This window comes from Amphibalanus amphitrite, unplaced genomic scaffold (assembly GCF_019059575.1).
Source record: "Amphibalanus amphitrite isolate SeventyFive unplaced genomic scaffold, NRLGWU_Aamphi_draft 000012F_arrow, whole genome shotgun sequence".
In the NCBI taxonomy this organism is placed as follows: domain Eukaryota; kingdom Metazoa; phylum Arthropoda; class Thecostraca; order Balanomorpha; family Balanidae; genus Amphibalanus; species Amphibalanus amphitrite.
Window position 1 is genome coordinate 1,240,747 of NW_024881508.1, and position 142,185 is coordinate 1,382,931.

Below are 142,185 nucleotides of genomic sequence, written 5' to 3' on the forward strand. Positions count from 1 at the left end.
GGGGGGGGGTCGCACCAACCCCCCCCCCCCTGCATGGGCGAAGGTGGCAAAACACCGTTTACGGGCGAGGGTTAAGGCATTGTGCCACAGGACAGTTGGTATTTGTCCACATGCAAGGCCTTCACATTGCTTAACCCTCGCCCGCACATGGGGGGATGCCACCCCCCAGGTAGGTTTTGTGCTCTGTATCCCCTGTTTTTTTTTTTAAGCTAGAGATCTGATTTTTTGGTATAGCAGCTTTTTAAACCTTTTTTAAAGTTCTCCGAAAATTTCAAGGGTCTGTGACCTTTGGTTAGTGAGATATGACCTTGTTCACGAGGTCATGTCATGGCCCAAATGGCCGATTTACATTATCCTGTGCTGGTTCCGTGTTTGGTACACAACTGATGCCGTATTTTGTAAACTCCGCCTCCCTTGTATCAAACAATGTGATCAGACGTTATATCAGGGTCAATTTCAAGGTCAAGGTCAACTTAGGTCAATCATCATGTTACTTTGACCTGAGGTCAAATTTTCAACTTGACCTCCCGAGGTCAAAAAGTGTATGTTTCGATGCGTCTTGAAGAGAGAAACACGATGGTGCTTGAATTATTCCGATATCTTTCTTAGTTCGAAAGTTATTTGCGAAAAACGGGAAATCCTCAAATCGCTATCTTTTTTTCTTTGACCCGACCTGGAGGGGTCAAGATATGACCTAAGATATGACCAAGATATGACCTAGTGATTGGCTCATTAAATGATGCCAATCACTTGGCTTGGAAATAAATGTTTGGTGTTTGGCTCAGTGTCAGTCATTTTTTGGATTTATGGCAAAAGCTGCCTCTAAAGTTGGAGACAAGAGCTGTTTTTTAGCTTGGGGGCAAACACCTTTAGGCATAGCATCATGTCATTTTTAGGCTTAGCGACAAGTCGCTTTTGGGTTTTACGACAAGTCCCTTTTGGGTTTGAGGGCAAAATTTGATTTTGGCTTAGTGACAAGTCACTTGGGTTTTGATTCAAGTCATTTAGGCTGAGCAACAATAGTTTTTGGGTTTGGGGGCAAAAGTTGCTTTTGGGTTTAGCGACATGAGTCGCTTTTGAGGTTTAGCGACATGAGTAGCTTTGGGGGTTGGATGCTATTATTTTGTGTTTTGGGCTAAGCAACAAGAGTTGCCTTTGGTTTGGGGGGTTAGTCATTTTTAGGCTCAACAGAAATAGTTGCTTTTGGACTTAACTAATTTTTTGGGTAGAGGGCTTAGCAACAAGTCACTTTTATGCTTAGCTAAAAGTTGCTTTTAGGCTTAGCGACAAGTCGCTTTTGTGTTTGGGGCAAGTCTTTTGGGGTAGCATCAATTATTTTCTGGGTGTGGGGGCAAAAGTCAATTAGGTATGGATTTAGTGACATCAGTCACTTTCGGGTTAGGGACAAAGTGTTTTTGGTTAAGCGACAAGTCGCTTTTGGGTTAGTGACATGAGACCCTTTGGGGTCGAGGGTTTGGTGCGGCTCTTGGGATTTTTGGCATTTTTGGCTCAATATTCCACACTGGTAAATATAGAAAATAAAAATTAAAAAAGGTGCTAAATTTAGTATGGCAGTTACACCCATTACCATAAGGTACCAAATGATCCTGCCTCTATAGGGGAGAGTGGGGCACATTCGTTTTTTGCAGTTTATGGGAAGACGAGTGACTGCACGAGCTAAAGGTAAATTATGAAAATACGTCTATCATTGCCGCCCTTCGCTCAATGTAGAAGACAACACTGTACCTGCTGTCATGCTGGATAAAAACGCAAATTTGTAATATTCGTGCGCTTTCCAAACTTTTCTCATATCATCCAAGGCCATATAACCAGGTATGGTCATCAGGCTTTTTTTTACCGTCCCCCTACCGGGCCCGAATGACGTCACTGGGATGGTAACTCGCCGGCCGCCGTCCGTAGCCATTATGGAGGACGGACGTTTAAATACGTTTTCAGCGGATTTTAGTGCAGTTTTGATGTCCGATGCAAGGCAGAACGGTGTGATGTTTCCTCAGTGAAGCAAATCAGGACCAGCTGTTACTCGAACCAAAGATTTGGCGACATTATTGAGATCGGACCGAGCCAACGTGCGCCCCGCCGGTGATCCGGCCAGCACATCCGCGGCTCTCTCGTAGATGAAAATCGCCACAGTTTTGCGCCAGGCTTCGGAGTCAATGGATTTCTGGTGACTCTGACTCCAACCGCGACTTCCAAAAACCAACTCCGACTCCGACTCCGGGCTGGGTAATCAACTCCGACCGACTCTAACTCCGACTCCGCAGCCCTGCCAGATCTGCGGAGCGGCCAGGGCTGCGGAGTCGGAGTCGGAGTCGGTCGGAGTCGACAGTTGTGACCGGAGTCGGAGTCGGAGTCGACTTTAGAAACCCGAGCCGGAGTCGGAGTCACCGAAAATATGTCGACTCCGCAGCCCTGCTAGGTCTGCGGAGTCGGAGTCGGGAGTTGGAGTCGGTCGGAGTCGACAATTCTGCCCGGAGTCGGAGTCGGAGCTGGTTTTTTTAAGCCGGAGTCGGAGTCGGAGCTGGTTTTTTAAAGCCGGAGTCGGAGTCGGAGTCGGAGTCGGAGTCGCCGAAAATCCATCGACTCCGCAGCCCTGGCGGAGCCGATGGATTTTCGGTGACCCCGACTCCGACTCGGTTTCCAAAATCGACTCCGAGTCCGGTCAGAACTGTCGACCCTGACTCCGACTCCGCAGCCCTGGTTTTGCGTCTATTTCGCCCCATAATTAAGAGAGGTGTGAACTGCACAAACCGAAATTGTAACGTAACACAAGTATATGTACACATTCCAAACTTCTGACTGGAACGAACCAAATGCGTACACAATATACCGGTTTATGTCATACCATAAATCGTAGTTATCAAAAACCATATTGGACAGATTGGTAGAGGACAAATAAGGCACAAGCCTAATCTCTTGCGACTTGAGTAGGTACAATAAAATGCTCCGAACTGTCGGAAAGTTGTACAAGATGTCGCCTCTCCAAACACAATGTGCCGATTGACTCCGCGACAGCCAAGAACCGGGCAACATAACACGTGAAACAGAGCGGTGGCACCTCAGCACAGGCTCCCCAAGCTCGTCAAGGCGGCGAGAAAGGTCCGGCAAGTCGGTAACAGGTTCACCACGGCAGCGACAGGTCAGGCAGGTCGGCAGCAGATTCACCAGGGCGGTGGCAGGTGCGACAGGTCGGCAGCAGGTTTACCAGGGCGGCGACAGATCCGGCAGGGCGACGGCAGTTTCACCAGGGCGGAAGCGTAGACGCGGCGGCAGGTCCGCCGGGGTGGCAGCAGGTCCAGGGCGGCCGCAGGCTCACCAGGGCGGCGACAGGTTCGGCAGGGCGACGGCAGTTTCACCAGGGCGGCAGCGTAGACACGGCGGCAAGTCCCAGGGCGGCTCAGGCTCACCAGGGCGGCGACAGGTCCGGCAGGTCGTCGGCAGGTCGGCCTCAGCAGCAGGCAGTCAGCACTAGCAGATTCTCGGGGCAGCCCTGGCTGAGGTGGGATGTCATCAGAAACTGCACGTCTGGGTGCCGGTGTCGGATGTCGTACAGACCACGCAGCGAGGCTTTACTGCGCAGCACGCCCTGCTGGCAGCGCAGGAGTGTCGGCAGCCCAGCGGGTGCTTTCGGGTCGCCTTCCTCAACTTCCTTTCGGAAACTGGCGCTCGCCACTCAGGGAGTCGGGCGACGTCTCCAAAGCTGGGAGACAGATGCTGAAGTCGATATGATGTGATTTTATGCCCTCAGCTCGGTGCCAGTCATTGTGTTGTTATGTGCAGGTAGCCACTCCTCGCCGTCCTGCACGCCAGAGGACCAGCCCCGGACCTGCAAAACACATTACCAAGTTTATTCACACAATGCAACATGAAAAAATTCACTAAGCGATGGCAAGCAAAAATAATCAATGCCCAAAGGTGCCTTTTCTTCGATTGCCTTTTCTATGTGCTGATATGAAGCCTCAAAACATGTACCATTTTATATTATGTATTGATTGCAGGCCTGACTCAGAATTCAGTTGAAACAAGCAAATAACACAATTTTTTCATTATTATTTTGAATTTGGGTCTGGCATTACTGTTCCATGCACAGGTGCGTCTGCGTATAAAATCATATGAAGCAAATGCATTAGGTAAATAGTCTCAACAAATAGAAATTAGTAGTAGCACAGGTGGTATAAATAGAAACCAATATATAGACACTAGACAAGGATGAGCTTGTTTAGTTAGCAAATGTCAATGACATAACATTTACATAAACAAGAATGGGATTTTCAGTAATAAGCATGTCAGAAATCCTTTTAAATTCAATTTTGAAAGTTTAGATACGGATTATAAAATCTGGCAACAACTAATATTGAAAAGAAGTAACAATGAGCTTCAACTTTGCACAAAAGATGTGCCAAAATTTTGGTGAGAAATCACTTGCGCTGAATTTTGAGACCCGAAAGCCCCTGGGCCCTGACGCATCTGACAGTGAGTGAATTTTTTTTCCAGTCTGGGAGGTAAGCATAGATTGATTTGTTATTTGATACTATTTAATTTGACAAATAAGTTGTTATTTTCACAAAGCATTAAGATTTATAGAAGCTAACCACTTCCGGTCCGAAACAATTTACAACTATTCCATCTCCATTCTCCTTCTCATTATGTTTTAAACAATGCTAAGGTATTTTACAACTTAATATGAGATTATCATGCTCCCTTTGAAAGCCAAAAATGACAAAAACAGGTTAAACCGGGTTGAACTGAAACGTGGCTGATCTGCCTATGATACTCATGCTTATACAGTTGAATTAATTGAATACCTGAGCTGAACTGCTGAAGCTGGTCATTCTTCATGATCTCTGAGACGACAAGTGTGTGAATGCCACTTATGTATATGCTTTTCCGATCTTCAAACACATAAAAAGTGATATTATTATCAAATAAACAATATTCAAACTCCGTATAACAATACACGCAACGGCTGGAAAACACTGCGCCGGTGCGCCAGAATTGACAGCATCGCCTGAATCTCAGCGACCAATCAGCTTTCGACCATCCCAGTGACGTCACATTGGCAGCATTTGGTAGCAATTTTCCTCCTATGGCCCGGTAAAGGGACGGACCCCCCCTGATATCATCCATTTTAGTGATCCTGACTCGGAAATGTGGGTTAACTTTTCAAAATTGAGAGCAAAGAAGCTCACTTTATTCACGGAACTGCTGCAAACTAGTTTGTTGAAAAACTGTCATTTTTTCAATAAGAAATTTTGAAACATTTTACAAATAACGTTGTGGGGCAGGTTCGTGTACGCACTGCCTAGGGGCACATTCCTCCATATTTTTTTCGTTTTTGCGATTTATGACTTTATCTGTAGTAGTGACGCTCGCCTGACTCAGTCTCGGCTGCTTGCGACGTCGTGACAAGTAATTCACGTGTCCTTGGAGAGGTCACGGAGGCGGGTCGATGGCCGGCAGTTGGCACATTCTTGTTGGCCAGCCCATTCTTTCTACATATGTTGTGCAATGCATTCTTGTCGAAAGGAATCAAGTGAAAGGACCCCCTGCCAATTTCTGCTGATAAATTTTTGGCAATGCCCGGTAATTCCTCGAACTTTGCAGGGTGCACGGAAGTGCCCCACCCCTTGCACGAATGTGCCCCATAGGTGGGGCAGTTTCGTGCAAAAGTTCAGAGTTATTAAAAGTCATTTTTTCTAATAGAAGCGGTAACTTTAGAGGATAACTTTTAAAGAGGAAAAATATCTGCAATAGTTCCTTTCCATACTACAATCAACAATTTTGCCTTTGCACTAACCGACGAACAGATATATGGATTTATCCATTTTTTGCACGAATGTGCCCCACTCTCCCCTATATTCGGAAGAAATAAACTAATACACTTCTTGCTTTAGACTTTCTCGCAAGTATTTTAATTATGTGCACTGTTTCCAGCAACCGGCATCTCAGCCCCGGCCTTCTACGGTAGGCAGCTGCTGAGTGGCCCTCCTGCAACGGTCGTGGCAGTGGCGGACGAGCTGCTGTGTCAAGTTGAGGCCGGTCTACGCTACCCAAGGCGCGCCAAAGTGCCCAATCTACCTTCCCGACAAAAAATAATACGATGGAAAACTTCTGGATACCGTTTTGAAAAATTCACATTGGTACCTACCTCCCTAACTGGCACACACTGGCAGCCGTGAATCGCCAATATCCAAAGGAGCAGCCTCTACGCGTGAAATTTTCAGGTAAAAAATGTCCTCATTTTACGTTTGCTGAGTACACTAACAACGTAGCGTCCCGAAAATGTAGTGTCCCAGGTAGGCCTCAGTGCATTTTGCTATGCATTTTATTTTATTTTTATTTGATTGTCTCAAAAGGTTTGCGTGAAGGGGTGTCACCCCCAAAAGAAGTGCTGAACTAGAAGAAAGAGGAGCAAAATCATCGTCAATAGCTCTGCGTGTCGCGAGTGAAGACCGGTTCTCAGCTCCAGTCGCTTGGACTAGATAATTTAGGCAGGAGTCAAGGCAAACTGTTTTTTGTTTCAGGTGATGGAGCCCCTGTGGGGAAGTACCAGACATTCACGAACATCACAATCACTCTAATTGATGAGGAACAGCCTGCGCGTGGGCCTCACGTCTTGGCCATCCGCACCACTCCGGAGTCGTACTCTAGCATGGCCGACACACTGAAAACATTCAGTGACGAGATGGAACAGATACAGGAGAACGGCTTTACTTCAAAATTTGGGCTTTCGTTTGCTCACTTTATTTTTGTTGCTGATTACAAATTTATGCTTTTGGCGTTTGGTATGAAGGCTGCGAATAGCCAAAACGCTTGTGTTTACTGCGAACAGAAAAACGTAGACTATTTTAAGGGCGGTTTGAAGTGGCGCAGTGGTCTAGCTCCCAGCAAGCCAGGTTGTAAGCTCAAAAGTTTATTACCATGCTTTGTACTGGTTGACACCGCAGTCGATACCATGCACCTGTTTTCAGGGTGACTGATAAACTGTTCGACTTTGCCGTCAAAGAATTGGCGGAAACTCCCGATGCCCTTCGAGCCTTCCAATCGGTGTAACGAAGTAACTTCCCTGTCCTCTCAATTAGCCTCCTTGCCGACCGCCCAGCTTTAATTCCTTATATGGTAATCCCTTCCAGATTGGCCCCGGGATATGACGTACATGTGTGACGTGTAACATTGTGTGCCGGCCGAGCCGTGGCCGGGCCGGAGCGGGCAGAGCCCCCGGGCATTCGACTGTCGGGCCTGGTCACTTGCGGCCACACTTTTACTAACCTCTTTTGGTTAAAGGCAATAAAAGCCAGAAGGAACATCTTCTTTTAAAACACAACGCGAGAATTCAGGTTATATTTCTTCTTTTTTTACTATCACGAGCGCAAGGTTACAAATTGGCGCCGTGAGACCCGGATACGTCGGGACTACAAGCTTCGTCTTAAAATTCTTCTTCTTCATTCTTCATCAACATTAACGGTACGTCATCTTCTACTACTACTCGTCAGTCATCAGTCAGTCGGTTTTCTTTCCTATTTTCCGTAAAACTAATTCGATCACATCTCTTTATTGTTTTTGTGTTGCAACTTTGCATTTGTTAAATTGTATTTGTTGATTTGTGTGTTGTGTAACCGTATAGTGTTTTGACTAACGTGTTTCGTAATGGCTGCCAAGCCTCAATGCCCATCAACCCAGGCCATCTGGCAACATGCTAGATACCACCCGACCGCCACAGTCGGTCACAAATGCAAAGCAGGTACCACGCGGTACATCGTGGTACCCATAGACCAAGGACGGACGGCCAATTAGCGTGAAATTTGATCAAATCGGACACGTCCAAACGAATTGCAGAATCACCTAAACACGTTGTCCTCGTAATGAATTTAAATTAAAAGGAAAAACAATATAAGCTTGACGTGATGCCGCACGTTCCTGTCAAGAGGCCTCGTGTTCTCTCTGAGTCACTGTCGTCCGATTCTGAAACTCAAGCCCCCCCGTCGAAATTTTCTTGTCATGGTCAGTCAGACGTGGATTCTGATATGGAACAGTCAGCCGGTGAATGTGTGCAAAGTGTGAGTGCTACTAACCCTACTAAAAACATGTTGTTAGCACGTAGTTTGGACATGATGCAGGAGCTCATGCATCAAATCGCAGCGCTACCTAACCGAGAGGACGCTGCCGCGCTACCGTCAAATGGCAGACGTGCCTGAGCGGTATGCTATGTACACTGACCAGGACGTCAGTTGTAACGTATGATTTGGACGGCTAGAATGCCGTAATGTGCCATTATTAGTACACTGGCTAGTATGTCAGATGTAACGGATGTTCCGGACGGCTAGAATGCCGTAAAGTTCATTTTTGATATTGACGTGTTGTCTGTACGACAACACAGTGTCTAACCATACTAACTCATGAATTGTTGTGTGTTTGCAGATGTGGACGGATTGGTTTTATCCTTTTATCGTTCTAATATCTCAACAACCCGTCTATACTAATGTACTTTTCTATCACTTGACGATACAATGCCCTACTTCGACGCAGAGATTAAGGACGTATGTGTCAAAGTTACCATACCGTGTTAAAATGTTAAATTACCAAGTTTCTTGTCGTTTTTCAAAGCACCGACGACATCGGTGTATTGACCAGTTAAATTACTTACGGAAATTAATATATCTAAATGTTAAATATGTTATTAAATAACGGTTAACTAAGTAGTTAACATTGATAAGTGAAGCATTGGTTGTGTTAGTGCTTTTAACCGTAAAGTACGCCCGATGTCTGACGTTCAGCCCCTCTGTCCGCCCCGACTTCTCATCCCCTGACATAAATCCTACCCCGACTCGACTCATGACGACTCTGCACCGGACCAAACGACCGACACCAGCCCTGGAGGACACGACAAACACCTGACTTGGCTCCCCATCTGTCACCGCCCATAAGATACTGCCGCTCGTCTTCTTTGTCTCGGCAGAAACAAAAGACCAGCCTATCGAACCGAGAGATATGAAACCGGGCCCCGGAGGCCGCCAGACACCACAGAGGCTGACTGGCACCGAGGTCGCAGCCGGTCATGGAGACAAAGACTGGATGACCTGCCAGGCTGCCGCCGGTCAACGGGTACCCCAGGTGACACCACACAGGCGCGGCGCATCAGCTGACGCTGCTGCTGTCGGGTGACAGACCTGACGTCGGCGACACAACGAAGCCGCCCGGACTCGGTGCTCTGCTGACCAACGGTAACGTCGTTCCGCCCGGCACTGGGTACACACTCGATGCCCTCCGGGTCTCGTGGTGCGCGGTGAGCACCAGAGCCGCCCACGGGACCCCACAGCCGGCGGAACGTCCTACATCAGCACCGTGTCCCCGACACCTGTTCACCTGGACCCCATCGCCCCGGTGCCCCGGCACAGTATCAGTGGACTTTTAATGGTTCGATAGAGACTGAAAGTATGAACATTGAGCAATAGTGTAAGTGACAGAGGCAGAAATGGGTGAGTGAGTCACATGAACGGCAACCAGAAGTGAACTTTGAACTGAACTGGTAGACTCTTATAAACAGTAACTACTTCTTCAACTACGAGACTTTACTATCATCGACCGTCTTTTCTGTTCTTATATATCGCTAGTGTTGTGTTATATTGTGTTATGTTGTGTTGTATTATGTGTGGTTGTGTTGTGAATGATATGACTAACTTGTGTTGTACGTCATATCCTTTCCCATAAAGTAATTGAAGTTGAAATTATGATTTATTGGAATCAAATTTCAAAAGGACCTCGCAGTTGTGATGTAACGAAGTAACTTCCCTGTCCTCTCAATTAGCCTCCTTGCCGACCGCCCAGCTTTAATTCCTTATATGGTAATCCCTTCCAGATTGGCCCCGGGATATGACGTACATGTGTGACGTGTAACATTGTGTGCCGGCCGAGCCGTGGCCGGGCCGGAGCGGGCAGAGCCCCCGGGCATTCGACTGTCGGGCCTGGTCACTTGCGGCCACACTTTTACTAACCTCTTTTGGTTAAAGGCAATAAAAGCCAGAAGGAACATCTTCTTTTAAAACACAACGCGAGAATTCAGGTTATATTTCTTTCTTTTTTTTTTACTATCACGAGCGCAAGGTTACAATCGGCCTTGGAGGCCATTGGTGTTAAAAATCGTCTACGCAAAAACGAACGTGGCGCGTTAGAGTTTTCAGGCTTGAATTCTCGTGACCGTGAGCGCCTGCTAAATTTACTTTGCCAAGACCCTTTGGCTATAGGTACCTGGTGTCATTCGTGCGAAACAGATTCAGGCTCTGCATCGAAAGTTTCGGTCATGCTATGACCTCCTGAAAAATTATTCTGACCCTGAAGAAATCCGTGTCACGACGCATGCTTTCATTACTATGTTTTGTGCCCTGTACCAAAAGATTGCCGTCACCCCGTATATTCACATCCTGTCCCACCACTGTCATGAACTTGTTCGGCTGCATGGATGCTTAGGAAAATTTAACCAGCAAAGTGTGGAAAAGGCAAACGATCTAGCGAAAACTTCCTATTATCGCAATAGCAACTTCAATCACGGCCCACTCCAAGTGCTTCAAAAAGCAAACCGGCTGTTGTTCTTCAAAACCGGAGGTGCGGCATCCAGCATGGGTCAAGAGGCATGCGAGCCATTAGGCTCGTCGGAGGACGCGGTCCGGTCGTTGGAGGAGACGGCCCGGTCGGTTACCGACAATTGAAGGTACGGCTTTGTTGGTGGCATTGCTCACCTTGAATACGGTAACTGTGAGTGAAAAACTGAAAAAGCGTAAAACATGTCTTTGGCACCAGTCAAATTTGTACCAAAATATTAAGAACGTACAGGTCTCGCAGGTTTTAGCGGTAGGTCGCTCGGCGAGCGGGAGGGCAACCAGTTCCGCCTCTGTATCGGTGACCATTTGCTCCGCCCAGTTACTCGCGAGCGCGTACTACGGCACATAGTAAAGTGGGGAGGGAAGGGTTAGAGTGCCAGCCTGCGTAGAGGCTAAAACCGGTTTCTATCGCCTGGGCCGGCGACACGGCATGCCGTCAGGGGACGGGGAAAGGTCAGAGGTCACTCACAATGTCCAGTACCGCGTCCCGTCCTCTCTGCCTGCTGACCAGCACACGACTTCGGCCGTTGGCCAATCGGCATTGAACGGTCGAGGCCACCCGTAGCCAGCGGGCGGGGTGAGCCGGCAGCGTGCCGATTCATAGGTAGTCGTCCAAAGTTTTAGCGGAAGCCGGGAGACGACTGTAATGTTATTTCTTGGGATTCTGTCATTTAACCCGCGCCCCGTTATGGTCTCCCGAGCATCGGTCCCATGGGGGGAGCATTTTGCCCCCCCCCCCCAAGATCTCGAGAACCACGCAAAATAACGACAAGCAGCAAACGGTGTTGGATGGCCCCAACGAGGAAATACATTTTGGCTCAATTTCATTGACCTAGGTCAAACCGATGACGTCACAGTTCAGGTCAAATGTCGAATTTTCACCGTTTACAGGCATTACAAGAAATGTGTTGTAAAATCGAGTAAAATGCATGCCATTCATCGATAAGGAATCGATGAATAACAATTATTTTCGATGGGGAATTGTTCGTCAAACACATATTTTACTATTTGGGGTCACTGATACCAGGTCAGGTCACAGAGGCCAGGTCACTGACAGTCACAATATGAAGATAACTATTATGTGATGCATGTTGTCTGGTCCATTTTACATGACAAATTCGATTATGTGGGTCAGGCAACCCTTGGGGGCCAGTTTGGGTTATGTTCTGGTGAAGGTCAGGTAAAGGTCAGGTCAAATCAGGTCAAATTTCTAATTTGACATTTTTGCTTAAAAAGGGTATCGTTTCGATGCAGCTCGTCACGGAGAGTCTAATGCTGGTCTTTGTTTTGCGCTACGTAGTCTAGAATTGTTACAAATTGAGTTAAAAATAGACGTCATCAATTTTGAACAGTTTTTCGCTATAACTTGGCCAAAAAAAGGAGGCACCGATCTACAATTTGTTATGTAGATCACCGAGAACAGGGACTATCATATATATTCCGTTTTTTAAACTCGATTTTTTTTTAAATTTTATAACAGACCAATTTTTCAATTTGGGGGTCAAAAGCTCAAAAGTTTTAAAATCCCAGATAGCGGTTTTGTAGCGCCGTTTTTTCTCTGCACGACCAGATATAGAGCTTCGAAATTGCTTGTTAACTGTAGCTTTTATCATGTGAGCGTTTCAAGATTTAATGTTTTTTGCTCATTTTTGCTCGAACATGACCTCAGTTTGACCTCAATAACCCCTGACCTTGGGTAACCTAAGACTTGAAGTTTTGTGTGAAGGTGTCAAATTGATGCCCGGGTAGCTATTGAAAATTTGGCGGGGCTGCGCGCCGCCGTTTTCTTGCTATTCAGGAAAATACACGCTATATTGCGCTATATTGCCCAACCCCCAACGGGGCGAGGGTTAACCGTGACCTGCTGAGGCTGGAGGTCGTTTCACAACAAAGTTTTGCTTTCTGCCGCACTATATTTCCAAAACTTTGTCACAAAACTGACCAAGAAATATGTTGCATGAATGCAATCGCAGCATTATTAAAAAGGAAACTAGGCGTAAAAGTTTAAAGGTAGTGTGCCAGCTTTCTTGGACCGTATGGAGTTAATGGCCCAGATAAGGAGAACCGGATTTTTAGAACTTATCCATACCTTCAAAACTCATGGAAACGTCTTAAATTCTTCAAATTTTGAGTACCCCAGTGCGAAATTCGCCCCGACGGGTTGTCGGTCGTACCCCAACCACATTTCACACCACTATGAACAATAAATGCACACACTGAAATCGCTATTACCGATATGCTCATCCAATCAAGTTTCGATAAACCCGTTCATCATCAGCTCCTGCGGTTTCGAACACGCCTGTTAGGTGGTGCGGTAGACCACGCCCAAAGCCAGGGCCCCGGTAACGTGAGGTAGCCGAGTCAGGGCAGCGTGCGCTGACCCAAGCCGGAGCCTCGCGTCCTCCCGGTGTCATGTGATAGCCCGGGGCTGCCCGCGGGGATGCGGTAGACCGCGCCCAAAGCTGCGGCCCCGGCTTGGGTCAGCGCACGCTGCCCCGACTCGGCTACCTCACGTTACCGGGGCCCTGGCTTTGGGCGCGGCTTCTGCTCATACTTTGTGGTGCGGTGGTGGTGCGTCGGGCTGCGCGCTCTGACTTCGGCCAAGAAAAATGCGTCAGCTGATCATTGTCATTTCTGCCACTTGCGTGTGGTGAAAAGGGGTCATAACTTATAAGACGGCTTTTTAATATCAATTATTTTACATAAAATCATATTTCAAACCATAAATAATGTTCGACAGCCAAATAAAAGAAACAATACCAATACGGGCTTACAGTTTAAGGCTCGACATTGTGTTGTCTACGATTAGACAGCTGATAACTCATTCCCGTACGTCGTATGGTCGTAACACTATAATGACCTTTGCTTATTGTCACAAGTGCGCCGCATTCGCGATTGTTGCCCGACGCCTGTTTGCAGGTGAGCCCACTACAGTTGTTATACATATCTAAAAACCGATAAACTTTTAGGCGAAAAAGGCACTATTCCAGGCCCATTTTTGATTTTTTTTTGCGATATTAGGTAAAAACAGAAGCTTCTTATCCTAGGAAAAATAAAATGGGAAATCTTTCAAAGGTGGCACACTACCTTTAAGTACCATCACTGTATGCTGATTTTTTGCGTTATTTTTAGAACAAAATGGATGTAAGCCACTAAAAAAGCAAAACATAACATTGTTTATATAGGAATATGCCATAACTCGCACCCATATCGTCGTTTTCGCAGGCGCTAACGTTTGGGCGGGGATGGATCAGACCTCACAGTTGATCGGCTTTTGATCAAACCAGAGCTTCTTGAAAAGAAGGAGCATGTTGCACGTGACGAGAGGAAGCCGATGATACACAATTTATAGATTATACATATAGGCCAATCGTTGATCATAGGTCATACGCTGACCTTCCAAGTCAGTTTAATGACCCAATAGTCGGAAGGGTCTAGACCTGCCTAGAAGTTTTTGCCGTTTGTCGTGAGCGAGAGAGAGAGAGAGAGAGAGAGAGAGAGAGGGAGAGAGGGAGAGAGGGAGAGAGAGGGAGAGAGGGAGAGAGAGAGAGGGGGGGGGGATTATGCGAAGTCAGTAGCGGCGGAACACCTTCAATTGGGGAGGGGGGGGGGCACTACCGACTTTTTGTCCCATTCTTTCCATGCAACGTCCAGGGGCTTATGTTAAAATGCCAAAATCAAAGGGGGGCACGGTGCCCCGGTGCCGTTTCCGTTACGCCGCCTATGTGCGAAGTGCTCCATAGGATGACCAGAGCTGGCCTCCCGACGAGACAGACACAGAGACAGAGACAGAGAGACGCAGAGAGCGAGAAAGAGCGAGAGCGAGAGCGAGAGAGAGAGAGAGAGAAAAAAATAGCCTTTTTAGAAAACGGTCGGTATAGGTATTAACCCGCGCCCTGGTGTGGGTCTGAGCCACCTTCGCCCTGGTGGGGGGGGGGCCAAAATGACCCCCCCCGTCTAACTCGAAAACGAAGAGGGCTAGGAAGACGCGGAAAAAAGCAAACGAAAGCCCATAACAAGTACGTTCGAAAGTATTTCGGTCATTTTTTCGCTAAGGTCAATATTGAGGTCGCTAGAGGTCATCATAGGTCAAATTTCAGTGTTTTCGGTGTTGCCGGACATATTCCGCTGTAGCTCGGAAACTAGAAGAGCTAGAGAGCCGCGGAAAAAAGCAATCGATAGCTCTTTTCAAGCTCTTTCGCCAAGGTTCGTCAGATTTGACCTCAGCTCAACGGTTTGGCCTACAGAGGTCATGCAAGGTCAACTTGGCAAATTTCGTTGAAAATGTTTTTAACTATAGCATGCATTCACGAGAAAATAGAGAAACGATTCATGCACCATCGTGCTTGGCTCGTCGAGACGCGTCGAATGATATATAGTTTGACCTCGAAAGGTCATTTTGAAAATTTGACCTCAGGTCAAGGTCATGACCTTACCGAAATAGGTCATGCTGCATATCATTCGATCCGCATTGACGAGACAAACACGATAAACGTCGAACGGAGTCTCTATCTCTATTCAATAACAAGTAAGTGCAGAAAAACCGCTGGTGACCTCTGGTGACCAGGGAGATGACCTAGCGTGACCTCAGCGAGGTCACAAGCAACTGGTTTCACATGGGCTGTGATTTGCTGACCCAAGACACTTCAATAACGAAATATAGGAACAATCACGCCCGATTTAGCTGAAAAACAACTACTTTTCGATTCTCCCATTGACTTATAATGGGGAGCAGCGATGACCTGACCTGACCTTAGGTCACATTTATAAAAAAATCCGAGATAGCCATTTTGTAGAGCTGGGTGACATCTTCAAGTGCTGTAAATTTTACATCGATCGGATAAAAGCTGTGCCTTTGAGAGAGCTTTGAACTTTTTTAGAGGTGGTGTCAGTTTTGGTGACCTTGTGACCTGACCTGACCTGACCCGAACCCCCCAAAAAAGGACATGATGTAAAAATGTTGAATAAACAGCTATACAAAGTTTCAGGGCGCTAACTCAAGTGGTTTCTGAGTTATCGCTGAAAAACCACAGGGGGGGGGGGCAAAATGCCCCCCCCCCCACCAGGGCGAAGGTTAAGCGACAATGCACGGATTCAAAATGAACGTTAATCCTTCTCACAGCTAGCCTGCCCAACGTGTTTCCACTTCCATCGCTAGTGACCGCGCCTTTAGGCCATGTGACCGGAAACCGGCAGCTAAACAGCAGATATTCTAGGGGCGCGGAAAGCTTGAAGATTGGCTGTGCTACAATGCTATTCCTAGTGGTTTTGATGCTTTTAAACCTGGCTAGATTGGCTCCATACGCTCCGCAGATCGGCAAATTTGTAGTTAAGCAGCCCTGAAGGCACCGGCCAAGTTCCACCGCTGGCCCCGGCCAAATAAGACACAAGGGACCAAACACAATTTCACATGTTGGAACGTTTCTAATCTTAAGTCTAGAAACGAACGGTTAATAAGACATGACACGCCGAATTCTGGCCTATAATGGGCTCTAGAAACTGGTCACAGACCAGAGGTCATTTTGGTCAGGTTCATGAAATTTTCAGGGTAGGTGTGAGCTTTCAATTGCAGATGGCCTGAAATCCAAACTTATCCTGACTCCTGACCGCATGGGCATTTATTTACTTATGGGGAGAAAAATAACTTACGGCACAGAAAGCTTCGCTGCTATCCGCCACTATTTACACGAGTTATTCAGGAAAAACCAAGGAGAGGGGTTCATTTTATCACCCCTAATAAAAAGTAGGGTTTCCATTAAAAGTAAACGGTAACATCGATAAATAACATCTGTATGTTTCTCAATTCAATATGGTGAGTTCTTTCGTAAGTTTAATAAATGCATATTAGGTAATCAATATTGTAAGTTGACATTGCCACGAAATTTCCATTCTACTTTATCCCGTTCGTTCTAGCCCCTCTCGCCTGCCCCCCCCCCCCCACACCACCACCACTACCACCAAACAGGCTGAGTTGGCTGAGGCGAGGCTGGCTGAGGCGAGCGCCTCCCCTCCCTTCATGCCAAACAGCGCCTGGCTGTCGTGACCTCTGGCCTCACCGCCCGAAGGCTCGCCCGCTGTCCAAGGACGCCCTTCGCGGGCCGCAGTGATAGCCTCTGCCGAGTCCCGCCTCTATCCACCGTTCACCACGCGCTGGATTCATTCATGCCTCTGTGTTTCAGCGCCCTACCCGTTGGGTGGCGCCACTGTAGTCATAGGCGACTGTAGGGAAGCCGCGGTCAGAATGCCCCAAACGGCGAATTTTGAGGTTTTCTTTTAATTTCTCCGAAACTAGCCGGCATACGGTCAAACCTTTTTCCATGCTCATGGGAGGGAGCCATACGAATAAATCGGTCACATCTTCAAGCCTACAAAGCGGAAGACGAAAAAGCTATAGCCGGAAAGACAAAACCTACGCTTAAAACCCGCGGGGCCTGTACATTGTCTTACTACAAAGTAAGTTATATTTAATGTCAGGAACGTATATTGCCTTACTACAAAGTAAGTTATATCTAATGCCAGGTGCCAGTGTATACCTGTTTTCGAGTGACTACGGGGAAGGTCCCAACTAAACATTGTGTGAAAAATTAATGAAGTGTTTTTGTGGAACTCTCCAGAGTATGATGCGTTATATCTGTAATATCCGAAGTGCTAATATTTTGTCTCGCCCCTATGTTGCAGCGCCAAGCCTTTGATCGGAGGGCGCATTGGCTGCAGGCTGTGGCGTCTGGAACGTCCCAGCGCTGCTCGGAAGACGCGTTGGCATGGTGCCGTGAAGACATTCCAGCCTTGGCCGCAGAAGGCGGTGGTGGCGGGCACGGTTCGTCGGAAGGTCATCTCAGGCTCAAAAGAAACGATATATACCATTCGAAAGCTTACGGTGAGCTGAATCCAAAAATGTATTTTTTATCAAAATCGATCGATGGCCTTTTTTGAAAATTGCGTTTTTCTAAAAACTTAATAATCTTTTATTCAACGGGCTGTCCCGGACATTCTTGAAAACATAAACATGTATTTTTGAGTTCCAGTGAAAGCTGAACGCCAAAAGAACAATATTTAGCGAAGCAATATTTCCAAACATTAATATGCGTCTCCCACAGCCAAAAATAAGGCGCAATCACAGAGCTCAGTGTCACGATGGACCAAAGTCAGCCACACAGAAGCGTGAAATGACCCTTATCGACTCGCAGACCCGGCGCTCTCGGCCCGCCTGACCGGCCACGGAAAGAACGTTCGGCTCTCGTTCTACTAAACAAATGTCAAAGTTGTCAGTTTAACTGTCCACATCGCTATTAAAGCTATTCAGGATACCTGTGAAGAAAATTCATTGTTCTGTCATCTTCACATCATGCATTAATTTGCATCTGTTTATGTCTACTTTGCTCAATTGAGCTTGGTATCATGCCCATATAAGGAAAATTGGACGCGCTGAAATGTCAGAGGCTGCACCGGCCTCAGCTCGGGTGGAGTGGGGGTAGCGCCCGGCGGGGCAGGGTAACCTTTGACCGGTCGCACGGCCGAGCAGCTGTCACCAGTACAGCCTCTGACAGTGAAACCCCGCTCACTTCCCCTGCGCGGGCACTGATCGCAGCTGGATGGAACAAAACATGTATAAGAAAAATGTAAATTAAAGCATGTTGTAAATCAAGCAGAACAATGAATTTTCTTCACAGGTATCATGAGTAACTTTAATAGCGATGTGGACAGTTAAAGTGGCAAATATTACATTTGTTTAGTAGAACGAGAGCCGAACGTTCTTTCCGTGGCCGGTCAGGCGGGCCGAGAGCGCCGGGTCTGCGAGTCGATAAGGGTCATTTCACGCTTCTGTGTGGCTGACTTTGGTCCATCGTGACACTGAGCTCCGTGATTGCGCCTTATTTTCGGCTGTGGGAGACGCATATTAATGTTTGGAAATATTGCTTCGCTAAATATTGTTCTTTTGGCGTTCAGCTTTCACTGGAACTCAAAAATACATGTTTATGTTTTCAAGAATGTCCGGGACAGCCCGTTGAATAAAAGATTATTAAGTTTTTACAAAAACGCAATTTTCAAAAAAGGCCATCGATCGATTTTGATAAAAAATACATTTTTGGATTCAGCTCACCGTCAGCTTTCGAATGGTATATACCGTTTCTTTTGAGCCTGAGATGACCTTCCGACGAACCGTGCGGGAAGCGGACACCACGGGGCGGTGACCAGCGTGTACAGAATGTGTGCATGTGTAAATACATTTGATACAGGTTATGTGTTGAGATGCTTTGTGTTTTATTCCGTTCCTACAAATACGCCCCCCCCCCTCCCCTCCATCAACTGCATTCATAAGGGTTGCCAAGTATGGTATATTGCGCTGCGTTATTTCTTCATTTCTTCTTTCTTTCGATTTTTTTTTTTGCGATACGGTGGGTTTACGGTTACAGTTTTCAGATTTTTTTATAATTGAAACAAAAATATTCAATGGGTACCTATTATAATTTATAATACTAAATAAAAGATGAGTACGTTGGGGACGGGGTACTTCGAACCTGAGTTTTTCAGTTTTCTGAAACACTCCACTGTGCTTTAAAAAAGAATTGTTTAGATAAAATTTACATGATATATTCAATGCCTTACAAGATAGCGGGCGGGCTATGGCACAGGCCATAGCCCGTCTCAGGCCAGTCTCAGCAGCGTTTTAGGTGTGTGTGACTTGTGAGGCAAGTAGGCAATTATCTAAGTAGTGTGAGAGTGGACGGCCGGGTTCTTCACCACGGGTTGGACCGTTGAGGGATGAATTCATGGCTGCCTATTCAGTCTTTTGCTCCCTAATTGGTTAATTAGAACCAAGACTGGCAATCATCTGTGGGTCACATCGGCTTAGGAGTGAAGCCTCTGCCATTTCTGCAGGATCAGCCGTTGTGTGCCCGAATAAGATGCAGTATTAACCCTCGCCCGTATAGGGGGGGGTCGAACGGACCCCCCCCCCATGGTTTTTCGCGAATAACTCGCGTAAAAAGCGGCCGATCGCGACGAAACTTTCAGTACCATCGCGTTAATCAATTTTACACCTACCCTGAAAATTTCATGACCCTGACCCCAATGACCTTTGACCTGTGACCTACTTTTCGAGACCATGTTTGGCCGGAATCGCGATTCGGCGTATGTCGGCTCGCATTAGCCGCGCGTTTGCAGACTTTTCTTGGTTTCAAGCGTTCAAACATGTGATATGATGTTGCCCCCATGCATTAGGGTGGGTGTCAAGGTCACCTGAAGGTCAGGTCAGGTCATTGACCTTTGGTGACCTCGGTTCACTTTTTCGAGTTTTACATGTTTCTAGGCCAGTTTTTGGAGCTGAATTCGAATTTAGCAACCATATGAACGTTTACGAAGTAGTTTTGTACCTTCGTAACATGTTACGAAGCTGTCAGAGGCGGTTGACACCTACTAGGAATACCCGGCAGGACCCCTACTGGTTGACCTGACCTGACCTGACCCGACCTGGACTAAATTCATAAAGACATCATCTGTGATCAAAACTAACATGATATTCGTGATCAGCGCCCTGAAAAACCCCATAGCAGCCACACTTTACGACGTTCTAACAGGTCCCGATTTTCCCGATTTTTGGGTCATTGACCTGACCTGCAAGGTCAACCAATGACCTAGGATCTTAAAATTAGGTATCATCGGCTTCCTCTCGTCACGGGCAACACGCTCGTTTTTTCCGCGAAGCTCTAGCTCGATCAGGGGCGAAACGGCAAGGGGGGGGGTCCAACGGACCCCCCCTTATACGTTCGCGGCTGGAAAAACACCAATACGGGCGAGGGTTAAGGTCGCCGTCCACTGCACTTTTATCCGCCGAAAATAAGCGCTTATTGGCAGAATTTACTACAGAGGCAATGGTAGGAGCAGAATCTGTAGACGCCGAAACGGCCCAGCCGCCGACAACGTCTTTCGGCATGTTTATCTTTTCATCGCTTACTTTACGCTCTTAATTTAGTGGCGGAAAAGTTGAATCGTGGGAGCTTTTTCTGCCGCTGTTGACGCCGACTGCGCAAGATTCGAGACCATACTATTATCTTTTGCGGTGAATAAAGACGGCGGCATCGGGATTTCTTGAAATGAAGTGAGTATATTTTATATATTGATATAGCAACAACCTGTAAAAACCCAATTGAGGTTTATTTTCATGCTATAAAGGGGAAAAATCATTGTGCAAGGATTTTCTATTCATCCTCCGCAACGACATCTCAGCATTTTTTCGAATTATTTGTGTCTTGTAGACTTTCAAATGATAGCATTTTGTTGACAATTTTATTATATGCATGACATAAACCAGGGGTGGAGATCTGTCAAAATTTCAAGGGGTTCCAGGCTGGGCAGATGGAGGCGGGCTGGATGCAGTACCATTGACTTACATAGCAGTAATTTGTTTTCAGGGGGGGGGGGTCCTGACCCCCCGACCCCCCCCCCCCCCCGAGATCTCCACCTCTGACATAAACTCATCATGGGCGTGGTATGCTGTAGGTACTTATTCCTTGGTAGGTGGCAGGCTGATTTTGAATCATAGATCATCTCAAATAAATTCACAATATTCCAGACGCAGGCAGCCTTCTGCTGGGTTCCACTCAAAGGTGCCACTGAATGTTGATATACCTATTTCTGAATGGAACTTGGGATAGGTAGTCTGGGATGAGACTGTAGGTATCTAATCCACTCCAGATCTGGTATGTCCAAGTAGATTATTTCCCCAAATTTATTTATGTCGGCATGGGCATTCCTTCGTTATCAAATTTGCATTGATCCATATCCATTTCTGTAGCACATTTGAATAAAAGTAAAGTAATAAAATGTGTTTCTTAACAACTGTGAGTCTGCCAACCTGGAAAAACACGTTATGCCGAATATGTCCAGCGTAGTGGCAGGATTGTGCCAAAAATTTCAGTGCACGTCCATCTTAACTTCGCATGCACCAAGGTCAGCACATGGTGGCTGCTGAAATTTTCGGCGCAGCCTGTGACTGGCAAGTTACATGGCAGTTTCATTGCCAGTCATATTTTAGGTTGAGTGATTGTGTATCAGAGGTTCAGCATTTTGCCTGAAGCCAAAGATGACCACTCTAGGTATTTTTTTTTTTAACATTACAGACCAGTGTCCCAAAAATGTATTTTGGTGTGAGTGTCAGAGGGGAAAATTCTTCACCTAAAAGGAAATGAGATTGGAAAATTGCCGGTCAGATAATGGGTCCAAAAAAGGTGGGAAAGAGACCAAGAGCATAAAATGATGTACAAGTGTATTAGAATGTAGGTCTATGATATAAAGCGAACACCTGACGCAAATATTTAATCTAAGAAAATTGGGAGTGCAAAATTGCTCCTAGAAATTGGAGGTAAGAGTGAAAATGGGTTTCATTTCGGTGTCATTTGCCACCCAAATCGACAAATTTTGGGACACTATCATTACCAAAATCTTTCCCAAGGTAATGTCATTTTTAAATGCTGGTATTTCGATGACGTGTGTGTGTGGGGGGGGGGGGGATCTTAGATTTCTCAAGCTCAAAGATTTCTCAGACTTGCCTCCAACTTATAACAACATCTGTCAAAAATTATCCCACTGCTGTTGCTCTGACATCTTCCTTTTCTGTCACGATAGGCCCGGAGACAGCCAGCTGGTCGAAGCTGTTCGTAAGCGGGAGGCACTTTGGAATGTGCGGCAGGCAGCATATCACCAGCGCAAGCACAAGCTGCGGCTATGGGCGGAGGTGGCGGCAGAGACCGGACGAAATGGTGAGCATTTCTGAAATGCATTTTTACATTGACTTTGTTTTGGGCGTATAATGGTCGTTTCACAAGACGATCTATACAGGTCTGGAGACATCAATGAGCTCGCCTAGCCACCACCCCACTGACATCTGGCGGAGCTTGTAGACACCAACCGATAGAGGGCAACACCAGCGGCCCCACCATGCGTAAACGCACGCACGTCACACAGCATGAAGTCGGCGGCGCCATACATAGGCGGAGCCTTTGTATGGCGGTACCGTAGATCAGTTGGTAGAGCGTTGGACTTCGTGTGGCGAGAGCACGCGTGCCCGGTTATAACAGTTCGGGTTCGAAGCGCGACGGGCGCTTGATATTTATGGGCCTACTGACAGGTATGGTTGCGGTTGGTGGCAGGCCGTAGCCAGGTCACCGCAACAAGCTTCGCTTAGCGGTGGCCCTGTCCTTGTGAAACCTTCCTATCAAAAAGGTTCGGACTAAATTTATTTTAAAATAGCCTTTCTTGGGAAGTTTGTGGGGCAGAAATTCGTGTCCAATTGTTATGTTAGTTAAGGTGCAACACTGAATCTATTGTTTTCATTACAGAGATAATATTTTGCACTACAAAGACATTTCAAAGCCCCTCAATGCGAAAAAGATTGGTCTGCTAAGCAACAAATTCCTACAACTGAGCTTAAGTTGGTGGGGGCCAAACGCTTATTGGTGGGGCAAAATGGCAAGTTGGTGGGGTAGCCGCCCCACCAACTGAATAGGAAGCTCCTCCACTGGCGCCATATCTAATCCAATCACCATCTGTCTGTATGACGTCTAATCTGTTTTTTCTTCACATTTATATTAAGATTTCTGACGAACTGTCCACCATTGTTTAGACTTAATCATCATTATCATCGAAATCAAAACGCATGTATGTATGTATGTATGTATGTATGTATGTGTGTATGTATGCATGTATGTATGTACACATGTGAATGGATACCAGGATAGAGATGTAGTAAAAAATAAAGGTATACTAAATACTTCGTTTTTTCAGTTGCTGATGTAAAGTCAAGATGGAAGTCCATCCGGGACTATTTTATGAAGTGTCGGCAGGCCCCGCCGAGCGGCTCTGCTGCCAGCTCGACCACCGACGGCGCCACGCAGAGGGAGCTGAGTTTCCTCAATGATTCTGTCAAGCCAAAGCCGTGAGTTTTTTTTACTCCTACCGTTTTTCCCTTTCGTAATAGATAAATTCGTACAATGCGTGCATTTTCTGTATTGTTTATTGCCAGTTGTCAGCTTGCTTAGCTCAGATATGTAAATGGATATGAATGTATAGTTTTCTATAGTTGTAGATGTTATGTGGGACAAGAGCTGATTGTGACCCCCTCTATAAAAAGTTAATTGTTTTTAAAACGGGCTTCGCTGAGGGCTTCATAGTACAACATTTGGGTTGCAATATGTAGGTTAGATGAAATGACCTCCCCTGCTTGAATAGCTTGTTTTCGCGTCACTGTTCTGTATTGAAATTAGTTATCAATAGTTCTGTACATAACATATTTTAGTACGCAATAAGATTTGTAACGTTGGACGGAAAGTTAGATTACACGTACGGGGTGCGGTCTACTCCGTCTGGTGACGGTCGGCCAACTGAACGCCCCATCCACAATGAACTTTCCCTTTCCCCGCTGAACATTTTATCGTCCAATGCTGAATCACGCCATGCTTGCCTTATGACGGTCCTTTCACAGCGTGACAACAAACCTGACGGCGCCACATGCTGATCCTGATCCCTTATCGCTTGTAGAGGATCCTCACTTGGTAGGTTTGATGCTTTGCGCAGTCGATACGGTTTGCATGACGCGCTCTTGTAATAATGAACTTTGTGTAGTAGCGTAATCCTGTCAGGTAGCTACTTATCTTGCAATTCGTCTATTGTGGGTTGTGCAATTTAACAATCAACTGACAAGGTGAAACCTCCAATACTCCAAAACCTCCAAACTTAAAAAGCAACAACAAGAAGAGGAGGGCGTTTATGTCTAACTAACTTGTAACTATATAGTTATGTCGTTTAGGCGGAACAGGACTGAAAGTACGAGGGTACACAGATTACCGTTCTGTATACTCAGCGCCACGGTCAAAGCCATGCTAATCTCTTTTTCAGGAGAACCCTGACATAGAAGAAGAACACTCTGGTGATCCATGGCTCGTATTCTCGGAAGGTCAGTTAACAGTTTCTTACTAAGGCTATAATGTTTACGTATGTTATGCAGTATGATGGAGATACTTTTTATGTGTATTATGCATTTTTAGAGTTCTTGAGATCACAGCGAAGGTTTTATGTATGTAGGCTAGCCAAACGTACTTGATGTGTGTTGACCGTAGATCATTAAAGCATCAACAAATACCAAAGCTTGTTTCGGAAAGAAAATAGCAGGTGTGATTGATGTACTAATAGCTCTATCTAACTTGATGCTTGTTTTTACTAAAGATGAAAAATAGAATTCGAAGGTAATGCATTAAATGCCCCTTCCCACAAGAGTCGAAATTATTATGTACCTTATACACAAAAACTAGAGAAAAGCGGTCGTCGATTCCCGACTCTGCAAATGGATAATTTTTCTTCTTTCACGACAGTGGACGACGATTGGGAGCAGGACTCCGCACCCCGCGCGCCGCCTGCTGGCCCGCAGAGGGCCTCTACACCTCGGGAGCCATCTGCTGATCGCCCGCAGCAGGCCTCCGCACCCCGCACGCCGCCTGCTGATCGCGCGCAGGAGGCATCTGCTCCTCGGGCGCCGACCGCTGGTCGCCCGCAGCAGGCCTCGGCACCCCGCACGCCGCCTGCTGATCGCGCGCAGGAGGCATCTGCTCCTCGGGCGCCGACCGCTGGTCGCCCGCAGCAGGCCTCCGCACCCCGCACGCCGCCTGCTGATCGCGCGCAGGAGGCCTCTGCTCCTCGGGAGCCGACCGCTGACCGACCAGAGCAGGGCGAAGTCCAGCCCCAGAGGCCTCGCCGGCGTGCCCGTCGGGTGGCTGCCGACGAAGGGACCAGGGAGATCCTGCAGCGGGCGATTGAGCAGGTGCAGCAAGCCGTCGAGAGGCTAGAGGACGATGATGCCATCTTTGGACATTTGGTGGGTCAGGATATCAGGCAAGTGGCAACTAGAAAGAAGTCCCTTCTTAAAATCCAAATCATGCAGCTGATCCACGCTGCGGCATATGAGGAATGATATCCAGTCCTGCAACAGCTACAGGGCCCGGCATTTGTTTTGCTTTAAATCAATGCTGTTTTTAATGTGTTATAGAATCGCTAGGCTTATGTTTGATAATGTAAGCAAGCGCTTTTCTCAGGCTCATTGTTAATAAGATAATGATAAGAATCAGTAGCCTTATAATAAAGCTCAATGTATTGCCGAATATAATTAAACCAGAATGAGACGACAGTTTCGGGCGTAGCCCATTATCAAGTCTGACAATTCCGGATTTGAAATTTCAAATCCGGAATTGTCAGACTTGATAATGGGCTACGCCCGAAACTGTCGTCTCATTCTGGTTTAATTATATTCGGCAATACATTGAACTTTATTATAAGGCTACGGCTTTTCATCATTATCTTTGGTTATAGAATTGCCGTAATTATTTATTTGCACATCAATTTTGTACTTGTGTTGATTCCAATTCATTACCGTTCAAATTCATTACACGCATTGTGGTTGTATCTGATCACGCGTGGTTGTATCTGATTATTTTTTGCATATTTCGTCATGTCTTTTGCATGCTTTACATTTGTTTTATTCGGTTTGATCTTTGTAACGTAATAAATGTGGGCGATTAAAATAAACGTCTTGCATTGGAATCTCATCGTATTATATTTTTGATCGCAAGAAAAGGAATGCTGCTCTTGCATAGTCACAGATAACATGTAACAATATAGATAAAAACGTAACAAGGGCACGTAACAAGCAGTTTCAGTCGTAGCCGCCGAACAGCGAAGAGCGCCGTGCAAGGCGCCGAACAACAACAACAGGAGAACACGGCGGCTGCAGACAATCGTCGTCGTAGGACTCGCAGACGGCAGAACTTCCCCATGCCCTAGACGGCAACCACGTCCTCCTGTAGCGCCAGCAGACGTAGGTGGCGAACAGCTGCACTTGCAGCGCAGCTGACTGCAGCTCAGACAGCGTGCTCCATCTGCCATGGTACAGCGCCCTCACCGGCGAAGTAGCGCGCGAACTGATCGCGCACGTGCTCGGCAGCTCGCGTGTAGTTGTTGGCCCCGAGACGGTGGAGCGCGTCAGCCAGCCCGGCCGGGGCGGTGGCTCGATCTTGCTGGTCGAGTTCAGGCCTTCCCTGCAGTGCGACGACTTCGTCCGCGTGGAGGAAGTTGTGCAAAATGCACGTGGCGTGCACGATCTTGCAGGCGTGCTGGACGTTCACGTTCATTGGCCGACGATATATCCGCCAGGTTTGTGCGAGAATGCCGAAAGCATTTTCCACGATGCGACGAGCGCGCGAGAGGCGGTAGTTGAATACCGTGGCTCGGACTCCAAGTCTTGCCTCTGTGCGCCCGGGATACGGCCGCATGATGGCGGTGGTGAGCGGGAACGCCTCGTCGGCGACGATGACGTGCGGCATGATGGTGTTGGTCCCGGGCAGGGCTTTGGGCGGCGGCAGCTGCAGAGAGTCGTCTCGGAGGGCGGCGGCCAGGTCGCTGCGGCGGAATACGCCGCCGTCCGATTCCCTCCCGGCACTTCCCACCGACACGTACACGAATCGGTAGTCGCCGTCCACAGCGGCCAGGAGAACCGTGCTGAACGTGTGTTTGTAATTGAAATATTCGCTGCCGGTGTTGGCTGGCGCCTGCAGGACGACATGTTTTCCATCGAGAGCTGCCACACAGTTTGGGAAGTTCCACCGGTCTCGGAAGGTGGCCTCGCTCCTCTCCCATGTGTGGCGAGTAGGGGAGGCCAACACCTCCGGACCGACGGCGGTGATGATCGCGGCACACGTGTCGTAGACTATGGCGCGGACCGTCTTCTCTCCCAGGCGGTACGTGGGAGCTAGAGCCGAAAACTCCATCCCTGACGCCAGATACCGAAGGGTAACGGCCAGGCGCTGCGCGGGGTCGATGGGCTCTCTGAAGTTGGTGTGTTTTCTGGCGATGGTTGGCCCGATCTTGCTAAGAAGGAGATCGAAAGTGTCGCGGGTCATCCGGAAGTAGGTGCGGTGCCGCTCAGGGTCGTTGGTACGCAACTCTTGTACGAGGTTGAAGAATTCCCCCCGAGCTCGGCGGCGGCGGTTCACGTCAGCGACCCAGCTCTTGTGCCGACGTTTCGGACGGCACTCCTCGTCATACTCCATCATCAATAGCTCGGCTTGGGCCAAACTTAAGCCGACGTCCATTCTCGATACATAAAGTATAGAAGCAATAACAAGAAGATATATAAAGTATAAAAGCAATAACAAGAAAAGGTACTACCTGAGATGTTTTGTTTACATTTGTTTTCCTGACGGCGGTATTTGCTTCGTATGTAACCCAAGAGTATTAAGAAAAATGTCGCGTGCTTATTTTCGAAGGATTTTATTTGTTTATCTATTGCATCATGGTTTACCTGCTAAATCATTTTTTATATTTTTATTTTTTTATTTTCCTACAGAATTACTATCATTCTATGACTTCAGGTGGCTTGCGCACCCTATATTAACAAAACACTTGATACTAACATAAGCGCGTACTTTCAGCACCTCTGCCGATGCTTTTTGTGCAGTGGACGGCGTCATTTTAGGAAACGCCGAAAATACGCGCTTATCGACGATTACGCGCTTACTTTCGGCGGATGCCAATGTGCAGTGGACGGCGACCTTTAAGGTAAGTTTGTCACGGTGAGTTTTCCGTAAGTATTTGAGAGCTACAGATCCTCTGGTGGCAAAGACAAGGTTGAAGGCATTTTGTATAAAATGTTTCTCATTTATCTGAGACGGTTTACATTTAGGCGGATGCGTCTCCAGCGACAAAATATTCCTTATCCCAGCCTCTTTTAATTTAATGGCCTTTTCCTTTAACCGCCTGGAATGCCGCTCCAATGCTTGGTGGACAATGGAATGCCAATTTGTCACGCCTATTAAACCAAGAGTTGGAATAAAATTATATTTGATGCATAGAGCAGTCTTTTTACTACAACATATTACTCTTCATTTTTGAAAGACCGCATAGTTTTTGCGCAATGCGTTTTCTTAGAATCCGCTGCCGCCGCTGGACTGGAAATGGCGTCCGTCAGCAATGCTAAAATCTGATCAGAGGTCCCATCAGTTTTTCTAATTTTGCCACGCTGTTTGCCACTCTTTTGTGGTTCACGTGGCACCATTAGAAAGACAATAAATTTTTGCATGTACTGTTAGTCTTCATTTTAGAAAGATGATTTCATTGTCGAGATATCTTCGGTTGAATTCGTGGGCTGCCGCGTCCCCATTGACTTAACGCGGCCGCCGGCGGGCCGGGCCGACCGGCCGCCGCGGCGGCCGGCCGGCCGGAATATGAGACCGGCCGTCCCGCATCGACCAGTTCTCTTACGGGTCTCTTACGGTAATACGGGTCAAGTCAAGCCATGATTCTTTTTTCGTAGATGTAAAATTGACTAGCTTCAGGGTACTAAAAGTTTCGTCGCGCTCAGCCGCTTTTTGCGCAAGTTGTCCGTGAAAAAAGGGGGTCCGGTCAACCCCTCCCTCTTAAAGCGCGAGGTAAATTTTCAATGTTTTTAAAAACTGCTTTCTTTGGCTCGCTTACATACCCGTCCCAAATTTGATGACCATGATATTGGTACAGTGCGTCACACCTTGGTCCTCGGGTCAAGCCACGGTAAGCACCTGGCCCGAGCACTGGCAGCCGCGGGCGCGCCAGACGATGTCCGAGCGTTTGGGATTCCCGGAGAACGGCTCGGCTGCACCATGGATTACTTACTGGATTGGCAACTGGCCGCATTTTATCGACCACTGCGTTCCCTGCCATCTAGCGGCGGGAATATCGACATGGAGGAGAAACGTATTGCGGCAATTACAGTGCCACGCGTTTGCTGTATGTGAGCACGTGTTTCTTTGTGTTGTTGCGCCGGAAAGTTCATCCTAGAAGCGTTTTTATTGACTTTATTTATTATATTGTGAAGCAGGCTCTAGTCAGAATAGGTATCGTATGCATTCGGTGAGTATTCGCTTTGACTGTTTTTTCCCTTGTGAGTGAGTGGTGAGTGGGATTGAATGAAGAAGTGAGTGGGATTGGTCACACTCACGAGACAGGTCTTTCTCTGACCTTTCATTTGTAATTTTGCGTTGGATTTAAAAAAACAGCAGTATTAATAGGAAATTTTTGGATGATTAAGCCAATTTGGTCTGTTCTCAAGCAACATATTCGCCCAAAGTATCCATAGATGTCGTAAGTAGCCCAAAACAGTTCATTGTGATTGCTCAGTGTAGATGTAGAAGGCAAGGCAATGGGGTATGGGACAGGCACCTAAGGTACCACTTTTTTGGTATTAAACGATAGGAAATTAAAAATAATAATGTAAGTTTCCTAAAAAAAAAAACTTAGAAACTTTAAATTTCTTTGGAAATTGATTAAAATGATAAGGAAAAACGGTGATCTGATTGGCTGAAAAAGTCGTGACGTCACGACCTCAGTGATTTGCGCATGTCGTGTGCTGAGACATAAACGGCGTGGCAGAGACAATCGTTTTTGCGTTGATTTGTATAGGCACTTCGGTGTTTGATGTTGGGAGAGGTTAGGTCGTTCGTGCGTTATTATCTCCAGTTAAATCTACTTTGAGGTTCAGTGTATATTTCTAGAGGATCCCAGTATGACTAGTAAACGTAGCAATAACAGCTTAGAGCCTGGGTTTGAGAAGGTAACTCCCTTGAACTTGCCATCTCTCGGGGAGTCGGCGTTGGCTCGATTTCTGAGCACTGCTGACGAGTTCGTCTCGGCTGAGTTTCGGTCGAAGAAGTTGCAGAAGTAAGTTAAATGATTATTTCATGTGCATGCACAGGGCCGGCGCCACAGATTTCGGACTGCGGGGGCAGCTTGTCCCGATAAAGGGCCCATGGCGGAAAGGCCCAAGCTAACCTATACTCAAAATCCGTAAACTCCTGGGATTTGGCCCATTATTTTTCGAGAAGGGCCCAAATTATGCAAAAAATGCACGTTCCTGCCATTTTTTTTAAAGGGCCCGGCTGGCAACTGGGGGGGGGGCAGCTGCCCCCTGCCCCCCCCCCCTGTGGTGCCGGCCCTGTGCATGCAGAGGTTTTGTTACCTGTTCATTTGCAGTTATCAGGGCATATCAGTCCTGATTTTGGTCAGAAATGGGACCAATACTATAAGGAGAGATCCACTGCTGGATTTTAATAATTCGGTTGGGAAAACCGTGGTCATCTGTTCCATTTTTGGAAGCTTCCATTTTTTAGTACGCTGTTCCAAAAATGGAGAGGCATCTTCCAAAAATAGGTAGGTAAGTTCCATCCTTAAATGGGTATGGAAATGACCTTTCATATTACAGCCAGAGCTGCGGACAAATTTAACATTTTAACAAATTTAACATTCTCGAATATAGCCACCTACCTTATTGAAAAGAGCACTTGTTACTTTCAAAAATCAATCTTTACCAGCCCCATTAAAATATCACTTTTTAGTTTTTACTAAGCTCACATCTCTGACCATGTGGCTAGTTGTCGCCCCCACAGGATTGTTTGAAAAATGCACATAGCACAGATTGACCAGAGAGCTGGGCTTGGTATTATATATTCCCGACCGGGGCTGGGAAAATGCGTTTTATTCACCGAGGCTTTTGTGCGGAGGACCGAGTGCCGGTAGGCACGAGGTCCGTAGCCAAAAACCGAGGTGAATAAAACTGCATTTTCACAGCCCCAGGCTGGCACGGTCCGCCGACATCAAAACAACGGTGCGTCAGCTGATTATTGGTCCTCCGATTCAGGAGAAATTATTAACGCGGGAACGCCGGCGCTAAATAAAGGCGGTAGGATTCACGGCTTTGCATGATCGTGTGCAATATTTTTTATAGTATCAAGCGAGGGGTATTGCTGGAGTTTTGCAAATAAATATTTTGTTCTCAGTTTGGCTATGCGATCGTGAACACTTTATTTTCATAGATACAATATGAAATAGGATAAACAGGCCAACCCAAGGCCATGTATGCCAACCTTAGACTTCGCATAGCCATGGACATTGCGTAGGAAGGTACTCGCCGATCGTACCACGATACCACGGGCAAGATATCAGACTTTTGGGAGTTTTGTGTCGCTGAAATGTATTTTAACTGCTAAGAAGGAAAATAATTCAATTTAATGATGTCATGTACAATGGACATTTAGCCATTCCAAGCATATAGTTTGCCTGGCTTCGACAACCAGATAGCCAGGTTTATTTCAAGAGCTTCTAAAGAGGTAGTGGATTTAATATCGTTTCTATTACATTTATTTGATAATCCTACATATCAGTAAATTCCAAGCATATAGTTTGCCTGGCTTCGACAACCAGATAGCCAGGTTTATTTCAAGAGCTTCTAAAGAGGTAGTGGATTTAATATCGTTTCTATTACATTTATTTGATAATCCTACATATCAGTAAACCTGCCACGTTATCATTCTCGTCGAGCGATTACCGGCACATCGTACCAATTGGTACGATGTGCCGGTAATCGCTCACCGAGGATGCCAATGCAGCGTCGAGCGTCCGATGGTTTACGATAGGAATTATAACAATAGTTTTAAACTAGCGCTTTTTAGAACCATGATCCGAAATGGTAATTCAAAGAACCTCTTCCCCTTTCAACTCACCTGAAAAAGCTGCTTTCGTGTACCACCCAGCACCCGTTTCGTAGATATATCAAAATGATAACCGGAGGCGAAGATTATCTTTATGATACCACGATTTGTGGGGCTGACTAGTACCGACGGGGATCCCACAAACACGACGGTCACAATTCATTAAGCATGATGTACGGCGTAAAGCACCACAACTCACCCCAAAAGCGCAACCTTCTGAGATATCTTATATTTAGTTTCAATGCTGGTACTGGTGCAGTTTCAATGCTGGTACTCTGCTCATTTCTGCTCAATAAAGTTATTTCTCGCTTAAATGCGCCTCACATTAATCGTGTGCTGTGCTCCACAATCATTGCGCCGCGCGCTCTTCCTTCTTATCGGCCCCCTTGAGATCGTATCCACCAATATCTATTTGCTTCTAAGTTCTAATGACTTGTAGAGAAATAATTTTAGAGCGTTTAACAAAATAATTGCATAACCTATGAGCGATGGGAAAAGCCCAATCGTCCAACTCATAAAAAACATTGGGACACAAACAACTGGAAACTGTTGGTAGTTGGTACTTTCGCGCATAGGCGGCGGAACGGGGAGGGCACCGGGGCACCGTGCCCCCCTTTGACTTTGGCATTTTAACATGGGCTCTATGGGCGTTACATGGAAAGAATGGGACCAAAAGTCGGCAGTGCCCCCCCCCCCCCCTTCCCCAGTTGAGCTGGGCGCAGGTACTAAATAGCATCAAAGGAAATCCTATATTCATCTCGCCGCATTTTAAGCGCACCAATCGAAAGACGACAGCGTGACCGCGCTGACAGGCAATCAACCTGGCCACATAAAACTAGCTAGTGCAAGGAAGATGTCTATATAAACCACTGGACCATGCAAAGCGTTCATGTAAATAAAATATGAGTAAAAATGACCCGTTTGAGAGCAGACTGGCCAAACAGTGACGTTACACGCGGATCTCAACACTGCACAACCCATTCATCAAAAAAGATCTCGTGGATCCCTATATACGTCATAACTAGCCCTAGTACGGGGGTATATAGCCATGGACGTAAATGGCCGGCTTAAGGCACAGGATCCCAATTGTCATCCCCATTACGTGGTCCCCAGAAGTCGCCAGGCCGAGAGCCAATGGCAGTTAAGCACATCTTACACGTGCCGACAAACGTGACACAATGAATCCAACAATGAGCCCGCCAATAAGCCTGCCTAATTCTGCATGTAGGCTGCTATTTACCACCACGGCGGAAGGCTAAAACGCATCCATACAGCTCAACATAGGTGTCAATTTCCGCCGGGTTGGGGGTGCTCTAGCTCTTTAAATTCCCCGCCGGCTCGGCTGGCTTGGCTTTGGAGCCCCAACAGACGGTGCGGGTCAAGGTCACCGCTGAGGCGGCGGCGGATTTGCTGCGCCCGGGCAGTGGGCACCCTCAATTCGGTGAAAATCGACACCCTTGCAGCTCAACATGACAAAACGCTGCATACAAGCGCACGTCCTCGCATTTAATTGACGCATTTAACTGCGTCACTAACCTCGTACACTGTACAACACTGGTGAGATGACTGTCCGAAGGAAACTGCCGACTTTGGCTGGCAACATTCAGGGTTGGTGACTTATGTACTGGGTTCGGCTGGCTGACAGCGATGTGACTTCAGGACCGGTTGATGAACGGGCCATCCTAGCCCCATACTACAGGAGCCCAGCTGGTCTTGGCGAGCGGCGGCGACTGGACGAGGCTGAACCCCTACTACAGGAGCCCAGCTGGTGCTGACGAGCGGCGGTTACTGGACGAACGGGTCAGCCTGGACCCCTATTGCAGGAGTCCGGCTGGTCTTGGCGAGCGGCGACGACTGGATGAGGCTGGACTCCTACTGCAGGAGTCGAGCTGGTCCTGTCGAGGAAATAGTTCACCTTTAACATGGGATTTTAAACTGAGATAGCAGTCTGATAGAGCAGATTTGTGTATGCCCTATATTTGTCCCGTTTGAGATATTCACCTTTTATCAGTGAATATTGGTGCTTAAATTCATGTTCTAGTGCTCATTTACAGCAAGCAGAAACCTCTTCAACACACACAGTGGCCAATCAGCGATGAGAGCACTTACAGGAGCAGAATCCCTTGCAGCTGATAGGTTGTTCAGCTGTTAGTGTTCATAACTCTAATAATTAAAATAATGAAATCCCTTTAGAAGAAGTGTGTAATTCCAAGTTAGAATACATTTAAATTTTATTCATCACATTTTAACATATCTTTTTGAATTTTATTAATCAAATTACTCACAGAAGGTGAACTATTTCTTTTAACACTTACCTTGCTTCAGTGGTGACATGTAGCTCTTGCAGCAGAGAAGGCACATCATTTGGCTGCAACTTCAAATATTGACTTGTTGCTATCAATTATTCAGTTTTGAAAGGCATCCAGGTACAGTGAATCTTGGGTTCTCCTGTAAGAATGCCGACTGCAGAAGCAGAAGTTCATCCAAAGCTTGCGCCTGAAAAAGGGCCAGGTTTAATATATGAGTGAAATGAAGACTTTTGAATCATTTTATCATTATACCATAATCACATTTTTACCTAATTTGTAAGAAATAGGTTTAGGTTAGCAGAAATAGGTAAGGTTTTGACTAGACCCCCTGGGTCACAACAGGAGATGACCCTCGTGATTGGTGGGACCACCAGGCACCAGCACTGGCACAGTCCGTTCTGACCACCGCACACCTATCAGCCCGAGAGCACACTAAATTGCATGTTAAAGCTCCATTAATGCTTTTTTCAATTTTGGCCATCCATTTTGTTGGGTCCGTCATGTCCATCACCAAGCCACATTTAAAATGCACTACACTACATCCCACACCACCTGACCACACCAGGCCAGGTCCGCACCGCGCTACACAAAATCCGCACTGCACCAAGCTAAATCCACGCCACACCAAAGCCTCACCAGCCGGACAAGCCAGCACAGACGAGATCTTGTCGAAATTGCCATGCTTTGCAGAGTGCATACTGGCCTACCTGAACCTGACCTTACCCAACATATGAGCCTGACTGTCCTTAGCACTGGGAGCTCATTGAGACCAGGCCCCACAGGCCTAGTGGCCTCCTGAAACCTGATTTCCATATGGGGTGAGCTATTTAAGAATGGTGATCGGATATCGAACCCAAGACAAGACAGCAATGAGCAGTGGGCGGTTCATGCAACCATAATCATGTTTCCTTACCACAAGTATCAAAGCAAAAACAAAAATAGCTACCTATCGAATTCAAATTTCACTGGAACCTCACCTGCATGGATCTTAAGTGAAAGGTACATCTTGATACATCTGCACGAAAGATACATTTTGATCCACTCATCTCAATCTTGTTTTTCTGCATCCAGGGCATGCAACATTTCTGGTCAAGGCCGTATATAGGATATCGCTTCTGGTATTTTTGGCACAACTTACTCGACTGCTGAGCTCAAATGCAAATTGCAATCACGGTCATAAAATACTGAATATTGAATCGCAATGTATATTCAGTCGATGTACCCCTCGTTCGATGTCTCTCAGACGACGAAGATTGTACAGTGGATCTAGTAAGGATCTCCAGACGCAAGTAGATGGCGTTGAGCCTCAGTCGAGTCCATGTGAGATTCAAGGAGAGGTCACTTCCGAGCTGGGCCCGATGGGGAGATGGGCGGGGGGGGGGGCGGGTGGCGAGGTCACGGTGCGGGTGACCTGTCAAACAGCCCCGGTGCGGTGTGGCACTGCCGCAGGCAAATGGCGCACTCCAGCGTTGTTCCATATCGCGGTGGTGGGCCGGGCCGGCCGGGCGGCCGGTTAGCTTGGCAGTTGGCTGCTTGAAAGGAAAGGATAATGAGGCATGGGTTTACTGTGGCCAGCTCATCTACTGTCAGCTATGATGAACCCAAAGTAATGCAAATGTGATGTTGGTAATGCAGCTGGCAATGGAATGCTAGCGGATGCTCCCGGGCGTCCAATAGCTATAAAGATTAAGATTATTTAGGTCTCCTGAATTGAATATAATTCAAGCAATAGAAAGATTGTATCGTTCGCCAGTTTTTTGACCGGCTGGCGTTTCTTGCATAGAGTGCCCTTTGGTAAATAATTATCACGCAGGTGATTTTTTTTTTGCTGGTAAGATGGGCCTTTAAGTCAAATCAAGTCGCTAAAAAAAGATGAGGAAAAGTGGACGAATGTCACATTTTTGTGCATGAAGTGTCTGGAGTTAAAAAAGCTAAAAGTTATTATACGTGTAAGCTAAAAACAATAAGATCCGTTAATAAAAATATTTGACCCGAAATTAGCATCTGTTATGTCTGACCATGATTGCGTGTAAGACAACGGTCCAACCGGGTGCAACCCGGCCCAACCTGGTTCGGCTCCCCCTTTTTTAATATAAAGTTGGCCCGAACCTTCTGGAAGAGAGGAATCACGAGGACCAAGTCCAGTAGCGTCGGAACACCTTCAATTAAGGGGGGGGGGAGGCACTGCCGAGTTTTGGTCCCATTCTTTCCATGCACCGCCCATAGGGCTAATGTTAAAATTCCAAAATGAAAGGGGGGCATAGTGCCCCGGTGCCCTCCCCGTTCCGCCGCCTATGACAAAGTCCTCGCTAAGCTGAGCTTGTTGCGTTGACCCTGCCGACTGCTCTCTACCCTCCGATCAAGCAATTCCTGGTCTATGGCAGAATTTAGAGTCCAAATTTTAACGTGCGCACATAGCCGCTCACGGCCGGTCCCCTCACTGACTTCGCCTGGCAGCGGCCTGCCACCAGCCACAACCATACCCGTCAGGGGCCGCTCAAAAACATCAAGCACACGTCGCGTTTCGAACCCGGACTTTTGCAACCGGGACGTGCGCTCTCACCACATGGCACATGGAGTCCAACGCTCTACCGACTGAGCTACCAGGGCGGACATTTACCTTGGGGTTTCGCCTCGTGACATTGACAGACGTCAGAAACTTTGGCCGAACTTTAGCCGAAACACTGATCAAGCTGCGCAGGGCGATAGGTGCTAGTGGCGTTGAGGTTGGGTAACCTGTGAGCTGAATGCGATGTCGTAAGTTCGAGCCCCACTCCCGGGTCTGGTTTTATCTAGACACAGACCAAAACCTCTCCCTCTACTGCAACACAGATAAGCACGATGCCATCTTCCCCCAATATCTTTCCCCAATATCCTCTCCAAAAGTCAAAATTAATGCATATAAATGTTAAGCTAAGTTTCATTTTTTAAGAAAATAGTTTTGGTCATTTGTCTGGAGCCATTCCAACTCTTTTTTTTTCTAATTCTTTTCGACCCGATAATTGATAAAACCCACCAAAACCGAACGTGCCAAATGAAAAATATCTAACTCAAATAACAGTTTAGAAAAGCCTCATCATGCATCATGAAAAGCATCATGCAACTATCGACTGAATAGTGGCATGCTATGAATACGTCCTAGATTTCAATTATCATTATTCAACATTTTGGCTGGAACTGACGCTGCCTCTGGCTTGCCCGTTTGTTTGAGATAATGATTCCCTTCAGTCGCATTCGACTTGCCGGTTCCACATGAACAAGATACCACCATGCCGGAGTGAACGCACCCGCAACCACCATCCCCTCCCCTCAGCCTCGGCGCAGTGGCGGGCGGCCCTGGGCGGCCCACTCCCGGCGCTACGCACGTCCTATGCGCCGTGATACCGCGTCACTCCCCCTCCCTCCTTCCCCCACAATGACCGGTGACCTCACTTCCCTCGGGATTTGGACTCGCCCTACCCCGACCGTAGCGCCACGTGGTGGCTCTGGAGATCTTAAATAGACCCACTGTACGTCGTCCGGCCAATCCTGTTCTAGGTCAACGGGGGCTCGGCTGCAATTATGGAATGTGATTGGCCAAACGGCGTAGAAGCCGTAGAAGCTTTGTCGTCCGAAAGACATCGAACAAGAGTAATGTCGCTACTGCGCCATTGTTGCATCGAATTCGCCCCATAGAAGCACGTGTTAACTCTCTCCCATAGGGCCCTGGGTAAACTCTCTCCATAGGGTCCTGGGTAAACTCTCCCCTTGTCTATTTTCTTTAAACGGGGATAGTTTGGACAACAAAATATTTTCGACCTCATGAAAAATAAAACTTAATTTTTGATGTACCTCATTGATGCAAAACATCAGAAAAATATTAGAAATTAAGTCAAAGAAACCGATTGTTTATAAATGGACAGCTGACGGCATGCCTCCCGTGTCCCCTGGCTTGAAGCTTCGGCACCGTGTTACCTTAGTATTCTATGACCGTGCACAGCCCAAGGTTGGGAAGAGACGGGAAGAGATTTACCACATGCCGTACCGGCGCAACAGTTAATATCATATTCATTTGGTATTATATATTATATTCTTAATATGGTGTTAATATTCTATTAATACTATGTTCATATTTATAGTCACCGCGATTATTTTTTGTGTTTTTCATTATTGGGCGGCGCTGGCCGTTGAGTATGAAAGATGAAATTCCTTACTTTTCCCTTATTTAGGGATTGAAAAAGCTGAGGATGAAGATGGTGAAGCGCCAGAAGTTAGAATAAACTATAAAGATATGGAGTCCAGCAGGAGTGAGGAAACCGTGAGGAAAACCGAAAATTGGGTGAAACGCTGAATCAAACGCGTCTTAGATCCCAGCTGGAACAATATCCAAATGTTTCATTGTGGCTCGTTAAGATGCTTCGCGCATTTAAAATGTTCGTTTTTTTGCGTGCATTATGTTGTAATAATGAGTAGGTACTCTGACCATGTTCTGCAGCAATAAATACATTGGCATTGGAACGATACCTACCCTTGTTTAGTTCAATTACGTTGACAGCAAAAGTAAGTGAAAACACCGTCACTTAATTTTGCTCACTTCTGCTGTTGCTGTTAGTGAACACACAATCCGTGAATATCTTCTTTGGAATTGGTTCTTCCGCTCAGAATATTCAGCAAAACTTTGTCTGGGAAAATCAAAAAGCCCTAGGGCCGAATCGTTTCCCAAATACCTTCAACATTAGCCGAGGCGGGCCGAAGTCATTTCCCATACGCCGAGATATCCCTTTAGCATTATCCTAGCCGTGCGGGAAACATTTGCACGTGATCTTTCCTGCACTGTTTTCCGGCACGGGTTGATGACCTACAGTTCTGGTGATTTTTTGATAAAAATCTTAAAAAAGGTGATTTCAATAATTAAATTGTGAGTTTCTGAATAGATATTAAACGACGTATGGGAAATATCTTACTGAACTTGCTCTGGGAAGAAAAATGGAAACCTCGGTCTTCAAAAAATCTCCGGCACTCGGCTACGCCTCGTGCCTACCATTTTTTAAAGACCTCGGTTTCCATTTTTCTTTCCCAGAGCCGTTCAGTAATATATATTCCCAAATGCACGTGCTAATGTTAAAGGGATATCTCGGCATGTGGTAAATTTGGTAGCCAGCAACCAAATCTGCCAAGCTCTCTGTGCTATCTTTGTTGTTTCTGCAAATTTATATTCCGACAATCTGGAATCTCACTTTTTATATTTTGAAAGGGTACCCAACAATGGAAACTTCCAAAAATGAAACAGATGACCACTGTTGTCCCAACTGGATTTTGATTTCAATTTGAGTATTTTTCATGCTCAATGCTTACAGCATATCACCTGTTTTTTTGTGAAAGATTCACATCTGTATGTAAGTGTGTTGTCCTCAGAGGAGGTATATTGATGTGGATGACGTGAAAGATGGTACCTGTAAAGTGTTGATGAAGACTGTCATTACAGCTTAGTGTTGGAAAGCATGTCATGAAATACCTATAATTTGTGCCTCATATTGCTTCTTATATTTTATAAACTGGTGTTTATCACAAGCTACACATTATAAGTGGCCCTGTGATAGTGATATTCAGTGTTTATGGTCCTGTTCATACTTGACTTCAAAATTGCACCCACAGTCCAGCACAGGTACAGGCACAGGTATTGAATTCTGCTGATTGCTTTCTCTCTTTTTCAGTTCTGCAAGAGAAGACTATGGCGATGAGGCTGTGGGGTATGTTCAAGTTCAGCTGAGGCAAGATGTGTCAGTTGTTTTGGGAAAGGTGACACCAGAACATAAGGTGAAGCAGCCCCCCTACTCTGTTGCTGTCCAGATCATTAACAGCACTGGGGAGATCGAGTTCGCCAGATGTTATGGCTGTGCAGCCCAGATGGGTGGCTGCAAACATGCTGTCGCGTTCATCTTCTGGCTGTACAGAAGAACAGTCGGGAAGGCGGTCACTGAAGTCCAGTGCTACTGGACAAAGCCAAGACTGTCCAAGGTGGGCACTCTGAGCCCTGTGAAGGCAAAACAGCTCGTCCAGAAGAGCAAGCACCAGATGGGTCCTCTGCCTCCTCAGCCGAACTTTCTCCAGCAAGTGCTCCAGAAAATGGACCAGAGTGGCAACTCGAATGTCACTGGGGTGGGATTTATAGCAGCATAACAGCAACCCCTACACATATCGCATGTGTAGGGGTTTATAGCAGCCGGCAGCTGCTGCCACCTAGCGGCACGGCCCGGAACTTGTCGGTGCGCGCCGGCGCGGCAGTCAGTCGGCTTGCGGACCGCGAGCCGGAAGGACGGGGACGGGGGGACGTCGATGGATGTGTAAATAGTGTTGTGTTAAGTAAAAATACATGATTGTACGCTTTTTATTCATGAAATAATACATTCTAAAAAGTTATGAAAACAAATAGGGGTCTGTAAATCCAGTTTTCAACCCAAAATTTGAAAAATAAAACCATCATAGATATACATGAAAACAATACACATGTTCCCGCCACTTCTAACGGCCTGCTTCCGGCTGCTTCCGGCAAAAGCTATACCTAACTAAGGTCATGGAGGAAGATACGTACGACCGTGTCAAAAGGCACCGCCGCACGGACACCGACGGTCCGCCGGCGAGGACAGCAGAAACCAACCTATACAACGCTATAGTGGTCCTCCACCGATTGGAAGAGGAGGCGCGGAAGGCGCCGCCGGCGCGGGCCGCTGCCCGGCGCGAGGCCGACAGTGCCGCCGCAGCGGTCAGCGAGGCCGACAGCATCATTAAGCGTGATGCTGTACCAACTGTGTTCGACATTCCGAATCCACCACCAAGAGTCACTGTAACAAGACCTCTGTCTGTACGACAACCGCCAGAAGAGAAGAAGTTCAAGAAAGGTGAGTGGTGCAAAGGGTGGTGACCAGTGATACCTATTTCGTTGAACCCATTTTGTGTTTTTACATCAACCATTAAATTTCCTGATCAATGATGAGCTCGTGCTGTCAGACACCCTTTGACATTTCCAGATCTATATACTTGCTGATTGAAGTGCAAGCATATAGAAATGGATCTTAATAGACTTGATTTTGTGCTGATGGTAATACCTATGTCTGTGCATTCAGTCTAAAACCCAGAATCTGTGTAAAATATAGTTGTCTCGGATCAGGGATATTGATTGAAGCTGCTGATATCTATCTTGCCATTCCTGGTTTTCAGTATCTTACATCTTTCATAGAACCGTTTCTGTTCATTGTCCATCTATATTATGAATTATAACATGTCCGTGCGTAATCCGTCATGCCTAAACTGTGTCATAGCGCCGGAACGGCGCAATGTAGCGACGTGAAATTTGGCATGCCGAATCGGTGGGTTGATGTGACCTCTGTAGTAAAATTTGGGACGGATTGGCCCAGGGGTGCGCCGTCAGCACGTGCAAAAGGGCGCTCCCATAGGCTTAACACAGGGCCGGCGCAAACCGCCAACGGGCGAAAATCGGGCCTGCAGCGCTCCTTTCCCGGGCTTAAAACTCGGCGACGGATTGCCGTAGCGAGATGCGGTTGTCACCACTGGATAGAGGAGAGATGGAACTAGCGTATTGATATGGTTTCATAGTATAGCACGCGTCACGTGCAAGGGAATACCCCCGGTTGTGAAAAAATGACCGATTTCGTGCATTGTGACGGGAAAATCGATGCCGCTGGAAAACGGCTTGACGGAATGAAATCGGTGTTGTATCATTTTGCAGACAAATGTATGTGTAATGATAGGAAAACAAATAAGAAGTGATGATCCGTACCATTTCCTTAAAAATGAAAAATTATTTTGAAAATTTGATTCGCGCGGAGCGCGACGTCCTTTACAACATCAAAACGTATTGAAAACGCTGACCAATCGCTATGAAACCAACATATTCGGAAAGAGCATTCTTTTCTGACCAATATCCACCCAAAATATTATCGGAAAGTCAATAAACTTTTGTGAAAATGACTCAAACATACGACCGTGTTTTGTTAACGTTACAGGTATTTTTCGACAAAATCCGATCGATGGGTTCGGCATGCAGATTGCAGGCCATTCAACTTTTCACAATAAGCTATCAAAGCATGGGCTGCAATGCACCGCCCGCCAAGGGGAATTCCAAACACTGTCACCTGGCGATGCATGGTCATTGGTCATGTGTGACAGGTAGGGTGGATCGATTGCACGTGCGCACGTGAGGGGTCCACTTATACATCTCAAGAACGGCTGGGCCGATTTCGCTCAAATTTTGTTCACTGTTGGGGACAATTTAGAAAGGCGGCTGGCACAAGTCATCTGGAGTCTCAGTTAGCGCGTGCGCACGTGCAGCGGGCCGCTTTTATATGTCAAGAACGGCTGGGCCGATTGCGCTCAAATTCGGTAAATTACTTTAATCGAGTATGAGAAGGGTAACTATGTGTCAGTTATTAGTAAGGTAGGGTATGGGTAGGTTAGGGTAGGGTAGGGTGGATTTGAGTTCGATAAAGGCAAACCATGAGAAAGGCTCTAACAACCCGCAACCAGCACCAGCATACCATGCCGTTCAAACAAATATCCAACTCCGACAAAATAAGACAAATAAAAATCATAATTTCCCACACCCATACTAATGCCCCCTCAAACGCATCTATCAAAACGCACAGTTATAGCGCAAAACATGCCATCTAGTAAATGTGATTTTGATTCATGTGGTTACATTTCATGATCAAGTGGATGCTACACATTATATGTCTCAGTGTTGTGAAAAATAGATGTATGTGCTGGATGCTGGTGGCTTAGGCTTCGTATAGATCAAAAAGTACAGATGCAAAAAGAACAGATGCATTGTTTTTGTGTTTTAGGCAATCCAGTGGAACCAGCCATGGATTGGGGTGGTCTTTCGACCGTCATGGAGGACTGGTGCGAGAGTGGAGACGCAACCAACCAAGCCAGTGTGGATAGACAGCAGTCTTCTCCACCTCACAGTGAGACCGGTTCAAAGGAAAATGTTGATGTTGAAGCATTGAACAGGAAGTTAAAAGCACAAGGGGCAGCTATCAATAAGCTGCGCTGCAAGACCCGACGGTTGCAGCAGCAAATAACGTGCGCAAGAAAGATGAAGGCGAAAATCGACACACAACAGGCAGTTGAACACCTGGCAACAGTAATGCCAGAAAAGATGCTGTTGTTTACGAAAATGCAGCTGAAAGCAGTGTCATCCAAGGCTCATGGTCGTCGGTACTCTGACTCAGAACTCATGGAAAGCCTGGCACTCTTCTATCAGTGGGCACGTGCCTACCGCCACATGAGGCCACGGCTTGGCCTTCCCAGCCCAAGGGTGCTGCGCCAGAGGAGGGAGCATATACAGCTGCTCCCCGGCTTCCACGAGACGACCCTGGGGTTTCTCAAGGAGAAGCTGAGGGGAGCGCCTGCAAGTGACCGGAGAGTCGTCATTTCCTTCGACGAGATGCAGCTCAGAGCGAAGCTGACGTACCTGCGTGGGAAAGACAGGGTCGAAGGATTTGAATACTTTGGGTCGTTCGGCAGGATAGGCCGCTTCGCTGACCATGCCTTGGTCTTCATGGTGCGCGGCATCAGCTCAAGATGGAAACAGCCTATTGGATATTTCCATAGTGCTGGCACAGCACCTGCCACAGTACTAGAGCAGCTGCTGGTGGCGTGCATCCGAAAGGTTAGTAATCCATGGCTGCACCGACCACCGGCGCCGCCTCCTGCGCGCCGCAGCCTAGCATCGTCCCATGGACGTCCAGTTGCTTATTGGGGGCAACGACCTCTGCCAACGAGACCTCGACGTCCCTCAGCTGTCCCGCGACCTCATCGCCCTTGGTCAGGGCCTGAGGGCCGCGGGCGCCGTCGAGGTCTACATTTACCCAATCCTCTCTCGATCGAACGTGCGCGGCGTCCGCCCAGAGACGTACGACCAGCGGCGGCGCACCGTCAACAGACTCTGGGCGTCGCACTTTCGGGCGCCGCCCGTCACCTTCCTCGACACGCCCGAGAACGTCACCATGCTGGGGCGGGACGGAGTCCATCTCTCCCCGTCCAGGCAGCGCGCCGTCATGGAGGTCGCGCGGCAACACTTGAGTGAGTGATAAGGTGTGACAAGGTGTCTGTGTGTGTGAGTGATATCATGCGCACACACTGTAACGTGCTCTTAACCGGAGCCCTGGTGGGGTCTGTTTATAACGCGACCTGGTGGGGGGGGGCTATTTTTTGCCCCCCTCGTATCTCCGAAACTACTGGACGGATCCGCAAAATTCAAACGGCGTTCGAAAGGCCTGTCAAATTTGTCGAGGAAAACCAAATTTCATTGACCTCGGGGTCACCGATGACGTCACAGGTCAGGTCAAAGATGAAATGTTTCACCGTTCACGGTTCTTCTAGGGAATGCGCTATAACACCAAGGAAAATGCATTTTGTCGAGAATCAGCGATAGGGCGTCAGTTGCCTAGTAGATATGTTGCTATTAGAGGTCACTGACAATACCAGGTCAGGTCACAGGTCAGGTCACCAAGGGTCACAGGTCAGGTCACATGAGCCCAACTTTACTAAGGTTGTGTGATGCATGTTTTATGGCCAATTTTTCATTTCCAACTCAATGTTGTTGGTTATAGGACTATCAGGTACGGCTTAGGTCACTTTCTGGTGAAGTTCAGGTCAAGGTCAGGTCAAGGTCAGGCCAAAAAAGGTCAAATTTTGAAGTTGATAGTTTTGCATAAAATGGGTATTGATTCGATGCAGCTCGTCACGGGGAGTCTAATGGTGGTCTTTGTTTTGCGCTACGGGGTCTAGAATTGCTAAAAATTGAGTTTGAAAATTTGACGTCATCAATTTTGAACAGTTTTTTTCGCTATAACTTCGCCAAAAAAAGAGGTATCGATCTCAAATTTGGTATGTGGATGGAAGGCGGTAAGGACTATCACATATATTCCGGTTTTTGCGAAATTCAAAAAACTTTTGGATTTTTCGATTATTATATCCAAAAAAATTATTTTTTGATTTTTGGGGGTCAAAACCAAAAAATTTCAAAAATCCGAGATAGCAGTTTTGTAGCCCTGTCAATTCTACAGCTTTTATGTCTGTATCATTTTTCTGTATTTGCAAAGCTATAGGCCTGACAGCTCTTCCCGCAAAACCCCTTTTTGGGTCGAAAACGGCAGAACATGACGTCACTCTGACGTCATTTCTGGCCAACCTATCATAGCCTTTGGAAAAATTTTTGGTCACAATGTGTAAAATTGATGTCCGGGAGGGTACTGAAAGTTTGGTGACGATCGGCGCAGCGGTTCTGGAGATATATCGAAAAGTCTGGAGGGGGGGGGGCAAAAAATAGCCCCCCCCCCCACCAGGTCGCGGGTTAAATGCTTTCAGCTTTACCATAACATTGTACTTTGAACTTTTATCACTCACTTAACAATTGGTATTTTTTAACTGCATTCCTCTTATTTCACTTACTCATCGTGTACGACCAGTTCATTAGGCCGCGTGCGTATCCCTAACAGTATATCCTGGTAACAAGCTCTGTTCCCACCTCCGCAGGCCGAGAGTGACGCGCGCCCCTGGACGACGGCCAGCTGAGTGCGTGAGTGCGTAAATGCGAGTGTGTCGTTTCGTGCATACGTCACGAGCTCGTAGCGTGTTTCAAATTCCTCCAAACTTCAACGTTAATATTACTTGCCCTACCATCACGAACGCACACTGATGCGTATCGACCTCGGCGACCGTCCCAAAAGCCTGCCCATCGGGAGGTCGCTTGTACGTAAGATGGGTCGCCACGAGCGGGGGATCTGGGGTATCGAACACTTCTTTCTCGACGGCGTGCACCCTTCCCCCAGCGGGTACGCCAAGCTGAAAGCGTCCGCCCACTTCCCTAAGTGGCTGCAAGTGGCTCATATTTAGACTGCACATCCAATCACACATAGTAGATCGGCCGGGCCGAACAGCATGCGGGTGTGCGTGGGGGACATACTGCATCGGGTTGGAGCTTCATTCTTAAACACAAGGAAACTGCGGTTACAACCAGAGGATCGCTCCAGGAGAGGTGTCAGGTGAGCTCATCGTTCTCAAGAGGCCACATGCCGATACGGCAGCGTACTACTTCGCGCCATGCCATGCATGTCACGGGTATGTCCTGAAGACCGTCCTGAGGGCTGATCTGTGGCATGTCGCCGCCTGATGTGCAAGGCAGTCGCGACGTCGACACCGAGCCGAGCCGCCCCTCACCCCACCCCGGCGGTCCCGCTGCCGAGCCGGGCAACCGCCCGCCAGCGGCCACCAATCGCCACGCATGGTTTTTCTAGCGCTAAAGAAATGGGCCGTGTCGGCGTCGCGAACGCAGCGTGTCAAACACGAGGGAAAGGCGTCCAAAGAAAGTCACCGAAGAGGCCTTTGAGGGACACCTATCGAAGAAACTGAAGCTGGACTGGCATTGGAAGAGATGGGACTACAGCTGGAGAGCAGACGGCTCAAGCTGCTGGAAGACATGGCGACTAGGAAGCATTCCTGTAACGCTGTGAAGGATCGGCTGAGAGTGTGCAACTTCCTGCAACACAGCCACAGAAGATGAGCCAGCAGCCCACGAGTGACGCCTGCTGGGTGAAACATAGTTTTGGATCATAGCAATCAGTTATTGTTGCCTCAAAGTGAGCTTTGAATGTGGTTTACCAAGATCCTGGCATTCTGTACCTGTTGTGAACAGATCGTATATTGTCGAGGTGAAAGCTTGGAGCATTCATTTACAAGTGATGTTTTAATTAAACCTGAAAGCAGATCTGCTCCTTCAGGAATGCTTTGTGAAGTAGGGTTGATCCTGCAACAGCGCGAGTCAGAAGTGAGCTGAATGCGCTCTTAACGTTTCGGGTTCCCATTCTCACTTATCTTTAGCTTGCATAAGACAAGGGGTTGCTGCTACCTGACAGTAAGTTTTTAGTGTGCTGCTCACGATAGCCAAGAATGGCATTGTGTACCTGATGCAAGCGGGCTGTGTATTGTAAATGTGAAAGGTGAAGACTTTCATTGATAACATGTTGCATCCAAGAATAAACCTGTTCGCATGACCAAACCCTTGGTGGACCGGCAGCCGCCGCCGGACGTCACCAGTGACCCAGTGAGAGAACTGGCCGAGCGGATGGGTACAGCGGACTTTGCGAGCCTGCCCGCCGGCAGTGACAACGGCGGGACGTCACCCGCGTACACCCCCCGTGATTTGCAGACTTGCAAACGTGTAAACGAGAACTTAAAGTGCTAACGAGAACTTGTGTTGCCACGTGACACAGAACTCCAACCGGGACACCAGTCGAGGCACCAGAGGACACCGTCATGACAAGCAAGGTTGACAAGCTTGCGCTCAGGTATAAACATACAAACTGTTCTCGTTTCAGGGTACGCTAGGCAGGATGCAGCGCCGGGTGATCACGGCCTGCGTAGACTGTGCTGTTCGGCGCGCCCAACCAAATCCACAAGGGTTCTACTTGGGCTTCCGCGATATTCCTCTACAGAAGGCCCAAGATATTCTAGTCCAGAGGAAACGTGAGCGTCCCCTCACTGAAGAGAAGAAAGAGAGGTGTCGCCAGATCCTAATAAGGGCGTGCCCGGAATTCGCGCTGGCACTATATGGTACGAAAACGGAACGTAGATATACAGAAAGCGGACACTAAGGAGAAGCTCGCTCGCTCAAGGGTGAATTTCGGTGGCAGCTACCCGATTCGGCATTGCAAACGAGCCAGTGGAGTCGCTTCTTCTGGATACTATTTTGAAGAAAAAAATCTCACTGGTACAACCCGAACTGGCGTACAAGATTCGTATCACTCCATGGGGATAAAAACTTCATCTTAGACCCAGAAAGCATACGCTTGAAAGTAAAGCGAAAGCGGCACGACACACGCTATGTCGAGAGAAACGGCCTTCTCGCGGCTGTCAAGCCCATGAGGGGCTATGAAGTCGTCACCGAGCTTTTCCGCAAGGGGACGTGAAGAGCCTTCGTGAACCGGTGCAGCTTTTGCACGATAAGCTCACCATGTAATGTATTAATCCAGTATGAAAGCGTTTTTAGCGTAAAAAGAAAACTTTTGTATAGTCAAACTTTGAGAGTTGAAGGTGTATATAAATGTAGCATTGAACAATGCAGTGAACTTGGCATTGTAGTCAAGGCAACATACACTCAACAGCAAGCTCTGCTGGGATATGTAACACACCTGGCCTCGGCAGCGAAGCAGCTGGGCGGATCAAAGAGGAATTTTTGCTTTGCAGCCGGGTGAGGAGGCAGGGTCCGGCCTCCACCTTTCGCAACCCTCGGCAGGTGATCGAGGGCAAGAGGTCCACTCAGCGAGCCGTGCCTGAGGCCACCCCCAACGAGCTGAACGAGTACTTTGTGGTTGTCGGCCCTGGGGTCGCGGCTGAGGTCTGGGACAGGGCGGAGCACTTCCTCTTCCTTGCAGGCTACTTAGGGTAGGTGCCTGTGCCCTCTCCTTGCAACATATTTTCCTTCATTTCCTCCAATGTGTCCTTTTTCCCATGAAAAATTGCTCTTCCTCCGGCTCCGACGGTGTCAGCATCCGGATCCTACGCCTCTGTTTCCGCTCCATCGGTCACGTCTTCTTTTCTTTGTCAACGCCTGTCTCACAACCTGTGAATTTCCCGCGTCCCGGTAGCACTCTATCGTACACCCCTCCACAACGCCGGAAATCCTACTGATCCATCCAACTATCGACCAATCTCCATTGTTCCTGCCATCGCAAAACTTGTAGAAAAAGTTGCTCAGCAGCAGCTGTATGTACAACTGACGGGCGAGGAAAGTCCTCTCCGATCCTCTACCCAATCCTATCGGCGTCTTCCAACGATCCTCGCTGGGCCCGCTCCTGCTCCAGATATTTGCCAATGACCTCCCCTTTTCGCTCCCGGTGCGCACGTGGTGCAGTACGCTGCTGATACCCAAATTGTACTCTCTGGCAAAAAAGACTCCCTCCCTCATCTTATGACTGCCACCTTGGACCAAATTTTCGACTCTTTTGATGCCTGGTTTCATACTAACGGCTTAAAAGTTAAAACTACCAAAAATGAGCCGATTGTTTTTTGGCTCTCGACAATCGCTTGTAACAACGACTTCTACTTCGCGACATCATTGTTCGGTGCCAGCAGCCAGGAGAGGTGTGAAAAAAGCATTTTTATTATTTTTTCGTCATCCTTCTAACAGGCTGATGGGCCCACTTACATGAAGGCTCCTGCTCCTCCTCTTCCAAAGGCGGTGTGGTGGACGCCGTCATGGAGGACATTCAGTCGCGAGGCGTGGTCCCATTATGTCCCACACGGGTTTAGCTTTCATGCTCCGCGCGTTGAGCAATACCAAACTTGCTCCTGCGGTCCAGGCCAAATACCGTTTCAACTTCAGCCGTCAGTCGTACGTACGACGGCCCCTCGAGGGTACCGCGACCTCAGGGCACAGGGGCAAACATTCCTTTACTTTCCGAGTAAATCATTTAAATTCAATGGAACGTTACCTGGGTGGACGTTTTATCGAGGGGTGTTAAAGTTCACGCCACCACTCTTCTTTCAAGAAAGGAGACATTGTCAGCGATGCGCGATTTCCTGGGGGTGCCTGCCACAGCTTTGCGGTTACACGACCACATCAGAACTGCTGACGGGAAGGTGTCTGAGGAGGGGGAAGAGGAAGCGCGTGCGCTTCCGCAACGCCGAGGATGGCATCACACTCTGTGCGGCAGCCCACACTGGTGGCGGTGATCCCCCCTCCTGGGGAAATGGAGTGAGTAAGGCAGAAGCGGCGCGACACACGCTATGTCGAAAAAAACGGCCTCCTCACGGTAGTCAAGCCCATGAGGGTCTATGAAGCCATCACAGAGTTTTTCCGCAAGGGGGCGTGAAAAGCCTTCGAGAACGGGTGCAGCTTCTGCACGATAACCTCACCATGTAAGATATTAATCAAGAATGAAAACGGTTTATGTTTAAATGTACAGAAAACTTCTGTACCGTCAAACTTTGAGAGATGGAGGTGTATATCAATCAATCACTGAACAATGCAGTGAACTTGGCATTGTGATAAATGTGGCATATGCACAACAGCAAGCTCTCTTGGGCTATATAAGACACGTCTTGTCCTCGGCAGCGAAGAGGCTGAGCGGATCGAGGACAAATCTTTCTTTGCGATAAAAATCTGACAGGACAGTAGATGCCATGACTCAAAACATACAGACTGCTCAGCAAAAACTGGACGATTTGGCTATTGAAAAAGACAAACTGCTTCAACGGATCGCACAACTAGACCAAGAAGCCGCAGAAAAAGGACGGACGCAGACGACCGGGAAGACGCGCGCGCCACTCATCGTCAGGTGCCCACCGCGTACGCGCGCAAACCCAGCCCCGGCGGCGCTCCGGCTGCCGCCCGTGCAGGCGCCGGCCGCTAGGCGACTGCGTCCACAGAAGCGGTCACAGTTCAGCAGGCCACGGACGAGGCGGAACGCCATCTCCAGTCGACTGCGGCGTACATCGTGCGGGTGGCGGCCATCATGTGCCACTCGGTGCACTTCTTTCCGGGGCTCGGGTTCCAGGCAGTGATATACCTGGCCTGGTTACTGGACCGAGTCGGTGACCGGTCGCTGGACGAAGCGCTCCAGGCCGACGCCAGGTGCCGTCAGGAGCTACTCACGGCACAGGACCTAGATCAGCTGATGTCGGGGGCGGCTTCAGTGCCCCCCCCCCACCCCACCCCCTCGACGAGCGGCCAGCGCAGGGCCCCTTTCATTGCGCTGCAGGCGTGCTGGCGATTCCAGCGGGGCGAGTATAGTCTGAAAAAGTTCTCTTGGAGAAGACCCGAGCAGAAAAAGAAACTTTCACACCGTCCCTCAAAGTAATCGATCAAACGTGCTGCCAGAACGTCGCATTATTCAAGGCCACATCAACATCGTGCCACATTACTGTGCTAGACAATACTAGAACGAACCCCCATGATATCCATGTATGTACATTTGGCGCGGTTTTTTTGCGGTGTTTTGGTGGCGTGCGGGCGTTTTTTTTTTTAATAATTCAAACCTTCGGACCGCAGCGCTACTCGAAAAGCGCCGCTTTGGGTATATGATGTATTGTTTGTTAAAGGGACTATCCCACCTTTAACATGGGGTTTGAGTTGAGATAGCCAAGTTTGCGGCGAGGTTCAGAAACCACTATCTATCTAGGTTGCAACCCCCGCGGCCTCTTGGTGTTGAAGAAATTCGTTCCCTTCATTTGAAAATGGGCCTTGTACAAGGCCCTATCTTCAACATGGAGCGACCGTTAGTGTGACGTCACCTCGTTTAGTCATTCTGATTTAAATGGGTTTGTTCGTTGAAAAATCGCTTAAAACTTGGTCTGAACTTTGTTGTGGTGCCTACAGAGTAAAAAGAATCAGCTTTATGACAGTAATGTGGCCTGGGGAAGGAGGTAATTTTGGGCTGTGACGTCACATATTTGAAAGTTTGTGTTTGGAATATGGGAAGCCTAAGATGTTTAATGAAAAATAAATGCCAGAACCGTGTTCCTGGTCATCCAATCTATAAAGTCGGGCACAATTTAACTGGTTTTAACAGCATTTTAGAAGGTGGGATAGTCCCTTTAAGGACAATCGAATCTCTATCAGCAAGACTTTGACCGTAAATGAACGTTATGAGTGATGTAAACGGGACATCGACTATTTATTTTGCAGTGTCTACATAGAGCCTTTTGCCTGTGAACAGTGTTTAGTGGTGCCTTTGCTGAGTGTAGCATTGTGACTAACGGCATCGTTGTCTAGTTTTGCAGGCTGGTCTTGTCGTCGAGTTCTGCTCTGCCCTGACCAAAAGCCTTGGGACGAGGGGGCAAGGAAGAGACGCTCGAGATGGTGTCAAGGAGACCTCAAACCAAGCCAGCATGATGGCCATGCCGTACAACCAATAGGCGGCCGACCTGGAAAAGCTTCGTGGCTCGGAGTCAACTCACACCAAGGTGGTGAGTATCGTTGACGACTTCCGTCGCCTCGCTGCGGTGCAGCTGATCCCAAGGTCAGCAGTTCCCTCAATAGAGAGCGTTAGTGCGGCGGCAGCAGCTCTCAAGGTCTCTGGGCTTTCGGGCAAGATGTGCAACCAAGTACTGCTGAAAGTTCTGTGGGACAGCATGGCAGAGGCCCCAGCAGGCCCCCCGCGACTTGTTTACTGTAGTTTGGTGGTCGTTGCGGAGTGTGAATTGGAGTGAGTTGTGGTCTAGAAAGATGGAATCGGGGACGAGGCGCTGGATACCCTGTTGAACTCCCTGGATGTCCCATGGAGCGTCATGACCCAAGAGCGCCCTGGTATCTACGTGAGGCTTGATGGCGTGTCGCGGTGGGAGATCTTGGTGGAGGAAGTGGTGGTGGTCGTAGCTGACACAAAGGGAGACGCGCTGCTGATGCAATCGGTATGTCAGTACGTATTCGGGCAGCACATGGTGTCAAGCACCAAAGCACTGAACATGTTCCTGGAAAAGACGGTGCTCAGGCTCAACACAGGTGCGTACATACCCGTCAGGACCAGGGATGTCATGAAGGAGCTGAAGATGTGAAGATTGTTCTGTCGTGGAGCGCCGCTGCGCTATGCACGCGTTTGAGTTAGACGTGCCTATCGCCAGGCGCAAGCCTTTGCATCTTGTTCTGTCGTCGCCGCCGCGCCGCCGCGCGCTGCGCGCGTTCGACTTAGACGCGCCTATCGCCAGGCGCAAGCCTTTGCATCTTGTTCTGTCGTCGCCGCCGCGCCGCCGCGCGCTGCGCGCGTTTGACTTAGACGCGCCTATCGCCAGGCCGGCGCAAGGTACCCGACGTCGTGTCTGTTGATCTGTTGATCACTTTACATTTTTTATTTTTCTGTCGTGGCGCGCCGCCGCGCTATGCACGCGTTTGACTTAGACGCGCCTATCGCCAGGCGCAAGCCTTTGCATCTTGTTCTGTCGTCGCCGCCGCGCCGCCGCGCGCTGCGCGCGTTTGACTTAGACGCGCCAATCGCCAGGCGCAAGCCTTTGCATCTTTCTTGTTCTGTCGTCGCCGCCGCGCCGCCGCGCGCTGCGCGCGTTTGATTTAGACGCGTCTGACGCCAGGCGCAAGCTACCCGGCGTCGACTACGATACAGAGCTACAGCGCTACCAGGCTACGATACCTTTTCATCCATAGTTACCTACCTTTAAAAAAAAGAGGCCCCAGCAGTGCAGCCATACTTGAACGCCGTCATCCGGCTATGGCTTATGTGCCCCCCAGAAAGCGTGGTGGAAAGCATGGCCAGCGTGGTGGGGGATGTGTTTGGCACGCACCAGCTGGACCATGCGAATGCCGCCAAAGAGTTGGTTATTCGCTGGAATGGACCGGAAACCACGAAGGCTGATGCAGTGGTGAAGTCGGCTGCCAGCAGACTAAACAAGCGCCTCTGCGCGCAGTCAGCGGGCAGTCGCCTTAAAGGTAGTGTGCCACCTTTGAAAGATTTCCCATTTTATTTTTCCTAGGATAAGAAGCTTCTGTTTTTACCTAATATCGCAAAAAAAATCAAAAATGGGCCTGGAATAGTGCCTTTTTCGCCTAAAAGTTTATCGGTTTTTAGATATGTATAACAACTGTAGTGGGCTCACCTGCAAACAGGCGTCGGGCAACAATCGCGAATGCGGCGCACTTTTGACAATAAGCAAAGGTCATTATAGTGTTACGACCATACGACGTACGGGAATGAGTTATCAGCTGTCTAATCGTAGACAACACAATGTCGAGCCTTAAACTGTAAGCCCGTATTGGTATTGTTTCTTTTATTTGGCTGTCGAACATTATTTATGGTTTGAAATATGATTTTATGTAAAATAATTGATATGAAAAAGCCGTCTTATAAGTTATGACCCAATTTCACCACACGCAAGTGGCAGAAATGACAATGATCAGCTGACGCATTTTTCTTGGCCGAAGTCAGAGCGCGCAGCCCGACGCACCACCACCGCACCACAAAGTATGAGCAGAAGCCGCGCCCAAAGCCAGGGCCCCGGTAACGTGAGGTAGCCGAGTCGGGGCAGCGTGCGCTGACCCAAGCCGGGGCCGCAGCTTTGGGCGCGGTCTACCGCATCCCCGCGGGCAGCCCCGGGCTATCACATGACACCGGGAGGACGCGAGGCTCCGGCTTGGGTCAGCGCACGCTGCCCTGACTCGGCTACCTCACGTTACCGGGGCCCTGGCTTTGGGCGTGGTCTACCGCACCACCTAACAGGCGTGTTCGAAACCGCAGGAGCTGATGATGAACGGGTTTATCGAAACTTGATTGGATGAGCATATCGGTAATAGCGATTTCAGTGTGTGCATTTATTGTTCATAGTGGTGTGAAATGTGGTTGGGGTACGACCGACAACCCGTCGGGGCGAATTTCGCACTGGGGTACTCAAAATTTGAAGAATTTAAGACGTTTCCATGAGTTTTGAAGGTATGGATAAGTTCTAAAAATCCGGTTCTCCTTATCTGGGCCATTAACTCCATACGGTCCAAGAAAGCTGGCACACTACCTTTAAGAACATGGTGGGATCGGTGATCGCCAAACAGAAACGAGCCACGTGTCAACGCGCGTCGATCTTCGAGTGAGCTGTGGCGCAACAACCAGCCTCAGATGAGCCATGCGAGCAAGTACATGTACTGAGCTGTTTGTGCCCTGTGTAAAAGTTTATGCATAGCATGTCCAACACGCAGCCCTGGTACCAAGACTGATATCGACACCTTTTTTTAACCCCACATTTGTTCTCCCGTGAATTTCAGACAAGTTGGTTAGAAACTTTCAAAAAAGGTACAGTCACTCGATTTTTCTCAAGTTTGTCTTGGCAGATCAAGCAATGCCAGAAGAAGTATGCGAAAACACATATTTGATCAGGATCGGACGATCGGACACTTTTAAAAATCACGGGAGAACAGATATGGGGTTAAAAAAGGTGTCGATATATGTGGTCATGAAGTACTTTCACGGAAGAATATGTTGTAAATACTGCCTTATATTTGTGTGTGAATTGTTTGTGCTAATTGAGGTAAGGCGAATGCATATATGTCTACGCTCAATGCAGGACATCGATTCCGCTCACATTGGTTGAGGTTCCGCTCAGCTTGCTGCAGTTATGTGTTATCAACGTGACTGTTCGTAAGAATGTTTAATGTTTTGGTCCTGTTATTTGGAATGTCACTTACTGTCGTAAATCGTACGGTTGATGTTAGTGGGGAGCAGGAACCGACTTGCTGCAAATATGAAAATTCCTGCCGCTGCATCTTTTTTTGTAGGGGCGTGGTTCAAAGATGAATTTACAACTGAACAAAGCCAAATATATACATCACTGACCCGGATGTAACATCCAAATATCATGTAGGGACTACTTCCAAAGTTGACATTTTCAGTTGACAGTTATTACACTTGCCGGTTACAGCTGACAGTTTGTGCACCACGGGCTGCTCTGTCTGAGCGCCTCGGCTTCACCCGTCGGACGACCACGGCCTACCATCCGTGCTCCAACGGACTCGTGGAACGTGTGCACCGCACACTCAAGACCGCCCTCTGCTCGGCGGACCCCATCCACTGGGTGGACTCGCTGCCGATGGTCCTGCTCGGCCTCCGGTCTGCTCTCAAAAGCGACCTCAGCTGCTCTTCGGCAGAGCTGGTGTACGGCACTACTCTCCGCCTGCCTGGCGACTTCGTGGACCGTTCTGCCACTGCCCCGCCTCTCGATCCGGCCGCCTACGTCGAGAGACTTCGACGCGCCATGAGAGAGCTGCACCACGTGCCCCCGCGCAGCCCCGAGCGGCCCGTGTACCTGCCGCGGCAGCTGCGTGACGCCTCGCACGACTACATTCGCCGGGACGGATACAAGCCGCCGCTGGTGCCGCCGTACGACGGCCCGTTCGCTGTGGTCCGTCGGACCGCAAAGACCGTCACCGTGCTCCGGAACGGCAGAGAGGACGAAATCGCCATCAACCGAGTAAAGCCCACTCTCGTCGAGTCGTCTGGTGGCTCGGCGCCGGCCGACCAGTCTGTGCCGCGCCCCTCTTCTGTGACGCCCTCTGGACACCAGGGCCCTGAGCTGATCCTCCGCCCGGCTGCACAGCTGCCGTCTTTTGCGCGCCGTTATTGTACGATTTCCATTTTGTAAACATTCCGTCAAGTACTTTTCTTTTGTCGTTCTACATGAAACTCAAATCGCTCTTGCTCTGACTGTTTCCACAACGATATTTATTATGCCTCATTTTGTGTCCACAAAGTATTATCGTGAATTTATTAAAATAGCCGAACTGCCCATCTGCGCCTATTTTTTGCCTTGTTAAATGGTTTTTGTTTGGTAATTGTGGCAACGCTGTCGTTATCCCTTCTTCTCGCGCGCTGCCGCCTCGCGTTGTTGTCTTGCCGGCTCTGGTGTCATTAACGTGCGTCAGTTAAAAACATAAAGCTTTTCAATCATCTTAACTCTTTTTTCTGAGCCCTTAAGAGTAATTTGCGAACACGTACTGGCCGCTCACGCCAACAGTGGGGGAGATGTATCGTGGTGGCTGCTGTGGTCACACCCCGCTCTGTAGCCTGGAGCCGCCGCTGAGCCGGCGCCGGTATCAAATGCAGTCTGGGCTGTGGCCGCCCGGGCCACCGCCGCCCCGCTCGCTGAATACAGTTCTCGGCTGGTACTGGTGGCGTCTGCACCCTGGGGTTCATCAAGCCATAAGCAAGCACACAAACATTCGTCGGTCCCCAGCTGTCTCTCGCCATTCCATCCTCAAAAACGTCAGCCTCCCCCTTCACCACCACGCTTCGAGCCCGGCCCGATCTTGTCACGTGTCCGGTCGCCGCTGATCGCGAATACCTAGCGGTTCGCGGCACATGTCTGTCAGCTGCCTGTCTCAGATCCGGGCTCTCGGACCGCCGCCCTCGCCGGCGGAGCGGCAGTCCCAACTCCCGACGGTTGCGTGCCACCGGGGTGGTATCTGTATATATGTTGCGTCGGGCCCGTGTGTTCAAATGTATGGATTTAAGTAGCCCGCAAGGTGTAACCGAGATACAACTGCAGTGTCTACGCAGCAGCCGCCGCCGCTAACGGTGCCGTGTACGTATAGTGGTCGCGCGCAGTGCATTACGCCGTGCACGGCGTGTCTTGTCCCCTGCCGCCGCGTTTTTGCCAAGTCTATTAATACAGATGCATCCATCGATTCTTCTCAGCATTCTCCGTCCCGTGCGGGTGCCCGGTGCAGATGGGGTGTTGGGCGTTATCTGCACCCAAAGTGCATGACGGGTGTATAACCGTACAATACACAGACCCACATTCACCAGTCATGCATTTGCAAGCGCAGCGGAACGGAGAAATATATCACACCAAAAGTTGGAATGGTGGCCGTTTCTATTTTGCCTTTACTACAAGGGAGCTGCTTCCATCAGTTGAGTATTCCATTGACATGTGGCACGCAGCCAAAAACCTCGCCAAGAAGCTGCGAGAGGCTTCTGGGAGGCGAGAAACCAAACCCCTGGCAGCGTGGATAAGTCTATCAAAAACCACTTCTGGTGGTGCGCGCAGCACGCCGGTGGGAGCATGTCGCACTTCATGGTTAGTGGTTGCAATAATCATTTCCAGTGTCATGCGTACAATGTCAAAGGGAAGTTTACGGAGAGCATATGGAGAGCAGCATTACCTTCAGGAGTGTCATTATTAGGTACTAAATTTGGGCGGCACACGATATATGGACAAGTATGGGCACATAATGGGCACGAAAGGACATACGTGGTTTTATTAAATGTCGAATGATGTTTCACTGGAAACAATTTATCTTTTCAGGTCACGGTTTTCGGCTGAGCGTTGCACATGGCAATATTCCATTTCAGAGAGACTGGGCCATGTGCCTGAACCATGTCTGCGACGACCACGAAGGGGCCACACCGGACTCGTACGGGAGGCGCTGCTGGCCATGTGCCAGCACGGCCCACTGGCTCCCGAGCAGCTCTCCGCCGTCGTCAACGAGCGGCAGCTGGCGAAGGACGGCCCCGCGCACTGCACCCTGTGCATAGTGGTGTACGGCACCAAGACGATGAAGCGCGTGGATGGCGTCCTCCGCTCTCTCTGGTGGACGGGTGGACGGCTCGGGTGGACGGCTCGAGTGGACGGGTGGACTCTGGAGAGCTACCACAGCACCACGCTGGGGTACACCCCAAAACGGGTGTACTTCAAGTAAGTTGCATGTGCATAGGTATATACAAATGAGTGACTTTTGTATGCAGATTAATGACAACTTAACAATGTTTGAAACGTGCTTAAAGCAAATATTGAGATTGCGTATTGCTCACTTCAACAAATCAAGAAATGTTGACGAAAAACGTTCTTGTTCACATCACAGGAGGCCGATGTTCACGACCCGCAAGGCGATGTCAGTCATCGACCATGACGCGCACCACTATCGCCGGTACCTTCCGGACGCCGGTGAGAAGGAGATGTAATTTATGAAAGGTCGTATAATTCTAAATCAGATAATGACATTACCGTCAATCTGAATCCAGTGCATCAAACATTGCTATCAGTCGTCGTCTAACCTTCCATTAAAGAATTCTGAGGACAGTTGTCACCCGCTGGTAGTTATATCATAATGTCGCCATCATTGTCAGAGGGGTCGGAAACCAAGCATATATAAGGATTTCATGTTTTGTTCCAGGCTTTCTACGAAGTTCAGCTGAGCCCAGATGAAGCAAGTGCTCGTGAAGCGCAAGGAGCCGCAGCGCTTCACCTCCGCTTCGGATCTCCTTAGCACTGTGGTGGAGCAGCGGTGGTCCCAGACCTTGGCGAAAGAGGCGACGCCGAGCTCTCAGTGTTATGAGAACCCGGGGCGCGCTCCATCGGCAAGAGACAAGGTCCTACTAGTGTCGAAGAGAAGCACCCAGTCAAAGCTTTAAGATGGAAATGGTACCGGTCGCTTGCGGAAGAAAACATGGAGTCGTATGTGAAGCGAATTTCACCTGAAGACTACAATCGAAAAACGCCGATGAGGAAAATGAACTGTGAGACACTGCGTACAACGATACGAGAGAGCCGTTCGAAGGAAAGTGTCAGAAGAAGCAGCGAAGGGCTGCGCCGACAGGGAGGAGGCAGCCAAACTTGCCTTGATGACAGATCAGTCCCGCTGGCCGACTTGCCTTGACAGTTCAGTCCCGCTGTCAACTCGCCTTGTTGACAGTTCAGTCTCGCCGGCCGACTCGCCTTGTTGACGGGCCAGTCCTGAAGCTGCAGTAGCTGACTCGCAATGTGCGCCGCAGTGTCGATGGCTGCTCCATCACACAGACTGTGTGCGGTCGGAGACGGTTATCCCAGACCTGGCATACGGCTCCGACTGGGGGTACAGTGCGATCACCGTGATAAATCAAAAATTTGATTAATCATAATCAATGATTAAGCATATGATAATCATAAAACAAAACATGGACGGCAAGTAGGCTGGGTATGAGAAACACGAACACGAATTTCATTTTAGGCCCTAACTAGCCGATTGAAAGTGAATCAAGAAAAACTTCAATCAAGAAATGCAGCATATAGCATGCATTAAAAATGAAATCTAATTCTTATTCGCCACATACGCAATTGAGCTCTGCCAACCCCGCAAAAACACAACTCTGACACCAAAAGGTTGAACTCACCTGTAAGACATCGCATCTCCAGACAGATGATACCCTGGGTACGGTATCCTGAATCCTTCCACTCAGCGGTGAACTCTAGCAGACCACTCTGTCCTCTACAGGCCGGCCGGTCGGACGGACGGCGCTAACACTACATCCGGACCTCGCTCAGCTGTTCGCTACCCTCTCGTCCTGCCCACACTATCTCCACCGTAGCTGGCACTGTCCGACATCTGTCCGTCACCCTCGGCCATTTCTCCGGCACCATCCGTCACCGCTGTCTGCCGTCCAGACAGCTCTTCACTGGGCGATTCCCGGTCACGAGCTGACTCTAAATCTACACATACGGTATGATCCGCTGGCGGCACTGTGTCTGTCCTATCCTCTTTCCTGTCCTGTCCTTTCTCGCCTTTGCCATCCTCAGCCGGCGTTCCTTTATCCTTAGCCGGCCTCCCTCCACCTTCAGTCGCTATCCCTCCGCCCCCCTCAGTCGGGCCCAGTCGGTAGGTGACTCTGCTCAGGTAGAGGCCGTGCGGCGGCGCAGTGGCCGCCAGCGAGTTCCAACTCCCTTTGTCGGGGTTCTCCAGCATGTGACGCACGTCGTCCAGTGACATCTTGCCGCGGCCGCACGACACCAGGACACCCACAGTGCGGCGCACCTGACGCAGGGAGGGGACACGCGGTCAGCGGGGGTACTGTCACGGAGTTTATGCGACACAAGCCAGTGTCTGAGCACGGCAGGCAAAAAAGAGGGTGCTGAACTTAACTTCGATTGAGTGGGAAACGTATCTCAGATCCATACCTCCCTTAACCCACCTAACATGCTTCACTTTCTCGTGAGACAAATACGCATTCCTTAAACTGATTGCTTTATTCCTTAGACCAAGTTATTGACTGATTTAATAATAAACTATTCCAGCTATTGCCCGATGGAATCATCTACTAAGTTAGTGTTAAATGGCCATTTTATCAGATGCGCAGTGAGCCTCTGTCGCCCACCTGTCTGAAGAGGAAGCCCTGGCTGCGAAAGTGGATGTTCCAGAAGTCGATGTCGGGGCTGGGCACGGCCGTGCCGCCGGGTGTGATTTCGATCTGCAGGTCGCGCAGAGTGCGCACGTCCTCTTGCGGCCGGTTCTGGGAGCCCATGAACGTGCGGAAGTCGTGCTCGCCGCTGAGCAGGGCGGCGCACTGCCGCACACGCGCCAGGCAGAACTCGCCGCTGGAGGAGGATCAGAAGGCGAGCGTCATGCGTGGGAGTGACGGGGTGGGACGCTGTGTCATCATCATTTATAAGCTTATTGGGTTCGCATTTTATTGCGTTATGTTATTTGATTCTTTTCGTCGTTAGGTTGTCTATCAGAGGCATAGGCGTCGCCAGAGATTTTCGGTTGGGGGGGGGGGGGCAAAATCAACTTTTGTGTTAAAACTTGCCTTTCCCCAGTCTTTACTCACTCGTTTTACATATCATTCGACGCGCAATGGTGCGAGGAATCCGATGGTGACAAAGGTTTCCTTCTAGCTATGACATGTATTTTTTTACAGAAAAATTTGAAATTTTGAAATTTCATGACAAAAACGACTGGTAGAATTATAGTACCTATATAGAGGCTGCGATTGCCGACGCACTGCAGAGGGCTCCTGTGCAGACGCTCGACGCTCATGATCATTACCCAGAAAAAGGTGAAAAACGCTCCATTTAATCGGATCATCCTGCTAAAACCTCCATTCACGCATGAATGCAGAGGTTTTACGTGAAATGCATTGCACTTATCTCAGCCGCCGATCGTAGCTAAATTGGGCATTCGGCGGAGAGTGAGTGTCGGAAGTGTGAATCGTAAGTAATTCATCTTTGCTCCAGTGAGAGGAAGTGTTTTGTTCACTCGAGTGTGAGCAAAAGTTTCTCGTTTTTCGTGTGAAGGGAAGCGCTGCAAACGCGAGCAAAAACTGTTAAACGGAACCAAAAGTTACACACGGCATAGCGGCAAGGGATCCCTTAGAGATAGGTTTGGGACTTCCAGGCCATTTCAGGCCACTCAGGGTCAGTGCTGACTCTCAGAAGCATGCTTAGGATCCCGGAGATCGGCGTGGGTCACCTCAAATATTTACGTATACGTGACGTGGGGCCCTCAGAAGCCAGTGTGGGCGGCGGGCGCCAAGAGACTAGGCCCAGGGTGAGCCTGGAGCCCTCGGATAACAGTGTGAACCCTCGGGGTCTGTGTCGAATCCCTAAGGACCCTACGTAGGGACATAATAAACATGTGTTGCGGACCTCAGAGGGACACGTGAGCTGTGACTCCTCAGATGCCGGCTTGGGGTTAGCAAAGTCTGTCGCCTCAAAAGTTTGGCTGAACTATCAGAGGCCAGTTAAGGTTCTCAGAAATGTTCGAAGGCTCAAAGATCCCTGTTTGGGCCCTCGGATAACATGGACACCAGTGGGACTTTCAGAGGCCGGTTTGGGCCCTCTGAAAGCTTCTTTAGGGCGCAGTGGAGCTCCTCAGAAGCCTTTGTTTAAAGCAAGCTCATGAGCCCTGCGACACTCGTACGATACTTGAGCCTGTCGCAGACATTTGACGAGAGTTGAGAAAGGCCCCGAAGGTTTCATTTCACGCTTTGAACGAAAATTGTGTCAGCACTCCAAAACTTAGGAAAATCAGCTGTAAGATATAATAAAGAACGAACTAGGAACATGGAATGAATCACAGCATTGACATTTCCGAGTCTGGACTCGGAGTCTTGAAGATTTTGGCGACTGCGAGTCAGACTCTGGTTTAAACTGCACGCTCCAACCGAGTCTGACCTCACAGGCATTCTCAGAAAGGTACCCCCATTTTTTCCTGACTCCAAAATCTCATCGGATCTGTATCGATCTCAGGGGGTGCCCGGTCCGAGGTTGGGGGGGGCAAGCTGCCCCGCTTGCCCCCCCCCCCCCGTGGCGACGCTAATGATCAGAGGATGCGGCTACAATGAGATGCAAATCAAAGCATTGTTTTGAATTCGAAATTCATCAAAAACATGCATTCGCCTGACAATCCAAAAGACAATACAGTCCTTGGCCGAACTTGACGATCATTAAATATAAATGCATCAAATGGCAACCCGTGCATTCCTGCAGAGTGAGCTACAGAGCGTTTGTTATTAGCAATGCATTTGTCTGCGTCTAGGCGAATACCCTCTAGTAGTAAGTACCTCCTCCCGCCCACACTACCCCCTCTCGGCCTCACCCGACCACGTAGCTGCGGTAGCGTTCTCCAATCGGAGTCAGCGCCCTGACCGTCCTCCCGTCACTGCCGTCGGGCCAGGCGTGGTCCCGTACCACTCCCAGTCGGTACAGGTACTCCCGGCCGGCGGCCGAGTACCGGGCGTGTACCGACTCCGGGACCGGCAGCACGCGGTGCACGCTGGCGTACAGGACACAGACGGCGTCAGGTGGGACGGCAGGGGCGTGAGACAGTGCGGCCAGCATCGCCCAAGTCGATTTTCCACATCCTACCTCAAACGAGATTAGCCACAATGCCACATCCTACTCCGGTAACAATGATATTACACCTGTATCCACAGCTGGTGGGCAACAGACAATGTATGCAAATGCATTTGAATGAGCAGCATTTGCAGGACTGAACAAAACAGCAAGCGCCAAGGCGAGTGTCACACACCAGACTGACCTAACTTCAGCCTTGGCTTTGTCGAAGTAGCGGTTGAGTCCGTTGCGGATGAAGTCCGGCTGGTATTTGGCGCCGAGCTCGTGTCGGGGATGGAGCAGGTCACAGTGGCCGCTGCTGCTCAGCGCATGCACGCCCGCATCCGTCCTGCCATCAGAGAGGGGTGTGTGCTAAAAGCTGCCAGTGCTCAGGACATCTGAGAGCAAAACTCACTTGTTAAAAAAAAATGACACCAGCATAATAGTTGTAACATGAAATGCCAAATATTATTCATCGTCACAGAACACCCTTCCCTCAGATCCTTACCGGCTGGACAGCACGAGGACAGGCGTGTTCAGCGGTTTGAACCGCTTCAGGGCAACATTGAACAGTCCCTGGACCGTGGCGCGGTCCTCCAGCTCGCCCATACGGCTAGCACCCGGCACTCGGGGGAGAACATTGGGAGGCAGCTGCGTCTGTGCTCCCCTGATAAAAAGACGGCAGACATACAGGTCAACGAACAGCCAAAGCCATGTAAAACATTGTCATAATGCAGACAGGTCGGTGGAACACACGCATAATGAGCGCTAACATATGCCGAAACGCGATTACGGCATAGCTTGGTCTGGATTAAGAGGTCATTTTAGGTCAATTGGTCATTAAGGTCATAGGTCAATTGGGTCAGGGACAGGGTAGTGAAATTTTCAGGATAGGTGTGAAATTGATCAACTCGAGGATAATTTAAGTTTCATCGCAATCCACCACACTTTGCACCAGTTATTAGCGGGAAAAAACGAGAAGACCCAGTACCCACTCCCCCCCCCCCTCCAGTGCGAGGGTTGAGACATTCACTGGAAGACAGCCTTCAGCTCAACAATACCAAGTTGTATAATTCCTGTGCAGTGTCCCAAAATTACAATTGGCTTGGGTGTCAGAGTGGAAAATTCGAACCCTAAAACGCTAAGGAGAGTGGGAAATTAGAAGGAAAATGTGAGACATTAATTTCAATAAAGGAGGAAAACGGCACTAATTACGAGGGAAGTTTAAAAGTACATTGCCCGAGTTGGGATTTTCCACCGTTTTATTCCAAAGAGACATTTGAGAGTGGAAATTCACTTCGAAAATCATTAGTGAGAGTGGAAAGTTATTCACCGTTGGGTGTCATCTCCCACCCAAATCAACAAATTTTGGGACACTGTTCCTGTGCATGACATGATGCTTCAATATAATGAACTCACCGAAACCTTGTACCTATGTAGGAGAAGAATATAAGATACCTCTGCATCACTCAAGTCTTATTATCTTGAGTACAAGAGCCTTTTAATCAAATGAAGCAGAACAGCCAGACTGCTTCAAATGCATACACATGTGACCAGCAAGCAGCTTCTGTTTTGTTTACCTGAAACAAAATCAGAAAAGACAGTAGTGATTTAAAATAGATGGAAAAGGTCAAGCATGAAACTGAAAATGTGGGGTAGGTACAGCTAAAATGGTCAACAGAGCAAGCAAACACATCCACAATTACCTACTGCAGAGCATGACAACTGTTGAAGATGACTGCTTAAAAATGAATACCATTCATGCAAATAATAGCTTTTTCTCTGTCTATGTTGTGCCAGTCCCAAGTGCCTAATGATAAATCATGATAAAAGCACCCAGGAGGTGTCACTCACAAAGCAGGGCCCTGGCATTTAACACAAATTCAACAACAGTTGATGAAATACATTTAAGTTTTAACATTCTTCATGAACTTGCTTTAGCCTTGAGCAGCAGCAGTATTATAATGCAGCATTATGTAAGGTAAGCTTTCTTACCTATTGCATCTGTTTTGCAGAACCTTTCTAAATTGGGAATTTTGATCAAGATAATGTACTATCAAGATAATGGCTATTATCTGAAGTGGTGATGAGAATGTCACTAAGTGAGAATGAGAGTATGTTTAATGCCATATTCTTGCAAGTCATAATGCACCCGTTTTCACATATTTAAAAAGAAATGATAAGCCAGCTCAGTGTGGACTCAACATTTTGATCCTGTTACGTTACCAGACATCAATCTTATGATTGTCTTACATAAGACCTGAAAATGAAAGGCAATTGAAATCATGAAAGAAGCAATGAAAGTTTAACTACATCACCTGCAGTAACTTGCAAGCAGTGCACATGCACAAAAAGATTAAAACATTATGAGTTCTGACCCACCTTGACCCCTTCAGGTCCTTCACTCAGCAGCCAAGAACTGCTCTAACTTAGCTACATTCTACAGTAATCTATAACTACCATACCTTATTGCCATGTCACAATTGACTTTTGGATCATCCCCCTGTAATTGGAGCTCTTCTAGCTGCATTTTTCATGGTTCCCCTTCAACAACTTATGGATTTTAATTTTTTCATGGGTGCCCCCCCCCCCTGACCCCTGTGTAGGTATACCTACAAATAGAAATTACTATTATAAAACTATGTTTAAGAACTAAAAGCATCCACAAAAGTGACACATGAAACTACAAAGATTATATTTGCATTATTATCCATATTGAGATCTACTCAAGTTACAACTCACAACATATAGGTAAGTCATAAGTGTCAACCGCATTTAACCCTAATTTCTAAAGGAAACTTTTCACTTTCCTCAGACTAATTTTTTCCTATGGTTTTATGATTTTTTATGCTTTAAAACATTAGAAGACAAAATAATTAACATTAACAAAGATAATTTTAAAAATATTTTCATACAGAATTTATTCCAGATTTGATAGAGGCTAAAATTAAACAAGTAGTGTTTGCAGCAGAAGCTTGTTACGAGTTGACCAATCATTAAAGTATAGTTCAAAACAAACTCCATGCTGATTGGCTGATGCTCGTCTCTGTGACAGGTGGCTGCATTCTAGACATTCTTCCATTGGACATTAACTTCCTGCATGAGGCACTGATTTCAAAACAAGGGATGCAATCTTTGAATAGGGGTGATCATTGGGCCGTAGGTAACTCCTGATTTGTGCTAGTCTCAGCAGTCAGCAAAAGCTACAAGTCAAAACTGCTATTCTAGTTAAAAACCCAAGTTAACAGTATTATACTTCCTTTCAGGGCTGCGGAGTCGATGGATTTTCAGCGACTCCGACTCCGACTCCGACTCCGGCTTTCAAAAACCAGCTCCGACTCCGACTCCGGGCAGAATTGTCGACTCCGACCGACTCCAACTCCCGACTCCGACTCCGCAGGCCTAGCAGGGCTGCGGAGTCGACAGATTTTCGGTGACTCCGACTCCGACTCCGGCTCGGGTTTCTAAAATCGACTCCGACTCCGACTCCGACTCCGGTCACAACTGTCGACTCCGACCGACTCCGACTCCGACTCCGACTCCGACTCCGCAGCCCTGCTTCCTTTAATATAAGTTTATTACTGATAACTTCTTGCCACTAGATTATGCTCATGACATTTTTCACGATTTTTTTTTTTATATTACACGTCACAACCAGTCGGGGAAACTATGGTAAAATCTGCTATTTTTAGCAGTCTGCTATTTATAGCAGAAATCTGCTAAAAATGGGTACGCATGTGACGTCATCGTACCCAAATATAGCAGATTTGGGTACGGCCCCATACAAAAGCAGATCTGCACCCTAATTGAAGCAAATGCGCATCAAATGCCTGGCAGACTCATGATGAGAATAGTGCTGAGAGTGATCTCTGCTATTTTTGTTCAGATCCGACTATTTTCAAATTCATTATTTGAAAAAAGTCGGATCTGAACAAAAATATCAGAGGACATTCTTAGCACTATTCTAATCATGAATCTGCCAGGCATTTGATGCGCATTTGCTTCAATTAGGGTGCAGATCTGCTTTTGTATGGGGCCGTACCCAAATCTGCTATATTTGGGTACGATGACGTCACATGCGTACCCATTTTTAGCAGATTTCTGCTAAAAATAGCAGACTGCTAAAAATAGCAGATTTTACCATAGTTTCCCCGACTGCAACAGCTTGATAAATGCTTTATAAATTGACTCAAAAATATGCAAGACAGAAATAATGCTGATAAATTGAGCTCAGACAGGACTGCAAACTTTCTTCAGTTCGTACTTGTCCTTAATTACTAATTGTGCCATAGTTATAGGTAACAAAATCAAATTTTGAAATCCTTTCAGTCTCTGATGCGAGACAAAAAGTTTATCACCTTGACCTTGCTCGAGATATCTTATCCCAATAATAGCTGAACCAGCTGTATCATAGGTACAGAAGACATCTATTTCTGTAAGTTATTTACCTATTACTTTACTTTCATGGGTTGTATACCTTGAGCTAAAAAACTGAAAAATGGCGAAGCCAATGCAAATGCAGCGTCCAGCACCAAGAACAGGCCCATGTCGTCCCCTATCTCCCTGTGTGTCCAAGTGCACAGATGACGTCACACGAAGGGGCGGAGTCGGGGGCAGAGCCTAGCGCAACGGCCGCCATATTTGAATTTGTTTTATAAGAATGTAATCTTTATTTTAGCTTTCAGTCAATTGTTATCGATAGTTTAATGAATGGTTAGCTGTAATATAAGTGATTTTTTAAGAAAAAACACATATTCTGCTTGCAATTTCGATTTGAGTCCGACCCGCGCCTAGATTCGAGCGCACGACCTTTGGATCACGGTGCAAGCATCCTAACCACTACACTACCGCGGCGGCGCAGCGGCCGGCGGAAGGTAGGCTGCCGAGGCATGGGGGCGTTTTTACGCATTTTCGGAAAAACTAATGGGTTTATTGAAAAACTGCTCTTAGATAATTCAAAGAAAAATGTCTCGTCCTTCCGATGATGCACTTAGTTTTGTGCTAGCTCCAACAGAGTTTGTTCGACAGTGCTTCAAAAATCGACCATTTACATGGGACTCCAACGGGGCTTCAAGACTTGCCCCCAGATGACGTCACAAGCTGACGTCACGATCAGGTAGAATCACCGGACGACCCTACCTGGTATATAGGGATAGGGCCTTGACCAAGAAGAGCACGTGGCGGCCGCGGCGGCGCGGCTGATTGCCGGTGGCGTGGCGGCACATTTGAATTCAGTGAATGCTACCAAATGTGCTTCCATTTCATAAGAAGTGAAGGTAATTTCCCTGACAACACAGGCTTTTCACTATGCGCGGTTGTCTAATTTTCACACAATATCCAAGACACCCAAGGCTACCTACCTATGTAAACACTAAACACCAGTAAAACGCCTTTTGGGCGACCAACGGAGCGAGCGAGAAGATGGGCCTTGCACGTGCGAAATTGCGAGGGGGTACCTCCAACTAACTTGTGCACTGCGCCCTATCTAACCGGTCTTTAGCGATGTGCCAAATTTCAGCGCAATCGGCCTAGCCGTTCTCGAGATCTGGAAGCGGCACACTGCACGTGCGCACGTGCAAGCGGGGTCCAAACTGACTTTTGCACGGCACCCTTCTAACTGGTCCCCAACCGTGTACCAAATTTGAGCGCAATCGGCCCAGCCGTTCTCGAGATCTGGGAGCGCCCTCTGCACGTGCGCACGTGCTGTAGCACCCCAACCTTAACACATGCAGATGAATTATCTGATGGAGACCTAACTGTGTACCGAGTTTCAATTCAATCGGCCCAACCGTTGTGCCGTTATTGAGGTTGCAATTTTGGGGGTTCTTAAAAAATGTCCAACTTTACCACGCGCCACGTGCGGTGGTTGGCAAGAACGCATGGTGGCCATCACACCACAGAACTTTTACGTCCAAGTGACATTCAGTAAAGAAGACCGCTTGTCAATCGGATGTCCCGTTCCTAAGATATTAGCTTTTGAAAAGCGTCCCCACGGCCGGCCGGCCGGCCGGCCGGCCGGCCGGCCGGCCGCTCATACTCAGGATTTTCCCTTAATTCAGTATGAGACTCCGCTCGCTTCGCTCGCTCCGTAATTACCCCACGTCCCCCGTCCCCCCGCTTTTGACGCCCATGAAAATAACCCATAAAACATGTGTCGCATACCCACGTATGCGACACACGTAGCAGAAAGTGACCTACCGTGACCTTTCGTGACCTGACCTGACCTTGACCAGTGCTTAGTATGACCCCTATACTCACATGGTACATATCTTCACTAAGCCTTTGAGGTCATTTTTGGTGAGTTTCGAGCAGGGGCTATCGATTACGTGTCCATTTAACCCTATTCCTGGCGGGCTCCGCCGGGACAAGAAACTGGCGGGGGGGCCGATTCGCCCCCCCCCCCCCCTTCAGATCTCAAAAACTACACATCGCAGCGACAAACGGCGAACGGCGTTTGATAGGTCGTTTAAAGATCTACAACTTTTACATAAAACATTTTCAGGTCAGGTCAATATTGAGGTCACCAGAGGTCATCAACGATAAAATGTTTTGGAATTAGTTACCTATATAACTTTTAAACTAAGAAACATAGAGACATAAAACCAAATACCAATACATTTTTTGTTGCTCTCGCCGAGGCGATGCGAAATAAGTATGTGATGACCTTCACAGGTCAATTTAAAATTTGACCTGAGGTCAAGGTCAGGTCATTCATCAACGAGGTTGTGGGGTATGGTCATGCTGCATACCAAACGACGCGCCTTGACCAGGCGAGCAGTTTGGTACCACTTACAAGTCTTTAGCACCATCATGTCGTGATTTATTGACAGAAAAACGATTTCATGGTGTGTCAAAAGTGGAAATAGCCGCCCGGCTTTAGTTCGCCAGCCTTGTCAATAGATGGCAGTACCACAATATGGGCAGCGGATCGTGCAATTGACGTCAAATTTTCGTTATCTGCTAAGAATTGAATGGCCGATCTTTTCATGCAAGAATCATGTAAATCGGTCCACAACTTTTCTAGCAACAGAGATATGAAGTCAAACACCCTGCCAGAGCGGCGGCGCGCGGCCGGCGGCGGCCGTTACGCGCCGCCTGGGAGACTGGCGGCGCTGAACGGTTCCGACTTGGCACTGCACTAAAACCTGTTAACTGCTTGGAATGGTTATTATAGCAAAATTTTCATTCAAGTGAGGGATAACCAAGGGCAGGAAGTATGTATGCTTGTGTGCGTACTGTGTAAGCCAAGAAACTGCATTAGCAGATACTCGCTAATATTAGATCCAGCCAAGTCCAAACGCATTCCAGGGGATGTGTTCCTGATGGGTCAACAATATTTATCGTTCGAGGGCGGATACAGTTTTAACAATACAAATAATATTTTTGCACAACTCTATTCCTTGAATAATTCTCTTCAACGCCTCATTCCTAGTTAAGCGAATTAGCCCACCCTGGCTGAATAAATAAGGCGATTTCGCCACAAGGTCGCGGAAAACCGACCGAAAGCGGACGCGCTCGGCGTTAAAGGGACCCTCCCACCTTCAAAAAAGTTTATGAATTGGCATGAAAGTGATGTCGCTCGGTTCAGAAAGAGCGAAAACGAATATCTACCAAATTTCACCGAAAAATATTCACCGGTTTTCAAGATATTAGACTTTTACTTTTGTTTACTTTTTTGGGATCTCCGCTGTTTCTAGCGACTTTATTTTAGAAGTGCGGCGTTTGCGGCAGATGTTGCGCGCAAATAGCATATACCACCGCGTGCTACAAAACGTTTTAGTCAAACATTTAAAAATCGTTAGATATCTGCGCTGACGTCACACATTCAGAGGGGTATTCCTAAGCATTAGCCCCTCTGAATCAAAATGCTGCAATTTTGAAATTCAATATTTCCGATTTAAGGCATTTTTCGATGTTGTGAGTGCCGAAACCGGTAATTGTGAGCCAGGGACCCCATTTTGGCTATCTCAACTCAAATCTAATGTTAAGGTGGGAGGGTCCCTTTAATTTGGGCATGCAGACTCTTAAAATACTCGCATTGGGCGGGCAGGGTTTCCCAGGTATTGGCTCCAAAAATCCGTATTCGGCTACCGAATACGTCCAAGTGACCCGCCTCGTTCCTAGTTAAGCTCTAATTAGATCAAGTAACTCATAAGGAGCGAAAAAGCGACAAAAAGCATGAATTTCCCTATGGCGGCGGGCTGCCGGGTTGCCAGACGGCGCACCGGCTATTTCCACTTCTGACACACCATGTATGACGTCACATGACCTCAGATGACCTTTGCCGGTGCCCCTGTCAATTAGCGGCACCAGGATCATCACCGATGAGATAATCTTCCATAATACTGAAAGAACTGGGTGGTTTTGACTCGTTTACACGAAGCAGGAGGCGTTTCAATATTTCCCCATAGGCTTGCAATGTAAAGGTCACGAGTCTGGCCTGACCACAGGTCACAGATATGAAAATTCTGAGGTATACAACTTGCACATACTGGTACCCTAACTAAAGCCTGAAGAGAAGAAATTGATCGGTCAAAAACTCTAGCTCTGGCGTGATTGCAAACTTTTCTGAGGTAGGGTCACCAAACCGCCTCTGGTGACCTGACCTGAGGTCAGATCAACTCAAATTTTTCAGAAATGTTGCGTAAAAGCCTTTTAGAAAAAGTCAGAAAATTTGAGCTTCCAAGCTCAAAGCGTTTGGGAGATATAACCAAAAAACCTCAGGGGGGGCTCCTGAGGCCCCCCCCCCCGCCAGGAATAGGGTTAAGCCTCATCATGCAGAAACCCCCCAATTTGACCTTTGACCCGACCTTGACCCGAAAGTTGACCTCAATCTTAAAAACTTTAAGTGCTTTCGGAAGGTCTCGTAGAGACCTTTCGAACGCCGCCTCGCGGGGCTCGATATGACCATTAATGGTTCTCAGGATGACAGGGGGGGGTCGGATCCGACCCCCCCCCCCCCCGGCTGTCGAGTGTCGTGGGTACGGAAATAGCCCAGGTGGTGGACTGGTGCCGGGTGAAGCGCTAGGTAGGCAGGTATATCAATATGCTGTCACTGACATGTCATCTAAATTGAAATGAAATAAAGTGGCGTTGTTAGGCAATAGTCAGTACAAACTACAAACCAGTTCAAGTTGCAGGTCGGAGCTCCCGCGTACTCGCAGCTATCCGCGGCTCATTCTCGTCGACGACCCCTATAACCGCCCGTCCGCGTGCCGTCTGTCCTCTTATACGGCCTTGGTCTGTCCGTCCTCCGCGAGCCGTCGACCCGACCGCGGTCACTGAACGCCGCGGGCGCCTCGTTCTCGCGGCAGCCAATCAGGGGCCGGCGGCCGCGCAGCAACTGGCTCGGTCCCGGGTGCCGAACCGGGCCAGTGAACGGCAGCCAACGGCCAATAGTCGCGTTTACATAGCATTTTTGACGAGGCTCTAGCTCATCTATTTTGCGATAATTTCGATCTAGTATATTTAGAAGGGATCATTTTGTTAACAGGCGCGTAACCACCACTGGGGACACTGGGGACCGGTCCCCAGTAACTTTTGGGATACTGCAGGGACCGTCCCCAGTAAAACCGACGATGTCCTGAATTTCCTTGAAAAGCCAAATATTGTCTCTAAATCCACGTGAAGAGTAATATGTAGTCAACGGAAGGTAAAACTATGAATGTTTTGTTTAGCCAGCTTTCGGGTGGGCCTCTCAGCCAACCTCGCCACGATGGAGGGGAGGGGGGGGGGCTTTTTGGCCACACCAGGTTATCTCGGAAAGTAAGCAAGCTAGAAAGGTACAGTATTTTTCAGAATTACCCATGTCATTTTTTGATGAGGCCATCGCTGAGGTCTTTCAAGGTCACCAAAGGTAAAATTTTAATGAGCCTTTGCTCCCAATTTTGACAACTTTTCACAAATCGGCGCATAAGTCAGGAACCAATAGAGCTGCAGTGCTGCGGGAAAGCGCATTCGATAGCTCTTTCAAAGGTCTTTCTGAATAATGCTCTCAGATTTTACCTAAGGTCAACGGTTTAGCTTCCAGGTTGGCGTTTTTGCGGAAAAGGTTTTTGTGTAACTTTTGACTTGTTTCATGACCTGAGATGACCAGTGGCATAGAAGGGGTCACAGGTGCAATTTTCTGATTCATTGTGTCATGTTTACCTGTGTCACCTTGTTTGAATGTGTTTTCGGCCAAAAGAACAGCATTTCAATTTTCTCCCAATGACTTATAATGGATGTCCCAAAATTGACCTGACATTTTGCGGTCCCGTAGCTCAGTTGGTAGAGCGTTGGACTCCGCTTGGTGAGAGCACGCGTTCCCGGTTATAACAGTCAGGGTTCGAAGCGCGACGAGCGCTTGACATGGGCCTTCTGATAGGTATGGTTGCGGTTGGTGGCAGGCCGTAGCCAGGCGAAGTCAGTGAGGGGACCGGCCGTGTGCGGCTATGTGCGCACGTTAAACTTTGGACTCTAAATACTGCCATAGAACTGGAATCGCGCGATCGGAGGGTAGAGGGCAGGGTCACCGCAACAAGCTTCGTTTAGCGGTGGCTCTGTCCTTGTGAGTCCTTCCTATCAGAAGGTTCGGACTAAAATTATTAAAAAAACATTAGGTCACCGATGTGAAAACTTTGAGATATACGAATTGTTCATACTGATTTCCTCATGCAAAAGCTCGAGTTTCAAACTTCTAGGATGAAACTGTAACAGTGTAGTAATGACAGTCATTAAGTTTTTTGGAGGCATGGCTACTTTACTTAACCTGGTGACCTGACCTTAGGTGACCTGGGGTCAAAATTTTCACACATGATGCGGAATTGAGGCATCATAAGCTAGGTATACCAAATTTTGCAGCGGTGCGCGCCGCGGTTTTCCTTGCACGCGCAAAAAAAAAAACTGGCGATTGTGGTCAGAAACACCCCTCCCCCCACTCGGGGGAAGGATGATCCTGAAATATAATATTTGGTCTTCGCGGCCCTCCATGTGGTCCCCAGTAACTTCAGACTCGTGGTTACGCGTCTGATTTTGTAAATTGTAAAACACCATTGGCATCTCTTGCAACAAAACGGGCGGAGCTATACCTAAGCTTGCAACAATTCCTATGTAAACGCGGCTTCGTGAACTTCGGTCAATTTGACGGCATTAAACGATATCTGCTGCTGGAATTGGTTGTGTATGGACTATGGAGTGTTTGACTTGACGTCAAGTCATTCTTACCAAAAAGAAAATGGCCGGTTGCAATTATTTCTAAGCCTAAAATGTGCCCATGATTTTCACAAGGAATGTTAAAACAACACTATTAATATCAGCTACTCTGATATTTTTCACATTAGCGTTTTTACACTCTTTTTTGTATGAATGTTGAAACTTACAGGTGACTTTCAGCATAGGTGGAGAATTGTGCTGAGGCGAGTTTTACCAACTGAAAAATAGCCGCCTGCCGGAATGTTTTGCCTAAAGACCGCTTCATGTACGGAGCGCAAACACGATGGGCACGTAAGCGGATGGGACTTTACCGTTTACGCTCCTTATGTGAAACGGTCTTCAGGCAAAAAAAAAAATCCAGCAGGCGGTTTTTTCTGTTGGTAAAGCTGGCCTCTGGACTATGCGTGCTCGAGCTCTCCCAATTCCACGCTGGTTTGGCTTTGGAGCCGCAACAGACGGCAAAGGTCAAGGTCACTGCTAGGGCGACGGCCGCGTGCGGCGAATTTGCTGCGCCCAAGCACCCATAGACCGGCACACTTCTCCACCTATGACTTTCGGACCTCGAGATAACCCGAGCTCAAACTTTCAGGTTGACCTGTTTAGGTCAATTGATTCGACCCAGCTCGACGAGATAAAAGCGATGATTGTAAGAGTTAAATAGGTAAGTACATCAGTTTTAAGTGGAAAGTGATTGCAAAACAAATATTTCGGCAAAACTCTTCAATTGTGGCGCTTTTCATCTGCTCTGGGCCACACCCTCGCAGTGACCCGTGGTGACCTGAGGTCAAATCTGGCCTCTGGGGGCATTTCAACGAAATAATTTTGAAAAAGCTAATAAATGCACCCGTCGGCGGCGTTCTACATAAACTCATTTGGTCAGCGAATTAAGGGCTGGTACAAAAAAAAATGTCGAAATAGGGTCAAAAAAGCTGAAGCTTAAGTTTTAGGTACCTATGATGACCTCTAACGACCTAAGCGTTGACCTGAGCGAAAAATGACCGTACACTTCACAAAGAACCCACTGAGAGTTATCAGTTGTTTTTTGGCATCTTTCTAACATTCTTCATTTCTCAGATAATCGGGTGTGGCCAAAAAAAGTCTCCCCCAACCCCAACCATAGTGAGCTTTGCTGTGCACTGCACACTCCAGCTCGGGTGAAATGATAAATTTAGTTACCTAAGTGTGGTGTGCAAACAAGCAGGATTTTTATTTTAACCTTCGCCCCAGTGGGGGGGGGGCATATGTTACCACCCTGTCGCGTTTTTCGCGTGTAAATAAAAAAGCGCGGCGCGTAGCGCCGCGCCGCTTGGGGTAGCTTTTGGTACATCAATTTTGGACAATGTGTGAAATTTTTGACCCCAGGTCATGTCAGGTCAGGTCACCAGGTCAAGTTAACTGACCAAGCCTAAAAAAAAGTTTGCAATCATGTCCAGCCTGCAGTGTTTGTCAGAGAGGTTTCAAACTTGGTGGATTGCATGATGTTATGGCCGCCTACAATTTGTATATCTCGGATTTTTCATATCCGTGACCTAAGGTCAGGTCAGTGGCGTGACCTTACCATTATAAGGCAATGGAGAAAAATGAAAATGCCTCTAGATCCGTGTGTACACATGGGAACAGTCCAAATATTTCAGAATCACAATGATTTAGTCCACTCGTGATGACCAACGTGTCATTTTTGCTGATAGCCTCTAGACAGGTCATCTGAGGTCACTTGAGGCTACAAACAGTTTTTTGCCAATAACTCGCGATTGGAAAGAGATAGAACGCTGGGGATGGTCTCATTGTGTTTGTCTTGTTGAGACGCATCGACTGATATGCAACATGACCTTTTCCGGTCAGGTCATGACCTTGACCTGAGGTCAAATTTTCAAGTTGACCTTTCAAGGTCAAATTATAGTTCATTCGACGCGTCTCGGCGAGGGGAACACGATTCTGGCAATAGAAATGCCGTGGCTTTTTGTAGTCAAAAGTTATTGTCGAAAAACACTTTTCGTAAAAACAGCTATTTTTGGAGTTTTTGCCCTCTGGAGGCTAAACCGTTGACCTGAGGTCAATATTGATAATGACCTTTTCAAAAGAAGAGCTCAAAAGCTATCGTTTGCTGTCCCATGCGTTTTTCTAGCTACCATAGTTCCTGAGATAGCGGCATGTTTTCTGAAAAATATAGTGACAATTGGCAAATTTTGACCTTTGATGACCTCTGGTGACCCCAATATTGCTCAAAGGTGAAAAATGACCGAAATACTTTCAAACGTACGCATTGAGAGCTATCGACTGCTTTTTACCGCGTCTTTCTATCTCTCTTAGTTTTTGAGTTAGAGGTGGGTGGTAACATATGCCCCCCCCCCCCACTAGGGCGAAGTTGGCTGAGACCGCCACTGGGGCGCGGGTTAAATTTAGACGGTTCCTTATACCAATCATTTTTTCAGCAAAATGTCACGCCCAATGACCTAATAGCCTATGATTCAATAATAAACCTAATTTAACCGGCGCCCCGCTGGGGGGGGGGCAGAATCTGCCCCCCTCCCGTTTTTCGTCAATAACTTCTAAACGCATTACGCCAGCAACGTCAAACTTTCAGTACCTTATCATACATCAATTTAACACGTTCCCTGAAAATTTGAGCGAAATCCGTCGGATATTTTTTTTTAGAAAATGACGTTTAAGTGACGTCATGTCCGTCATTTTTCACCTCAAAAACGGCAAAGTTTCAAACGCCACTAACATCTTCATTTTAAAAGGAATCAAGACGTAACAAAAAAGTTTACACGTGATTTTACTTTGTCTATCAAATGGCTATCTCGGTGTTTTTAAAATTTTGGATTTTGGCCCATTTTTTCTTTTAAAAAACTGACTTCTTTGGGAAAATAGTTATAAAATCTTTTTTTTTGTGTATCAAAAATCGGAATATATGTCAGAGAAGTGGTCTACGTGCACCTACATATCAATGTTTAGAAGAATCGGTTCAAAAATGTGGTTGTTATTCAAAATGTTATGAGGTCACGACACACAATTAAAAAAAACGAATTTTTTGGACGTTATAAACCTCTTACGCAAACAAAAATAGCACCATTCGATTCGCCGTGAGAAATTGCATCAGATAGATACCTTTTTAGGTCTTCGCAGCCAACTTCAAAATTTGACCTCACTTGACCTGACTTTGACCTGACCTCGACCTGAATTTCATCCAGATGTGGTCCATATCACTTATTGAGTGTGCCTATTGAATTGTATGAATAAAATGACCCATAACACATGTGTTGCACATGCCCTTTTCTATATTTCGTTTTTGGTGACCTGACCTGACCTTGACCTTGACCTTTGCATCTTATTGTATGCAATGAATATTGTCTTGGTAGCCTAAGAACACGTTTTGGGCAATCAGTCTCAGTCCATTTTTCGGCAACTACGTTGCGAGGCCGATACCACTGTAGAAACTTGCATTTTGTACCCTTGACCTGACCTTGACCTGACCTCTGACCTACTTAAGCAAAAAATGGCTCTTAAGATCCGCGTTGTTGAGAGCTTTCGATTGCCGTTTTCCCCGTCTTTCTACGGCCATCGGTTCGGAAGTTAGACAGGGGGCAGAATCTGCCATTGTTATTTTGATTTCGGGACGCAATAGCAATATGCATTACGTGCATTACAGGCAGGATAACCAGATAATGCTAGTTAGCATTTTTCATATACCTAATCGGATGCTTTCCGTGACAATGTTGAAATTGATTGCTTGCCTGCAAAATATAGATTTTTAAAGCACAGTGAACTTCTTAATGACCTATGAAATCGGTTGTGACTCGTGCTTTACGTTTTTAGCGATATACAAGAAATACTGATCCTTATTTTTGCATTTGATGAACACTTCTGTATGTAAAATCCTAATACTTTTTGTGAAGACATGCAAAGAAGAGTGCGAAGGAAGCTTAAAAATGGCTCAAGGTAACAGTTTCAAAACAGTGTTGATGTGAGTTCGATTATCTTTATTTTCTACAAGCGGTACGCAGTACCTACATTACGTGCATCTTATCTTGCTATCACTCGCACCTCCCTACAGTTATCAGCGTCAGAATAATTGTGATGAGTATAACAATTCACAGATGGTACACGACGTCTGGTATGTGTGACCATTCACGGTGACAAGCTAGGCTATCAAACAAAACTAGCACCGTAGCATTCAGCCTTGCTAAGAATAAATTATAATGCGCACAATTAATTACCCAGAGATCCGCTGGCCTATAGTTCACATACATACACAAAAAGTCTGTTAATTACCACTAGAAAAAGAAACACTACATACCTACCTATAATTTACGGTGATTGAGTATTTTCGTGAAACTTTACTGAGACGCTACATCGCATAAACGACCACTTAAAAAGAATCGAAACACTTCTAAGAGCCTTTTCTGGATACGAACGGCCGTCTTTTTCGGCGATGAGCCATTTTCCAGAGAGAATGAGTCATCTTCCGAGGGAAAGTCTTCTACAAGCGTCGCAGACTCGAAGCCCCTGGATGCCGCCAACATCACTGTTGCGTAATGCTATTGAGGCTTCTTGCCTTGGTGGGGCACACCTTCACAAACAGCTCACACGATGGGTCAAACTCAGTCGGACTCCTGAAAATAACACAGGGCGTCTGGTTATCAAATTCATAGCACTAAAATATGCTAAAATACATACGGCATTTGACGCTTTAGTGGCATTCACCATTATATGAAAATAGAAAAATAAAAAGTATAGGTATTGTGTTAAATGTAAAAATTGCATATAAGTGCATGCATTTTGTAACCTAAATAGATGCACTTGCACACACTCGACGAGTACAATAAGCGAGTGTCTAGGGCAAACATGCCATAAGCTGTAAGTGTCCACCCGTGATCCAAGGGTCTTCACTGCCGATCGACGACTATAGACACGCCGATCGATAACAGCGTAGCAAATTAATCGATGGACGATACTCCCGTAATATCACCCATTGATCTTAACCACGTGCCACTGAGCGCCGACAGTCGCCCGCCCCTCGGTCCGGGGCGGCACTCACAGTTCGCTCCGCTCCTGCACCATCCTGTCGGCTCGGTCCTGCACGCAGGCCACCCAGGCGCGACAGTTGGGGCTGCGCATGTCCAACACCTTGACCACGGGGGTCGGAGGAGCGCTACGGATCCAGAGATGGGCGTCAGGGTGAGATGACGTCCAGTTACACACTCATGTCAGAGGTGGGATGGCCAGTGGCCACCGAGAGACGGCCGGTCGGGTGGGAAGGGGAAATGCTGCACTTGCAGGCCACAGGGACCTTGTTTCAAGGTACGCCGGGGCCTGACACTATACAAAATCTTGGTGCTCGGTTTGCATGGAAACTTATCAAAACTGCCATTTTCACTTAAATTCCTATGGAAGCCGGGCCCTGCAGTAGCCCAAGACAAAATGAAGAAAAGTGTCGAAGTAAATTGTACATTCTTAGCGAATATGCGGATGAAGATGACATCGGTCAGACTCCGATGATGATGATGATGATGATGATGATGATGATGATGATTGGGTTTTGTGGCGTGTCCAACCTCTGAGGGTTATTCGGTCAGACTCCAAGGGAATGACATCCTCCACCCCGACTCACCTGGGCTCTGGCAGACGGATGGGGATGACATCCTCCAGGCCCCGCCGGTTCACACCGTGCACCGCCGTCGGGTCACCTCTGGCCATCACCAGCTGAAAGCGGTCGTCGCTGACCGAGTCCTCCCCTCTGTACTGGTGCCCCTGCTCGTACCCTGGCTGGTACCCAGGCTCGTACCCCTGCTCGTCCTCCCTCCGGGTGATGGTATACTGAGCCGGGATCTGAATCTCGCCGAACAGTCCCCCGGAGGAAGCGGCGGCCTCCTCGGCCGCGTAGTGGCCGTAATCCTGCTCCAGCGTCGCCTCCGTGGTGCCCACCAGTCGCTCCAGGTACTTTTTGCGGAGCTCGGCGCGCTGCTCGGCTAGGAACGCCTCCTTCGAGTACGGCCCGTACAGGTAGCTGACCCCCATCAGCCCGTAGATGAGACCGGTCAGCGCAGCGCCGTACGTGAAGAATGCCTCGGCCGCTGGGGGTCAGCAAACAAGTGGGGGTCAGAGTGCACACGGGACAAGAGCGTGGGTAGGTCACGGGCAAGAGTAGGTATGTACGAGTAGAGCTTAGAGGCAGAGCACATACGGGCCAGCGCAAACGACCGGGGTTAGAGCACAGTTGGAACTAAAGGCTAGAACACACACGGAGCTAGAGCACAAACGGAGCTAGAGCACACACGGGGTTAGAGCACACACGGGACTAGACCAGAGCACTCACGGAGCTAGAATAGGTATACACGGGCTGCTCGTAAGGGGGCGGAGGCGGCGGAGGCTAGCACTCCAGTCTTGAGCCGGCAAATTTGACGATCGCTGCGGGATGATTTGTAGAACGACACGTGCTGAAATGCTGGATGTGCAGATCAGATAACAAGCGCCAAGCGGTGCAGGCAGCAGAACGTGCGCCGGATACTAATGAGCTGATCAGCCGATAAGATGGGCAAAATTGGACAGAGTCGCACTCCCGGCGGATCGCATAATTATGGTCGAAGTCTTCTCCCGTTTAAAACAAGCACTAGGTAAAGTCAAAGCAGCGTTTATTTGTATGAATTACAGTATACCTGCGCCATACATGACAATGTTGTGATCATGTATATGTTGCAGGCACTTTAGAAAATCAGTCATTTTGTAAAATGCCTAGGCATTTTACAAAAAGACGGCTGTTTGAAAAATGACTGAACGCAACCAGGCTTTTTTCAAAATGGCTAGCCATTTTACAAAATGACTAGGCATTTTGCAAAATGCCTGACCAGCATGGAACGTAGATCCCACTACAGATACTATGGCCAACAGTTTTTGGACGTCTTCCTATACCCTATAGGTACGTGTTCAGCCTGTAACTGATCGATTTGAAGCTCTGTGATAACGACAATGCTGAGTAACGACCAGGTTGAGTTGCAGACTCGGCTGTAGCATTAAGCATTGTTTAGTTAACGCTGTAAAAACTCCCAAGTACATCAACGCCGTTCATGTTCTGCCTGAAACTAGACCTAACAAAACCAGCCGGAGACCGGCCCTAGTCAATAGGCAGGCCCGGTTGATGTACATACAATTACATGTAAACGAATGAGTGTAGTCTTTGTTTGATTGTGCCATTACGGACAAAACTGCATTATGTATTTGGACATTAAAAACACGTTCGAATTTAATTATAATTTCCCACTCCTTCTCTCTCATCCTCACATTTTAACACGCGCAGTGGAAGGGGGGGGGCGGATTCCGCCCACCCCTCCTGTTTTTCGCCAATAACTCGCGCCGCAAAGTTTTCTTTAGGTTTTCTTCCTAACTTTTCTTTGGAATAAAAAAGCTCTCTGATCACAATGAATATTAAAGCAATAATTAACAAAACACGATTAATTTTGCTCTGTGGCAACAGCTTTGAGTACCTACTTGCATGGTCCCAGTTAAAAATATCAAGCTCCACATCGGGAGAATCATCAGGTCGCTTGGCGTAGGACAAGAGCGTTGGTTTCAGAAGACACTAACGCCTAAGTGTGTGGGATCGAATCCTCGCGACCTCTAATAGTTTTACAGATACAGGCCGGCATAGGGCCAGTCGTTTATTGACGCTTCAGATTGATCATTTTAAATCCAGCAGCGTCGCTGACGTGGGGGTTGGAAATGTCGCGGGCCTGCACTTCTCAAAATAGAGGTAGGTATGGACTTCCCACTGCTGGACTCCTCTGGTCATAATGCTGGACTCCTCGGTCCACCTACACGCTACCAAAACGTATATAATTAGGTACTCGTATCTACATCACACTGCTCAGTCATTTTGTAAAATGGCTAGGTATTTTGTAAAATGCCTAGGCATTTTGTAAAATGACTGGAGAGTCAGTCATTTTGTAAAATGCCTAGGCTTTTTGCAAAAAGCCTGGAAAATCAGGCATTTTGCAAAATGCCTAGGCATTTTACAAAATGACTGATTTTCTAAAGTGCCTGCAACATATACAAAGGAAAAGATCATCATCATAGCACAAGATCATTTCAGTGGCCAGATTTTTTCTTGTTCTGGTTCCTAGGCAATGCATGCTACATGCATAAGGTATAAATTCAGTTCCATGGTCTGCGATAAAAATAGGCAGAAAACCACCTACTTGTCACGAATGTCTCTTCGGATGAAGGTATGCATGCACCCAAAGTCATGTTGTCTTGGGATAATAATGGGTAAAAGAGAGAAAGAAAGAAAAAGAGAAAAATAACGGGAGGGATAGAGGAAAGAACAAGGAAGAGAGAGAGAGAGAGAGAGAGAGAGGGAGAGAGAGAGAGTGAGAGAGAGAGAAAAGAGAGAGTGAGTGAGTGAGAGTGAGTGAGTGAGTGAGAGGGTGAGTGAGAGCGAGAGAGCGAGAGAGAGAGAGAGAGAGAGAGAGAGAGAGAGAGAGAGAGAGAGAGAGAGAGAGAGAGAGAGAGAGGAGAGGTAGCAAATATTAGCCGTTTTCATTACGGCCATCTGGTACACATTTGGTGCAGATTAGGTTCAGATTTGGTGCAGACTTGGTGCAGATTTCGTCAAATTGGGTTCATTGTGTTTCTTGAAAGCTGTCAGTTTGGGCTGCACATGTTCTTACATACCCCATTTTCCAAATAATCTGACATTATTTTCGATTGCAACACTGAAATCAATTCATGATTAGAAGAAATGCATTATAAAAAAGCTTTGGTGCAGATTTGGTCAAATTAGGTGCATTCGCGAGATAGCCCGTCGTGAAAACGGCTATTTTGAAACGCTTGAAAAACCGGACATTCCAACTAGAATCTACGGAAGACATGTTATGTAGATCGTCATCACTGCCGTTCATGTAACGCTACATTCGTGACAACCCCATTCCACTCGCCACCATCATCCGTCACACTTGCCATGTCCATGTGACACGCCGACATGTGGGTTATACTCTATACGTCACTGCGAGCGGGTGAGGCATGCCGGACGCCGCGCTGGCGGTGGATTGACGGACTGGTGGAGGAGAGGTCAGTGCTCCGTCCATGTGGTGAATAGGGAATAGGCGTCTTCTAGCGGCGCCGCCCCCGCTGCCTTCCAGTGGAGGCCATGAATAGAAGTGCAGGAGGTGGCGTGAGAGAAATTGAGCGGGGGAGAGAGAGAGAGAGAGAGAGAGAGAGAGAGAGAGAGAGAGAGAGAGAGAGAGAGAAAGAGAGAGAGAGAAAGAGAGAGAGAAAGAGAGAGAAAGAGAGAGAGAGAGAAAGAGAGAGAGAGAGAGAGAGGGAGAGGGAGGGAGAGAGAGAGAGAGAGAGAGAGAGAGAGAGAGAGAGAGAGAGAGAGAGAGAGAGAGAGAGAGAGAGAGAGAGAGAGAGAGAGAGAGAGAGAGAGAGATGACGGGAAACTGACAATCAGATATGTCTACATGGAAAGGGGTGAAGAAGAGTGAACATAAAGTGTGGACAAAAGGCAGGCTTGAGGAGAATACAAATCATGGCAGCCATCCAGCTGGTAGTCGGGGACGGGTGAGGGTGAATTCCTGGACATGGACTCACAGAAAGACGGGACTCACAGACGGGTGAGCCGCGGCCGGAGTGGCACATGCTCTGTGACCTACCCAAGGAGGGCTGGCTGGTCCCGACTGACCGGCTACCAACACCCCACCCCACCCCAACCCCATCCCGCCCCACCGCCGCGCTCGTCCGGCTGATCCGGGAAACGGACCGGCCGGCCGGCCGGGCGGGGCAGCGCAGCACTGGGTCAGTCGGGCCGTCCGACGGCTTTCTCACCGGAGCTCGGAGCGTGTGCCGCCTCGTGCGCTCTCCCTCCCTCCTCCCCGCAGCGGGCTCTGCGGCCCTGAGACTGACAGGCCGAGGTGGTCAGGCTTTCATAGACTTTCCTTATTGCCAAAAGCCGGGATATCAGTTGCAGCAAACCTCAGTCGTCGGTTGGTTCTCAGTCTCGATCTCAGTCTCGACTATAGGGCCAGAGAAAAGCGAACCTTATGGTGTCTTGCAGAGCCGAATTGGACCCAGCGCTAGACATAAGCGTAGAAGCCGGGGGCCAGGGCGACATGGCATGGCATGCCACTTGATCTGGCCAAAATAACAGTTGCCAAAACTCTTAATATCAAATAAATACGGTTTGGTAAATTAATCGTGAACAGATGACCAGGGAACCGAAATTATAATTTTTCATCATGAGTAAGGTGTGTTGATGACGTGGTGAGAAGCTCAGAACAAAGCTTACGTAGCCCACCTGCCCCACACACTTTGTCTCAAACTTGTATTTTTTTTCTATGTCATCGGTCCCATCCCAGGCCCAATCCTGAACCAGACCCAGACAAAATCCCAAATCAGACTCACACCCAGACCTAGGCTAATGTGGGTCAAAGTGCCGATAGAAATAGGCTAGCCTGGAATGGAACGACCTGAAACCGTCACGAGGCTGCTTAAATTCGTTCATCAGACCCATGGGTCAAGATGCTCGTAAGATAGCATAACATGGTTGTAAAAACTCATCAATGTAGAAACTACAAGAGCAGGAAGGGAGCTAGACGTGAGATAAGACTGATTAGGAAGCCATCCCAACCAACAAAAGTTCAGACGGGATGCTGAATCCAAAACAAGACGAAATATGTCCACAACTTCAATAAACATAAAACTCCACTATTTAATAATATTAATGGCATGAAGCATAGCAACTGAACAATCGTAACTCTAGCCAGTGCTAGAATGAAACGTTTTACACCATATTTTATAGTTTTTAGGGCTTTCGCTAAGAAGAATAAGGCGATGTTATCGCATGTTTTGTGTCTAATTCATCTTTTTTATTTGTAGCTTATTTCAATGAATGCCACTCATTCATTTCTTATATCCAGTACCTACTATACAGCATACCTATTCATATTTGGCCACAAATTGCTCGCCATTGCCCATTACCTACATCCGTTGCCACATATATGACACGATGACACATATATGGCGACTGGAGCGACGTCACTGGTAGCCTGACGCGCCGGTGCGGCGGGCGCGGTGTTCTCCGGTGACCTATGACCTCACAGTGGTTCACCTCCCGGTGGTCACACGAAAAACGTCATTAGTCGGCGGTAACCGACTCGGCTGCGGTCCCGTTAGCTGTCGAACGGCTCCTCCTAAAGCGAGTTCTGCGGTAAAGCGCGATCGGTACTACATCGAGCCGGTCCAGCGGCCGATTTTTACACTGCTGACGTGACCAGTCCGGTCAAAACCGAGAACATTGAGCTAGCAATTAGCAGACACTAAAGCCCTGTGTAGTTTTAATTTGAATAATTCAATATAGCGAGTCTTCTTTGGAAGAAAGACGCTCGAAGCCTCATGGCTGGTACAGTGACTGGCCGATAATGACGAATGGACCATGTTACGGTCACAGTTCAGAGGTCAGAGGTCAAAGGTTGACCCGGGCCGCCTGACCTGGGAGGATCACAGCTGCCGTTTCCCGTCACGTTTATGTATGTCGGTCGGCTTCTAACGGAGTCCACACCGGCTACAATACTTCCCTGCTGACCTGGTGGGCCAGATTCCCTGAATAATACACATTACAAATAGCACAGGATTACATGGAACAGAACATACGCCCCACTGTATGCAGCTTAAATGCCGGCCTAAATGAGAGGTAAGTTGATGCCGGTCATAAATGAAAAATGGCCCGGCACACCCAACATATCTAGTTTGGCACACGTTAGTTACGGCCGAAGAGGACTTTGATACTTTAACTATTCAACGCATACAGAACAGACATTTCAAACAATGATGGCGTGAATGGTATGCACCATTATTGACAACGATCACATGGTGATCATCTTCCTTTGAGTATTCGGCGAACCACCAATAATACAGGGACTCAAATTCTTTACCTATCAATTTTGTAGAGCTGGAACACTTATAGAGATTGCCCGGTCAGGGAGACTGGAAGCGAAATGAATCCTAATTCAATATAGAAATGAATCGTGACTGGAGCCGACTGACAAAAGATCGGATTAAAGGCAATGCACGAACTAGGTACATACATTGTTAAATTTTAATTAAAAGTCACGCTGTGGGTCAACTTCAGGTCAAACGTCAAAACTGGTCATATTCACATTTGTAACTATAGTGAAGTCAGTGTCCTCACTCCTCTATAACAAGCCATTCTCCATCCTATATTAAGTTTATATTAAGCCCTATAAGTTCTATCAGTGGTTGACTGGATAGCCATTTGACAGAGTTCCTTGACCTTTTTTAAATGCTTGTTTGAAAGTTTTGAGATCGCACTGCCAAATACCATTTAAATTTAAGGATATTAATTACGAGGTAATATTGCATTATCTTACCGAAAGGTCAAGCAAGCTTCAATTAACGATAGCACCAGTAAAGCAGTTATTAAGCATAATCCCTTGACCAAGAGGCATTCTTTTACTCGTCAGGCATTATGGAAAGGCATGGGAAGGTATGCGCTGCAAGAACTCAATGAATCACGTGGGAACTTGCTGGTGACAGCAGATTGGTTTTGCAAAACAAAAGGACATTTTTGTGTCATGCCTACATATGTCCGGTAGTTTGGACACGGACCTTCGTGCATTATCTGTTACGCAAATCCAGAAGTGAAACTAGATGCCCTGATTTATAACTGGAAAATAAAGAAAATAGCTGGAGACAGCAGAGAGACCATGCAAATTCCGGGACGCATTTCGAGTTTCTCGCGGAGGGCTCCCCTTCGTGGCTGAAATGATTCTTTTACGTGAAACCATGATTCAAATTTCACTTGACGTAGAGTTATGTATGATGCAGTGTACTTTCTAAGTCTTCGGGCCAGGCCAGCCTTAAATGTCATATAAGCCTGACAGTTACGACCGCACCTGGAGCACATCACATGGATGCCGTCTGACCCATATACACCTCCTGATTGACCTTGACAGCGAGGGTGTCCGATAAGATCCCCGGGGCGGCAGCTACCGCGGGCCACTAGCGCGCACTCACAGCTGTTTCCGTCGTAGATCTTGCTCTGGGTGTCGCCGCCGGCGGCGGGACGACCGGTCGCCGTTTCTGTGCCGTCCTCTGATCCGGTTGCTGCGCCCGGCTGGTCGGCGGCCGTTTTTGCGCCGGCTGGTTCGGCGTGTGTGACCGACCGGTCCTGCTCTGCGGCCGGTGGTGTCCCCACTAGCGGGCCGGCCGAGACCAGCGCGATGAGCGCGGCGGCCACCAGAAGCCTCCTCTCGGCACCCATGGTGAACAGACAGTGGTCCGGGCCGGCCCGTCACCTCCTCCTCCGCCTCCGGAGCTCACCGTTACACCGCTCACGCACGGACTGACACACATCCAGACCAATCGGCCACGGCGCCGCCGCCGCCGCCGCAGCCGCCGGCGACGGCGGCCTTCAGGGCACCCATAGTTCAGACCCATAGTCCGCAGGGCGCAGATAGAGCGCCTCACAGTCCCCAGTGGATGGAGTGCCTATATCACAGTCCACAATGGACACTGGACAAAGCGCCTCACAGTAGATAACTAAAGCATCTCGCAGTCCACAGTGGATAGAACACCTCACACTCCAATTTAATTCAATAATTCGCGCTAATTTAATCAATTAAATCAAAGCGCTAATCTAATTTAATCTGCGGCGCTGCACCCTGTAGCCACCATTCAGATCGCCCTGACTGCAGTCATCTAGAAGCAGATCACCTTTGTCGTCTGTTATCAACTTCCACCAGTCACTCAGTTTTGCACGATGCACGATTAACAAGCCATTGACCGGTCAATGGCAGGTCAGGAGAAGGCAGGTGGTCGTGTTTGGTGACGACATTTTCAAGAGAGAGATAATCTCCGAAGGGATAACGGCACTGGCGCGTGGCTGGACCGACCGCCGGAAGTGGTCGGAACGACAAGACTGACCACCGGAAGTGGCCGGAGCATGTACTAAAGAACTAAATTTGGAACGAATGACACTATCATGAATTGGTCGCCTTCTAGCATCAGATAAGGACTAGAGATGTCAATCGGATACCAATTTTTCGGTATACCGACACCAAACCGATACCAACTTGGTATTTGGTATTTCAATCCTATTGTGTTTGGTATTTTGTTGGTATTATGAACCCTTACTAATGTATAAGAGGCTAAGAAATTGGTAATAAGTTGGTATTTCCCTCATCTTTCCAAGTTGGTTCGGTTTCGGTATTTCCCCACGCGGTTTTGGTTGGTATTTGGTTCGGTATCGGTATTCCGATTTTCTGTAATTGACTAATAAGGACCTACATTTAAAACGATTGTTCTCTGTAGATAAATAAAATGCAATTAAATCAATATTTACTATTAAGATGTGGCTCGCATGGACGGAGAGACAAGCGTTTGCAGGTTTAATTGGTTTTCTACATAAGTCCCGGCAAATGGGGCGTACGATACCTCATCCTTTGACTTTTCGCTGAGTCAGAGCCTTGCCAAAAAAGAGAAGAAAGTGCTGGCCGTTAGAGGACGCAGTGAATGGAGATGCCATGAAAGCGTAAATTAAAGAAGTATCAGATCAATCGATGACTTTGACAATCAGGACTCAGGTCAACAACCCAAAGGCCAGGCTCCAGTTTTTTGTTGGTATTGCTTCGGAAAAATGGTCATCGATCAGCATTGTCGGTACTATCGCACTTGTGCTATTTAGGGCCTTGCTGGTGCTGCCCAGACTCTTCGGGCGACATGATTTTCAGTAACGTGACGTCATATTCCAGTCACAGTGACGTCATATTTGACGCCACTTCAGGTAATTAATGCAAAACTGACAGCGAAGTCTTGCAAGTAGAGCACAAATATCAAATCACGATTGATAAGTGCTTGAAAAAGAATTAGATCATTTTCGGTGCTAATTATAGGCAGTTTTCTTACCTATTTCCATTAGGTATTTAGTAATACCTAATGGGAAGGTCACGTGACCGACCTGACCTTAAGTAGTGTTGCTGAACCATTTGACATGAGGAAGTTTTAAGGACTTCAGTACATGCTATTATCAACAAGATATAACCCGCGCGCTGATGGGGGGCCATTTTGGCCCCTCTGTGGTTTTTCTTAAATAGCGAGAAAACGGCGGCGCGCAGCGCCGCCAAATTCTGGGTACGGGGACCCGCAGTTGCTACTGTACACGAACCCCAACTTTAGCCGTCTGTCCTGTCCAGTAACAACCGATAACATTGATATCGACTGCCGGTACCTGTACAAGAGAAGCTGAGGTTTTCTGTGCGTGCCCTCTGACAGCTTACCGTTGTTCCCTGTGAGGGTGCTGGGACAATTTACTCAGGGTCGCTGTACAGTAGCAACTGCGGGTCCCCGTACCTTACCGGGCATCAATTTGACACCTTCACACAAAATTTCAAGTCACAGGTCACCTCGGGTCAGGAGTTATTGAGGTCAAACTGAGGTCATGTTCGAGTAAAAATGAGCGAAAAACATGACATCTTGAAACGCTCACAAATTCTACAGTTTCCAAGCAATTTTAAAGTTCTTTATGTGGTTGTGTAGAGAAAAGACGGCGCTACAGAACTGCCATCTTGGATTTTCGAAAGTCTGGGATTTTACTCCCCAAAAATAAAAAAATGATTTTTTTAGAAAAAACTCAAAACAAATTCCACAATTTTTTCGAATTTCGAAAAAACGGAATATATGTGATAGTCCCTTCGCTGTTCGATATACATACCAAATTTCAGATCAATACCTCTATTTTTGGCCAAGTTATAGCGAAAAAGAAACTATTAAAAATTGATGACGTCAAATTTTTGAACTCAATTTTTTTTTGCAATTCTTAACCACGTAGCGCAAAACGGGGACCACCATTGAACTCCCCGTGACGAGTTGCATCGAATCGATACCCTTTTTTTGCAAAAATATCAACTTTGAAATTTGACCTAATTTGACCTGACCTTGACCTGACCTTGACCTGACCTTCACCAAAACATATTCTCAACTGACCCCAAGGGCTGCCTGTCCCACATAACCGCATTTGGCATATAAAATGGACCATAAAACATGCATCACATTATATTTTTAATTTGTGACCCTCAGTGACCTGACCGCTGTGACCTGACCTGGTATCAGTGACCTCAAATAGCAAAATATGTGTTTGACGAACATTTCTCCATCGATGATTTTCAATGAAATGCATTTTACTCGATTTTACAACGCATTTCTTGAAATACCTGTAAACGGTGAAAATTCGACATTTGACCTGACCTGTGACGTCATCGGTTTGACCTAGGTCAATGAAGTTCCGTCAAAAGGTAGTTCCCCATTGGGGCTATCCAACGCCTTTTGCCGCTTGTCGCTATGTTGCGTGGTTCTCGAGATCCTAGGGGGGAAGGGGGGGCAAAAATGCCCCCCCCCCATCAGACCGCGTTGCTCGGCAGACCCCATCAGGGCGCGGAATAATCTTCTCGCAAAAGATCTCTGGCACTGAGCGATGCCGAGTTGTGATATCTGCCTTTTTTTGGTGTCGCACAGAGTTTCATGGATTGCATCACAGGTCAGTGACCTCTCCTGACTTGAGGTGCAACAGCAGATTTTTTTCCAAAATATTTGGCGTGATTCAAAGGAAGATGAGCGATTTTTCAGCGTTCTATCTCTGAAACGTTTCGAGCAATCACAAAAACAGATCCTCCTCAATATACCGCAAACTCCTGTTCGGTGTTACGGGCTAAACGGTCATTGCTCGCCCACGTTCCGGACAGCACTGCTTCCGCGTGTTCATCGAGACACGTGTCTCCTTCGTTGAGGTATTCGGAGCGGGGGGGGGGGGGGAGGCTCGGAGCCGGCCGGTGGCTGATCTGAGGCAGCCCCCCCCCCCCACTTCCGGTCGGTTGGAGCGAGCCCCCGGCGCCCCCCGGTCGGCCAGTGGTGCTTTCACTGCTGTCCGCCGCCGCTGAGGCCCGCCGGGTTGTAGGATGGACGGCAGCAGCGGGACCGGCCCGACCCGACCGGGCCGCGCTGCAGTGACCTGACCGAGTCCGGAACCGGACGCGTCCGGTCTGCCCGGTCCACCGGCCGCCTTCACCGGACACCGGGGGCCTACATAAGCGCCGGCGGCGTCCAGTCGGCAGTCAGAGCCGCACACCAGCTCAGAGACGGCCGTGGGTGCTCGCCGGCCAGTGCAGACCTCCGATCGCAGTCCGTTCACACACTCAGCATGAAGGGAGCCCTGCTCGTACTGCTCGGCGTGGCGGCGGCGGCCGCAACGCCCGCTGCCGACTACTCCAACGAGATCAGTCTGGAGATGAGGGAGTGTGAGTGCCTCGAGACGCGAATGGTGGAGATGGGACGCAGTGCGCAGTGCTTCCCAGCTGATATGCATTTGTGTTCAGCAAGAAACTTTGGCAGTGAAATGCTTTACAACTTTTCTATTGATCTATTTTGGCCAGCCAAGTTGCCTTACCATAACGTATAATTTCAATTTCTCTCGCAATGATCTCCTTTCCCTCTCTGCTCATCCTGCCGCCCCAGTGATATCTCTATAATCTGACGTGGTCCGTCTCCGTCCGCCGCCCCAGTGATCTCTATAGTCTGACGTGGTCCGTCTCCGTCCGCCGCCCCAGTGATATCTCTATAATCTGACGTGGTCCGTCTCCGTCCGCCGCCCCAGTGATCTCTATAGTCTGACGTGGTCCGTCTCCGTTCCCAGCCCAGCTGTTGTCGATCGTGGAAGGCGTCCGCCAGCTCTCGCTGCTGCTGAGAGAGTCGTGGAACACCGGATCGCGTGCTGCCCGCGCCTTCACCAGTCAGATGAAGCCGGCGGACATGGCCCGCGCCCTGCAGGAGTGAGTGCACCGCCGGGCCCAGAGTCCATCCGCTTCGGCTATGAAAGATTAAGAGCATTGGATCATGCATCTTAAATGTTTTTTCAAAACAGAACATAAAATTAAAAAATGAACTATGATTGTGTTTGGAAGATTAAGACCTTTCGTCAGGAATAAATAATTATCATGCAAACAAATAAATGTCAATGAACTGTTTAGCATCCATGGTGATTATTTATAGTCGTCCAATGTCAAAACTGAGACGGTAAGCTAACCAAGCGAACCCGTTGTTTTCGCAGGAACGACCCGATCGAGGTCTCGCTGAAGGCCCTCAGTCTCGACAACGAGATGTGCCGCAGCCGCATGATCTGCGAGCTCCAGACCAAGCTGACCTCCTACAGCATGGGAGACCTTGTCTACGAGGTTATCAAGTAAGTTCAGTCTGAGTTTTGGAGGTGATTCATCGAGGTGAAACATTCGTTGCCACATCCAGACGCATAAAACTCATAATTGATTTCATTTACCTATGTAGTAATTTTTTGTCCATAATCATGACGTAACGAAAAAATATATCTAAACATGAAACTTGAAAGAGCTCAGGAATTTTCGAACCTTGCCACATATGTTTTCCGGCCCGGCATCTGACATCCCCTCTCCGCTCCGCCAGGCGCAAGGTGCCCAAGCTGAAGAAGTACGGCGTGGTGACGGCCCGCGACCTGGGCGCCCAGAGCTGCTTCGAGGTGTTCCCGTGCCGCGCCAGCAGCTCACCGCTCATGGACAACGCGCGCCACCTGCGCAGCCTGGTCGAGGACTTCTGCGACCTCAGCGGCAAGTCCTACACCTCCTCCTTCTGCCGCGGCATCAAGTTCGCCGTCGACCGGCTCGAGTCCTTGTAAGCGGCTCTGTCGGAGAAGAGGCTGTAGGCTAGGAGAGACGAGTCACTGCAGAGCCGAGGGCGCCGCGCGCTCGACCACTCTGCGGGTAACATCGCGGGGTCGAGCGAGCTGCCTGGAGACTGGCGGATCGAGTCGACTCCTCTGTTGTTCAGACGGGTGCATTTGGTAACAGTCAGTCAGAGTGCTGCCAGATGTGGCTAGCTGGTGCCTGACGGCGCCCGGTAAGCCCGTCGTGTTGTTGGAATCTCATTGTTATATTTATTTCCCCTCACTATCCACCTCTGCTCATGTGTTATATCTACTGTTGACTACCTTTCACGTCAAGGGACGGTGCCGCAGTCAAACAACATCGTGTTTGCTATTGTCCCTGTGTGAAATGTGTCTTACTAATGTCAGCAGTGCGCAGTATGAATAAAACACATAAAGAAGCCGAGCGTTTATATGGTAAATGACGGAATACACAAATACCGCCAAAATAATAAGGCAAAAGAAGTGAGAAAAACGGCAATCACAAAATGCCAGGCTACAAGTTATGTAATTTCGTGTTCATGCAACAATTGTGACGAAGAAAGCCAGAGGCTTGTCGAGATGCGAGCATTCAACAGTGGCATAAGCACACCAAACAAACCATACCGGCTTTAGTGGCCCGCAAACCCGCGGCGACTGCAACGACTAGAAGAAAGATATCACCAGGCGACTGAATACTGTGCCGCAGCACAGGAAACTGCAATGCGACACACGGGGAGAGCTAGGCGTCGCAATCCGTCTGCGCCATCATCCCCAAGCAGAAAGGAAACTCAGCTATCCTGCTTTGATAATCATGTAAGGGACAACGATACTGGATAGTGGCGTATACGAAACAGGACCAAATATTTGTAGGCCGAGGAAGGATAACAACAATCACAAATGCAGATCTTGATCACTGATTTCTGCCTTAGTCGCCGATGTCCTCGCACGTTGCCCCATTTTCAGTAAGAGGGTCAGTTGACATCACGTTGCCGGTATTTGACCGGTCAGGGTGGTTGGTTCTCTCCAGGTCGTCGCGGCCGCCGAACCGCGCCGGCCCCGGTCCGGTCACGCAGGAATTCAGACCGACAGAGCCAGTTTTTGCCGGACCGGTTAATAAGGCAGACAGCGCCCCACTAACGGATATGGGTCAGCGGTGATGCTCGGAAACTGGAAATGATGATTTCTCTATAAGTTTTTGTTTATATAAGGTTCACTCAGTAATATCGTAAGCATGAAAGTGACAACAAATAGTGCTGATGCTGACTGGTCGTGTATGAACACATGTCTCAGAACGTTTCAATGATTTAAAATGTACTTTGCAAATAGAAAAAAAAACGAATTTAAAGATACGAAAGCCTTGAAGCTTTCGCAAACATCAGCCACATTTTCTTTTTCAGGATGAAAGGTGGATAACATTGGATGACATTTGACGGGAAGAAATGTAGCTTAGTGATGTCACGAGATTTATAGCTCAGACGTACAGAAAGTCGAACGGTCCGCGTCCACAGCCGCGCCTAGAAATCGCGCTCAGCTGGTTCAGCTGATAATGCAGTTGATATCAAGGTTGGTATTAGGGAGTCTTTCTTATGAAATTGACGTAATAGCAATTCTAGATGCACCGTCACGACTGAGACGAAGATTACAGGATAGGACGCTGTAAAACTTGCTTGGTCCAAATACCCGCTTTGCGTATTGTTTTGGACTTAAAACACGCATACGTAACGGTTGAAAGATGTACACACATTTATAGGCTCATCGGTATGCTTAAAGTAATTGGCTGTTGATTTTCTTTGATTTTCTTCAACACTCTGAGAAACATCATTTTTAAGCTCCTCCCCTCAAAAATCAAAATGCCTGGTGGAAGAACTATCTTACCTCCGGTGAAGAACATGAAGATAACTCAGTACGAAGACGTAGCTGCTGCCGCCGCCAGCTCAGGGGAAATCTACATCATCGCATCCGATGGCGTGGTCATCGATCCGGAAAGTTCAAAGTTTGCGCTCAATGAAGACCCCGAGAATGAGAGGTTCATGAAGCTGCCGTCTATTCCAGAAGTAAATAAAGTCAAAACGGATGACGAAAAGTCAGCCGAGAGCAGCGCAGCTCCCAAATGGAACCCCGCGCAGGCTCAGCAGAGCGCATCCAGCACAAAAGCTGAAGAACCTATTACGGTCGAGGAAAAGTAAGCATTTTTGTTTATTTTAATAAAAAACTTTGACATTCAAGTGCCTTCCAATTTGATAGGTTTTGTCCAACGTGGGTAGTTTTAGGCCTGGAACCTGTCAAACGCCCCCCAACCACGCAGCTCGTGTCGTTAAGACCTTGCACCTTGTCTTGAACTAAAGCCTAATGGCTAACATACAGAAAACTCAGTTGATTCACGCTTTCCCATTGAATTTACTTACCTTTCCTTTCAGAGACGAGTGTGCATTGGAAGATGACGAATACGAGAGCTCGCTATATCATGTAACCAAAGAAAAGAGACGGTTTCTGTACTCTGCTTTGGTCGTGGTGTTTGGCCTGATAGCACTCGCTATAATCTATGGTAAGCATGGAAGTGAACATCCTCTTTGACATTACCAATATGTGTATGCCTGTTTGAACCAAAAGGAAGTGATAGACTGAATCATTGAAGCAGACATCCTCTTTTTACAGCTGCTGTGAAGTCTGCATACGAAGTGCCCCCCAGCTGACAACACATGAAAAGGGGAGCGATACTCAGTGGGAAGCGGCGTGATCGTTTGTGAATGTAAATATCTGTCGTATGAGATGTTAGAGGAGCATACGTACATTTAGGAGAAGTGCATATTTAAAAAGACAGTGGAATTGCTTCGTTTGAAAATGCCTTAAAACAAAAAGTTACACATGAATGCTTTACCTACCTATAAACTATTCATCAGAATCAAAAATAAGGTCATTAAGCTAACAAAAGCTGAAGATATCACGACAAAGATGGAATCATAGCATGTCCAAGACGAGAAGAATACAGAATTGCCCACCACACTGTTAGGCCTGGTAGCGATATCAACCGTTTCAAAGCTACGAACGTTTAATTCGAAGCCTTCGTCGTCACAGTCAGCAGTCACGGGTCCTGTACCTCCTGTCTATTCATCCTTCCAGTCAAGTGGGAAAGAAGCCCACTTCCGCGGCGCAGTGGCGCTGGGAGGTGACCTGCTGACCCGCGGTCCCCGGCGGCACCCTAACGGTCCAGCTCGCGGCCGCCCGACCGCCCGTCGAGCCGATCGGCACCTGATCAGGACGGCCCGTCACGCAGCCAGCGTCACGTCACGGGACGCAGCCCGGCGACACGTCCCGGACGGAGGACAGAGCATACGTCGCAGGGCAGAGGGGGTGGTCGACCAGGGGTGCTGGATCGGGAGAGTGGTGGGGGTTTAAGGGCAAGGGGCGATGATAAATGAACAGATCGTTGCTGGACCGGTCTGTGATTTTATTTAGAGAGAAGAATATGCGTCTGAAATGTTTTAAAAACAAACGGCCTCACCCATCTCATAAAACTAAGTGGCTATCCACTGTTTGGAAGCTGTGAATAATTTAAATGTGAATATGTTATATATTCAAATTCAGAAGTTACCATTTATCTAACGGTGGTCTTTAAAAACCTACGGCGCATATAAAGGTACCGTATGGTACTTAAATAAGGCTGCCCCCATGAGTAGGCGGTAATTATTTGTTAAATTCCATTGTAGGTACTACGTTTAAATGTTATTGTTAATTTAGTTGACGCTCGTAACATTTGAAGATGAAGAAATAGGTACGAGTTCCCCTGAACCTATAAGCTGTATAAATTTGGAGTGAAAGTTGTCAAGAATGATGCAGTGCTGGCTGAGTTGGGTTCATTCAAATCGTTCAATGCCCACATTGTTCCAGGCAATTGAACAAACACATGGGTGGATCCAGAACGACAGTCTCAGACGCTGCAGGGGGGGGGGGGAGAGGGCTGCACACCTAAGATGCAAACATTCGAAATCGAAAACATTTCTTTCAATTCCAAGACCTCATTGGATTTCGATTTTTGTGCACTGCTCTGCAGCTTGCAGCAAACTCTTCCTCATGCAAGTTGTTAAGTTTTCTTTCTGTTACAGAAAAACGAAAAATTTTCATCGAATTTACCCCACATGCCCCCTTTGGATTCGGAGGTGAACAAACAATCCGCACATTCTGCTTTGGTTCTGATTGCCAAGCTGATTACAATGTAAACGTAAAGGCTGAACGAGTCATCAGTTCTGGTTGCTATGGTAACGGTATTGACTATCAACAACGCTGTGTTCCCTGGCTGTGTTCATGCTTGGTTCGCTTGGTTCGCTTAGTTCTGCACCGTCTCTGACTCTCTACAGGCGCTACGACTGCCGTGTCGCGCTTTCCGCTGCTCACCAAGTCTTGGTTGAGCCTTTTCAGGCATTCTGATGTAAGTGGAAACGGAGTTTAATAGTGAAAAAATCGATTCCATCATTATTTCCTTCTGCACATTGTGAGATCTACGAGACACACAAGGTTGGTGCTTCTCTTTCGACACGGTTGGTGCGGAATCAAATCCTTTCATTACTATAATTATTAATTAGTCTACCAGTAATAAGCGAGATGGTATACGGTAGCTATTTGGCCCCGGAGTACCGGGATGGCGCGGCTATCGAACGAAGAAGATGCTCCGAAGACCTGCGAAAGAATGCAATATTTAATGCTAAAAAGCGCACCATAGGCTTAGACCTACCAGCATTGAATCGCCAAGTTGATCTGAATAACGAAAAACGAATGCGGGACCAGCAACGAGATGAAGCGTACGAACGAACTGTGCTAAAAGGAGACTATTTAGCTCAGCTAAAAGAACGAGACGAGTGCCGTTTGAAGAGAGCCCTCCAAATTGAGCAAAACATGTTCAGAGCTGAATATCAAAGACCGGATCAAGCCCGTGAGTTCGACCTAAATGACCCCGATTATGTGAAACACTTCAATAATATTGATATGAAAACTGGACCGCCTGATGGTCCATTCGCTCTGGGAAAGGATGAGCGACCAATGAAAATTGCCCATAAAAAGGCTCAGATGGAGTGGGAGAAGCAGCTCAGCGCGCAGTTAGCCGAAAATAAAGCGGCCAAATGTCAGCAAGAAGTCGCTGATAGCATTGAAGTCCGAAGACAGCGAGAATTAACGGCGAAGACAATTGCTGCTGAGCAAGCAGAACAGCAGTGCAGGACAGCAGTTAAAAAGGTAAAAGGGCGATCATTCGATGGCTGCGAGACATGAAAGTAATCGTGTTTCTGTAAGGATTCTTCATTCTTGAATATGCTTCAGAAACCTTTTCAATTAACGTTCGTAATAACGTATTCACAAACAAATAACAGTCATTGTCTGTACAGATAAACGTTAACGTATATGGTAAACATAGCGCCTATAGTAAAACGCCTTTATGAAAACCCTAAATGTCGTTGAGTGATATTTCGATCAATAGCAATCATTTAATCTTTTCACTAAAATCCATACCTCATAATTGAATCTCATATTCGTTCACGTGCTGTACAGCGTTTCACTTATAACATCTCTGGCATGTCGCTGCATAGCGCTGCACAATGTACTCGTACATGTTCAGCGAGCGACCAGAGTCACCAATCAATCTCGTCCCCCGGTAGACCAACTCGGAGATAAACCAGGCGCTGGCGGTCGAGCGCCGGCAGACGGAGGAGGCGCAGCGCCAGCACGAGCTCGAGGACAACAGGGCCGAGATCCGGAACGCGCTGTACGGCGACTTCCTCACGGAGACGCCACACGCCGCCATCTCGTCACTGGGCTCGCGGCGCGTGCAGGTGGACCGCTACAAGGGCCTGCTGCCCGAGGAGCGGGCGCGCCTGAAGCACGAGCAGCTGCGGCAGCTGGAGGAGGACCGGCGCCGCCAGCAGCTGCAACGGCAGGAGCACGAGCGCTGGGAGCAGAAGACGCTGGCGCAGGCGCGGCTCGGCGTGCTCAAGGACCGGCAGCAGGGCCGCACGGAGAGGCAGCTGCGAGAACAGCTGGCCCAGGAGAACCAGCGGCTCGCCATGGAGCAGCAGAAGAAGAGGGAGATGTTCGACAAGCACGTCTACACGAACGTGCCGTCTGAGGCGTTCTTCAGCCAGTTCAACACCAGCACCAGATAGAAAGGCATGTTGACGCCAAAGCTGAATGCATAGGCCGCCTGAATATGACACCGTTTTACAAGCGATTTAAAACAGCGCCACTTCGCTGAGTTGGTGCTCAATTCATTATATGCGAATAAACATCTCTTAAAAAATTGTCCTTTGTTAATAAAGTTGTGTGAATGTCTCGCTTTCTTTGGGCAAAATACATGATTATTCGGCTTAACTGTTTGTATTTAAGCGCGGATTGCCGTTCCCGTACCTAATGTTTATGTAGTGGTAGTGAGCGGGAACCCTTGGGCGAGCCTAAGCAAGCAAGGGCGGGCGCCTGAGCCATTTTGGAGGAGGCCCGGGGCCGGGGCCGGGAGAAATTTTCGCAGAAGTCCATCCCCACAGTCTAAGCATGAAACAAATATGTCTTTTTTTTTAACCCTCGCCGGCACAGGCCATTTTGAGTCCTTCGACGGCACAAGGGGGGGGGGTTGGTACGACCCCCCCTCGCGTTTGGCCCCTGATCGAGCTAGAGCTTCGCGGAAAAAACGAGCGTATTGCCCGTCACGAGAGGAAGCTGATGATACCCAATTTTAAGGTCCTAGGTCATCGGGTGACCTTCCAGGTCAGGTCAATGACCCGAAAACCGGGAAAATCGGGACCTGTTAGAAAGTCGTAAAGTGTGGCTGTTATGTGGTTTTCCGGGGTGCTGATCACGAATATCGTGTTAGTTTTGATCAGAGATGATGTCTTTAAGCATTTAGACCAGGTCGGGTCAGGTCAGGTCAGGTCAACCGGTAGGGGTTGTGACGGGTATTCGTAATACGTGTCAACCGCCTCGGACAGCTTCGTAACATGTTATGAAGGCACCAAAACTACTTCGTAAATGTTCAAATGGTTGCTAAATTCGAATTCAGCTCCAAAAACTAGCCTAGAAACATGTAAAACTCGAAAAGTGAACCGAGGTCACCCGAGGTCACCAAAGGTCAATGACCTGACCTGACCTTCAGGTGACCTTGACACCCACCCTAATGCATGGGAGCAACATCAAATCACATGTTTGATTGAACGTTTGAAACCACGAAAAGCTTGCAAACGCGCGGCTAATGCGAGCCGACATGCGCCGGACCGCGATTTCGGCCAAACATGGTCACAGAAAAGAGGTCACAGGTCAAAGGTCATTGGGGTCAGGGTCATGAAATTTTCAGGGTAGGTGTAAAATTGATCAATGCGGAGGTACTGAAAGTTTCGTCGCGATCGGCCGCTTTGTACGTGAGTTATTCGCGAAAAACCTTAGGGGGGGGGGGTTGCATCAACCCCCCCTGTGCCGGCGAGGGTTAATACCTTTGCTTACTGCAATCGTAAACCTTTCGCTTCGAGCTGCAGTGCACTGTTCGACATGATAAATTCAGCAGGCAAAGTTCATTATCTTTCTAGTTGAGGTTTATTTGCCATTGGGTGTACAGTGCAGGGATATTTCTATCTCGCACTCCTCTGAGATGCAGAGATAAGAAATTGTTATCTCTGCATCCCTCTGAGATGCAAAGATAAGGTCTCGAGGGTTCATAGCGAAAAATCAAGAGTTCAAGTGATGATGGGTCAATAACCGAACGACGTTTTTAATGGTTGTTTATGGATGAAACTTATGAAATAAGAGCAAACTACTCTGAATCTATTTTTACATAGATGCATGCATACCTACATTTAAATATAATATTTTATTAATCAAGAATAAACCTCAACATAGAAAGATATAGGATTCCTCATGGCTCACTCGTGGAAGATAGGATATCTTTTCCTCGCGTGTTACAGAAAAACCTCGCTCCTTCGTCGCTCGGTTTTTCAGTAACCCGCTTGGAAAAGATATCCTTATCTTCCACTCGGAGCCATGAAGAATCCTCTATATCATTTTCACTTATTTATTTTATTTGTTAACTTTTTTATCCAGGAATCAGGATAAACTATTTTAGCGGCATGCTACGTACATACAGCGTCATAAGCGCAGAAGTCAGAGCGTCACTAGCTAGGTACTGGGTAGTTTTTGTCATTTGTCCATTTCAGATCCATGGTCTATGGACCATGTCGATATCGATGTTCGATATTTTCAGCCTTTCGAGTCTTTTGAGCAATGCTCATTGATCAGTGCTCACTGCTAGAGATGTGTAACCATAAACCATTAGCCATGCTTTCTCACTAGCCACTCCCATAACCCCGCTAAGGTTTTCATGCCCCTTCCATTTGTTGATATTGCATTCGCGGTAGCATTACGTCACATGCACATTCAGCGGGCGCGCTGCCCGGCCCATGCCTGCAGCATGACGTCACTCACCCCAGCCAATGGCGGCGCTGGGCCCTCCGTCGGAGGCGCCCCCGCCTGCCGAATCACGTGCGTCGCCAGCTGGCCGGCGCCGTCCGAGATCGATGTCGATCGCGACGGGGCGGTTAGCGCGGCTCGTCGGCCGGGCCCGGGTCCAGACACCCGTGTGACCGGTGCCGACCCGCTCAGCTGCGCACCTCCCGGCCAGACAGGTCAGGCGGCTGTCTGGATCGCTGTGGGTGACCAGTCGGAGGCTGCGCCGCCGGAGGCGCGTCGGTCGGCGGGCGGGGGTGCAAAGGCGTGCGTGCGTCGATTGGTGAATCACCCTTTGTGTGACTCAATTTCGACCCCGCCCAGTGACAGTGAGCGCGGCGGTGCGACCGTCAACTCCAGTCTTCGTCGGACCGACCGGCACGTGCAGCACAACTGGTCAGTGCCCGAGGCGGTGGCCACGTGATCGGACGCGGCTCGCGTTGCCGTGGTAACGGGCGGCGTCCTGCCATCTGACCGGCCGGCGCGGCGGGACGTGGTCACGGGATGAGTGGCGGTACTCTGGGCGGTACCATGAGTTGCGTGTACCCACTACTGCGGTACATTCAGTGCGGGCCGGCTGCAGGGGGTGAGTGGGAGCCGCTCCCGTCAGCGGCTCCGGGGCCGACCCAGCGGAGCCGCTCCGCTGGAGGAGTGGTGGTGGTATCAGCGGCAGGCCGGCTGTTCCTGCCGTATGCCGACGTAGCTGCAGACGGCAGGGTCCGACTGAGCATCTGCGCTGGTGAGTACAGTACCCCGGGGGAGAGGGAGAGGTCAGTTGGGGAGAGGGAGCGGTCAGCTGGAGAGAGGGAGCCGTCAGCCAGGGAGAGACAGCTCGGTCATCTGGGGAGAGGTCAGCTCAGCCGGTCACCGGTCGACGCCCGACGCGACGGTCACCTACCCACCCGGGCGCACGGAGGCACGTGCGTTGTGAGTGGATGAATGCTAAAAGAGATAATCTCTGGATGTAACTGCTCTGCGTCAGCCTTCCGCCACGGATTTCCGTTGGGGGATTTGTCCTTTTGCTTTCCTGCTGGGCGACGATAGTATAGCAGGAAACGGCGATAACTTCAAAATTCAAATGTTAGGCACAACACCACGAAAGCACTTCGGTCATTTTGCTTGTGTATGGGGTATGTGAGATGATGGATGAGTGGGTGGGGGAGGGGGTGCTCAGGTTTATTAGCCTGCGTAAGCCGATCCCGTAGATCAGTCGTTAGAGCGTTGGACTCATGTGGTGAGAGCACGCGTCTCCGGTTCCAAAAGTCCGGGGTGTGAGGAGGCACGACAGGCGCTCGAGTGTTGATCCGAAGTTATAAAGTGCACAAATAAATAGGTACCTACCGCGCGAGACGACTTATAATAATGAAAAGAAAGTTGAAAAGTGAAATCAAGAGCAATAACTATATTTTCAGTTGGCCAGACTGTTAATGCCTAGGTACCTATTAACCTTCCAGGCGGGGGGGGGGGGGGGCATTTTTTGCTCCCCCTTTAGTTTTTTCAATATATCTCCAGAACCGCTGCGCCGATCGTCACCAAACTTTCGGTACCCTCCCGTGAATAGCTATTGCACATTGTGACCAATTTTTTCCAAAGGCTATGATAGGTTGGCCGCTAATGACGTCAGAGTGACGTCATTTCTGCCATTTTCGACAAAAAAGGTTTCGCGGGAAGAGCTGTCAGGCCTACAGCTTTAGAGATACAGAAAAAGGTTTCGACATAAAAGATGTATGTAGAATCAACAGGGATACAAAACTGCTACCTCGGATTTTTGATTTTTTTTTATTTTGACCCCAAAAATGAAAAAATAGATTTTTTGAATATAACAGCCAAAAAATCCAAAAAGTTTTTTGATTTTCGAAAAACCGGAATAGGGATAGTCCCTATCGCCTTCTATGCACATACCCAATTTGAGATCGATACCTCTTTTTTGGCCAAGTTATAGCGAAAAACTGTTCAAAATTGATGACGTCAAATTTTCAAACTCAATTTTTAGCAATTCTTTACCTGGAAGCGCAAAAAAGACCACCATTAGACTCCCCGTGGGCCGTGACGAGCTGCATTGAATCGATACCCATTTTATGCAAAACTATCAACTTTGAAATTTGACCTTTTTTGACCTGACCTTGACCTGACCTCCACCAGAAACTGACCTAAACCGTACCTGATGGTCTTATAACCAACACCATCGAGTTGGAAATGAAAAATTGGCCATAAAACATGCATCGCACAACCTTAGTAAAGTTGGGTTCATGTGCTGACCTTTCGTGACCTGACCTGTGACCTGACCTGGTATTATCAGTGACCTCTAATAGCATCATATGTACTAGGCAACTGACGCCCTATAGTTGATTTTCGACAAAATGCGTTTTACTCGGTGTTATAGTGTATTCCCTAGAAGACATGTGAACGATGAAACACTTTATCTTTGATCTGACCTGTGACGTCATCGGTGACCTCGAGGTCAATGAAATTTGGTTTCCCACAAATTTGACAGGGCTATCGAACGCTGTTTGAATTTTGCGGGGGGGGGGGTTAAAAAAATGCCCCCCGCGCGGAAGGTGGCTGGGAGGCCCACCGCCTGCCGGGTTAACTAAGTACATATTAACCCTCGCCCCGCTGGGGGGGCATATGGCCCCCTGTGGTTTTTCCTGAATAGCAAGAAAACGGCGGCGCGCAGCGCCTCCAAATTTTCGGTACTTTCCCGGGCATCAATTTGACACCTTCTCACAAAATTTAAAGTATTAGGTCGCCTTGGGTCAGGAGTTATTGAGATTTAACTGAAGTCATGTTCGAGCAAAAATGAGCAAAAATCATGAAATTTTGAAACACTCACAAAAGTTAGGGGAAGCCGGGGGAAGCCCGGCATAGTAAGCTCTTTTTCATTTTTATTACATACCATACGTGCTGTATAAAATGTTGATATCCTGTTAACTAGCTAAGTTCATTGGCCGTGTTTTCCCAAAAATTCGGTTTCGTGGAATAAGTATAAGGTTGAGAAAATCGAGTTTTAAAAAAGTGTTGATTTTTCTGGGGTAAGCCCGGCATAGGGGTAACGCCGGCCACCTCCCCAGCGCTTTACAACGAGTTAATGAAACCATAATGTGTCTTCCAAATATTAACGGAAAGTGAAATATTAACCCACGCCCCACTGGGGTCTGTGTATAACACGCCCTACTGGGGGGGGGGGGGGGGCTATTCATAGCCCCCCCTCCTAACTCCGAAACTACTGGGCTGATCGTCAAAATTCAAACGGCGTCTGATAGCCCCGGAAAAACTGTCGAGCGAAACCTAATTTCATTGACCTCGAGGTCACCGATGACGTCACAGGTCAGGTCAAAGTAAAAATTATTAGCACTTTGGCTTGTTCACATTTTGGGCTCTGGCCGCCGTCTTACAAGTCAGATCAGGCTCATTTTTGGTTTCCACACTCGTGAACAGATGCTCTAGATACCTTGAGGGTACCAAACTTGTACTTTGATTTTCAGGTCAGGGTCAGGTCATCACAGGTCACGAAAATATTATATCATGCGTCGGTCACGTGACACATGTTTTATGGTCCATTTAGGCCATAGATTTCGAATTTGATGTCGTCTATGTCATTCGAGGTCATTTTGAGTCGAATTTAGCTTAGGTCACGTCACTTTCAGGTCAAAAAATGTCAAATTTTGAAGTTGAAATTTTTCAACAAAAAAGGTGTCTATTGGATGCAGTTTGAGCTCAGGAACACGATGGTGCCTTATATTGGTGTACGATGCCAAATACGTACTGAAAAATTGATTTGAAAAATTAATAATTGTGAATTTTTTGCAATAATGCGTATAACTTGGCCATTTTTGAATATATTTAGCTAAAACTTGCTAGAGTTAGTCATAATCATGCGTTCTGTCACATATATTCCGGTATTTTCGAAAAGTCAAAAACTTTTTGAAAAAATATAAAAATATAAATTTTGAATATTATTTTATAAAATTTTCGAAATTTTCAAAATTTTGAAAATCCGAGATAGCAGTTTGATAGCGCGGTCAATTCTGAGTTCTTTCATGCAAAGAAATTGGATCTAGCTTAAAAACTGAGCTCTTGGGAGCGATTGCCGTGGTTCAATGTTTTGCGTCGAAATCGGACGAACATGACGTCACTCTGACGTCATTTCCGGCCGACCTTTGGTAGCTACGAAGTTCAAATTTTGACACAAGGTGTCAAATTGATGCAGCCGAAGGTACTGAAAGTTTGGCGTCGATCCGTCAAGCGGTTTGGAAGTTATTGCAGAAAAACGGGAGGGGGGGCTATAAATAGCCCCCCCCCCAGTGGGGCGCAGGTTAAGGTACTGATTAGCTCTGGACATCTTAGAGTTTATGGCACTACTGGTATTTTAGCTAGCGTCTACCACATATACAGTACAGGTCGATGAAAATCGTGATGCAAAATTGACAAAAAATGTGTATTTCAAAATTCCTTAAAATTTATTTTTCTTTTTACCTTAATGCATCATATTGCATATCATTCGACTCGGCTGATGAAGAAGAACACAACGACACCATTTTTGAAGCTCTAGCTTCATTGTCTGTCGCGTTATCTGCAAAAACGTAGTTTGACCCTAGTTGACCTTAAGTGACATGACTGGCTTTGTCTATGATAACATGTTTATTTTCGAAATTTATCTTTGATCTAGGTGTAAACCAAACCTGCTCAGTACCTATTACCTCATGGAAAACAGTGGTTTAGTGGCATTGCTCTCGGTTGGGGGTAAGCTTGGCCACTCGCCCGAGGTTACCCCAATGTGCTAATTTTTATTTTAGAACAGCGATATTCGAAAAAATGTCATACTTAAGCCAGCCTGCCTCGTCACCCCTCACTACAAACACTTAAACGGTCCTTACATAACATTCGTATAACTATTAGTACTGTATGGTATAACATTACCAGTGCAACATATCTCACTTTTTAGCTAAAAACCCTTAAAATATCATTTTTGCGCTATAACTTTAACAATATGCAATTTTTGTTAGCCTTAACTTGTTTGTTGGCGTTACCTTAGCTGCCACGCTGAAAGGACAAACAGTTGAGCATTTTATTGTGAATAATTTAGCCGGAAACGGGGTGGCCGGGCTTCCCCCGCGCCCGGGCTTCCCCCGGTTTCCCCTAAAGTTGACAAGCAATTTCAAAGTTCTTCATGTGGTTGTTTAGAGAAAAGACGGCGCTACGATTTCCAGGTCGAATGTCGACAATTTCCAAGAAGCCAACGCATAACTCTAAACTCGGGAACCAATAGAGCTATAGCGCCGCGGAAAAGCGCATTCGATAGCCCGCCCCTATTAACGCCCTTTCTGAGCGATTCTCTCAGATTTGACCTAACGTCAACGGTTTTGCCTGCAGGGGGCAAAAACTGCAAAAATAGCCATTTTTTTCGGAAACAGTTTTTCTGCAATAACTTTTGACCCAAGCCTTGTACGAGCTTACTTTTACCGGCATCGTGTTCCTCTCGTCAAGACGCATCGAATGAACTATAACTTGACCTTGAAAGGTCAACTTGAAAATTTGACCTCAGGTCAAGGTCATGACCTGACCGGAAAGGGTCATGTTGCATATCAGTCGATCCGTATCGTCGAGCTGAACACAGCTAAGGCGTTTTCATCGCTCTAGCATGCCTCTATCAAAAGTTATTTGCGAAAAACTGTTAGATGCCATTCGTGACCTAAGATGACCTCAGGGCATAAACAGGGGTCACTGACACCATTTTCATGTTCAGTGTGTCTAAACCACTTGTAATTCAGTGTTTGGGAGTGTTTATAATGCCTTTCGTCCAAAAGAGGCGCATTTCAATTTTCTCCCATTGACTTATAATGGGGAGGTCGCAAAATTGATCTGACCTTAGGTCATCGATATCAAAATTCTGAGACGTACATTTTGTACATGCTATTGCTCTTAGCAATCTCTGAAAGTTTCAAAGCGATCGGTCACTCGGTGTAGCTATGACAGATATTGAAGCTTTTTATGAGGTGAGGTCACTTCAAGTGACCGGGTGACCTGACCTTGAATGACCTTGGTCTGAAATTTTCACAACATGTGTAGAAGTAGAATTGATGTATGATAAGATGTACCAAAAACGGCGGCGCTTCGCGCCGCCGTTTTTGAGATATTCGCGAAAACCGCAAGGAGGGTGTTCAAACACCCCCTCCCCCAGGTGGCGCAATTCACCCTCCTTCCCCTAAGTATGCTAAATCGACGAAAACACCTTGGATGTGTTCAGACTTCAGCTCAACGATACGGATCGAATGATGTGCAACATGACTTTATCCGGTCAGGTTTCACCTTTCACTTTGGCCTTGGGCCAAATGTTCAAATGACAAATTAATTCGCGCCCTGTTTGGGGGGGGGGGGGGGGAGGGTGAACACCTTCCCCATGAGGGTTTTCTTGAATAAAAAACGGCCTCATCATGCATCTTTTGCGCACATTCTGTGAGATTTTAGAACAAGGTCACTCAAGGTCAGGTCACCAGGTCACGTCAAGTGACCTCACCTCCTAAAAAGTTTCAATGCCTGTCATAGCTATACATGCCGAGTGACTGATCGCTTTGAAACTTTCAGCAATTGATAAGAGCAACGTTTGCCTACATGTAAAAATGTTTAGGTACCTATACCATAATTTTGATATCGGTGACCTAAAGTCAGGTCAATTTGCGACCTCCTACATTACCTAATTATTGGAGAAAATTGAAAGGCTCCTCTTTTGGATGAACGTCATTTTAAACGCTTTCAAACAACGAATTACAAGTACCTAAACATGACACACTGTCCACTGAACTGAAAAATGGCACCCATGACCTCTTGTTATGCCTCTGAGGTCATCTCAGGACTCAGGTCACTAAAGATATCTAATAGTTTTTCCTAACAACTTCTGATGACGCATGCTAGAGCGATGAAAACGCCCAGTCTGTCTTAAAAGTACCGCGCAAAGTGACGGTGGATCCATCAAGCCTGACCGAGGAAGGGCCTGCTATGATTTCAAAGTCACCGAGCCAATTGACCTGGGGAATGGACGAGGATGTGAATTGCTTCGGTGACTCAAATTTAGCAGGCCCTTCATCGGTCAGGCTTGATGGATGCACCGTTACTTTGCGCGGTACTTTTAAGACAGACTGTACGGATGTGTTTGGCTCGACGATACGGATCGACTGATATGCAAAATGACCAGTACTTTCCGCGATAACTAATTTTCGGGCCTGCGATAACGATAAAACGATAAAAAAGGTTTGCGATAACGATAAACGATAAACGATAACATTTTTCAAAAAATTAACAGCGATAGCAATAAAACGATAAAGCGATAAAGACAAAGCTTTTTTAACAGCGATAACGAAACGATAAACGATAACGATAACGATAATTGCTTTTTAACGGCGATAACGAAACAATAAACGATACAACGATAACGATAAATGTTCTTTAACAGCGATAACAAAAGCGATAAGAAATACAGCTTAAATAAGTGTACTTAACGTTTATTTGCAGATCTATACACTTAGCAGATGGCAACAGGTTGCGCACACATACTGTCGCGCGGCTTAGGTACGCTGTCGATCGTCTTCCATTTTTACATCATCCCGTTTTACATTTTATCGTTTATCGTTCATCATTTTTGTAACTTGCGATAAGTGGATGAACGGTAATTCTGAAAATTTAGCGATAAACGATAACGATAACCGATTTACTTAACAGCGGTAATCATCGTTTATCGTTTATCGCTCATCCTATCGCATGCGGAAACCACTGAAAATGACCTTTTCCGGTCAGGTCATGACCTTGACCTGAGGTCAAATTTTCAAGTTGACCTTTCAAGTTCAGCTTATAGAAAACGGCCGTTTTTTAGTTTTTGCCCACTGGAGGCTAAACCGCTGATCTGAGCTCAAATCTGAGGATTTATCCCAGAAAGAGGGTTAAAAAGGCTATCGAATGCGCTTCATTCCGCGGCGCTGTAGATCCCTATTGGTTCGGGGTTCCCGAGTTACTGTTCGAAAAATGTTTAAAAAGGCAACATTTTACCTTTGATGACCTCACCTCTGGTTACCTGACCTTTGACCTGACCTATAAAGTGACCTAAGTGTTTTCGTCCTTATTTTGGACGTCCTTTCGAATTCCGTTTACCTACTGCTAACCGCGTGTCGCTACGTGGCCCAGGGCTCAATCTTATAAACGCCGTGGAATCAGGATATGGCAGCACTGGCTGAAGTTCACTGCTGCAGAAAACGGCTATCAAATGCAAAATGGCTTTCACGCATTTCAGTCCATCGTAGGTAGGTATAGTCATTTTGTCGAATCGGATAAACGTTTGTCGGCACTGGTATCACTGTCAATGTTACCAAATGCCGTGAATAGAATAGTACGGCATTTTATAAGATTGGAGCCGTATAAGATTTTATAAGCCGAGTTAGAGGGGGGGGGGAGGGGAGCAGCAGGGCGTGGAAATCGGGAGGGGGATTTGTGGCAAATGCGCCCCCCCCGCAGCGCCTAAACCGACGAAAAGTTGCCATTTTTTCGAGAATAAATTGAAAACTAAAGAGCTTTTTTAGGAAGTTTGTTTCAAACTGCACAGCAGTGCGTAAGAAATCGAAATCCGATTAGTTTTTTTTTTGAATTTGGGATTTGGGTAAGCTTTTTGAGGGGTAGGTATGCCCCCGCCGCATTTCAGGCCGCCTTTCTGGATCCGCCAGTGACCCCTCACCGCGCGGTGACGCCCCTGCGCTGCGCCCTCTCGCCAGTCGTGCCATGTAGAGGTCCTTGGCCGATCCGGCGGACTGAGAAATAATCGAACGGCCCTGGTTCCTCCCCCATGCCAACTAACGTGGACTCGCCCGGTCGGGAGGGACGCCGGTGACGCTGAACGCCATTTTCTGGCCGCCCCTGAGCGATACGAACGTTCTGCAGCTTCATTTCTACTGCAATTTTCGCATTCGGCGTGCTGTCTCAAATTTGTTTTCTGGCTGAAACACCCGGCGAAGTGTTTGCCCATTCAGGAGCATTGGCACAATTGAGCACTACCGTAAAGTCGAATCGGTGAGTATTGCCTACCTACTTTCGTCTTTGTCGACCGATCCGCTTGTGTCTGACTTGATGCACGCCATTTTGGCCCTTTTCGACACGCAATAAGGCTGAGTTTGCTGCATTATGACGCGATGAGGGAATCTTCTTATAGGCTGTCGTGGTGGATTGCCGCATGTGTTTGTAATCACGTGGGTTCTCAAATGCACGATTTTGATTATTTTGCTGAGTTGCAGGGTAATGACCTGTCTGGCAGTTTCAGAATCTGAATCTCTGGGCTGATGTTTGCCTTTGTCTAGCCTCCTTATTTCCTTATTTCAATTTGCCTTGTCTGATGGTAAGACATCAAGAACTCACTGAACCTTTGTATTCCAATTTGAATTGGATAGCTAATATTTATTATTGCTTGCGAAGTAGGTGTACTTTGTTTGTACAAAGTTATTCTTGGTATTTTGATAAACACTGTTCTTCCATTGGTATGCACATTTGCAATGACTGGTCTGTGAAATTTGCAGCAAAATTCTAAGCAAAATTCTAAGCACATACCCACCCAAGGCTATATAAACCCACCCAACCCAACCAGGTTGTCTCTTTGAATCGCATAGGCAATTGCTCTACATCTACATCAGTGGCGGCGGATTCGATTTTGGCGTGGGGGGGCAAGATCCCAGTCGAGATGATGTCATAGGCGGATCCAGAAAGGCATTTTCGACGCTGTAGGGGACATACCCCCGCCCCCCGAGTGTCCAAAATCCAAAAACTCCTCGGATTTCGATTCCTTACTGTACTGCTGTACTGCTGTACGATAAGTACTGCTGAACAGTATAAAGCAAAAAACATTCTGATAAAAGTTTTATTATTAGGAAACATAAGGTATACGTTTTGTCTATTTCGGGCGATGCAAGGGGAGGGGGAGTAAATATTTGCTTTATATGCCCGCTCCCTGGATCTGCCAGTGGACGATGTAACGATTTTCGTATTGCTGCATTAGAAAAAAACTCCAATGGGAAACATTGTGCCATAGCCCATAACCCGATCGCAAATCAGATTTGAAGAACGGTGCCAAACCTTTTGAAGTAGGCGAGTATTCTTCAAGAGGTAACTCGTTACCATTTCCTCTGTTCATTTTACGTTCCATTTCCGTTTAACCTTCCTTTAAAAAGTATTTCTGAGACTGATATCAACTGAAACTAGCTAACAGCGGGAGGAGACCGCTCAAACATTCAGAGACAGTCGGTCGCATCTAAACCTATCGGGACAGCAATCCGCCAGAAACCCACCTCAAGGCAGTAGTTCGCTAACTAAGCTCACCGAGACGGTCTGTCTCGATGGGTTTATCCTACAGTAACTATGCCCACAGCAAGGCTTAACTAAGGCCCAAACGCTCGTCAAGCTGGGAACGGAGAGCTGAGGTGAGGGAGTCGAGCGGCGGACTAGGGTGAAGGAATTCGGTGGACTGGATGCAGAAGCTCTGGGGGGGGGGGGGGGCGTTTCTTTATTAGGACTTTAGGGTGCGCTGACTGCGGTAAGGTCCAAATTATCACACCAAATTTTGCCACGACATCTACCGGTTCAGGCACTCGAGAATCAGCGGCCAGTGATATCTGCAAAGACGAAGCATTTCCAATCCAGCTTCAGCCTAGTGTGGGCGCATCAGGTGGCTTTAAAGGGACCCTCCCACCTTCAAAAAAGTTAATGAATTGGCACGAAAGTGATGTCGCTCGGTTCAGAAAGAGCGAAAACGAATATCTACCAAATTTCATCGAAAAATATTCACCGGTTTTCAAGATATTAGACTTTTACTTTTGTTTACTTTTTGGGATCTCCGCTGTTCCTAGCGACTTTATTTGAAAGTGCGGCATTTGTTGCGCGCAAAGCAGCATATACCACCGCGTGCTACCAAACGTTTTAGTAAAAGATTTAAAAATCGTTAGATCTCCGCTGACGTCACAAATTCTAAGGGGGCATACCAATGCACTAGCCCCTTAGAATCCGAAAACTGCAAGTTTGAAATTCCATATCTCCGAATTAAAGCATTTGTCGATGTTGTGAGTGCCCAAACCGGTATTTGCAGGCCATGGCCACCAATTTGGCTATCTCAACTCAAAACTAATGTTAAGGTGGGAGTGTCCCTTTAATTACAGTTGCACAATGCACATACCAAACGGCCTCAGTGCAGCCAGTCTGTCGCCGAAACCATTCGGAACAGACTTCAACGAAAAGTGAGACAAGGTTAGTGCTATCGTTAAGTGCCATTATAGACTTGGACCCCGTTGGCTTGACCCACTGGAAGGTGGTAGTTATCGGACGCTGCGGGGCATACTCATTTTTCCAAAATGCCTTAGACTTTGCTTTCGTGTTCGATGCTCTGTATTTTATAGCCAGCCTTTAGCCAGAGGGGGCCCCACTAATGATCAGTGCCCTAACCCTCAAAAGTTTCCAACGTTATTTTTTACTTATTTAATAGTGAATACTGAAATAAAGCGGATACTGAACTGTGAACATCCAGTTTTTACACTGGCCCCACACAAGCCTCCGAATGCCCAAAGCCGATCTCTGATGACTGGCCTTTGGGTGTCATACCGTGCATTGGTCAATGTGGTCAATGTGTACGACCTCGGCGTACCATTTTACTTACACTGGAAAGTGGAAACTGTTGTGCTCGAAAAAAATCAGGGGAGTGGCTTATTACGAGCGCTCATCAGTCCTAACTACCCGCAAGCGAATGGCTAGCCCTTCCGTCTCCGCTCGCTTGCGATTTGGCATTCATGTAGGTACAAAATAGCGGCAAACGACCACTGAGGGTGTGAATTGCGTCTCTTGCACACTTAAAATATCTCTAAATCGAATCTGAAAAGACAAATGCTATAAAGCGGAAATGGTTAGCATTTACACATATTCAAAAGGCACCGTTGGACAAACTGTAGGAGCGCATAGCTGCAATATCAGGTTATGGAAATTTTCCTCATGTTTAGGGCACAAATTATGGAGGGGCAAGAATATACGTTTGTCCCTCCTCCAGAAGTTTCTTAGGGAACGATGCCTCCTCTGCCGCTCCGTATCCGTCGCCCCTGTAAGCGGTCACTGAAGACCTGGGTTGCCGCTGCGTCACGTTATAATGTCTCCAAAACTAGGTTGAAGAGAACTTGAAGGAAGGTTGAAGGAAAACTTGAATTGAACGCGAACACTTGCATTTAAGCAAGGCAACGTATGATAAAGTATATGGGGATCTGGTTACATCTTCCGATGATCGAACAGAATAATCAGGTATATGTTTCTTGTCTAAGTTTTGTCACAAATTATGGGGGGGGGGGCAAAAAGATACTTTTGCCCCCCCACGAGTTTGCCAGGGGGGGCAGCTGCCCCCCCCTGCCCCCCCGAATCCGCCGCCCCATTCTACATGTTCTGTGCTTTGGAAAAGCGACCCTATTGTTTTGATTATGATGCAGGAAGCTGATTGTTCCTGATGCTTTTTAAAGTCAATTGATGTTAAATAATTAGATAATTTTCTTAGAATTGCTTACGCTTTGCCATTCGGTGATGGTATAACAGACATCATTCACTAAAAAGGCTTCCTTTTCTCTGTTGATCCATTGGAGTCCCTGTTTCTTAAAAATGATTTCATTTTCAAGTACCCACTAGCTTTTTTTAGATTCATTGATATAGAAATTGGCTATAATGCCATTAATATGTAAGGGCTGTTCATGATATCCCACACCGCCCTCCTGCTTCTGTTTCTAAAACTCTGAAACAATTGGAGCACTGTGTGGTCACCATTTTAATCAGCATGCTGCCATTTGCTGATGTTTATCAGATTCCCATTGGTCAACATTGAACAACATTGAACAGAACATTAAACATTAAACACAGCATAAACAGCATATCATTAGCTGCTCAGTGCTCACTAATGAGAAGCTGAGGCTGAGGAGCCCCAACAAGTAGGATCTTCCATCATATGGTAAAAGTGAACTGGCAGCAGCATGGTGAATAAACTGCCACCAAATGGCCATAGAAAAGACAAGAGGTTTGGGATGGATTGGGGGAGTATATGGTCCAAAAGTACTTGTACCACCATATGCTTACCAATAAGATTCATCATTGTCTTAAAAAGAGATGATTAAATGACCCTTTTATCCAAATCACAGTTCATCCTGAGATGACAAAGGAGCTTAACAATGTTCATTGTTTTTTTTTTCATCAGGGCATCTTATGAAGAATCCATTTTGCAAAAAAGTTACTTTTCAATGGTGGCAAATGGCTACTCACTGCTTTTTTTTGTTTGTTTTTTGGTTGAAACATCTGCCCGTTTGCCGCTTGGTGACAGGTGAAGTCACATCCTGAGTGCTGTTTGGCATCAGTTATGTCATGAGCATGCTTTTGGTTTTCCTATTGTTTGTGCAAGAGCATTGGTTGCGTTTCTTGGCCTCTCATTGGTGAACTGCCCAGACTACGTGCCTTCGACCAATGAGAAACCGAAAACGCGCCCGGCAAGCTGGCAGCTTGCTGATAAATAATATGGCGACCGAACAGCGCCCAGATCTACCTATAATGGCTATAATAGTTAGCTCAGAGCAGCAAGTTAGCAGCAGCGTAGATAGCTCAGTTGGCTATTATGGTATTTATTGCTTTTTATAGCTATTAGCCTTGATATGTTTCCCGCACAGTTAGGCCATCGCTCTAACGGTGGGTGTTGCAACTATTTCAGTGGGCTGAGCTGTGATGGAGACCACCACAGCCACAGAGAAGGAGGTGCTGCGCTCGCTGCTCTCGATGGAGCGGGGAGACGTCAACAACGCCAACCGGCCGCCGCCGCAGCAGCACCAGCAGATGCAGCACCACCGTTACGCGCAGCCCGGGGTGAGTGCCGCACCGCAGGCTGCCATTAAAAACAGACAGTGATCGCCCGCGGCAGTGCTGCCAGGTGCTTTGTGCTTAGGTATTTATTCATGTCTGGATGTCGACTGCGTTACCCATTTCTTCATTTGTGCTCGATTGCGAATGCGCTGGAGGGCATTGTGTGTGGATGTATTGGTGGTGAAGTACGACATGTTAGTTACACCTTTGCTACAAGCCAGTCGTCAGTCGACGCACGACAGGTGTTCAATGTTGATGCGTTCTGCCTCCGGTGTGCACTAGGAGGAGCCGCACAACTTGTCGACGTCACAGCAGCAGCAGCAAGGGCATATGGCCATTGCTGAGAACAGCGTCACGATTCAGCCACACCACCCACATCAGCAGCAGCAACAACAGCAGCAGCAGCACCCTGGTCACCATGCCGTGGAACATCAGCAGCAACAGCAACAACAGCAACATCAGCAGCAGCACGGCATGCAGACACAGCCGGGCATTTACAAAGGTGAGCCCAGCTCATACTGTCCGGTCCTTACTCCACTGTCCTTAAAAGTGCTTGCACTTAATATATTTTATTGACGGATGACCAGATCGAATTAATGTTTTAATGCTGTCGCCGAAATAGTGAGGACCAGCGTACTTACTACTTATGTTCTGACGCGGTGCGTCTGTCCTCTCGGTGTTCCGGCAGCCGGCGGCTCGCAGCACGATCAGTCGGTGCACAGCCACGTGCAGTGGATGGCACAGACGCCCACCTCCGGTCACCAGGTCATCATCCTGCACGCGCCGCCCGAGCAGCAGGTCAGTCCCGCTGTCAGGCTGCCTCAGTGGTAGGTAGATTTGAAATCACTGTGGGTTGAGGAAAGCTAGCTGATGTGTAATACTAAGGGTTATATCAGCAGCGGGCGGGGTACCGCTCTAATTGCTACGATACAGGACGTCATTTGCATTTCATTGCTGTTATGAGAGCGAATTTCATTGATGCAGTGAATCAGACCTCGAGACAAGCGTTACTAGTCGATGTCTTAGCCTGTTGTACCAGGCCACGGCAAGTTACAAAGTTATTGTTGTTGCCGTATGGCGTTTGGCCATCGTCCTGTGTGGGTGCCCCCAGTGACCAGACCCGTCCTGTGTCCCTCGCCCCCTGTGACATGTCCCCTATCTATGTCGATCGCCCCTCCCCCCCCGTGACTAGGCCTTTGTCTTTATCAGTTACCCCCCAGTGACCCGGCCCTGTCTGTGTGTTCCCAGCCGGGTGACGGCAGCGGCGGCGCCATGTCGGGCCTGATCCAGGCCGCCGAGCAGGGCCAGCTGGTCGGCCAGCAGGTCTGGGAGACGCACGTGACGGCCGAGTACCCGGCCGGGAGCGTACAGCTCTCGGACGGCACTATCCTGCCGGCGCACCCCGAGTATGGGGCGCCGCCGCACGGCCTGCACCCCCAGCCGGCCGGACACGAGCCCAGCTATGTGCTGGTCGACGCCAAGGACGCCATCGCCGCGCCCGCCGCCGGAGCGACCGCCGGCAAACGACAGGCCAAACAGACGGCCAAGAAGAAGAAGAAGCGACGCATTGCAGACATGCTGGCCGAGGGCATTGACCCGAGCAAGCTGGAGGATAACGCGGAGGAGGTGCGCACGCGGTTCCAGCGCGGCTGTGACTGCGCCGAGGAGAACTGCTTCCGGACCCTGAACGCCGAGTTTGTGTACCGCCACCGACTGAACATCGCCGAGCTGTCCAAACACGAGCACGACATGTACCTGATGGGCGTCACCATGGCCTGTCTCTCCAACCCGGAGGAGACGGCACGACACAAGGAGCGCAAGCGGCTGCGCGCCAAGTACGTCTTCCAGGGTAAGGAGGTGTGTCTGGAGGCGTTTCTGTACCTGGAGAACTGCACCCATTACCAGCTCAAGAGGATTCGTAAGCACGTGATCACTCACGGCGTGACGCCGCGGGTACACGGTAATCACGGCAAGAGGCCGCACAACACGTTCCCGCTGGACATCTATAAACACGCCAGCGACTTCCTCAATGACTACCTGGACAAGCTGTCGCACAAGCCGGAAGGCAAGAAGACGACCAAGGCGGTGCAGAGCCGGCGACAGTGCATACACATGCCGCAGGACATTACCCGCAAAAAGATCCACGAAAAGTACGTCGATTTCATCAACCATTTCGAGCCGGAGGCCAAGGTGATGTCGTATTCAGCGTTCCGCTACTTTTTGAAGGAGCAGTTCTCGCACGTGCGGTTCCCGAAGCTGGACAAGACGCCGGTGGTGGAGCCGGGCGGCGTGAAGCAGGAGGCGGCCATTTCGCTGCCGCTGCAGACGCCTCAGGAGATGACTGCCGCCCACCAGGCGGTCACCCACTCCGTGCCGCCGGAGGGCGCCGAGCAGAGCGCGCCCTTCTCCGTGCAGGAGCACCACCCGACGGCCACCTACACGGTCAGCTCGCGGGCGTACACCACCAGCGGCCAGCTGCAGTACACCGGCGCCAACTACCACTACAGCATAGCGATGTAGGCGCCTCCCGGCGGCCGCCAGCCGAACTAACGCTCCAGGTGGCAGCACCGGCGTCACACTGCCGCCGCTCCCACCGCTACTGGGCGGCACAGAAGCTGCCGCAATCGTTCCTCTACGGCCTCGGGCGCTAGCTGAGGCGCCGGCTGTGATCTCACGTATGTGTGTGCTATCCTGTCGCGTCTGTGGACTGCCGAAGTGCATGGACAGGCTGGCACCGGTGGCGGCTATGGGTTTTCTTGAACATCCCCCTCGTTAGCGTAGTCTTCCTTTGCTGCAGGATATTGTGATGCACGCTATGCGCTGCCATTTTGTTCTCGTTGGAGAGATGCGGTTGGCATTTTTGATTGAAGTGTACAGGTGAAACATGTGCATGTTGTTCACGAAGTTATGCATTGTATCTGATGCAATTGACGCCACCGATGATCGTAATATATTGTATTTGCTAATGTTTATTTTACTTTACTTCAAAAATTCTTTGGAATCTCATTGTAACTACATTTCCTTGATATCAATGGTTGATGATTGTGGAAAGTGAAATAGCTTAGCCTTTTCTATGATGTTTCTCCATAGCAGCGGTTTACTTTTCTCCAAGATAGTGCCTGATGGACCGTATACGCGTGATGCCGCGAATGCCGACGAGTATTCGTCAGCGCCTGGCAGTTTAGATCGGTCGATTTGTTTCGGGTGTTTTTTTATGGTATTTTAAATGGGATTTGTGTTCCTACGATTCCACTCCCGGCACAGTCCCCCTGCTGCACGATCGCCCTTTCCCGTGCTAGGCATCTGCTGCGCTGTGTGGCTCCCGTCAGCTGCTGCACTTACTGTGGCTCCTGGAGGCTGCTGTACCTTAGCGTGGCTCCGGGCCGGGCTGCGTGGGCGATTATTGACAGCGGCTGGACGGGGTCGGGTCGATCAGGCACCGTCAGCGTCCCCCCTCCCCCACGGGCCCGGCTGCAGGGCATGGTGCATATTGCATACCGTCTTCAGACAAACTGCTAACCGTGTGCTGAAAGAGGAAGGGCTGCGAGCTTCGTAACTACTTACGATCGGCTGTCACGGTATTCCCGGTTGGAGTCAGCCAGTCAGAGAGATGGGTAGAGAAAGACAATATGTAACATCCACCCGACTGGCTGAGGTCGTCCCAAGGGTTATCCACTCGGGACACACACCCCCCCCCCCGACATGACATCCGGGGGGGGGGGGACATCCCCCCGACGTGGCGTCCCGGAGCTGACGTCCGGTCAACAGCCGGATGGCCGTCGGTGACATCAACTTTATATTTGGAGCAGTCATTTCAAGTTTGTTTTGATCTCCACCACTTTACCGAGAAGCGTATTTTCATTCTGGAATTCTCAGATTCGTGAAAGTGACCAGCTGCATGAAGGCGCTGGGGTCGAGAAGGCATTGGCTGTGTGTCCTTAGGACTCGAAATTAAAAATTTCAAAGTCCCGGCATTTTCTCTGCACTCTGGGGGCTCGGGCCTCTTGACTTCCCATTTCTTTTTATCTCGAGTGGCTAGGTCAAAGGTCCTTCCTTTAGTTTTTAGCGACCACAAAGCAATATTGTTCTTTGCAATGCGTGTGCAAACGTGCCACTGAAGACCTCCCTAGTGAAAAAATCCTTAAGGACAGTCCTATGTATTTCTTCAGGACGATCCTTACCAAAATCCTTGTACGAAATTGATGCACAATCCTTAAGGATTTTGTTAGAAATTCCTTAAGGATTCTACGGAAAATCCGTAAGGATTTTTAGCTAAATCTCTAGCAATGTCTTTAAGGACATTGGTAATAATCTTTAAAGGGAGATAATGAGCTTTCTTTTTTCTTAAATAAAAATTACTCGACATCTATACTATTTCTACTGTAGTTTCTATAAAATATGAAAATTTCCTAGCACATTTTCGTATGTGAAAAAGGTTTTATTTTTGCAAAAAAGAAGCAGTACTTGCAGTACTTGTAACACCCACCGAAATGCGTTGTCCTTCTCTATAAAAAAGTCGCAGTATATGGCGCTTTTGTTTCAAACAGCGACGCTTGGGTTTTTGTTTATGTTATCGCCTTGTCGTTGCTTGGTTGTAAGGATTCTAATTTGAATTAGAGTTAATTCGGTTTAGAATTAATTAGATTCTAATTCGGGGGTACATAGTGCCTACTCTTCTTTGTTTCCAAGTATTATTTTGCGCCACAAATGAACGGCAAGCGCCAGAAACGCAGCCAAATCTTGCGATTGCGACTACGAAATTCATTATTTTGGCCTCAGAGCCTGAAGCGAAAAATACAAGCATATTTATTTCAAAAAGACTTCAGGTTTGTCGAACGGTGTTATGAGAATTTTGATAACAGTACTGCATAAGTTTTTCAGTGATGCCGCAAAAGTGTTGTATCTATCTTCTTTTATTGTGCAGTCGGCGGGACCGATTCAAAATTGAGTCGTTGCTACTAAAATAGCAGCATATGGCGACAGATGATGAACAGGAAAAATAGTTGCGTAAATTTAGACATAAACCACCCCCAAACCATGAATATCTTTTGAAGGCACTATAGACGACCATTAACTAACTAGATGTGATGAAGATCAAATGTAATGAATACGCTCATTTTACAAAATTACATGCAAGTACCAAAAAGTGATGTAAGTACTTATTCAACGGTCATTTTCAGCGCTCCCCGCTTACGTGACTTCAAGTTGAGATATTTGCGGCAAGGTACCGAATTGAGCAAAATGGTTTTAATTTACATTATAACTTGTTGTGTTTTGTCAGAAAATGGTCCTAACTCAGATTTTGTGGAAAAAGGTCATAATCTCCCTTTAAGGACTTTGTGGTTTTTCCTTAAAGATTGGTAGCAAAATCTTTAAGGATCTTGGCGACAATCCTCAAGGATTTTGAGGCCATTCCTTAATGAATGATATACTCGTATGAATCCTTAACCCGCGCCCCACTGGGGGGGGGGCTATTTATAGCCCCCCTCCCGTTTTTCTGCAATAACTTCCGAACCGCTTGACGGATCGACGCCAAACTTACAGTACTCTCGGCTGCATCAATTTGACACCTTGTGTAAAAATTTGAACTTCGTAGCTACCATAGGTCGGCCGGAAATGACGTCAGAGTGACGTCATGTTCGTCCGATTTCGACGCAAAACATTGAACCACGGCAATCGCTCCCAAGAGCTCAGTTTTTAAGCTAGATCCAATTTCTTTGCATGAAAGGACTCAGAATTGACCGCGCTATCAAACTGCTATCTCGAATTTTCAAAATTTTGAAAATTTCGAAAATTTGATATAATAATATTCAAAATTTGTATTTTTATATTTTTTTTCAAAAAGTTTTTGACTTTTCGAAAAAAACCGGAATATATGTGACAGAACGCATGATTATGACTAACTCTAGCAAGTTTTAGCTAAATATCTTCAAAAATGGCCAAGTTATACGCATTATTGCAAAAAATTCACAATTATTGATTTTTCAAATCAATTTTTCAGTACGTATTTGACATCGTACACCAATATAAATGGCACCATCGTGTTCCTGAGCTCAAACTGCATCCAATAGACACCTTTTTTGTTGAAAAATTTTAACTTCAAAATTTGACCTTTTTTGACCTGAAAGTGACCTGACCTAAGCTAAATTCGACTCAAAATGATCTCGAATGACACAGACGACATCAAATTCGAAATCTATGGCCTAAATGGACCATAAAACATGTGCCACGTGACCGACGCATGATAAAATATTTTCGTGACCTGTGATGACCTGACCTTGACCTGAAACTCAAAGTAAAAGCTTGGTACCCTCAGGGTATCTAGAGCATCTGTTTAAGAGTGTGTGTACCAAAAATGAGCCTGATCTGACTTGTAAGACGGCGGCCAGAGCCCAAAATGTGAACAAGCCAAAATGCTAATAATTTTTACTTTGACCTGACCTGTGACGCCATCGGTGACCTTGAGGTCAATGAAATTAGTTTTCGCTCGACAGTTTTTTCCGGGGCTATCAGACGCCGTTTGAATTTTGACGATCGGCCCAGTAGTTTCGGAGTTAGGAGGGGGGGCTATGAATAGCCCCCCCCAGTAGGGCGTGTTATACACAGACCCCAGTGGGGCGCGGGTTAAGGATCAAACCCTAGCAAACACATTTGTACGGTCTCTGGTGCTATAGTGGCGGCGGATTCGATTTTGGCGTGGGGGGGGCAAGATCCCAGTCGAGATGATGTCATAGGCGGATCCAGAGAGGCGTTTTCGACGCTGTAGGGGACATACCCCCCCAAAAAAATGTCCAAAATCCAAAAACTCCTCGGATTTCGATTCCTTACGGACCTACTGCTGGACAGTATAAAAATCCTGATTAAAATGTTATTATTAGGAAACATAAGGTACGTTTTGTCTATTTCGAGCGATGCAGGGGCCAGGGGGAGGGGGAGTAAATATTTGCTTTAAATGCCCGCTCCCTGGATCCGCCAGTGGACGATGTAACGCATTTCGTACCTATTGCTGTATTAGAAAAAAGCTCCCGTGAGAAAAATTGTGCCATAACCCGATCGCATATCAGATGTTGAAGAACGGCGCCAAACCTTTTGAAGTAGGCGAGCGCTACTCTTCAATGAGGTAACTCGTTACCATTTCCTCTGTTCATTTTACGTTGGATTTTCGTTTAACTTCCTTTAAAAAGTATTTCTGAGACAGATATCAACTGAAACTAGCTCACAGCGGGAGGAGACCGCTCAAACATTCAGAGACAGTCGGTCGCATCTAAACCTATTGGGACAGCGATCCGCCAGAAACCCTCCCCAAGGCAGTAGTTCGCCAACTAAGCTCACCGAGACGGGCTGTCTCGATGGGTTTATACAGTAAGCCTACAGCAATGCTTAACTAAGGCCCAAACGCTCGTCAATGAGCTGGGAACAGAGGGCTGAGGTAAGGGAGCGCGGCGGCGGGCTGGGGTGAAGGAACGGTGGACTGGAACGAGAATCCAGAAGCTCTGGGTGGGGCGTTTCTTTTAGGGCTTTAGGGTGCGCTGACTGCGGTAAGGTCCAAATTATCACACCAAATTTTGCCATGACATCTACCGGTTCAGGCACTCAAGAATCAGCGGCCAGTGATATCTGCAAAGACGAAGCATTTCCAACCCAGCTTCAGCCTGGTGTCAGGGCGCCTCAGGTGGCTTTAATTACAGTTGCACATATCAAACGACCTCAGTGCAGCAAGTCTGTGGCCGAAACCATTCGGAACAGACTTCAACGAAAAGTGAGACAAGGTTAGTGCATATCGTTAAGTGCCATTATAGACTTGGGCCCCGTTGGCTTGACCCACTGGAAGGTGGTAGTTATCGGACGCTGCGGGGCATACTCATTTTTTTCCAAAATGCCTTGGATTTTGCTTTCGTGTTCATGGGCGGCGGAACGGGGAGGGCACCGGGGCACCGTGCACCCTCCTTTTGATTTTGGCATTTTAACGTTAGCCCTATGGGCGTTGCATGGAAAGAATGGGACCAAAAGTCGGCAGTGCCCCCCCCCCCCTTAATTGAAGGTGTTCCACCGCTACTGTTCGTGTTTGATGCTCTTTATTCTATAGCCAGCCTTACGACAGAGGGGGGCCCACTAATGATTAGTGCCCTAACCCTCAAAAGTTTCCAACATTGATTTTTACTTTTTTTAATGGTGAAGACTGAAATAAAGCGGATATTGAACTGTGAACATCCAGTTTTTACACTGGCCCCACACAAGCCTCCAAATGCCCAAAGCAGATCTCTGATGACTGGCCTTTGGGTGTCATACCATACCGTGCATTGGTCAATGTGGTCAATGTGTACGACCTCGGCGTTTACCATTTTATGCGCTGGAAACTGTTGCGCTCGAAAAAATCTGGGGAGTGGCTTATTATGAGCGCTCGCCGCTCATCAGTCCTAACTACCCGCAAGCGAATGGCTAGCCCTTCCGTCTCCGCTCGCTTGCGATTTGGCATTTATGTAGGTACAAAACAGCGGCAAACGACCACTGAAGGTATGAGTTGCGTCTCTCGCACACTCAAAATATATATAAATCGAATCTGAAAAGACAAAAAATGATATAAAGCGGAAATGGTTAGCATTTACCTACACATATTCAAAAGGCACCGTTGGACAAACTGTAGGAGCGCAAAGCTGCAATATGGTTATGAAAATTACCACATGCAATAGAAAATATGCAATAGGTTATGAAAATTTTCCTCATGTTTAGGGCACAAATTATGGAGGGGCAAGAATTTACGTTTGCCCCTCCTTCAAAAGTTTCTTAGGGGACGGTGCCTCCTCTGCCACCCCGTATCCGTCGCCCCTGTAAGCGGTCACTGAAGGCCTGGGCTGCCGCTGCGTCACGTTGACGCTTATAATGCCTCCAAAACTAGGTTGAAGAGAGGAAAACTTCAGTTGAACGCGAACGTTTGCCATTTAAGAAAGGCAACGTATGATAAAATACATGGGCATCTGGTTACATCTTCAGATGATCGAACAGAATAATCAGCTATGTGGTTTCTTGTCTAAACTTTGTAACAAATTATGGGGGGGGGGGGGCAAAAAGATACGTTTGCCCCCCCACGAGTTTGCCAGGGGGGGGCAGCTGCCCCCCCTGCCCCCCCGAATCCGCCGCCCCTGGCTATATTTTTTACTTGAAACAAGCACATTTAGCAATTTTTCATTGCCAGGAATGGAGCAGCCGCCAACCGCAGGCGACCGGGTATACATATATGGAGCTCTAGGCATTCGCAGGTTGCAGCTGAGGCTCCGAGAAATATAAGCCGAGGACTTCCGCAAAACATATTTACAGGAAGATAAGTCTACACTTTTTCGAGTCAGCCACGCTTCAGATATTATCACGTCACACGTCCTCGGCCGCCGCCCCTCCGCCATCCACATTCTACACATCTTGAGCGGTTGAGTCGCCCGTCGCCTGTCGAGTCTTGCATCCTGCGTTCCTGTAACAAGACGGATATTCCTATGTAATAACAGTAATACCTATACTGATCAACAATACCTACTCAAAGGCTCACGAATTCTACTCTTAGGCTTACACTGCAGTCCCAGCCAAAGAATATTGGTGAGCCTTTGAGTAAATTCAGTTCAGTCATTTCCAGCTTAGATGCCTGTGTATGTTCATTTAGCAATGCATCACATAGGGGAAGCGGGGGTAACACCGCCACTGTGGGAAACACCGCCACCCCATCTGGCGGCGAAAGTATGAAATGTGAAGTGTAAAATCCGTTATTTCCTATTGACCGCACGAAGGTAAGCGTCTTCTGATTTGTGTTCCGGTGTTTCAGTGTAATCGAAGCTCAATGTGGGCATATAAAGAAAAATGCACATTCTCTTATAAAAATTTGATGAGTTGGGAGCACTTTTGAATGTCTTTAAGTAGAAACTCATTTTGATTTACTTGATTACATCGAAAAATAACTGATCGGCTTTGTCCAGTAAGATAAGTTTGCTTGAACCGTGTAGTACATTCTTACCGCTGGCGATTTTTGCTTGTGATCACTTATTGGGGAACGTTACCCCAATTGAGGTTGCGGTGTTTCCTGTTTGTAGCGTGATAAGTGATGAAACTCCAAAGACACGCTTTATTTATGTTCGTAGATGTTCCTAAGTCGGGAATAAGCAGCTTATTTGATTTTTTACTTTACATTTTTCATGCATCCCGACCAAGCACTTGCCAGCTGTATAAAACTGGCAAACAGCTGATGAACCTATACCTATTTAGGTGTCCATTACCGATTATTTGCGAAAATTACCACTTACCGACAGGAAACTCATCGCACACGATCTCTGAACAATTAAAAGCTTTCGTAGGAATGGGTTGGGTTAACATCAACACCGGTGGCGGGGTTACCCACACAATTTGTAGGCAGCAAATATGCAAGGTATTTTTAAAAGTCGTGATACATGAAAACCTTTTAGGAGCATGCAAAATAAGTACCTAAAACACGTGAGAAAATGTTTAAATATTGTAACCAAAACAATAACTACCAAGAGACTTCACACATATTCTCTCATTTTGGCGAAAAGCTTAGGGGGGCGGTGTTACCCCCGCTTCCCCTATGCACCTACGTCCTACTACCCTGAATCCATTCTATTATATTTACCTGGGCCTCGTTCCAAGGCATGACGCTAAAAGACGCTACCGGTAGTACTTTCATTTGCCGCAGCCAAATGAATGACGACGACGATCGCCATTAATTGAAGTGAACGTTTCAGCGCCGGTTTTTGTATCTATCAATGCAATAACTAGGATCAATTATCTCATTGATACACAGCATGGCAGAAACTTACATGGCCCGAAGAGGAGACGGCAGACGGCACAACACACTCAACAGACTCGTCCGCATCCCGCGAGCGGCAGCGGCACAATGCGACAGGGGGACGCGCGGTCTCCCCTCTTGCCGGAGGCGAGGATCAGACCAGGATCAGACCGCCCGCTGCCGCCCGTACAGTGTTTAAAACGGTCAGCGGTCGCTAAATTCCAGTCGGTACGGTCTCTGAAAGAGCACAGCGCAAACACTGTGGCACCGGTGACACTATACGATACATGCATACTGTGGCACTTGGTTGAGATACCAATAGGTACTTTTTATCAGAACCGTCTATCCGATTTGGAGTCTGGGTGAACCCAGCGTGGACATTTAGGTGACCATCCCAGCTGAATATTAATTCTGAGTTAAGATAGCCAAATTATTATCCCTGGCTCACAATCACCGGTTTTGGCACTCGCAATATCGAGAAATGCCATAAATCGAAAATATTTAATTTCAAAGCTGCAGCACATGAGTGGGGGCAAGCTGCTCCCACTGCCCCCCTCGCCTCCCGGTTCCCGCGCCTATGATGATAACGAACAAAGTTTTGGTCCGTCACAAAGTTTTTACATGCCGTATATGTCATATGGCTTAGAAATTAACGGATACGGAGCACGGAATAATACTAGGGATGATCCAATCACTCCATAATGATTGACGCACTGGCTGCATCGGCTATCCTGAAGGATTAAGCGACACTAGCAAGTAGCAATTTCCTTACGGAATACTGAGCGATCCTTAAAGGTAGTGTGCCAGCTTTCTTGGACCGTATGGAGTTAATGGCCCAGATAAGGAGAACCGGATTTTTAGAACTTATCCATACCTTCAAAACTCATGGAAACGTCTTAAATTCTTCAAATTTTGAGTACCCCAGTGCGAAATTCGCCCCGACGGGTTGTCGGTCGTACCCCAACCACATTTCACACCACTATGAACAATAAATGCACACACTGAAATCGCTATTACCGATATGCTCATCCAATCAAGTTTCGATAAACCCGTTCATCATCAGCTCCTGCGGTTTCGAACACGCCTGTTAGGTGGTGCGGTAGACCGCGCCCAAAGCCAGGGCCCCGGTAACGTGAGGTAGCCGTGTCAGGGCAGCGTGCGCTGACCCAAGCCGGAGCCGCGCGTCCTCCCGGTGTCATGTGATAGCCCGGGGCTGCCCGCGGGGATGCGGTAGACCGCGCGCAAAGCTGCGGCCCCGGCTTGGGTCAGCGCACGCTGCCCCGACTCGGCTACCTCACGTTACCGGGGCCCTGGCTTTGGGCGCGGCTTCTGCTCATACTTTGCGGTGCGGTGGTGGTGCGTCGGGCTGCGCGCTCTGACTTCGGCCAAGAAAAATGCGTCAGCTGATCATTGTCATTTCTGCCACTTGCGTGTGGTGAAATGGGGTCATAACTTATGTAACGCTGGCGCGTTTCATTTTCCCTCCCCAAATCAACCCGTTCCCAAATTCATCCTTCATAACAGCAGCGCGCCGGCGACCAGACACCGCTGACCCGCCGACCATCTGGCCGACACCGGACGGCAGGACAAACACGGATCCGAGACCGCGCCGCCAAATGCTATTATCCGGCGGCCCTTACAGAGCCGTCTCACCGCCGCCGACCGTGGGAAGGGTCCAACAATGGGTCCCAACCCCGGTCAAGGGGGGCCGGGGGGACGGATGGACAAAGGCACGCAGCCTCCTACGCGCGGCGAACGGACACCGTCAGCCTGGGAAACAGGACACGACAGCGCCGCTGCGGCAGCGGGAGGCCGGGGCGCCCGGGACCAAATTGACCACCGGTTCCACACTTCAAAGGCAATTTCTTCAAAACACGGCTCAAAATAGCACATTTCCAGGATGTGCCGAGACTGGCGCCGACAATCAGCATCGTGAAACTGGGACGGAGTAAAAACATCCAAATTCCAGCATGGCACGGCACATCCGCATTCCCGGGCCCAACTTCGCACGCTGGCAAACCTGGCCGGAGGCTACAAGGGGCAGAAGATTCAAATTCACCTATCGGCGCCAGAATATTTGGAGGGAGGAGGAGCACCCAGAGAGGATAGCAGTCACCATGGAAACGGCACGCCGGAGGCTGCACAGCGGAAAAACGCATACGTTTCGGCGCAACATAACGTTAAATTTAATAGAAATCTCACCTTTTCGGCAGCCAGACTCAGCAGAAAATACAGAAGACTGGTTAGACGGACAGAAGACCTGGAAAATTGGCCCTTACTGGAAATTCAGAGAGCAGCAGAACTCGGAAGAAAGAGGCGGAGCGAAGACGGCAACTCTAGAGACAGCCCGAGGCAGATGGAGCTCCAGCAAAACTTTGAGGATTTTGAAAGAGAGGGTTCAGTTCAGTTGGGGGAGGTGGCACGCTGGGCAGCAGCTGAGTTCAGTTCAGTTCGGGAAGGAGGACGCTGGGCAGCAGTGGAGTTCGGTTCTGGGGGCAGTTCAGCTCGGTTGGAGTGCAGTTGGGTTCAGGAGACAGTTCAGTTCCGGGAGAGGATTCACAGAGACAGTTCAGTTGGGGGAGGTGGCACGCTGGGCAGCAGCTGAGTTCAGTTCAGTTCTGGAAGGAGGACGCTGGGCAGCAGTGGAGTTCGGTTCTGGGGGCAGTTCAGCTCGGTTGGAGCGCAGTTGGGTTCAGGAGACAGAGACAGTTCAGTGGAGGCAGGTGGACGCGGTCGGAGCAGACAGGATGGAGGAGATAGTTCGAGGACATTGAGCTGGAGTGGAGAGGAGAGCTCGGGAGGAGGAGGTGGCGGCTGCAGTCCCGGAGGAGATGGGAGGACTACGCTGGAGGACCCTGCGCCGCTCTGCCGCCCGCTCGCCGTCGCTTCGCCGCTCTGCCGCCCGCCCGCCGCCTACCGCCGCCGACTCTGCCGCCCGCATATCGCCGTTGCCAGTAAACAAGTAAGGTCAGCACTGGAGGTGAAAGAGCTGCTTTCCTATCTAAATCCTTCCCCAATGTGCCCCGCCTGCTGCCCCGGCTTCTCTCTCGCCCCGGGGATGTGATTTTGTTTAGGCCCGTTTGGGGGGGGGGGGAGAGATCTGTACGTATGCGTGAGCGTGTGAACTTGTATGATTGAGCGGCCTTGCGCCTTGATCTGGAGATCAAAAATGGGAGTGGCTGGGACATGTTATGTACGTATGCGTGGGCGTGTGAGCTTGTTGTATGATTGAGCGGTCTTGCGCCTTGATTTGGAGATCAAAAATGGGGGTGGCTGGGACATGTTATGTACGTATGTGTGAGCGTGTAATTGTTGAATGAGTTAACGGCATTGCTCCTTGCTGTAGGGTATCAAAAGGGGATGGTTGGGATATGTATCATTTTGTCACTTAACAGACTTGAATCTGCAATCTTGTCTAAAGCGGGGTGGGACTGGTCTTGAATGTGTGCGTGCGTGAGTGTAAATGTGAGCGCCCGGGCGCATCAGAGTGACGGACGATTGGGACGAATTTTGGCCTTCATTACGCGAAAGGCGGTAGAACTTTCTTCAAAATGCGTATGATGCTCAGCTACGTTCGTCTCGGTTACTCCAGCCGGTTGTCTAATATTCAGTTGCAGGCTCAAAGGACGGCACTTTATGTAGTAGCTATTTAGTTTAAAGTTGACTAATCTGGCACTCCGTTTTGACGATCGGCTCAGTTCACTATGGTTTATGGCTAGTTTAAGTTTAGTTTTGCTTATCTTTGAAAACTCTGTCGTTTCACTGCTAGTTTCTCTTCCTTCGTTTTGGCTGAATATATCTTGGAAAAGTACTCACATCTGTTGGGGCCATTTGGGGGGGAAACATGAATGGATTAACTTGACGAGATGAAAGTGCTGAAGGAGAGAACGAGAGAATTCAGACTTCGGAGAGAATGGGAGGGCCGAGCAGAACACCGTTTCTGACACCGTTCACACGTCGGCATGTTTTTTTAGAACACAGGCACCGGTGGGAGGTCACACTACATCATACTGGGTTGTTGTTGTCCTCGTGGTTGTTGTTTGATAGAGCTCTGATTCGAGACCGTCAAAGTTAACAGGCATTTGCGTCAGTAGTACTGTCAGGTTTTTTCGTAATTATGTGGCCGGATTTATTATTTAATTTTTCAGCACGATTTAGTATTTATCACGAGATTTTATTATTTAGCACGATGGGATTCAATTAATTTTGATGCAGTGCAAATCGACGTACGTTGCAGTATATACTTGATCGCTTCAATGTCCGGTAAACGTTGTTTAATTCTCACTATCGGCGAATTAGCGTAACAATAAGTTTTGAGCGTTTTAGCCCCAGAAACCCATGCGTAACTTCATTCAGTATGTAGCGTAACCCAGTGCTGAACGACGAGTGTCTTCTAGGTTTCAGGGTTGGTAAATATGCGAAACAAAACCATAAGTCATTTACGACCAACAAATTTTCATTTCCGAAATTGTCATTTCCGGCGGGGTGGAATGCCCGAGCTAAAGTAAAGCCAGTCAAATTTGATGTAAATTAACGTAACCGCGAGATGAGCTTAGTAACCTGACGAATCGTTATGGTTGTGATTTGGCATATGTGTGTGATTTGACATATATTTTATTGGCCGGCATTTTTTTAACGTTCCACTTTCCGAGACGTGACCTACATGTGAAATTAACGTGCTCCGCTTAACCTTTAACGTTACCTGGTTTGTATTTCCGGCAATATACCCCATAATCATCATTTGATTTCACGATTCTGATCGAGTGTGGCCAGAACGATTTTGCTAAGCTTAATTTTAAATTTGCCCGAACGCCGCTCATTATCTCCGACAATTAACGACGATATCAAAACCGTTTTTGAACGATTTAAATGTCCCTGCCTGCGCCGTCCGGACCCATCAGCCGGCTGCGGCGGCCGACCCGGCTAATCCCCAGGAATGTGTGTGAGGGAGGGGGTGTCCCGCTCGTGGGGAGGGGTTACCTGGCGGCTGGTCAGACGGTGACGCCGGCGGTGGGGGGCCGGCGCCGGTCGAGAGAAGCGGCCATCTTTGGGCACCCGGTCGGTCCCGGCCACCGGTCCTGCGGCGGCTAGAGCAATTAACGCGTGCCACTGGCCGTCCAGCGCGGGTTCACAGGGAAACTGGGATGGGGCGCTTATAGGTCCGACGGCGGCACACGATCACTCGACGCGGTGGTAGAGCACCGACTGAAGACGGATCATGAATGCGACGCGTGTAAGAATGTGATCTATCGACATTCCACCTTTCCTATCAGTCTTCTCCGAGTGATCGTTAATGCAGTCTCTGAGTGTCAGCCAGTCGCTCTGTCGGCTTGTCGGCCTGTCAGTCCGTCAGTTTGCCGTTCACGGTCTGATGGTCTGTTGGTTTGATGGTACGTCGGTCTGTCAGTAGGGCAGTCTGTCTGTCTGTCTGTCTGTCTGTCTGTCTATATGTATGTCTTTCTCTCTTCTCTCTCTTCCCTCTCTCTCCCATCACCCTCTATCCCTCTCACTTTCTTTCTCTCTCTCTCTCTCTCTCTGTCTCTCTCCCTCTCTCTCTCTCTCTCTCTCTCTCCTTCTCTCTCTCTCTCTTCCTCTCTCTCTCTCTCTCTCTCTCTCTCTCTCTCTCTCTCTCTCTCTCCCTCTCTCTCTCCCATTCATGGCCCCCAACACGCGTTTCATGTCGTCAGTCGGTAATCCGAGATTGTGTCGTCGGGTCTGCTGCGTATATGACGTCACGGAGGAGGTGCTGTCTCGGGACGCGTGGGGAGGACGGGCCCCCAACCCGCGGGCGCGGCGACGCCCGGGCCGGACGGGCTCGGCCGTGCTAATGATCAGGGGATCGGCAGGTGACCCTCGCTGCTCGCACCGCGCTGGGGTGCGGCGGGTGCGGGATGACAATGGCTGGGCCGAACCCGCAGTCAGAGGTGACCTGTGGCCCACTGAGAGCGGCTATCACTACACGGACCGTCGAGTCATTAACAATTATACCCGGATTGACATAAACATTAAGGATGATTGAAATACGGTCAGGCATCAATTAAAACTTCCAATTGTTTAAGTCAGACAATGTTTTTTTTACAAATGGTTTGAGTTCATGCTTTGTCAGTGTTATGGTTTGTCGAAATTAGAACACGGTCTTTTATCACACTACAAAATGCTTATCGGTAAAACTCGAGGAAAGGAATTAAGATAAATCGTATCGAATTAAGAAGTACTATATTAGGGAATAATTCGGGGCTGCGAGGCCAGTCTATGCGTGTCGTACCCCTGTGTACGTTGCGTTCACCGACACGGGTGTCTACACTTACGAGTGATGGGAAACAGGGACGGGTTTGGGTTGCACGATTGAATATGCAATTATGATTGATCTGATGGTATTCGGGCCTAAGCTCATTTTAAACGTGCAAGTAGGATTATTGGCTAAGGCATCAGTGGTAGGGGACGTTTAACGTTGGTGATTTAGAGTTGCTTAATTTTAGCGATTGGTTTGTTCCGGAATGATAGGTTAAAACGGCTGGGTTACAGAGGAATTACCGCTTTCTGAATAGGTTTGGTCAGAAAAGAATCTTGCGATGTGTGATCTGGTGATCTGGAAACTGGCCTGATGCGGTAAATAAGGTGCAAGGGAAATAAGTATGTATGGAGGTCGGTTCAGGGGAACCAGGTCATTGTAGGGTTACTGGGAGCGGGCTCCAGTTGAAGTAGGCGCTAGGGCTAGGTTGATAGGTGGTTTGTAGCTCAAAGGATCGTTAGGCGATGAAGATGCTACGAAATTCGGGATTGGATAGGTTTTGCTTTAGGTTCTCTATAAAAATTGATAAATCGACGGCTCAACAATGGTGATCGCGGGCGACGCGCGCAGCATGTTTTGCTCTTGCATGGTCGTTCTCGTTCGATGTCTCGGGCGGTTTCTACGGCGTAAGTCGGGCAAAATAAATAGCCGTGTCGCGGTCACGGCTAAGGCTCAAGGGAGAGGGGAAGAGAGTTGGACTCTATAAAGCAGGGAAAATCCGGCCTGGCATTAGATTCTCCCTTGATGTTAGGTTTTAGGCCTCCGCTGTCGTTTTTACTAGCTTGAGTCGGAGACGGGGTAGATTAGACAAGTCAGATCATGCCTGCGATCGTCAAACTTATGTCGCCACTGAACGAGACGTTGTTGAAATTGTAAGGATAGATTAGGATCAGTGCTGGTACTTAGGAATTATTTGGGAAGGGGAGGTTATTACCATTTTTTTTATTTTGGGAGCAGGCTGCTCATGTGTTCTATCTTGGCGGTAGGGTGATCCGCAGCCTAATACACCAGCTACGTTTTACATGGGCAGGGAAATGACATCTAACAAGCTTGCATTAACTTGTCACTGTGCACCACTGGGGGAGAGTTAGGTAAAGAGGGAGGGAGCGGACTGATAGTCTGGCGTTTTTCGTGTGTGTGAGATGTGTGTATGAGTGCATGATTATGCTACGTTAGGTTATGTTTTTAGGTTAGGTAGGTTAGGTTAGGCTAGGTTAGAGTGAGTCGAAGTGTGAATGTGGTATATCCAGTGGGAGGTACCCCTCCGTGCAGTGGCCGGGATGTGACTGTGATGTGAAGTGTCGTTTCTTCTGTTTCAAGTAAACGTATTTAAAGGGGGGTCCCAACCGGGTTGAGAGAGAGCCTCGGGCAGCCAGCCTGATTAAATTATCCTCTTTGAATGCCCATAACCCAATGACCCATCACCGTACAGTTGTAGCAGCCTATGTGCCCCAGTGACTGACCAGCCTCGCAACAAACAAACAAACAAATAAATATCTTGCAGCCGAGCCCCGCTACACTTATAAGACGGCTTTTTCATATCAATTATTTTACATAAAATCATATTTCAAACCATAAATAATGTTCGACAGCCAAATAAAAGAAACAATACCAATACGGGCTTACAGTTTAAGGCTCGACATTGTGTTGTCTACGATTAGACAGCTGATAACTCATTCCCGTACGTCGTATGGTCGTAACACTATAATGACCTTTGCTTATTGTCACAAGTGCGCCGCATTCGCGATTGTTGCCCGACGCCTGTTTGCAGGTGAGCCCACTACAGTTGTTATACATATCTAAAAACCGATAAACTTTTAGGCGAAAAAGGCACTATTCCAGGCCCATTTTTGATTTTTTTGCGATATTAGGTAAAAACAGAAGCTTCTTATCCTAGGAAAAATAAAATGGGAAATCTTTCAAAGGTGGCACACTACCTTTAATTAAGGATACCAAACATCTCCCTAAAATCCTTACGGATCGGCGAATGCGTCCTTAAGGATTCAAGAGGGTCCGTAGAGTCCTTAAGGATTTCATATCTGATCCATATGGGTCCTTATGGATCCTTAAGGATTGTGGGGATTCTGGCGAAATCCTTAAGGACTTTTTCACTAGGGGCTCTAAGTCACTTGATACCACTCGAGATACCCCCGAGTCTCCGCCGCATTTGATCGATTTTAACGGGATCAACCTATTAGGATATCGAATGCTAGGTGCTGCACACGCTGCACTTTAGCGCTTATGCACTCTTGACCTTTTGTAGACATTCATCGACCTTTAAAGGGACCCTCCCACCTTCAAAAAGTTTATGAATGGCATGAAAGTGATGTCGCTCGGTTCAGAAAGAGCGAAAACGAATATCTACCAAATTTCACCGAAAAATATTCACCGGTTTTCAAGATATTAGACTTTTACTTTTGTTTACTTTTTGGGATCTCCGCTGTTTCTAGCGACTTTATTTTAGAAGTGCGGCGTTTGCGGCAGATGCTGCGCGCAAATAGCATATACCAACGCGTGCTACAAAACGTTTTAGTCAAACATTTAAAAATCGTTAGATATCTGCGCTGACGTCACACATTCAGAGGGGTATTCCTAAGCATTAGCCCCTCTGAATCAAAATGCTGCAATTTTGAAATTCAATATTTCCGATTTAAGGCATTTCTCGATGTTGTGAGTGCCGAAACCGGTAATTGTGAGCCAGGGACCCCATTTTGGCTATCTCAACTCAAATCTAATGTTAAGGTGGGAGGGTCCCTTTAATTGGCCGTTTTATTGACTCGACATACATGATACAGCCTGTCGTGCTGAGACTCCAAAGAGACGTCGCTTCTATAATGGTACCAGTCCGGTATCGACAGGACGGTCCTGGTTGCCAGGTGCGTGAGCCGATCGCCTGTCATGGCACATTGCCCCAAACGACGGTAAATAACTTTTGAAAATACCTATCTCCAATTTTAGTGTTTTCTGGACCAAAATTTTGCAAGGAATCCGATGGTGTGGTCCCCGAGATCCGAAAAATTTCCATTTTGGAGATAGCACCTATTTTTTAAAAAATAAATATTCGTCAGGCATAATAGTCAAATAAATTGAAAATATAATGAGTTAATTTTTGTAACAACACTAGAATGTGTCGAAAATGAATTAGAGATATATTTTAGCTGAGATGATACTATATCTGTGCATACATGTACATGAACTATATAGTACATTAACCTTCGTCGGCCGAGAAGGGGTGGGGCGGGTGCCGCCTCATAGGGCTTTTCGCGATAGCTTAAAACTCGCTTAGGTTAGACAGCTGAAACTTGGTATACCTAATCTTTTATTCAAACTGGATCTTTTAACCTCAACTGCGTTTTCAGGTCAGGTCAGGTCACTGACCTATGACGTCATAAATAAACCTCTGCGAAGTCCTCAGATGTTGCAACTTTGCAACGCCCTCAGTGCCAGAGGAATCACAGGAAGATGAAAGTTACAGGACGTAGTATCCTTCTGAGGTCTCACAACTTGTTTATCTCGGATTTAACCTAAATGTCACATGAGGTCAGGTCGGTCACGTGACCTCACCATTATAAGTCAATGGGGGAAATATTGAAACTGTTATTTTGGCGCCGGAAATGATCTAAAACTATCCCAAGCACATGAAATCGTGGTTTCATGATCGGACCTTACAAAGAGTGCATGAAACCACGATTTCATGTGCTTGGGACAGTTTTTAGACAATTTCCGGCGTCAAAATAACAGTTTTCATATTTCCCTCCATTGACTTATTATGGTGAGGTCACGTGACCGAACTGACCTCATGTGACATTTGGGAAAAATCTGAGATATACAATTTGTGAGACCTCTAAAGGATACTACGTCCTGTAAGTTTCATCTTCCTGTGAAAGTTCCTCTGGCACTGAGGGCGTTGCAAAGTTGCAACTTCTGAGGACCGTGCAGAGGTTCATTTATGACGTCATAGGTCAGTGACCTGACCTGACCTGAAAACGCAGTTGGTGTCAAAAGATCCAGCTTGAATAAAATATTAGGTATGCCAAGTTTCAGCTGTTTACCCTCAGCGTGTTTTGAGCTATCGCGAAAAACCCCTATGAGGCGGCATCCGCCCCACCCCTTCTCGGCCGACGAGGGTTAATGTACTAATTCATGTACATGTATGAACAGATATAGTATCATCTCAGCTAAAATATACCTATCACTAATTCATGTTCGATACATTCTAGTGTTAGTATAAATATTCACTCATTATATTTTCAATTTATTTGACTTTTGTGCATGACGAATATTTACTTTTCAAAAAATAGGTGCTATCCAGGGGGTGCTATCTCCAAAATGGAAAATTTTTCAGATTTCAGGGACCACACCATCGGATTCCTCGCAAAATTTTGGTTCAGAAAACACTAAAATTGGAGATAGGTATTTTCAAAAGTTATTTACCGTCTGTTGGAGCAATGTGATGGGTTATCACTACCTACGAATTGGCGCAGGTAGACCAGTGTGGGCTGGCCTTGGACCACTGGATATTTACATACCGGAAAACGTCACATGCATGATAACGGAGCACATTGCCTAAAAAATCCACCTCAGAATGTTAAAATGGGTCGATTATTTTATTATTATATCGATTATTTTATTATTATTATTATATTTTATTAAGCATATCATATATCGTAATACCAATGGTATAGGTAATTGGCTAACACCGCATAACGGTTATTTTGTTATGGGACAAGACAACAGGCAACAACAATGGCATAGGTACTTGGCATAACCGTGTAGCCCAAAACAACATAATGTGGTTGTTTATTTGTAGGTGCGGTGACTGCTGTTGGGTTGAAGCAAAATTAAATGCCCCATTTTGAGCTCCATGCCCCGGAGTTAGCCCGTTTATTACCTGACCGGCCCAAGCTCAACATTGCGCGCACCCACGCGGCACTGTGGCCCGGCAGGCATACCGGCGCTCATTGCCCGTCTCTGGGCGTTCTCCGCCCGGGCCGCCGCGTTCCGTCGCCTCCGACGGACAATCTGACCGCCCGCGTGCATCGATCGTCGGCAGCGGCAGCAGTGCGCGCGCCGACCCGCCGCAGCGGCCGCCGCCGACCGGGCGCCGGGCGGCTTCAGTCGCGCTGGTGACGGCGCACCGGCGAGTGGCCACGTGAGCTCTTTGAGTGCGCCGAGGGCGGGACCGTGCCGGGCGGCCGATCAGCTGTGCGGGTCGTGCGCGGTGCGGTCGAGTCGTGACGGTGTTAGTGGCGAGTCGTGAGTGCGGAGAGCAGCCGAGGAGGCTAGGATGAGATGGAGCTGGTGCCCCATTCTTCAGTGAGAGGTGAGCCGCGGACCGCGAGAAGGAACGAGCGCTGCCGGTGGATTGCAGCTTTTGACCAGCGTGTTAGGGTCTGGGGATTTGATCACGCTTCAATCGAGTCGCTCCGCGAATGGACTATTTTGATAAATAGGCGAATGCTTCCAGACATTCGCCGATGCAATTCATCTAAAATCGCCTAATACTTTCGTTTTCGCTATCGCAACATATCAGATTGTCCTTATCCTCGAAATTTCGCAGATCTAGTCACAGCCCTCATATTCGTCCAGTCACAGTGCAGCGCTTATTTACGCTGATAACCCCCCCCCCCCCCCCGAATCCTCTGGACTCTGGTGTCCGGTAACCTCTGGGTCTTCAGGGGTCCGGTGACCTCCTGCGAGTCCTCTGGTGTCCGGTGAATCCTGGAAACGGGTGGCGATGTCCGCAGTCACCGACCACCTCAGGACGGAATCGTGCCCGGACACGTGAGCCCCGCAGGTCGTGTATGAGGGGCGCTGCGAGTCGGTTCGTGCGTCTGTCAGGGAGAGGTGACGTGGTAGGTTCACCACAAACCAAAGTCTGGATTACACGAACAGTTGTAATCATAAATCACTGAGGTGTCCGTTAGTTCTAAGGCGTTGATTCACACTAAATTTAGTTGTTTATGGCTAACTTTAGAGGGAAACGCCCATTTGCAGTGCAAATTATTACGGTAAGGCCGCCCCACACTGGAACTCGCATGCGGGTTGCGGGCTTGCGGGTTTTGAGTTTGCGGGCATAATACTAATTCATAGAGTGATTAGACCGTTTCCTTATGGTAACTTCATGAATGCAGTGAAGCTGGTACACCTTCAGAAACTTACATATAGTCGCAATAGCAGCGCAACGAACCAAAATTCGGCTCCAACGAAAAACCCGCAAACCTCGCAGAACTCGCAGACCTCGCAGCGAGGAAAATCGAAAGTTGACTCAAAATCAACTTTTGGAATGCAATGCAAGGTCGCTCGCAAGCTAAAAACATGCAGACTCGCTTGTTTGATGGTAGTGTGGGTCACTCAGCCTAGATTGTATTATTTGATTTTAAAGAAACCCGAAAACCCAAAAACTCGCAACCCGCATGCGAGGTCCAGTGTGGGGCGGCCTGTAACCGGCTATTGTGATTTTGCTGGCTGACCTAGCCTCTCCATAAAACCACCCACAGGGCTTAAAAAAGTGACTTCAACGACAACCAAGTCCCTCCGGACGACAACAATGACTCACAACTCGCCGTTTGCACTGCACGACACCGCGTCATGGTCCTCCGTCGCAGCCCGTGTGACGATATGTCACATGCTGTCACGTCCTGTGTGCCGGGCTGCAGATTGCCACGTCTTCCTGTCAAGTCACACCGTGAGGGACTGGTGTAAACTGCACGGATTTTCTGGCAGCTCTGCTCCCTCCCAGCGGCCTGCGGCCTACTGTCGGAGGCTGAGTACATCATCGGAACGATGTCGATTTCAGATCGATCTCCTGAATGTTGTCTGAGACTGCCGCCGTTTGGCTGATATGGCCCGAAGCGGCTGACATTTCCCGACTGGGACAGACCGCCGCCACGCCCCTGTCACCGTTCTCGCTCCGAGCTTGCAGCCTGGCGAGCATGGATCGGTTAACGTTAAACCAATGCTGCCACTTCGCGTCACCTATTGTTTATCCCTATCTGTTACATTTCGCGCTGTTGCACTTAGCTGCAGGGGCGGATCCAGGAAAACTCCAAGGGGAGGGTCATGAATCGAAGTGGTGCCCCTACCTATACCCAAAATTAAAAACTCAACGGATTTCGTCCACTTCATTTTGGTGGTGCCCCCATTTTCAGTTTTTTTTTTCTTTTTATTTTTTTTTTTAGTCAGTATCTTAACCCACGAGCCGCTGGGGGGGGGCATAAAGTTGCCCCCCCTTTACGTTTTGTGAAATATCTCCGAAACCTGATGAGCTACGAACGTGAAACTTGGCATAGCTTCAAATGAATACCTAGGCAATGTTTGAGGAAAGTTTGGTGATTGTAGCACCTAAGATGACGTCACAGTGACGTCATAAAGTTTTGCCGTTTTCCGATATGGACCGTTTCTGATGACGCTGAGCATGAAACTCAACTGTAAATGAACTAGACAGCACCTGCTGTCATCCTAAAACATCTAACTACACTTCCATCTAGTTTCTGACCAATAATTGACCCTTTATATTCGGTCCCATATATCTGATGTATCGTAAGGAATATGAGAGTCGCAAATCTATAATTTCACTTCTGACGTCACTGTGACGTCACTTCAAATGGGATCGACACCAAATTTGGACACAACCTCGGCTAGGTATTCAGGAAGATGTGTGCAAAGTTTCGCTTCTCTATCTCTTCGCGTTGCGACGATATCGTCGCAGAAGTAAAGGGGGGGCAACTATATGCCCCCCCCCCCCAGCGGCCGGCGGGTGGCGCGGAGGCCCAGCGGCCGCCGGGTTAACTCTTAGCCACAACCACATTTACCAATTGTAAGCAAGTATATATGAATGTGCTATGTGTATATATGTTGTGGACGCTGAGTAGTGAGTACTTACCAGGAACGTTATCAGGTAAGCAAATCGTTGTCAGTCCGACGAACTTGACCCTGGCGTCTAAAGCGTCTGTCCTCGACACTTCAGGCTTGTCAGGGGCACCAAAGTCCTTCCAGGGACACCACAAACCTGTCAGGGGCACCTACGGCCTTGTAGGGGCGCCACAGGCCCGCCAGGGGCACCACAGGCCTGCCAGGAAGCAGGGGCACCACAGGTCTAGCAAGACGACAGGCCTGTCAGGGGCACAACGGGCCTGTTGGGCCCATGAGCACCCCTAGGGGCAGGGGCACCACAGTCCTTCCAGGGGCACCGCAGGCCTGTGAGGGGCACCAGCGGCCTAGCAGGGGCACCAGTCAACACAGGCCTGCCAGGGGCACCACAGACCTGCCAGGGGCACCAGAGGCCTGCCAGGAGCACCACCGACCTCGCAGGGGTAACTTGGGCCTGTCAGGGCCCAGGGGCACCACGGGCCTGTCGAGAGGCACTTCAGGCTTTTCAGGGGCACCATAGTCCTCTCCGGACGCAGGGGTAGCAGGGGCACCAGAGGCCTGCCAGGGGCACTACAGGCCTAGCAAGGGCACCACTGGTCTATCAGGGGCACCACGAGCCTGTCATAGCCAGGCATCTCAGGCTTGTCAAGGCCCAGGGGCACCACAGGTCTGTGAGGGGCACAAGCGACCTAGCAGGGGCACCAGTCAACACAGGTCTGCCAGGGGCGCCACAGACCTGCCAGGGGCACCACAGACCTGCCAGGGGCACCAGAGGTCTGCCAGGGGCACCACCGGCCTCGCAGGGGCACCTTGGGCCTGTCAGGGGCACCACGGGCCTGCCGAGGTGCACTTCAGACTTTTCAGGGGCACCAGTCCTCTCCGGGAGCATGGGTACCAGCGGCCTAGCAAGGGCACCAGAGGCCTGCAAGGGGCACCAGCGGCCTAGCAAGGGCACCAGAGGCCTGTCAGGGGCACCACAGGCCTAACAAGGGCACCACGGGCCTGTCAGGGGCACCTCAGGCTTGTCAGGGCCCAGGGACACCACAGTCCTTCCAAGGGCACCGCAAGCCTGTCAGGGGCACCAGAGGCCTGCCAGGGGCACCACAGGCCTAGCAAGGGCACCACTGGCCTGTCAGGGGCACCTCAGGCTTGTCAGGGCCCAGGGGCACCACAGTCCTTCCAGGGGCATTACAAGCCTGTCAGGGGCACCAGAGGCCTAGCAAGGGCACCACAGGCCTGCCATGGACACCACAGGCCTGCCAGGGGCACCACCGGCCTTGCAGGGGCGCCTCAGGCCTGTCAGGGGCACTACGTGCCTGCCGGGGACACTTCAGGCTTGTCAGGGGCGTTACAGTCCTGTCAGGGCCCAGGGGCACCAGGCCCGTGGTGTCCCTGCTAGGCCTGTGG

The 142,185-nt window shown here is 48.0% G+C and overlaps 7 protein-coding genes across 18 annotated transcripts; 4 read left to right on the forward strand and 3 right to left on the reverse strand.

Annotated features, from left to right (window-relative positions):
* Positions 1-20,477: 20,477 nt before the first annotated feature.
* On the forward strand, positions 20,478-26,201 carry LOC122383182 (translation initiation factor IF-2-like). Of its 3 annotated transcripts, none has more exons than XM_043369347.1 (6): positions 20,478-20,712; positions 22,239-22,372; positions 23,397-23,547; positions 24,094-24,163; positions 24,507-24,564; positions 24,980-26,201. In XM_043369347.1, the coding sequence occupies exons 1-6, from the start codon at positions 20,708-20,710 to the stop codon at positions 25,573-25,575; spliced, it is 1,014 nt and encodes a 337-aa protein (XP_043225282.1). In that variant the 5' UTR covers positions 20,478-20,707; the 3' UTR covers positions 25,576-26,201. The 3 variants fall into 3 exon arrangements, 2 of the variants coding, with proteins under 2 accessions (XP_043225282.1, XP_043225289.1); XM_043369354.1 differs by lacking the exon at positions 20,478-20,712 and adding an exon at positions 21,768-21,975; XR_006256800.1 differs by lacking the exon at positions 24,094-24,163 and having other exon boundaries at positions 20,499-20,712.
* A 317-nt stretch (positions 26,202-26,518) lies between these two features.
* Positions 26,519-27,706, reverse strand: LOC122383596 (protein ALP1-like). The gene has a single exon (XM_043370191.1). It carries the CDS (start codon positions 27,704-27,706, stop codon positions 26,519-26,521), a length of 1,188 nt encoding a protein of 395 aa, XP_043226126.1.
* Positions 27,707-57,056: 29,350 nt separating this feature from the next.
* Positions 57,057-68,797, reverse strand: LOC122383200 (tRNA pseudouridine synthase-like 1). 2 transcript variants are annotated; one of them, XM_043369369.1, is made up of 8 exons: positions 68,727-68,797; positions 64,981-65,141; positions 64,070-64,228; positions 63,767-63,910; positions 63,326-63,502; positions 61,104-61,323; positions 60,126-60,763; positions 57,057-59,821 (listed from the first exon to the last, which is right to left on the reverse strand). In XM_043369369.1, exons 2-7 carry the CDS (start codon positions 65,025-65,027, stop codon positions 60,284-60,286), a joined length of 1,227 nt encoding a protein of 408 aa, XP_043225304.1. In that variant the 5' UTR covers positions 65,028-65,141; positions 68,727-68,797; the 3' UTR covers positions 57,057-59,821; positions 60,126-60,283. The 2 variants fall into 2 exon arrangements, with proteins under 2 accessions (XP_043225304.1, XP_043225311.1); XM_043369376.1 differs by lacking the exon at positions 68,727-68,797 and adding an exon at positions 68,039-68,088.
* A 9,923-nt stretch (positions 68,798-78,720) lies between these two features.
* LOC122383215 lies at positions 78,721-88,113 on the reverse strand. The gene is made up of 4 exons (XM_043369390.1): positions 87,784-88,113; positions 80,369-80,831; positions 79,796-79,909; positions 78,721-79,370 (listed from the first exon to the last, which is right to left on the reverse strand). Exons 1-4 carry the CDS (start codon positions 88,028-88,030, stop codon positions 79,280-79,282), a joined length of 915 nt encoding a protein of 304 aa, XP_043225325.1. The 5' UTR covers positions 88,031-88,113; the 3' UTR covers positions 78,721-79,279.
* Positions 88,114-91,296: 3,183 nt separating this feature from the next.
* LOC122383219 lies at positions 91,297-93,890 on the forward strand. The gene is made up of 4 exons (XM_043369404.1): positions 91,297-92,057; positions 92,453-92,588; positions 92,867-92,998; positions 93,235-93,890. The coding sequence occupies exons 1-4, from the start codon at positions 91,961-91,963 to the stop codon at positions 93,461-93,463; spliced, it is 594 nt and encodes a 197-aa protein (XP_043225339.1). The 5' UTR covers positions 91,297-91,960; the 3' UTR covers positions 93,464-93,890.
* A 537-nt stretch (positions 93,891-94,427) lies between these two features.
* On the forward strand, positions 94,428-99,826 carry LOC122383223 (RIB43A-like with coiled-coils protein 2). Of its 2 annotated transcripts, none has more exons than XM_043369419.1 (4): positions 94,428-95,654; positions 95,890-96,017; positions 96,111-98,698; positions 99,118-99,826. In XM_043369419.1, exons 3-4 carry the CDS (start codon positions 98,072-98,074, stop codon positions 99,619-99,621), a joined length of 1,131 nt encoding a protein of 376 aa, XP_043225354.1. In that variant the 5' UTR covers positions 94,428-95,654; positions 95,890-96,017; positions 96,111-98,071; the 3' UTR covers positions 99,622-99,826. The 2 variants fall into 2 exon arrangements, with proteins under 2 accessions (XP_043225354.1, XP_043225364.1); XM_043369429.1 differs by having other exon boundaries at positions 94,950-95,654; positions 96,128-98,698.
* Positions 99,827-102,003: 2,177 nt separating this feature from the next.
* LOC122383230 lies at positions 102,004-118,797 on the forward strand. Of its 8 annotated transcripts, XM_043369477.1 has the most exons (6): positions 111,116-111,160; positions 115,179-115,301; positions 115,683-115,834; positions 116,114-116,333; positions 116,520-116,629; positions 117,080-118,797. In XM_043369477.1, the coding sequence occupies exons 3-6, from the start codon at positions 115,697-115,699 to the stop codon at positions 118,349-118,351; spliced, it is 1,740 nt and encodes a 579-aa protein (XP_043225412.1). In that variant the 5' UTR covers positions 111,116-111,160; positions 115,179-115,301; positions 115,683-115,696; the 3' UTR covers positions 118,352-118,797. The 8 variants fall into 8 exon arrangements, with proteins under 8 accessions (XP_043225438.1, XP_043225399.1, XP_043225388.1 ...); XM_043369503.1 differs by lacking the exons at positions 111,116-111,160; positions 115,179-115,301 and adding an exon at positions 102,004-102,680; XM_043369464.1 differs by lacking the exons at positions 111,116-111,160; positions 115,179-115,301 and adding an exon at positions 110,648-110,992.
* The last annotated feature ends 23,388 nt before the right edge of the window (positions 118,798-142,185 follow it).

Excerpts from the sequence above, each read along its gene's own strand:
- LOC122383182 (XM_043369347.1), top strand. Across the intron at positions 22,373-23,396 it reads GGCAGAGACCGGACGAAATG|TTGCTGATGTAAAGTCAAGA; the intron begins GTGAGCATTTCT and ends TCGTTTTTTCAG. Across the intron at positions 24,565-24,979 it reads ATGGCTCGTATTCTCGGAAG|TGGACGACGATTGGGAGCAG; the intron begins GTCAGTTAACAG and ends CTTTCACGACAG.
- LOC122383596 (XM_043370191.1), bottom strand. The coding sequence starts at position 27,706 with ATGGAGTATGACGAGGAGTGCCGTCCGAAACGTCGGCACAAGAGCTGG.
- LOC122383200 (XM_043369369.1), bottom strand. The coding sequence starts at position 65,027 with ATGCAGAGGTATCTTATATTCTTCTCCTACATAGGTACAAGGTTTCG. Across the intron at positions 63,911-64,069 it reads GTCCTCGTGCTGTCCAGCCG|GACGGATGCGGGCGTGCATG; the intron begins GTAAGGATCTGA and ends CTCTGATGGCAG. Across the intron at positions 63,503-63,766 it reads AAAGCCAAGGCTGAAGTTAG|CGTGCACCGCGTGCTGCCGG; the intron begins GTCAGTCTGGTG and ends CCTGTACGCCAG.
- LOC122383215 (XM_043369390.1), bottom strand. The coding sequence starts at position 88,030 with ATGGGTGCCGAGAGGAGGCTTCTGGTGGCCGCCGCGCTCATCGCGCTG. Across the intron at positions 79,910-80,368 it reads ATCCGTCTGCCAGAGCCCAG|CGCTCCTCCGACCCCCGTGG; the intron begins GTGAGTCGGGGT and ends CTGGATCCGTAG. Across the intron at positions 79,371-79,795 it reads GTGCAGGAGCGGAGCGAACT|GAGTCCGACTGAGTTTGACC; the intron begins GTGAGTGCCGCC and ends TGTTATTTTCAG.
- LOC122383219 (XM_043369404.1), top strand. The coding sequence starts at position 91,961 with ATGAAGGGAGCCCTGCTCGTACTGCTCGGCGTGGCGGCGGCGGCCGCA. Across the intron at positions 92,058-92,452 it reads CAGTCTGGAGATGAGGGAGT|CCCAGCTGTTGTCGATCGTG; the intron begins GTGAGTGCCTCG and ends CTCCGTTCCCAG. Across the intron at positions 92,589-92,866 it reads ATGGCCCGCGCCCTGCAGGA|GAACGACCCGATCGAGGTCT; the intron begins GTGAGTGCACCG and ends TTGTTTTCGCAG.
- LOC122383223 (XM_043369419.1), top strand. The coding sequence starts at position 98,072 with ATGGTATACGGTAGCTATTTGGCCCCGGAGTACCGGGATGGCGCGGCT. Across the intron at positions 98,699-99,117 it reads GCAGGACAGCAGTTAAAAAG|ACCAACTCGGAGATAAACCA; the intron begins GTAAAAGGGCGA and ends GTCCCCCGGTAG.
- LOC122383230 (XM_043369503.1), top strand. The coding sequence starts at position 115,697 with ATGGAGACCACCACAGCCACAGAGAAGGAGGTGCTGCGCTCGCTGCTC. Across the intron at positions 115,835-116,113 it reads ACCGTTACGCGCAGCCCGGG|GAGGAGCCGCACAACTTGTC; the intron begins GTGAGTGCCGCA and ends GGTGTGCACTAG. Across the intron at positions 116,334-116,519 it reads ACAGCCGGGCATTTACAAAG|CCGGCGGCTCGCAGCACGAT; the intron begins GTGAGCCCAGCT and ends GTGTTCCGGCAG.